The sequence below is a fragment of the Acomys russatus genome, chromosome 20 (genome assembly GCF_903995435.1).
Source record: "Acomys russatus chromosome 20, mAcoRus1.1, whole genome shotgun sequence".
Taxonomy (NCBI): Eukaryota; Metazoa; Chordata; class Mammalia; order Rodentia; family Muridae; genus Acomys; species Acomys russatus.
In genome coordinates, this window is record NC_067156.1 from 13629396 (window position 1) to 13768883 (window position 139488).

The 139488-nt window shown below is 44.6% G+C and overlaps 2 protein-coding genes and 1 non-coding gene across 7 annotated transcripts; 2 read left to right on the forward strand and 1 right to left on the reverse strand.

Moving 5' to 3' along the window:
* The first annotated feature begins 65061 nt into the window (after window positions 1-65061).
* Window positions 65062-71711, forward strand: C20H18orf21 (chromosome 20 C18orf21 homolog). Of its 2 annotated transcripts, XM_051163352.1 has the most exons (5): window positions 65062-65217; window positions 65302-65324; window positions 67424-67623; window positions 70035-70234; window positions 71412-71711. In XM_051163352.1, the coding sequence occupies exons 1-5, from the start codon at window positions 65141-65143 to the stop codon at window positions 71563-71565; spliced, it is 654 nt and encodes a 217-aa protein (XP_051019309.1). In that variant the 5' UTR covers window positions 65062-65140; the 3' UTR covers window positions 71566-71711. The 2 variants fall into 2 exon arrangements, with proteins under 2 accessions (XP_051019309.1, XP_051019310.1); XM_051163353.1 differs by lacking the exon at window positions 70035-70234.
* Window positions 71712-75314: 3603 nt separating this feature from the next.
* Window positions 75315-121526, reverse strand: Rprd1a (regulation of nuclear pre-mRNA domain containing 1A). Of its 4 annotated transcripts, XR_007832480.1 has the most exons (9): window positions 121286-121526; window positions 98099-98228; window positions 96522-96628; window positions 96344-96441; window positions 95528-95654; window positions 95245-95420; window positions 78556-78751; window positions 75964-76032; window positions 75315-75780 (listed from the first exon to the last, which is right to left on the reverse strand). XR_007832480.1 is itself a non-coding variant. In XM_051163692.1 (8 exons), the coding sequence occupies exons 1-7, from the start codon at window positions 121434-121436 to the stop codon at window positions 78602-78604; spliced, it is 939 nt and encodes a 312-aa protein (XP_051019649.1). In that variant the 5' UTR covers window positions 121437-121526; the 3' UTR covers window positions 75880-76032; window positions 78556-78601. The 4 variants fall into 4 exon arrangements, 3 of the variants coding, with proteins under 3 accessions (XP_051019649.1, XP_051019648.1, XP_051019647.1); XM_051163692.1 differs by lacking the exon at window positions 75315-75780 and having other exon boundaries at window positions 75880-76032; XM_051163691.1 differs by lacking the exon at window positions 75315-75780 and having other exon boundaries at window positions 75880-78252.
* Window positions 121527-138509: 16983 nt separating this feature from the next.
* On the forward strand, window positions 138510-138642 carry LOC127204882 (small nucleolar RNA SNORA24). The gene has a single exon (XR_007832567.1). It is a non-coding gene; the product is annotated as a small nucleolar RNA SNORA24 (small nucleolar RNA).
* The last annotated feature ends 846 nt before the right edge of the window (window positions 138643-139488 follow it).

Below are 139488 nucleotides of genomic sequence, written 5' to 3' on the forward strand. Positions count from 1 at the left end.
CTCCTTTCGGACTCAGTCACCTATGACTGTCCTTACGTTCCTGTCTCAGAACAAGAGGAAGGTAGAGAAACAGTCAACTAGTCAACTACTTTAAGACTTTGTGTCTTGCTTTGGGGATAAGGATTCCAGCTCTATGATCTGCTTTAGCAACGTGGATGCTTCCCTCTGAGAGGAATCTGAGGAGTGAGGGACACCAGGTTAGGAGAAGATCGGAGAAAAACGATCTCTGTGGCTGCTTAGGAAGTCATCCAACCTCTACTTCAAAGTGGTCAGCATGCCTTTCGGGCATCGTTCTTTGAGCTCTCAAACTAGCTGGTGAAATAGGTGTTCTCAGTTGGTCCTGGGGCACAGACCAACCTAAAAGAACTGTTCTCTCTGAAGCAAGAAACCATGTCACACACTGTGGGGACACCATTGACATGCCTAGCAGACATGGCTTCCTCATTTGCCTCCATTCTTCCTTCCCCAGGGCCTTTGAAGCTGAGCTCCCAAGCTAGAGAAGAATTGGGAACTCAGTGAACACCCTGGGTGGCATCTGCCTTCATTTCAGCCCTTGAGATGAAGTAGAAGAAATTATTCCAGGAACTTTGGAGAGGCCCAGGTTGGGTGCCATATGTTGCTAGAGAAATTGGGTGGGTTTTTGTTTTGGTTTTGTTTGTTTGTTTGTTTGTTTAGTTGGTTGGTTTTTGGTTTTGGGGTTTTTTTTTTCCTTTTGAGTTCTTAGTCTCATTAATAAAATAATTTGGAAAAGGACCTCGAAAAAAGCTCAAGTACAATACTATTACAGCTGAGGAGAAAAACAATAGGGCAGGTAAGTTGAAAACCTTAGCAGCTGCCAGGAGGAGTGAAAAGGAAGCCGTGTTGTTTAGTGCAGCCACAAAAGAATGTGGAGGGGGAGGGGACATCAGAGAAAGAACGAGACTGTCCAGAGCAACAGAGAAAGCATGTTCAGGTTTTAGGAAAGAAGAAAAAGAAAGCAGTGCTACACAGTGGAAGTTCTATAAGCATATGCACTGAAAGAGGGGATAATTATTCCTCCCATCTGCTCACTGTAGCTTCAAGAGAAGCATCCTTTTTGGTGGGTCATTTATTGAGCAAATGATGGACAGGCACAGCTGGATTAACTCTTAAGGGAGGAGACAATGGTATGTAATGCTCTAATCTTTGGAACAGATGAGAATGTCCTGTTCTATCAAGGGCCAGAGGTAGATTTCATTCTTTTGACCCGGAGGAAGTAGCTTTCCCCCACTGAGCCTCAACAGAGCCCTGTTATCCCCAGTGGCTTCCAAGACTAGGATATCAGAGCTTTACGTTTAGAGTCAGGAGACTTGGTGTCAAATGACTTGATCTAAGGAACATAAATTCTCACTGCTATTTTGGGCCCTGACAAATTTAGGAGTGCTCACAGCTAGGCCGGTTGCACTTTCATTCTTTTTATTACAGTGTGACATAAAGCCAAAGATGCTAAGACTCGGGCATCTGGGGACAGGTCTCATTCTCCTATTCCTTATGACTATCTAGTTGTGATGGTCAAAAGTGGTCACTGGACAAAATCTAGAGTCACTTAGGAGACACATCTCTGCAAATGTCTTCTAAACTGGTTTTCCTGTGGCGGGAAGATCCACCTTAAGTGTTGGGGCATTAGTCCATGTTCTGGGGTCCCAGATTGAGTAAAAAGGAGAAAGTTAGGTAAGGACCAGCATGTATTCATCTTTCTTTTCTTGACTGTGGATACAATGTGATCAGCTGCCTCACACTCCTGCTACCATGATGGATGATACTCTCAAACTGTGAACCAAATAAACCAAAATTAACTTCTCTCTCCTTAGATCATTTTTGTCATGTATTTTCTCATGGCAACAAGAAAAGTAACTAATTCATATAAGATCTATTCTGTGTCTGGCCATTCCTTCCATGGCCACAAACTGGGGTCTTACACCTGACATACATTTAATTGTATTTATTATGTGTATGATATTTTTGCTTGCATGTATGTATGTGCATCATGTAGATGTTTGGGACCTGTGGAGGTAAGAAAAGGACATGAGATCCTCTAGAACTGAAGTTATGGATGGTTGTGAGCCACCATGCATGCTGGGAACTGAACCCAGGTTCTCTGCAAGAGCAACTAATACTCTTAACCACTGAGCCATCTCTCCAGTCATTATTTCTTCTTCTTCTTCTTCTTCTTCTTCTTCTTCTTCTTCTTCTTCTTCTTCTTCTTCTTCTTCCTCTTCTTCTTGTTTGTTTGTTTTGAGACAGGGTTTCTCTGTGTAGCCCTGGCTGTCCTGGACTCTCTTTGTAGACCAGCCTGGCCTCGAACTCACGGTGACCCACCTGCCTCTGCCTCCCGAGTGCTGGGATTAAAGGCGTGTGCCACCACCACCCAGCTCTTCTTCTCCTCCTCCTTCTCCTCCTCCTCCTCTTCTTCCTTCTCCTCTCTCTCCTCCTCCTCCTTCTTCTAATTAATGTTGGATCCAAGAGCCACGCACTAATGAAGACAGAACACCACCAAAATCTAGTAAACCAGAAAGCAACTTTATTTACCATGGGAGAAATGATTTCTAGCAAGCTAGGACTAGAGTCAGACTTGGAAGCTGACTGTAGCCCCAAATGGAGGGGGTAAATTTCTTTTAAAGCAAACAAAACAACAACAACAACACCCAACCCACAACCAGGTATTCAGGGAGGGTTAAGTAAGCATTCAATGATCCTCTGAAGTGACCCTTCAGTCATTCTTTGAAGTGACAGGCCCCTCCCTGAGTAAAGGGGCTGTTCTGGAAAGGGATAGTTTCAATAATGGGATATTTACATAAGCTCAAAGCGAAGCAGCAGGGCTATCTCTATTGCCTGGTGAAGGCCATTTGGTTTTTGCTGCAATTAAGGGGACTCTAAAGACAAGGGTGGCAGGAAGCTAGGGCAAAGGGCATTCAGCAAAATGGGTTACACATCTGAGGATGGGGTCTCTCTGGCATTTCAGACTCCTGGCCAGCTTAGGGAAGGAGACAGTAGTATGTAATGTTATCTTTGGAGCAGATCAGGATGTCAGGTCTCCACTTAGAACAGGGGTTATTCCATTTTGACCAGGAGGCCATGGAAGATCAGTTGCTAGGTTTTCGTTTTAGTGTCACCAGGGAAACAGGAGGCAAAAAGCAAAGTTAACCATGAGGGAGTCAACCTGAGTGGTTTCCAGGGCCTATCTAGTTACCTAACAGAATATGGTTAGGTAAAGGAGTATACTACGCCCATCTTTTCCTAACATTCCCCAAAGAACTCCCTGATGTTGCCTGGTCCTACCAATGGGCAAGGAAAACAGCACACAAAATGCATACCTGACCTTACAGATTCCACAGCCCCCCAGGCCTGGGCCTTAACATAATTTTCATTTAATTCAGGGCAGGGAGGCAGGTTTCCACAAGAGAGGGGCTGGATTTGACCCCAGCCTGCACCCTGGCTCCTGCTTCGCCACCTCAGTCACATCAGGGCCGCCCTCTGGGAATCCCAAGCACTCACAGAGGGAGGAACCTGGGTCACCCATCATCCTCCACAACCTCAACTAGGACCCAGTGCCCTCCAGGCAGCATGTCAGAGGGATCAGTGGTGGATAAGCCAGACCTTGGCAGGTGGCCTTGCTGAGGAACCTGGGAGCTGAGGTATCTGGCTGCCCAGGATGCCTGAGGGGGCGGTTATTGGGGAGGATTGGTTAAAGTTATCTATGTATCCCAGGCCTCCCAAGTGCTGGGTAATAGGTGTGACATTAGGTCTGATCTTTTTTCCCCCTTCTTCTTTTGAGGCAGCCTCTAGAACTTTCTCTCTAGCCTGGTCTGGCCCTGAAGTAGAAGTCCTTCTACCTCAGCTCATGAGTGCTAGGTTTACAAGTATATACCACTGCACTGGGATCATAACTTGATAACTCTTCCTTTAGGGTGGAAGTTCAGTGTTTACTTCATAGAGGAACAGCAAGACAAATTTCCCTCTAGTCTTGACTAGAAATATTTTTCAACAAGAAACTCCAGTGCTGGGGTTTGCCCCAGCTACTTCTCCTCCATTTATATCCTAGAGACCAGGCCTCAGTTAGAGGAGGAAATCTCTTGTCATGAATAGAAGTATTTTTCTTGCAAACATTATGTGTTAAGAAAAGATGAATTCTTCTAGCCGGGCAGGATGGCACATAGCTTTAGTCTCAGCATTCAAGAGGCTGAGGCAAGAGGATACACTTTAAGGTTAGCCTGGGATACATAGCAAGACCATGTCACACACACACACACACACAAATACATAGCGTGCCAAAATTACACATTGGTTTTTGTTTTTGTTTTTGTTTTTTGTTTTTACCATATTGAGAAGTTTAACGAAGAAAGGAGGTGGCCCAGACTCACACACTCGTGGTTCAGAAACTTTAAAGTAAAGAGCTTTTATTCAGTTTTCAGAGTCCAGACCATGACTGGTGTTGTCCATATTCAAAGTGGGTCTTTCCAATTCAGTTAACTCGACTAATGCTTCACAGGCCAAGCTGATGTGGGCAATTCCTCCTTGAGAACTCCCTTCCCAGGAGACTGTAGATTGTCCCTAGTTGATAATTACAACTTGCCATCATAGGCCCCTTATGCTTGACCCTGCTGGCTATAGACAGCCAGAGAGGATAAAGACTTGCCCCAGGCTTATGTGTGGCTACTGTTCCTCTTATTTGCACCTTTAGAGTAGTTTTGGAGACAGCAGTGCTCTAGAATATTCCAGTGACTAAGGCCAGTGTGGGCTGAGGGGTGTGACCAGTGACTTGACAAGGCCCAGAGGGTCTGAGGATCACACACTGCTGAGTGACTGTGGGTGTGACAGGTGTGACAGTGGGTGTGACAGGTGCAGAATGCTAATCTCAGGAGGGTTTTAACAGCCCACAGGGATGAAAGGGGGGGTGCTAGAGTGAGCTGAAGAGCAAGCAAGGCCCCCAGAAAATCAAAGCAGAAATTTAATCTTGGCAGATCTATGCAAAAATCTCAGAGCCAGGAAAAGCATATGATGTGATCTAGGCCAAGCAGCCCCTGTGCAGGCATAGTCACTGGGACCCAAGGCCACTCAGAGCTCCCTGCTCAGCCAACTCAGGTGGAAGTAATGTATCTGAGAGTGCACGCTGTGGAAACCTGCACAAGGTACTTAACCTCTCTCACTCATTTGAATGTGGCAAAAGTCGGTGCACACTCATAGCATCTCACCAAAAGATGCTAGGTGTGCAATACCAGGCTTGGTAGTGGGAAACTCTTCGTGTATATAAACTGCTAGAGTCTAGCTACCCCCCCCCCCGAAGCCTATGTATCCAAGGCTTGGTCTCCAGCCTATAGGATATTGGAGGAAGTGGGGTACTTAGGAGGCAGGGCTTCATGGAAGGTTGCTGGGTGTGTGACCTTAGAGGGCTATTGGGTCCCTAGACCCTTTAGATTCTGTTTACCTGCTGTCATGAAGTCAGTAGCTTTCTTTGCTATGCTACCATGATTTTATGCCTAACTTACCACAGACCCAAAGACAATGAATGGCCCAGACGATCACGGGCTGAAGCATATGAAACCATGGGACAAAATACATTGTTTTTCTTTATATGAATATAGGAATCTTTGTCACAGTGTCAGAAATCTAACACATGAATTTAGTCATAAATCAATAACTATATATAAAAATTATACCTATAAGTATAAATATTAATTATATAAATATAATGATATCGGATGAACCCCAAAAGTCTGGCTCTGAAAAACAATTTACTTGAAAATATTGGTAAAGGCATGGGAATTTAAAAAAGAGAGAGAAAATATATTGGCAGTTTTAGTTTTAAAGGAATGCAAATCCAAGAGAAACCAACATTTGACTAGGCACTCCAGGTCCCACAGAAGAATCTAGAAAAGAAACAGCCTTGGTTTTTCTGGGTTAATCAGATCAGTTTTGGACCATAGTTCTGACTTACAAATCACAATGTCCACCACCACGCTGGCAGCTGGAATGGCAGTCAGTCTGGACGCCTTGTCCTTCGGAAATTTGGGGGCAAAGAGGAGAATTTAGCCATGAGAATAAAGAAATATACTATCTACAGTCTGTCATAAAACTGGGCAGTAGGCGGAAGCTGCTCTGCTGGGGTGGATGCCATACCTCAGTGGAAGGAAGAAATCTGTTGTCATCTCAGGTGATTGTGGTCTAAAATGCTGAGTGCCGTGAGGCAGAGCAAGCCGCTGGGGAGTGACAACAATTTATTTTTCATTAAATGCAACAGCTTCTTCCTTGAATACTTAGAAACTTTTACAGCCAGTTTTATAATCTGTAAATCATACGACTCTACAAAACAAAGCATATTGTCTTCATTTTGTGGATAAGAAAACTAACGCTCAGAGTGATGACTTAGCAGAACCACCACCATGTATCTATTCATGGATGAACCAAGATTTAAAAGTGGCTCTTCCTATAAACTGCACATCCATTTCCTGATGCTGACACCAGCCCACCAGTTCACAGTTGCCTTTGTTTTCATCGTTTCCACCTGATTATTAAGCCTATCGTTAACACATCTTCTTTTGGCTTTATGCACTTCTGGTCAGAGTTGCTTTGGCATTTTTGAAGGAACTCATAGAGCTGCTCGAAGGAAACATGCAAATAAAGAAATAGTCTTGTGAATCTTATTTTAATATACAGAATAATTTTCAAAGGAAAATATTTTAAGCAGAGGACAAAATATGGTTCTTAAGAACTCAAGCTGAGGGCCGACAAGATGGCTCTGCAGATAACAGCACCTGACACCAAGTCTAGTAACTTGAGTTTATCCCAGGACCCACATTGTTGTCTAGTGTCTGACAGGTGGGTGGCCTGGGTTCCACTTCTGGTGGGCTGGTTCAGGTGCTGCTTGCTTCCAGGACAGACCTTGAGGCCAAGGGTCCCAAGGTCCTGATTCTTGCTCAGGGGCAGCTAGAACACTTTAAGGTGAGGCTCGTGGCCTGGGCTCTAAGCCAGGTTCCCTGCCTCTCCCAGGGAGGTAGAAAATCAGTTTTCTAAGGGTGTCACAGTTTAGCTCTTTTTAGAATGAGACTGCAGGTCTCAGAAGGCAATGGAGACTCGGAAGCTCCACAAGCCCATGATGGTACCTAGTGTTGCAGCTCCTTGTTTGAGCTGCTGTGCCAAGCACAGGGGAAGCAGGCAGATGTCCGAAATCCACTGGCAGGCAGGTCCAGTGAGATGCATGCCAGGCAGCACCGAGCTAGTGGCAGTGGTGGAGCAGGCCTCACGGGCTGCAAAGGCAATTTTGCCATCGCTGCCTGACCATGGAGTGTCGAGCGGCAGTCCCTGCCTCCAATAAATGGAGTCTCAGACAATCATGGTGGAGGAATGTCAAACAAGAGTGAGGTCTGACTTTTCATACGCACTCTGGTGCCCCATTTTTGACCACGTCCCCTTGATGGGGAGGCCTGGTGGCACTCAGAGGAAGGATAACAGGTCACTAAGAAGAGACTTGATACCCTATGAGCATATACAGGGGGAGGAGGTCTCCCTCAGTCACAGACATAGGGGAGGGGAGTAGGGGGAAAGCGGGAGGGAGGGAGGAGTGGGAGGATACAAGGGATGGGATAACAATTTAGATGTAATATGAATAAATTAATAAAATATTTAAATAAATAAATAAAATAAATAGAGCCAGCCAACCTTTATCTATACACCTTGGGCAGTGGGGAGGGGTTTTGAGAGTGAATGTGTCTGATTCACTAGGGCTAATGGTGCCAGGATACAGTGGCACAGTGCCTCATTTACAAGCAGTGGTAACACAGGGCCCTATCACAAGAAGGAGAAAACAGTACTTAATTATCCCACGTGAGAGAAGATGACTTCTAGATATGATTAAAAGTCATTTGCTGGAGGCTAGAATCTCCTCACTCACTATAGGGTAGGGTACTTCCAGGAATTCCCTGTGATTTTTGAAGAAGTTCCTTATCAGGAAATGGTCCTCATCTGTAATCTTTCCTGAGGGCTGTGTGACACTCCTTACAAGATCTGGGGTTACCAGGTCAGGTAGAGCGAGAACCCCACTAAGAAGAAGGAGTCTGCCTTCATAGACTGAGAGCAAAAAGCCTCTCTGGAGAAGTCCCACACCACACAGAGAGGGAGAAAAACAACTACCGTAGGTTGTCCTCTGACCTCTATACCCATGTCACAGCACAGGGCATAACCGCTGCCACACACAACAAATAAACGAACAAACAAACAAGAAACTCAAGAGGCCGGGGAAGCGACTCAGCCAGCAAACCGTGCTTGCAAAAGCATGCGTGTTGAGATCCCCGAACCCTTGTTTTGTTGGTTTTTTTTTTTTTCTCTAGACAGGGTTTCTCTGTGTAGCCTTGGCCATGGCCATCCTGGACTCACTTTGTAGACCAGGCTGGCCTCGAACTCACAGTGACCCGCCTGCCTCTGCCTCCCGAGTGCTGGGATTAAAGGCCAACACGCCTGGCTTTTCGAACCCTTGTTTAAAAGCAAAGCACGGACTATGGCATGCGAGTCTAGTGGAGGCAGTATGGGAGATGGAAACAGACTGGTCTCTGGAAGGTCACGGCCCGCTAGACTGGTGTGATGGGCAAAGTTCCAGGCCAGCGAGAGACTCTGTCTCAAATAAAGCAGGGAGTGCGCCTGAGGACTCTCACCATGGTTGTCCTCTGATCTCTACATTGCTTGCTGTGCATATGCTTAAGGCCTTTCCACTAACGCATGTGCACATCCACACACACCTACCTCAACTTAGCACAAAACCATATCGGCACTAGTTCTGTGGGGTGAGGGTGTGTGTCAGGGGTGGAGGTGGGGGTTGGGGGGGAGCACACCACTTCTTCTCCCTTTGTCTCTGCATGGTCACCACTGAGAGCTTGCTGGAACTGCTGACCAGGGAGGCATCCATCCCAGGGCCCATGCCAACATCAAGGTGCCTCTAGGGACTTTGTAGCAAGGTCTTCAGACAGAGGGGCGTTAGCTCTTTGTGATTGCACACTCTACTTCCTTCTCATTTTACACATGAAGAATTTGAGGCCCAGGAGGTAGAACTACTCTCTCTGAGGCCCCGAGGAAGTTCAGTGTGAGACTCCGGGAATAGAGCGATGGCTTCCACTCCACAGCAGTGCCGGCTCTAGTAAACCGCGGCGGTGGTGAACACGTGTGGACATTTTTAACACTCCACAGAGTGACTCACCGTGCCCACGGGATGAAACAATTGCACGGTGAGCATTATCATTCATCTATATTGTCTTTTGAATATATTTTTATGCACTCGATGCTTTCCTGCCATTCTCACTCCCACCCTCAACTACTCCCAGGTCCCCCCCGCATCTTCTTCTTATCTTTAATGTCATTTTTTTTTCCTTTTTTCTGTATAACCTACTGAGGGAAATTAATGCTGCTCATATACACATTGGTGTGAGGACTCCACTGAGCACAGCCAACCTCCCAGGAAATCTAATGAGAACTGACTCTTTCTCCCCTAGTAACTGTCACTCGCCAATGGGTCCTCAGCGAGAGTTGGGGCTCACAACCTGCCCCTCCCCCCCCAATTCCTGCTGGACTGTTGACTGGCTTGTGCAGGCAAGCACAGCTGCCTAAGTTCGTATGAGCATGGTGCTTCTCACCTGCGTTTTCATTTGCTAGTATCTTAATTTTTTTTTCTATCTGCTTTTATGTTTGTTTTAATTTTTTCTTTTGAGATAGGGCTCACCATGTAGCCCTGGCTGGTCTGAAACTTGCTATGTAGACCAGGTTGCCCTCAAACACACAGAATTGTGTGTGCCGCGATGCCTAGCTTTATGCTTATTTTTTAAATATATATAACAACTTGTCTAAGATATAATTTATTTCACATATGGTGGCTGACAGGCTTCAGTAGGGCCCCATGTCCTGAAGATTCCACAATCTTCTAAAACAGCTGATAATCAAGAGTTCAAACACATGCACCTGTGTGGGTGGTCACATCCGGATGATGACAGCCATATTTCATTGTGGTTTTGATTTGTATTTTCAGTCTATTAGGTTTTTAAATTAAAAAGATACTTTTAGGCACATAAATATGTATATAGCTTTCTAGTGGAATCCAACTCATCAATAACAAGATAACACAGCATACTTTTTTGCCTTAAACTCTGTTCTGTCTGATTTTGTATTTTTAGTTTTTTGAATATTTTCCTGGTGTATATTTTCCAAGGTAATTTTGTTGTGCAGAGATTCACACTTAGAGAGCTGATTTATTTATTTATTTCCTATAGCCACTCTTTTTTTCTTTTTCTTTCTTTCTTCCTTTTTTTGTTTTGTTTTATTTTGTTTTTCAAGATGGTGTTTCTCTATGTAGCACTGGCTGTCCTGGATTCACTTCATAGACCAGGCTGGCCTTGAACTCACAGCAATCCACCTGCCTCTGCCTCCCGAGTGCTGGGATTGAAGGCATGTGCCACCATGCCCCGCTCTATAGCCACTCTTAATTAAGGTACAAAATAGATAGTTTATAGTCATTTTTACTACACATGGGTTTTACTTTATCTTCAAATTTACTGGTATTTTTTTCTTTTGTAACTTTTATTTCCTGAGCTTTGTGAGAGTGACTCAATTTTTAGTACTCTCTCTTGTTCTTTTAGAGGTTTTCTTTAAATATCTAAAATATACTATTTATCTATTTTAATATTTTTCATACAAATATGTATTATATGTTGAACATTCCTCCTTGCTTTTTACCCCTCACTCTTTCTGTTGCTCCCTTGTGTAACCCTGGACAAGTTTTCCTGTACTTCATGTCATATATACACATGGTTTCATGTGTCTGTATAAAATCTTGGATCTACAATGAGAGAAAGCATGAAATATGTCATTCTGAGACTGGCTTATTTCACTTAACACAATCACCTCCCAGTTGCATCCATTTTCCCCGACTTCATTCTCCTTTACGGCTGAAAGAATTCTATTGTGTATATACACTACATTTTCCCAGTCTATTCCCCTGTTGACGGATGCCTAGGCCGGCCCCACTGTGGCCACTGTGAACAGTGATGTGAGTATCATTCACAAGAGTCTCCACAGTAGGCTGCTGTGGAGTCTTCCAGATAAATGCCCAGGGGCGGTTCTGCTGGGTCACAACGTGGCAGGCACTTTAGTGTTTTTGAGAAACCTTCATTCTGATTTCCATAGCAACGGCCATGGTCTGAGTAAGATGGACCCTCAGTGTAATCTTGATTTGAATTTCTCTGATAGCTGTTGAGGGTGAACACTTTTTTTTTTTGTACCTCATTGGCCATTGCATTTCATTTCTTTTTGTTGTTATTTTGTTTTTTGGTTTTGAGACAAGGTCTCTCTAAGCGTTCCTGGCCATGCTGGATCTCGCTATGTAGACCAGGCTGGCCTCAGACTCACAGAGATCTGCCTGCCTCAGCATCCCAAGTGCCGGATTAAAGGCGTGCACCACCATGCCCTAGTTGTATTGCATGTCTTGAAAACTGCCTGCTCAGTTCATTAGTGCATTTATTTATTGATTTGATTCTTTGATAGCTTGTTTACTTTTTTGTTTATTTGTTTGTTTGTTTTGTTCTCTGTGTGTTACAGTTTCTAATCCTTTACAAACATATGACCAGCAAAAGTTTTCTCTCCCTGTATGTGTTCGGCTTACTTATTTCATGAGCTCCTCTTTATCAAAAGTTGGCTTCATTTTGTGAGCAATCAGAGTCCTTGCTTATGCCTGCATCTTAGAGTGTTTTTTTTTTTTTTTAATAAGAGTTTTAGTTCTTACATTAAGGGTTTTGAACCACTTAGAGTTTATTTTTATGCAAGGTGAGAAATAAGGGTCTAGTTTATTCTTCTATGTGTGGCTATCCAATTAAAGGCACACATTTAAATACTTATTTCTGTTAATTAGTATCCATTTAGCAAGCTTCTCTTCTGCTTTTATTCACCCCTGCTTCATCTCTCGTCATAATTAACAGGGATTTCAGATCCAATAACAAACTATTAAGAATAACTATAGCAATTTGCAGTTATTTCTGGAGCAACTTGTCCTATCCCATAGCTTGTCTTAAGCAACTTAAACACGAATTCCTCTGATGTTACCAAAGTGTCTAAAGGTCATGTGACACACCATACAGGGAGAAGTAGAAATCGGGGGAGAATGTTAAACAGAAGAACCTGTGGATAAAAATTAAACAAAGACCAGGAAATTAAAAAAAAAAAAAGAAGAAGTACAAATATAACCAATAGAGTAAAAATTCAAGTCTTCCTCAACACAAAAGGAAAAATGTTAAATAAAAAGACAAAGAAAACATACTATTCAGAAAAACTGTAAAATACACCTCAAAAAATACATGGTAATTCTAACAAAATACTACCAAGCTGAAATGAACTACAGTGGTCATATTAAGATGCACAAAGGACTTAATTCAGCAATTAAAAAAATACTTTTTCCATCTGTCTCCCAAGGCAAGACGCAGTTGTGTGCTGTACAAAAGACATACAAGTTGACCTTAAAGGTTTTCAAAGTGAGACTGTGAAGTAAGGAGCATCAAGCAAATAGGGTTGACATTTTGATAGCAAATAGATGTAACACAAGCCAACATTTGCTGACTTGGCAAAGAAGGACTTGCTTAAGTTATAAAAGCACAACTTAAGATGATATAACTGTCCAAGCCCGGTGGGTGGTGCATGCCTTTAGACCAGCACTCAGGAGGCAGAGGCAGGCAGATTTCTGAGTTCGAGGCCAGCCTGGTCTACAAAGTGAGCTCCAAGACAGCCATGGCTACACAGAGAAACCCTGTCTCAAAAAAAGCAAACAAGAAGAAGAAGAGGAGGAGGAAGATGAGAAGGAGGAGGAGGACGATGATGACCAGGACAAGGACAAGAAAAAAGTGCTACAGCTGTCTTGAATATCTGTGCACCACGTAATATAGCCACCACCTTTCTAAGATTAAAAACTGTAAGAGTCACAATGAGAAACAGGTGATGAGAAAAGGTTTAGCCTCAAAAAACAAAACAAATACGGGCATAGGAGAGCCATATTCTCCAATCATCAAACTGAATCTGTCTTGGGGGTTTGAATGTGAAATGAGGTTTTGCTATGTATCCCAAGCCAGCCTGGATGGAACTCAGTTCATAGCTCAGGGCAGCCGGGAGCCCTCCCCTTCCTTCCCAGTGCGGGGGTTGTGGGTACATATCCCACATCCAATCAGCAAGGTAAATCTTATGGAGTGTTGCATTTAACAGTGAAAGAGAGGATGTCTTTGATTCTGATTAGAAAAAAAAAAAAATGTACTGCCTACTAAAGGACAGATGGGCAGCCACAAAAAAAAAAAAAAAAAAAAAAAAAAAAAAGATTAGTAGATCTCAGCAAAGCAGTCTACTCCCTAACACAGGAATGTTATAAGCACTCTCTAGTAATGATGAAATAAACTAGAAATTAACAACAAATTGGGAAAATGTTTATTTTTACTTCACATCAGAAAAAATTAAAATATGTTGTTAAAATACTTTTTTTCATGAGCCAGAGAGATGGCTCAAGTGACTAAGAATGCTTACTGCTCTTCCAGAGGACCTTGGTTCGATTCCCAGTTTCCCATCAGGCAGCTCTACTCCCTTCACACACACGGTGTGCATAAACTCATGCAGGCACAATCACATATGCATAAATGAAGCTAAGTAGATAAATCTTTAAAAGAAAATGCCTCTCAAGACTTTTTAAAAATTAACGATAAGGACACTATATTTCAGAATGTATGGAATATATTTTAAAATGTCATCAGAGAAAGAAAGGAATATAGTTTTATATATCCATACAAAAAAACATTAAAAAAAAATAAATACAAAATTCTGTGTAACACATGTATATGGGCTGGAAAGATGGAGGGCAGCTAAAAGCACCAACTGCGCTTGTAGAGGAACCACAGATTGTTCCCAGCACCCACACGCGGTGGCTCACAACTGTCTGTAACTCCAGTCTTAAGGGTCTGATTCTCTCCTGGCCTCTGTAGATACTACATGTACATAACACGCGCGCACGCGCACACACACACAGGCAAATGTGTTCATATATAATGAATCTTTTTAAAAAACTTCAGAAAATATGTATCAAAAAGTGAAAGCAAAGCAAGAATGAGTACAAAAGTGTAAGTAACAGAGAATACTGACGGGAGAAGACACGAGGCACAGCAATCACTCTGGGGAGACGTCCCTCTGGTTTCGCATGTCCGCTCACCCTCATGCACAAACCTAGGCCGTATTCTATCCACCGTGATGCTCTCTCGGAGGGAGCCACAGCCGGAGCCCTATGAGTGTCTAAGGGCCCCTATCTGGTCTCCCCTCTCCTGTTGTGGCTGGAACCCTTGAGGAGGCGGAGTCCCATTGCCCACCATGACTCTAGCTCAGTCTTGCTCTGGTGTCGCCTTCTGACCTGCTTTGCACAGAGCATTATTAACTCTCTCACTGCCATAGCTAATTATTGCAGACTTAACAATCCTTTCCTGTCCCTTGCCTATCGCACTGAGCCAAACAAGCATCAGAGCTGAGCTCCCTCTGGAGGGTCTGGAGATGCCCACCGCCTTGCATTTTCAGCTTCTAGAGGCTATTCGCTCCATCCTCAAAACTGCGACCAGCAGTCTGAGTCTTCCCACACCCTCCCTCTGGCCTTCTCTTTTGTCTTTGCAATCACTCTTAAGACAACAGATGATTACACTGGACCCACTCAAAAATCCGATCTCCTCTTCCATCTTAAGCTCAGCTCATTAACATCCTAACCCCTCGTTGCTGTTTGATACGACACGTGTATGGGTCCCTGGGGTATGCACACAAACATCTTTAGGGGCCCGTTAATCTGCCTACGCGGAGCTCAGCTGGCGTTTGAGATCCTACTACACACAGAACTATGATAGGCTTTATTGTAAATAAATCAATCATGAATAAAGTTTGAGTGGAGTGTAAAGATCACAGATCTGTGGACAATACATAAACATGAGCCTACCTCTACCTATAAATCCCCCTACTCACTCTCTCTCTCACACACACACACAGACACACAGACACACACACACACACACACACACACACACACACACACACACCAGGATAGGGACCCAGGGAGCAGGTTTTCCAGGGTGTACAGAGAAAGTAAGACCAGCGCCAGGGGCTGGTGAGATAGTTCAGTGGGCAAAGCGTTCACCGCATAAGAACAAGGACTTGACTTTGTCCCTACCACCCCAGGTACAAAGCTGGGACTGGTACTGTGTACTTGTAATCCAAGCTCTAGGGAGGTGGCGATGGCAGGATTCTTGGGGCTCACTGAGCAGACAGCTTAGCACAGTTGAGAGGTCCCAGTGAGAGACTTTGTCCCATTAAAACAAGTTGTATGGCTCCTGAGGAGCAACGCTAAGGTTGACCGGTGGCCTCCGCAGGAACACATACACGGACACACACAAAGACCAGCTTGCAGGAGATAACTTTGCCTGGATTGTGTGAACTAGAACCCAGGGACAAGATACGCACCAAACCAGTAATGATGGTAGAATGGCAGAGCTGAGGACTGAAAAGAATGCAAGAGGCTGGGCGGTGGTGGCACAGGCCTTTAATCCCAGCACTCGGGAGACAGAAGCAGGCGGATCACTGTGAGTTCGAGGCCAGCCTGGTCTACAAAGTGAGTCCAGGATAGCCAAGGCTACACAGAGAAACCCTGTCTCGAGAAAAAAAAAAAAAAAAAAAAACAATGCAAGAAAACCGAGCCTACACGAGCACCACTTACACCCTCCTCATAGCCAATGGGAAGACAGAAACAGGATGAACAAGGGTCTTGTAAGAACTACACTCCACAGCGTGTTTCACCGAAGGCGGGGAATACTCATGGATTACACACATTCACCACAAGCCGAACACAGCAAAAGAGGGGAGAGTCCTTTGGCTGTACAGGTGACAAATGGCTCTCCTGTGTGCCCGCATTGTGACCTCTGCCTTAGTCACCCTGCAGAGAGGACCTATGTGGCTGTAAGCATCATTTGGTGTACCACCAGGAAACCCGTGGCTGCTCCAAAGGGCCAATGAGAGCTTAAAAGAGGGAACTGTTTCCGGACAAGCAGCTAAGGACTGAGGCACCCCTGGGGACTTAGAGCAATCTTGTTACACCATTAAAGCTGAAGGGAGCAAGGGGTAGGCTCTGTTGGCTGAGTGAGGCTGTCTGCTGCCCGCACAGCGGGCCACTGGGCTCATCTGAACTGAAGCCTGAGGCTGGAAGCCTTCAGCTGCCACTGTCCATAGGCGTTAACCTTCGGAGGGGACACAGAAAAGGCCACGAAACGTTGGTTTACAAAGAAATATTCAGCCATCCCCGGCTCATCCCCCCCAGAAATTCTAGAAATAATTAGATTTGGTGAAGCTTTTGTGAGGATGGCAAGCGCACAAACTTCCACGTCCCCAGGTAGCAAAGAAGAGGAGCCCCACGAGAAGAGCTCAGGAAGGAAGAAGTGTCCGTGGGGACAGGCTTGGCTGTGTGGAGGGAGGCCTGTGCTCTGTGCTCGCACAAATCACCAAATCACGGGGCTGAGCGCCAAGCCTCCTGTTAAGAATCTGTGCACTGAGCTGTTTACTCACCTGGAGCGCTCTCCGCAGCCCCACATCTGTTGTTATCTTAGGTGTACTCATGTGGCTCTCACACTACTCCTGGGCCCATTCTCGGTTTATTAATGCACTTTTTTTAAATTGTCACATCTTCCAGGGCAGAGAAAGTCTGATGGAAATGCAGCTTGAAACCGGCAGCAATCAGCAGAGAACCATCAATTAGCAGTCGGCAATAAGCAGCTCAGAGTATTTGAGGCGCTCAAGCCCTCTCCATACCTGAATCATTTTACAGGGCTCACTCTCTACTGTTTGAATAACGTTCGGGGCTCTTGACCAACAGGGTTGTTGTTTTTAGGCTGCCAAAAGCATACTGAGTTTCTTGGGGGTAGCTCTAACACAAATGGTGCCACCTACAAGGCTCTTCGACACCCATCTTTTTTTTTTTTTTTTTAGTATCTCTGCTTCGAACCATTAATTATAATTTATTATAACAATACTTCCCAGGAAGCAAGGTTCTTACTATAATTAACCGTTGGAGTGTAGGATGCAGCAACTGTTTATTTAGCTTTAATCTACTCGTTCAGAATTTCTTAGCACTCAAGATTTAACTCATAATCAGATCTAAACTCCGAATGTTACAGAACCATCATCACCATGGGCTGCATATTTTCCAGCAATTTGCTTTTTTTTTTTTTTTTTTTTTTTTTTGGTGTGACGCCTGCCGTTAATGTAGCTGAGAGGAGAAGATTTTATCCTAACATGTTAACATATTTATGCCTTTTCTGGAAGATTGAGATGCATGGCTCCCGGGCATCCTGCACAGCTTTCAAGTGCTGCGTTGTGAGAATTGGAAATGTATTCCTCTCCTGTCATGCTCCATGAAGCATAGAAAACGAAAGAGGCGCTGTCTCCTGTGCTCTGTCCCACAACGTGTACTGACTCTGTCTCCTTCCTGAAATATTGGGTGATGCCAGGGCTGGGTGGCTTGAGGATAACCTAAAGCGTTTGGCAAAGGGCTTGGCATCAAGCAAGCAATTCCGGCTTTCAGTCTGCGCCAGCCAACAAGGTCGCAGTGGCAGCAGCTACAGCAGATGAGAGAGTGGATATTTGGGCTTCCGCTGAGCTGGGACCCACACTGCCTACAAATGAACAGCAGCCCTTTCGTCTCCACGCAGGTCAGACTTCTAAGACGACTTTCAGTGCTTAATTCAAGAATTCAAGCACAGTCACCAGAACCAAGTGATTTTAAATTACTTGGCTTTCAAGTGGTTGGGTGACAGATACTTCAGTCACGTTCATATCATACTGTTACTGGCTTTCAGGTCCTCTAGCAACCTGGACGGAGACTTCTGTCTTCAGAAGGAAGTGAAGAGTTTTTGTTCCTGGCCTCATGTAGTGTGAATTCATGAGAACGTTGGCCAGGCCTTGGGAATGACCACCAATATTCATGCTTTATATGATACCATGTCACCTGCAGTCATTGACATGTCACTCTGGTAGTTCAGAAAGTTGGCATGTAGGGATTTAGCTTGGTGACACAATATTAAAATGGCATCACACAGATATGTTTGAAGCATTGCTTATTTTATTTTATTTTATTTTTGCAGAATAGAAATACTAATAGTTTAATTGTGCTGGGAAGGCACTCAGTTGGAAAAGTGTTCACATACCATGCACAAAGGCACCAGGCCCAGTCCCCAACACTGCATAAACTGGCTATAGTGGTGCACACCAGGGAGACAGAAGTAGGAGTTTCAAACATTTAAGACCATTCTTGGTGACACAGTGACTTTGAGGCCAGACTGTTATATGAAACCCTGCCCTACCCCACCCTAAAAGAGAGAGAGAGAAGGGGACAGGGAGAAAGAAGTAATTTAATTGTTGTTTGATATGGTTATTTCAGAAGCACTACAAATAAGAAAGGGCAAGGCACAATGAAGGATAAACTCACCAGCCTAGGGTTGTTCAAATCCTGCATGCTCCCCCACTGTCAAGACTGGTCCCAGGGCCCAGCTCTTGGGAGTATCCTGCTTAGAGTGTCTGTATACCTGAGGCCTTGGCATCACATAGTTTATACCAACAATGAAATTTATGGTGAACATTGTCATATGTCAAGATCTTTTTTTTTTTTTTTTTTTTTTACCACTTTTCATCACTTTAACCTCTGGGCTGCTGGGTGTCCCAGTTACTTTTCTATTGCTGTAAAGAGACACCATGAGCAAGGCAACTCATACAAAAGAAAGCATTTCATTGGCGCTTGCTTACTATTTCTGAGAGTTAATCCAGACAGCAATGGTGCTGGAGCAGTAGCTGAGAGCTTTGCATCCTGTTCTGTACACAGCAGGCAGAGAAAGAGAAACTGGGACTGGTGAGGGCTTTTTGTCTAGCACAAGTCTTTCAATGAGGCCACACCGTCTCCAACCAGACCGTAGCTCCTAATCCTTCTCACACAGTTCAACAAACTGGGGCCAAGCTTTCAAAGGTATGTGCCTACAGGGACTGTTCTCATTCAAAGCACTGCTCTGCGGCAAGGAGCGGAGGCCAGTTACACAGGCACCGTGTGCCGTGGGGCCGCCCCTGGAATCCAAAGCTCCAAAGCTTCCTTGCATGGCAGCAGTTTCTTTGTCACATTACATCACGTCTGGGAGAAACTGTGTGAGTCTCCAGGTGGTGGCAGTTAGGAGTCCTTAGTGTTTCCTGTGCCCCCCCCCCCTTGTCCCTTCCCATTACTGATATTAATCTCTAGCATTTGGCTAGAATAGATAAACTGGATCATCTTTTGGAGATCCTATGAGTCTCCCTATAAGTCATCAAAAACAAGGATTATCGTGGGGACAGCCTGTAGCGGAAAGTTTTGGTGTCTTAAAAATAACTCAGTTATGTAAACATGTTTTGGTTTTAATCGCAGATGTGGGATATGGGGCTGATTCAGTTGTCTACAGCAGCAGACTATTTACCTCGTTCGGGCCCCTTGTCAGCTGGAAGGAGCTTAATTCTGAGGGCTCTGGAGAGGGAATAAATTCTGGAGTCAGGAGAGAGGTGGGGCTCCGGGAAAGAAGAAGGATGCTGCTGCTCCTGGTTGCTGTGGATGCAGTTTGATGAGAAGAAGTTGGAGACATCCTGAAACAAAGATTGGACTTGCCCCAGGGAACCCAATGACCCTAACCAGCAGGAGGTAGCTAAGAGACCTATGCCCCTCTCCCCACTAACCTTATTTCTCTCCTACCTAGTGTTGGAATGTCAGAGGGGAGTGGGGTGGGAAAAAAAGAGCTATAACAGTCCAAATAAGATAGAATTTAAAAGTAGCACCTACAACAGCCACTGAAAAAAAAAAAAGAAATAAAAATTATCCATTGTATGTCTCCTAAAGATAAGTTAAACACATGGAGACCATACACTTGAGGATTGTTTGTTTGTGTATGTGTATGTGTTTTTTTTCCTTAAATGGAAAACAGATAATTCTCTGTTTAACAAGCTTTTCTTGGTTAATTCACAATAGATATGTTTCCCTACACCCTTAAATACAGAGATGGTATTTGTATGGCATCTCATTGTATAGAATGCATAGAATTTGATGCACTTTTGTCTAATCAATTATCTACAAATAGACATGTAATGCAGTTATTATATAAACGGTTATAATCTGAGTCAGTGAGTGGACTCAGCAAGTTAAGGCCCTTGCACCCAACCCTGGTGTCTGAGTTTGACCCCTGGGACCCACAAGATGGAAAGAGAAACTTCCTGTAACTTGTCCTCCGATATGACAAGAGGGTCACATCATGTGTGTGCCCCCCACACACAAATTAGTAAATGTAATAAAAAAAATTTAAAGACTGTAACGCGAAGATTTAAGAACTGTGGTAAAATCACTTGAAATGATAATTTAGGTGTGCCACGGCAGGCAATGTTCTTCAGACTCATACCAAGAGGAATTCTAATATTTAAGGTGATTGAAATTGGTCTAGAATGTGAAGAAATCCTCACTTACATTAATGGAAGCCTGCATCCCCACACTATTTCCAGTGTATCAGCATCATAGGCTATTAATTACTGTAAGTCTGAAAATATGCAAGACTTTTCACTGAGATTTATTACAATACATTTATCAAAGGTTTTCATCTGTAGAGGAAAAAAAAAAAACTGGCTCAAAGCCCAAATGGCATAAGATTAAATGTGCCCACTAATAGTAATTAGACATCTCCAGGACAAAAACTACCCAAGCTCAGACGAAGGCTGCAGAGGCCAGAGTCTATATCACATATCATTGGCAATGCCTAACACTGTCAGAAAGAAAAAAAAAAAATCAGAAAATGAAATCTATAATCAAGAGGAAACAGCAAGTTAACAAGACCCATGCATGGCTAGGAGATCAGAATTGCCTGAGAAAAACTTATAAAAATAATTACTATAGATGTTAAATGAAAGATGTGAAATCAGCGAGCAGGTGAAAAATTACAAAACAGGGGGAAAAGCACTCTTTAAAATAATCAGAATTTTATTCCGCTGGGTTAAAAAAAAAAAAAAAAAAAGTGAAATTTGCAGAAAAATAGATGGATTCGGGAAGTATATTAAATGAGGTGACCCAAGGTCAGAAAGACAGGATCTACACATCTCCCTCCTATTTGTTCAAATCCAGGCTGGGCTACATGTTAAGATCATATCTCCAAAGAAATCAAAACAGAAAAAAGAAAGAAAATGGGTCAAAGACATTAATGGATTTTTTTAAAAACCAAGACAGAGAGGCAGGTGGTAGAAAGACTTCAACACTACTGGCCAGGGGAACCTGAAAACTGAGGTCACATTGAAGCAGCGTTATGAGCCTAAAGAGATGAGTCGGTGAACAAGCTGCCCAGACTGTGAGTGAGTCTCACACGCAGACGATGGGATGGATGTGAGGTGCCACCAATCGGAAAACACTGGGTGGTTACAGCACTTACCTGCCACTGGCCCACCACCTGTAATGCTGGGAATCTCTCCCAGAGGAATGAAACCGGTTGTTTCACACCATTTGTGAATGTGAGATTTTTTTTTCATAATTGCCAAAATATAAAAATGTCCAAATAAGCCGGGCATGGTGGCTCATGCCTTTAATCCCAGCACTCGGGAAGCAGAGGCAGGTGGATCGCTGTGAGTTCGAGGCCAGCCTGGTCTACAAAGTGAGTCCAGGACAGCCAAGGATACACAGAGAAACCCTGTGTAAAAAAAAAAAAAAAAAAGTCCAAATACCCTTAACAGGTGTGGTGGTTTGATTACACATGGCCTGCAAAGGTCCTTATGTTTGAATACCTGGTCTCCAGGTGGTGGAACTGTTTGGGAAGAATTAGGGGGCGTGGCCTTCTTGGAGGAGGTGTGTCACTAGGGGTGGGCTTGGAGGTTTCAAAGCCCACAGCATTCTCTCTTCTCTGCCTCCTGCCTCAGATGTAAGTTCTTAGTTTCAGCTTTAGCGCCATGCCTACTTGTCTGCTGCCATGTTCCCTGCCATGATGCTCATGTCACCCTCTGGTACTGTAAACCCCAATAAACTCTTACCCCTATAAGTTTCATGGATCATGGTGTCTTATGCCAGCAATAGAAAAGTAATTAAGGCAATAGGTAAACAGATGAACAAACTGTGATATATTTCTAAAATGGAACACTACTCTGCGGGGGGCGGGGGGTAAGGACAAACTTGATCAGTGACACACACAATTTGATTTTAGGGCATCGTTATAAAGTGAAAAGCCTATCTCAGGAAGTCTACATACTGTAATAGTCAAATTCCACAACATTCTCAAACTGACAGAATTACAGAGATGAGGAACACGTTTATGAGTGCCAGGGGAACAGAGATCAGAAGGACAAGAATAGTTTGATGGTAGCACAATAGTGCCGGGTCATTCTCGCGACATAATGGACAGTTCTCATCTCGACAAGTAACTATATAAACCATACAAGTGCACACTGCATAAATGCACACTAATGCACTTGTCTGCAAATATCTGGGAAAGAAACGGTCTGAAGTATTGCACTAACACATTTCCTGGATCTGTGGTTTTGCTCAGGCAACGTGTTGCCACTTGGTGAGGGATGAACAGTCAGGATTCCCATGTTACTTTCTTCCTGTGAATCTATTTTTAAAAACTTTCTTGGGCTGGAGAGATGGCTCCGGGGTTAAGAGTGCCACCTGCTCTTCTAGAGGTCCTGAGTTCAATTCCCAGAAACCACATGGTGGCTCACAACCATCTATAATGTGATCTGATACCCTCTTCTGCAGATAAAGAACTCATATGCAATAAATAAAATAAATAAATCTTTTAAAAAACTTTCTTAAGTCAAAAGACTTTGAAAGACAAAAGCAACATCGTTTAGAGGGGTTTGTAACATATAGAGAAGGTAAAATACACAACAGAGCAACGCAGAGTGGGAAACAGCATAAAATACTGTTGTGTCTGACTGTGAAGTACAGTAATACCAATTTAAGGTCAATTGTAATGATTAAAGAGTGCATATTGACTCTTTACACAGCAATTAATTCTCACCCTAGGTCAATAAGTGATAGACAGATGAGACAGTTAGATCTCTGTAGGGTGTAGCTAGAAAGCAAACAAGGCATAGAATAGAATACTGCAAAGTCCAAAGTTAATCCATAAAGAAGCTACCTCAGATGGAGCAGACAGAAAGAGCAAAATGGCAGACTGAGCCAGGAGCCACAGTGACTCCAAATGAGCTAAGTACTGCAGTGAAAGATATATATAGTCGTGTGTGTGTGTGTGTGTGTGTGTGTGTGTGTGTGTGTAACTCGAAATGCCTTCCACTTACAGAAGGTACACACTAGATACAAACACAGATGGGCTGAAAGTAAAAAGGTCAAAAGATCCAAACACTAGGGCCAGGCATGGTAGCGCATGCCTTTAATTCCAGCACTTGGGAGGCAGAGGCATGCGGATTGTTGTGAGTTCGAGGCCAGCCTGGTCTACAAAGCAAGTCCAGGACAGCCAAGGCTACACAGAGAAACCCTGTCTTGAAAAACAAAAACAAAAACAAAAGCCAAAAACAAAAACAAACAAAAAAGATCCAAACACTAATCCTAAGAATGTGGTTAGAAACCCAGCTCTGTGGTTAGAAAAATAGGCTTTCAGATTGGAAGTATGGCCAGTAAAGCAGAGAAATGGCAACATGAGGGCTGGAGATGTAACCAAACTGGCAGAGTGCTTGCCTAGTGTCATAGTTAGGGTTTCATTGCTGTGAAGAGACACCACGACCAAGGCAACTCTTCTAAAGGAAACTAGTTATGAGGGCTGCAGAGGCTTAGCCCATTGTCACGGCAGGGAGCATGGCAGCCTGCAGGCAGACAGGGTGCTGGAGGAGCAGAGGGGTCTGCATCTTGATCCGAAGGGCAGCCAGGAGGAAACTGTCTTCTGCACTGGGCAGAGCCTGAGCATGTATCCTGCCTCCAGAGTCCCCCAACAAGGCCACACCTCCTAATAGTGCCACTCCCTATGGGCCAAGCATCCAAACACATGAATCTGTGGGGGCCACACCTATTCACACTGCCAGCTGGCATGCTTGAGGCCCTGGGTCCTCTCTCTAGCATGGCGTAAGCCAGGTACGGTGATATATGCCTGTAATCCCAGCACTTGGGAGACACAATTCAAGAACATCTTAGGCTACACACTGAATTTCGTAACACCCTGGGATACATGGGACCCTGAATCAAAATCATAATAAAATAAAACGATGATGATAGTGGTGGTGGTGGTGGTGAAACAATCACCTTAACAGGACACGGTAACCTTAAAAATATACATGGATCCATCTTCCTTCGTGTGCAGCTCATGAAACTGAGCCAGGTGTATGGTCTTAGCATGCTATGAGTTCCAGGCCAGCTTGGTCTACTTAGTGAGTTCTAGGCCAGCCTGGTCTATATAGTGAGTTCCAGGGCATCCAGAGCTATAGAAAACAAAACAAAATAAAACAAACAACCCCCCCCCCAAAAAAAACAAAAAAAACAAAAAACAAACAAACAATCCATCTGGCACCATAAATAAAGGAATGGCATAGAATATGACGAAGAGGATGGTAAAGATGGCTCAACAGACAAAACAAGCACTTGCCTTGTAGGCCTGATGGGAAAGAACTCCAGAGTTGTCCTCTGAGCGCCATATGTGCATCCGTACCCCCCTACATATACCATACACTGTAATGGTGGCGCACAGCCATGGGTAACTCCCGTTCCAGGGATCGGACACCTTCTTCAGACCTACACAGCCACCAAGCACATCCATGCAGGCAAAACACACACACACACACACACACACACTAAAATAAGTCTAACAACAAAATTTTAATTGAAAGGACAGAAGTGACATCTACGATCCCACTCGGAGATTTTGCCATTCCTCTCTCAGCATCCACTTGCTTTTTAGGACAGTAAGGTTTTGACAGGTCAGGTATTTCCTAGAGTGGGTCTCAGTTTCAGCTCATCTGATGCTTCCTTGTGGTTACATTCAGGTCATTCGACTTTGGCAGGGTCCTCGCAGGAGTGACTGTGAATCAGTGGTTCCAACAGGGATGCGACACAGTCTGTGCCTTATGAATAATGTCCAGCACTGTCCTTTGATGGGGGGCGGGGTCTGCCTGCTTCCTCTATAGCAAGGTCCTCCCTCCCAGTGGTTCTGTGGATGGTGTGAAACCTGCTCCTCAGCTCATTGTTTTTTCCTGGTCAGCGTGGGTTCATGTTCTTAATTCAACATTACTACCAATATGTATTTTGGCATGCTGGGTGTGGGTGGTGGCTCATGCCTTTAATCCTAGCAGTCAGAGATGGTCTCTGAGTTCAAGGCCAGCCTTATCTGATTACTACATACACAGTGAGGCCGTGTACTGCCCTGCTCCCACAAACCCACCCCCTACAAATACACATATGTAGTGTCAAATCGTCTTGAATATGGCCATGGGAGCTTCTTCAGATGGCTTCTATGTCCTTTTGATGAGCCTTTGTCACTGTTTAAGAAGTTATTATTAGTGTGTATAGTGTATGTGTGCAGTGGGGGTTAGGTGAACATGTGGAGGTCCGAGGAAAGCTCTGTGGAGTCCGTTCTCCCCCACCAGGCTTGCAAGGCATCTCACCAGCCCCTTCATCAGGCATCCCTTTCTTTATGATACCCGAGGACCCTGGCTTATTTTGCATGTCTTATCCCAGAAGCAGCCACTTCTTTAAGGAACTTTGGACACTGTTCAGGTCACATAGTTCCTGCAAACAAAGGTCTCGGTATGAGGTGTGCGCTGTCTTACTGGGATATCACAGTCCTGAGGTCTTCTCTGTGGACAAGTTAAGGAATAGTTGTGCAGGCACATGCCCACACCCCCGTGTGTGCATGTATGTGTGCGTGTGTGTGTGTCCATCCATCTACACTGAAACCATAATCTGATAGTGTAGCCTTTGATTCTGCGCTGCCATTTACTCTAGTGTTTGGCCTCTTCCAGTTATGAAACAGTCTCTTTCCATCTGATAAGACTTCACAGGGCGGGAGAGATGGCTCAGCCATTAGTTGCATTTGTTGCACTTTCAGAGGACCTGTGTTCGATTCTCAGCACCCACCTAGTGGTTCACAACCATCCATAACTCCAGCTCAGGAGACCCAGTGCCACCCTCTGAGCTCCATGGACACAAAGCATGCATGTGATATACACTACATATAGGGGGGGGAAAACACTGCATATAAAGCAAATGGATAGGTCTAATAAAAGAAAAAATTTAAAGCCTTCTCTTTTTGGTGCAAACATTGCTTACATTGTCCCTGATATGCTTACTTCTCTGATTACTCCACAGTGTCCCCCAACCCAGTCAAGGTGCATCTTAGAGGATGCCTCACCTGCACAGCGGTTTACACCCAGTGCCTCTTCCTTTCCTTTCTCGGGATTGTCTAACTGCTGTGAGCCATGTTTTTTTCCTGACCGGATGTGAGTTTCTTGCTAGTCTTCACTAAGCAGGCAGGACATTGCTAACACAGTGTCTAGTCTGTGGATCCCATGCAGCATGGCAGCCTGAACCTGACAGTCACTGCTCTGGACTCTCAATCCTATCAAATTCCTGGCTTTCCCATTGGTTTAGACTAAATTATACCCTCTCTTGTTACTCAGTTTCCCTCCAAGGCACTCAAGAGAAGGAAGAAAAAAAAAAAAAATACTGGACTGGCTGTATGACTTGGAAAAAGGAGGCCCTGTAGACAGCACAGTCACAGAGCATCATGGCAGGCAGTCCTAGCTGCTGTGGGGGAGCTGGCTATAAATAAGGACAGTGTCTTGGGATTGGGGGGAGGGCGGGTTGCCGAAAAATGACCCAAGTAGGCCCCAAGGAGGAAGCCACGGGTCACACTTACCCTGTGTCCTAAGGACTACCCCAGCCCCCCTTGCTATCAAACCTGTCCAAAACTTCTAAAACTGCAACACGTGTTACACTATAGTGTCACCAGCAACATTCAAGGCCAAAAATTACAGAGGATTTACCAAAAACATACAAACAAACCAAACTCATCTTGTTTCATGGTTTTGCACTGAGCTGCATTCCTAGCTGTGCTCAGCACATGCCGCTGGCCTCATCTTCCTGCAGGTCCTGTATCCTCCCCACCTACTACCCCCCCCCCCCCCCCGCACCGGTTCCACATGCCTGGCTGAATGGACCAGAGAGCCTCATGTTGGAGACCTCCGGTAAAACCAACTCCCCATCTGTCTTAGCCTTTCCAACATGCCTGCCTCTGTTCCCTATGCCAAATCTCTCAGGGGCCACCAGGCCGGCTCTGCTGCAGACCTGCGTCCCTCCGGCTGCAACACAAGACACGAGGGGTCAGAGCAGCGCCCGGGTCCTGTGTTGTAGCCTGAGGAGCCGCATCGCATCATGTCCTGTGAGCCCAGGCAGCCTGCCCTGCGTGACTCCTCCTCTAGGTGAGCTGCTGGCTTTTGCTTGGGGAGTCCCATCTGCTGTGTACTCAGTGAGGAAGCTGTAAAAAGAACAGAAAGCATTATGTGTAGTGGGTCCTGGGACTGGCACTGTCCTGCCACTCCTACAGGAAAACCCAGTGATCGTGCCTGGTGCAGAACCCTGCATGGGCCACAAGCCTGGTGGTGATGTTGGGCGACAGAGGCTATGCACAAATTTATGGCCACACTCCTCTTCCTCTAAACAATAAATTATGGCTGCTTATAAGCCACTAATTATAGTTTAGTACAATGACACTTCCTGGGAAGCAGCTCTTACTCTAATACCATGATGAGAATTTTATAAATGCCAGGCTGATACAATGAATTGCCTTGGATTATAAATATCTTCACTGGGAGAATGGCAGTAAACACAACATTATTGCTACCCACTTGCACCAGGCCTATGGAGGATTTATTGCTTATTTATGGCTTGTTTTTATTTAAAAAAAAAAAAACTCTTGTATAACATTTTTGTGCAGATTCTTTTTGGTGAGTCATTTCGGTGCTTTCTTATAAAAATCAAATGAAGCCGGTCTAATAACGAGATAGTGTCCTGGTGTCAATGCCCCCTAAGTGGCATGCTGATAATTTTTCTCCAGACTCACTGGCAGGCATACTCTTCACGGAGAAGCCCATGGTCTTCAGGACTGAGGAGTGAAGAGCTGTATTCCCCTCCCTCTCTCCCACCTTTTTTCCCTCCTTCCTCCCTTCCTTCCTTCTTCTCTCCCTCCCCCTCCCTTTCCCTCTGCCTCTCTTTCTCCCTCACCTGTCCCCCTTTCCTCCCCCTCTGCCAGTCTTACTGTGTTTCCTAGCTAGTCTCTAAGGCCCCAGGCTCAAGCCATCAGCCTTTCGGGTTGGGTGGCTGGGACCAAGGTGCGCCCCTGGCTCCAGCCCTCACCTGGCTGGTCTCTGTAGGACAGACGTGTCTGTTGGTTCTAGCAGAAGGTGGTAGGCTTTGGGGACAGATGTGACACTGAGTTTCGGTGCAAAACTTAAGTACCACACGTTTTTCCACCAATGAAAGAAGCCGAGAATCTCAAGACTTGCATAGCTGGAGATGGGATGATGTCACATCACATCCACCTTTGTGGCTGGATTTAAAATTAAACAATTCAGAGAGGAAATAAAATCCCTTCTGTTACCCAAATTACCTAAAGGGTGTTTGAGAGGCTCTTCACGGCTGACATGGCAGCTGTATCTGCTGAACCATCCTCTCCTAGCACTGTCAGACACGCCGAGAGGTGACAGAGGCCTCATAGGAACAGTGTCATCCCTGTTGGCAGCCATTCCCTGTCCCTTCCCGGCCCTCTTCCTCTCTGGCAGAGATGGTGACCACACCTGAGTGATTCTTTTCTTCACTGAAATCTCCTTACCTCCAGAGGGAGGCAGGAGGCTCATAAAACACCCCAAGAAATACCTACAGTTCACAAGCCCCTCCCAGGATTTATAGAAGCAGTAAATAGTTGCTGAAGAGGAGGCTGTTCTGTGGAGCTGCCTATAGGTTGTGCAGGGTGCTCCGGGGATGCAGTTTTGTGAGTCACCACTACTCTGGGAAGGACTTATTTGTGAGGTGCCGTAAACCATCTTTGCTCCTGTAAGTAACCCCAATACACTCACTGGCTCACCACGATAGACTTGGGTAGTTATTTGTCACTAGTACTCCATCTGGGATGGGCAGATGTTTGTTAATCGCCCTAGGAAAAGTCACACAACACTTGGAAGTCAAGATGAACCCCACATCTCCAGGAACCAGGGACAAGTAATCGAAGTGTGGATCAGCGGGAACAGGGCTGTGTGAGCCTCTGCACCTGCCTTGTGTCATGGCTTCCTGGGTGACATGGGCTAGGTCCTCTTCCCAGACTACATTCAAGACTCGAACAGTGGAAGAGCAAGCAGGGGAACACATGGGCAGGGACAGTGACAAGTGGGGCATGTAGCAAGCCAAGGAAAAGAAAAGCCCCCTGTGCCTGCCGGGGACTGCTCACCTCCACCTTTGTCTCCATCTTAGTCACCAATCCCCCTCTCGCCCACACTGAGAGGACTGCCGGGCTCCACATACCAAGGAGAGACAGACTAAAGATAGAGTGAAAATCAGAGGGGAGCCAAGAACAGAACTTGAAGGTCATCACTTCTCCCTTCCAGAGAGGGTGACAAGGAAAGGGAGGGCACCAGGCACAGGGCTGGGAGAGAGGGATGTGGTTATCACAGTGCCCGTGACAAGTGCAGGGTCAGGAGCCTCCTAGGGGTGGTGAGGTCTGGAGTTGGGTAGGGCAGGGCTTGGGGTGACAAAGGAAGTTCTTTACTGAATAGCTGGTGCGGCCTTGTTGGAGTGCAGCCAGATTCCAGGGCTGAAAGAAGAGGCACCAAGGGTCCCAGAAGCTTTTCCAACAAGCAGGGATAGGAGGCTCAAGGCAGACCAAGGCCTGCAGGAGAGGACAGAGCAGAGCTCCTGCCAAGGCCGGGGGATACAGATCCCAGGGTGTCCCCTGTAATGGAAACCGCATAACAACTTGTCCAGGATGTTGGGGGATTTTGAAGCATGCCTGTCTGGCTTGCAGCATGCACAGATGAGGTCAATGCTAACTAAAAGAGTCTCTGGGACAGCCATTGTTTCATCCCTGCCTACCCGGTTCAGGGACATGTCCAAAGCAGACAGTGAGGACAAGGCCATCAGGGACAGAGGACGGAGACGGCAGGATGTGACAGTTCCAATGCCCTGGGAGTTCCAGAGACCTCCCGAGGACCTGCAACGAAACTGAGAAGCTACAGTACTGTTTCCAAGATGGCTGCTCAGGCATGTCAGAAATGGCTCCATCAGGCCATGTTGCCGCCGCATCCAAAACAGACCCTTTGCCTTCCATTGGCAGCAGGTTCTGTTCGAACCCTGTAAGAGCATGGTCTGGTCCATTGTATTTGATTGTTAACTATGTTGCTCCCCAAGGTCTGCTTGCTGTCTTTTACAAGAAAACCCTCATGTACCCTAAGTATTGCTGTGTAACCTTGCCTCCCTGATTGGCTGAATAAAAGGCCTATACCTGGGCAGGGAAGAAGTGAGGGGCAGAGCTAAGGCTTGTGGGCTTTGGGAACAGAAGGATCATGGGAAGGAGACCAGGTAGAGGGGAGGAGGAAGTATGTGGCAGGATGGGCGTGGATGGAAGAAAGCATACCGGATGAGAAATGTGAGCAAGTATTTATGGAGTATGGGTGGGAAGTAGCCTAGATAGAAATGATTAGGGCAATTGACATGGGATGTGAGACTGGGAGAAAAAATGTAGTTTAGGGAGTTAGTATTTGCCCTGACCTGGGTGCAAGAAGGCTTATTGTAAAAATATGTTGGGTGCCTGTGTCTTTTATTGATTATGGTAGCGGGTTAGTGATAACTGCCATAATAATTACAAGTTTTAACAATAAACAGTGTTACCCAATACTTTTACAACAACAGAACTCTATTTCCCTCCATTTATGTTTACACCCTAAACAAGGGGAATCTGAACCTTAGATAATCACCTTTTACCCATTTGCAATTCCCTCCCTCTGGTGCACCATAAGTCTCCACAGTACAGTTATCACAGTAGAGAATAAGTATGCCCTTTGTTTTCAGTGTGTAACAAGTCCCAGACCTTAGCATAACAGACACCATGATGGAAGTACCTTACCATCCAAGCCTCGGAACCCAACACTTAGGCAGCAACACCTGCCAAAAGGAAAACAAAGACCTAATCCATCGAAGTCCATGGTTCTGGGAAAGTCCCTAAAAGTACTACTAACCTTGCTTTTTGGCATCTGTTATTCCGATTACGGCTAACTGGTCTTGCTAACTGAGGTCAGCCAACACAGGATGTGGTTTTTGTATGTACAAGCTCACCCCGAGAAAGGCTTGCGGCTGCACTCAAGTCCTAAATACACAGTATAATCAATGGCCAGCCAATAATTTTGGTTTGGACCCATGTCAGGGTAATCTTCTCTGGTGGACACCTCACAACAGAGAGCAGCCTCAAAGCTGCTTCCAGAGCAGAACTTAAGACCATTTGCTGGGCAGGGAGGGAGCTCTGGGAAGCCAGCCCACTCCTCAGGGAGCCACAGAAAGCGTGCTGCAGTTAGTAAATGTGGACATTAGTAAAAATAGCTACATCCATTTAAAAATAATGCTAATGAAAAACACAACACGCATATTAGAGTCTACCTCGTTCATTAGAGGAGGTACGCTGATGGAGAAAGGACCAGCCTCATGGTCAGACTCAGTCCTGCAAAGCATTACTCTGTCACTTCACTTTTCTAAGCCTTGCTTTCTTCCTCTGCAAAATGGGGTTACAAAAAACACCTGGGAGCTGGGGAGATGGCTCAGTTGGTTAAGTGCTTATCACAAGAATATGAAGACCTAAACTTGATCCCAGAACCCATGCAAGAAAATTGGGCATGGTGAGGTTTGTGCGTCACCACAGAGCTGGGGAGGCAGAGACAAACAGATTGCTGTGGCTTGTTGACAGCCAACTGAGCTGAATCAGTGAGTTCCAGATAAAGTGAGAGAGCCTGTCTCAAAACCAACCAACCAAACAAACAAAAACAATATGGAGGGTGACTGAGGAAGACACCTGGGAGTGAACTCTGGCCTCTAAATGCATGGACACACACGAAAACACACACACACACACAAACACACACACACATGTGCACACACACAAACACACATCACCCACACATGAAAACACATACACAAACACACACCACATATCACACATACACATATGCACACATACACAAACACATATGTACACACACAAACACATATGCACACACAAACAGATGCACACACATAAACATATATACACACACAAACACACACATCACACAAATACACATATGCACATATACACACCATACACACATACACACACCCCACCCACCTCCATACACCCCACAACAGAAATCCTAATCCTGCCTCTGTACACATACAGCTGTATTTACAAACAATATAGGGTGGGTCTTCTCTGTGACCCCAGAAATAAATGCTTAGAGGAATAATTAACAAAATGTTAGCAGAGTAATTATTTAAGGAAATGATTCACTCTGAATTCATTCATCAAATACACATTGAGCCTTTTTTGCATACCAGGTCTACACACATACTGAAAAAGCAGTAAACTCCTCACCTGCTTGGGTTGAGGTCCAATTCTGTTGTCCACAGCCAAATGCAATATGGAGCAGTGCAGAGGTTAAGACCTAACTTTTGGAGTCAGGTTGCTCTGAGTTCAAATCCAGCCATTGAGCTATGTGACTAGAAGACTCTCCTTCTGAAAGCAGGTCTCTATATCTGGAAAATGGGAGGGGGTAACACCGCCACGGGGATAGAGTGACAGCAGGAGAGCTGTGGTGTACCATCTGTCCCAAAGGGCTTGCTTGCACCTAGAAAAGATGGAGACCCCAGATTCGATTTGTTGTTGTTGTTATATGTAGCATTGCAGTGCACTAAATGTGACCAGTTCACCTGTTAAGATCCTAACTGCTATCGTGACTGTATGTGGAAGAGAGAGAGATCACATGGTGGGACAGGGAGGCAGGGAGAAATGGGACAGGCCAGTCATTATATTCATTCAGAACTCCCATCCTGCTACTCCTTAAGTAAGGCACAGCTTGACTCCCTCAGCTCTTCCCTGACTTTCCTTGCTGTGCCTCATACACACAGAATAAATGTAGTGGAAGTTTTAGTGTCTTTAAAAACTCAGTTATGTTGTGTAAACATGTTTCACTTTTAATCCCAGGTGTGGGATATGGGGCTGATTCAGATTGTCCACAGCAGCAGACTATTTGACTCGTGAAGGCTCTGAGAGGGGCTCTTTGCCAGCTGCAGATGGTTGAGTTCTGAGGACTCTGGAGAGGGAATAAATGCCTGAGCCCAGAGAGAGAGAGAGAGAGAGAAGGGGGCAGGGGGGAGAAAGAAAGAGGAAGGATGCTGTTGATGCAGTTTTACAAGAAGAAGTTGGAGATATCCTGAAATGAAGGTGGACTTGTCCCAAGGTACCCACGACCCTAACCAGCAGGAAGTAGCTAAGAGACCTATGCCCCTCTCCCCTCTATCCTTTCTCTCCTAACTGGTGTTGGGTTGGTGGGAGGTATTAGGGTGGATAAAAGGTGGATTAGAGAGAATGCGGCATCAGAAGCCCAATAAAATGGTTTTTAAAACAGTGCCTACATATAAAAATGTCCCTTTTCCAATCAGACTTCCTCCCCAAGTGCCCAAAGCAGCCTTCCTTCTGATGGTCCCTGAACGTCACCTGTTAGTCACTCCATTTTCTAGGGTGTAGTAGTTCAAGTGCCTGCATCTCCCCACAGGCTCTTCCTGTCCAGAGGAGCTGATGTGCTTCCATCTCTCTCCCCTTTACCTTTGCTGCCATCTCCTATAATGTAGGCCTTTCCTGTCATAGTCCCAGGGCCAGCTGGGATGGCAGGGACGCCGTAATGGAGCCTCATGTCTCATCTCCTCATGTGTATAGACTGTGTTGAGCTCCTAAGATTTCTACATATTAGATATCCTTTGAAATAGTATATTCATTTGGAAGCTCTGGGTTGGAAAATCCTGTCTTGTCAGGAATTGAATCCTACATCCCAAGGTTTCTAATAAGGAATATTGAATATTAAAGGTATATAACAAATATTGGTTTGATAAATTAAATTACTTCATAATCCCCCCCTGATTTTATCATTGAAATGGCCTTTTCTTGCAGACATAACACAACTCAGAATCTCAAAAGCTTTAGCTGAGATCATTTTCTCAAGCACAGTTATTAATAATTTGCCTTAAAATGCTCATTTAAGTGCCCAACGCTGAGATAAGAGGTCTGCTTTCCTGTTGATGCTCACACTCAACCATAATTATCTGTCACAAGAGGCGTGAGGAGGTGTGAAGATGAAAGCTCAGTGGGTCCGGTGTGTCACTTCAGAATCCTGAGATGGGGCAATTAGCAGCAGCCTTAAGTGCTGGGGTGGGGAGGGGCACCACTAATCATCTGAGGCCAGTTGTTCTGAATGCCACAGATTTCAGTCTTCCCTCCTACCGCATACACAAACACACACACACACACACACACACACACACACCCTTCTCCCTGTCACGAAGGGATACACACAGATAACTGCACTATGTAAGGCTCCACATGGGACTGTCTTGCTCTCCTGAGCGTGAGATTGTTGGCATCACTCAGCCGCTCTCCTTCATTCAGGGTCATGAGCATTCCTCACGGCACTGTGCCTCTGTGACTTCCTTGGAAGCACTGTGCCTTTTCTCCTTGGCTGCTAAGATATTTACTTTCTGAGTCTGTTTTTCATAACTTTCCAATCTTGCCCTGACTGTCAAATTCTCCATAGTTGAGAGGACAGAGTGCAGAAGCAGTCCGGACGGAGGCCCAATAGATGCAGTTACAAAGGAAGATGAGCAGTCTGGCTGATCATGACCAAGCAAGATGGATGCAGCTCACACAGAGAGCAGCTGCTCTGGTACATTTATTCTGGGAAACCTGGTGTCTCCTGCTGGGGGGTGGGGGGGTCCAGCTCATCTCAAACCCATTTCAATGCCCTTGCCTCAGTCAGTTGAGAGCTGGGATTACAGACAGGTGCCACCACGTCAGGATTGTGGCAAGTCCAAGTGGTAAGTAAAGAGACTGGGTTCAGAATGAAGAGAGCAGGAGAGCTTTGTCCCCTCCATGAGTGGCAAGCTAATTTCAGCCCACCAATGTTCACCAAACTAAATGAATGCCACTAGTTGGAAGCGTATTGGGTTTGTAGCCTTTATGACATTTCACTTAGCAATTTGAGGTCCCTGTATAGCTGTCGATGAGCTTGCACATGCCGAAGTAGCATATAATAACAAAGTCAGCCACAAAAATTTTCGGCCCTACAGAATCTCCACTCCCTGACATTTGGTCCACCCTCATCAGGGACACAGGCCCTCGCTTGCCTCTTGGCTAGCAAATGCCGCTGCTTGGTGCAACTGATGTTCAGCTCACTTTCTCCCTTTTCCTTTTATTGAGTGCAGGACTCATGCAGAGTGGGTCTCCTCTCCTCAGTTAAACCTCTCTATGAATGCCCTCAAAGCACACCCAGATGTGTCTACGAGGTGACTCTAAATACCACCATGAGGACAATAAAGAGTCATATTCCCTCACTTCCACACAGACCCGTGATGTTCTGGCTTCGGGGTCTGTGTCTTATTCAAGTTACTTCTCAAATCTTGAACATGATCACAAGGTGATGTACATTTTTCAGGATTCAGATGTTAGGACCACAACTGGGGTCACTGCATCTTCCCTCCCTGCCAGTGGTCCCGGGTACTTGGAAGAGACCCAAGGGAAATAAGGTTAGGATGACATCTAGTCCAGATTTAATGGTTTTTCAGTCCCTTTGTGCATTTACATTAGTTCAGACGTCCCTGGACATGACTGTCTCCTAAAGAAAGCCACAGGAGTATGCAGCTCGAAGGCAAAACAAGCTCTGATGTGGACATCCTGGCTGTGGGTGAGATCTCCGGTTCCCACACTGGTTGGCATGGGTCTTCTCTCCAACCAGGGGCAGTGTGAGGCCTCAGTGAGGAAGTCTGCTTGTGAGAAATGCTAGGCCGTGAATGCCTCCCTCCACGCGCCCCTGGAGGAGACCATGCTACAGGGTCACACGTCACAAGCTGCTGAGGGGTTTGTATGGCCCCATGCGTTCCCACTTTCCTGAAGCTGCTTGAGCTCCTGGATTTCCAACCTGTTTCTGCTGCCACACCTTCTTTTTGTCACTCTTGCTTCCCTCTCTCAGTGACCCTTGTGACTCCAGGACAAGCTCTGGCTGCAAGATCCCTCCTGTCTCCCTCTAAGGGAAACACAGTCACACAAATCCTGAATATGGATGTGGGCATGGTTTGGGGACGTTGTTTTGTCTACAATAACTCCCACCTGGTGTGGTCCTGATGAAGCCATCTGCCTCTCTGATCCTGCCTCACCTAATACCTAATGAGGAATTAGACCAAATCCTGTCACTTATTTCTAAAATTCTATGATTCTGTAACAAAGCACAATGACACACTGGTGACATGATGACGTGAAGACAAGCTGTGTCGTTACCCTGCTTATGGGTCCCCGAGGAAGCCACACGGCAAGGAGATGGGATGGAGACTCATGGTTTCCTGTGTTAAATTCTGCTTTGAAAACACTTGGAATAACGTAAACGACATTCTCAGGAAGCTGTTCTCCGCTTTTATCTCCGCTTTGAGTACAGCTGTCCGGAAAAGCAAAGGTGTCTGCTGTTCTGTGTGGATTTAGACTTGCAGACTCGCTCCTCCAAACAGTTTATTTCCTGTGGATGCTTTAGTCAGGGGAATGTCTCTTTCCATCCCTCAGGTACTCTGGTAGAGCTCAGACCATCCCCTCAGCTCAGGATCAGTCTACTTCAAACCTTAGCTTCATGCCTGGTCCTTCTAACTCTGGGCAAACTCGCCTAGGGGCCAGGAGGGACCTCTCTCTTCTCCTCTTAGCACAAAGGTGGAAAGGATGGCAGAAGGATGCGCAGGACAGATCTAGAAGTGTGGCTTCATTTTTGTGGTACCCTATGGGCTGCCTGACAGCTATGCTATCCTCTGGAAAGGGGGGCATCCAAATGCTGCAGACCCAGATGGAAGCAGGCTTCCCCGAATGCCTGCAGCCTCCTTACCACACCTTTCCTTCACCAAGGAACCCAGAGCAGCTGCCCCACTATGCCTCCTCCAGCCCTGCCCTGGAACCAGCCTCCAGGAGTTCCTCCACCCCACATCCCAATTCAGCCAACCACCCCAAAGCCACGTGAAGCACAGCCATCTCAACCATAAGGAAGGGCAGGCTGAGGGCTGCCCCACCAGAAGCAGTCCCTCCATTCTCCATGCAGCATCCCTAGGCTCTTGGTGCTCTGCCCAGAGCCAGTGCTGGAGGTGTAAAGACCACACCAGAGAGGGACAGGCCATGGCTCTGCCCTTGGCTCCTCAATGTACTCAGCAACCTCTTGGGAGGAAGCTAGGGACCAGGCACCACCGAAGGCACTGGGCATATAACAAGGAGGTGACCCTCACCTCCCGCAGGCAATTTATTTGCTAGCAGGGAAGAAATGGAGCTGAGCAAAATGGGTAGGGTAAAGAGCACACATGGCGAGGTGGGATTTAAGAGGAAATAGTCACGTAAAGACTGAGGAAGCTATGAACCAAGAGGAGGCCAGGAGTATGACTAGGGCAGGAAGAACAAAGGGGAGTCTCAGGAGATGGGTTTAAAGAGGTATATGGGTAGCACCAACAGCAAAAGACTTCATAGGCTACTATGGTTTTGTTATCATAATGAAACAACCTGAGGCAGGCTACATTATACACACACACACACACACACACACACACACACACACACACACACACACATAAAGGAAGCTTCTGGGCTAATAAACTCAAAACACAAGTTCTAGAGACCTTATCTGATAATGGTCTTGTTGCTGGCAGAACTTCAAGGTGGCCCTGAAGCATCACATGACAAGAGATTGTGTGTGTGTGTGTGTGTGTGTGTGTGTGTGTGTGTGTGTGTTGTTCTTCATATGAAGCCAATAGGAACCAATCATGGAGAATGCATTCTAAGAACCTTATCTAGTGCAATCCCCCCATCTGTAGGTCCACCTATAGACACTACAGTCAAATTAAGTCTCCTTCATCCTCACTTCGTAGTGGGACACTTTGGAGTGCCTCGGGCTGTATCCGTATACAATCTCAGAAATCCCTCCTGAATCCAAGAGGAACTGGGCAGAAGAGGGGCACAGTGCGGCAGGGACCCTCCAGCTGCTCAGTGCCCAACAGGCAACAGTAAGCAAGAGTGGGAGCATCTGGACCAGTCAGGAGGCCTCAGTGATGGCAGCAAGGGGCAAAAGAGGCTGGGACTGGCAGGGTCAACGGTGAGAAACGGCTACGCTACTGGTCTGCTCTAAACAAGAGTCAATGTCTCCTGCCACATTTGTTAAGGACTATGAGGGACAGAGATCACTTGGGCTTGAGCAGCACGAAAGAGTTGTCATTAAGGAAGATGAAGGACGAGAGGAGGCTGGATGAAGGTGATGGAGCTGGGCTAGTTCAGAGGTGTTCAGTCTTTGTCTGCTAGGCATGCAAGAGGAGACACAGAGGGGTATTAATATGTTCCTCTGGACTTTGGGGGAGAAGTCCAGCCTGGATGTATACATTGAGAGCAGCTAAAGGACACTTAAAGGCACGACATGGAAAACTAGGAAACTCAGAGAGAGACCGCAAAGACCTTAGCAGTCAAGCTCTGGGCTATTCTGGTGTAAAGCTGGGCCTAGGCACATCCCGGAAGGAGTCATGGGAGCAACAACTGGGGCAATCCTACCACACAGGCAGTTCTACCACACAACTGTCTTGAAAGAGAGTCAGAGAGAAGAAGCAATATGTGAAGGGAAATTTAATGAGGGAGAGGGATTTCATAAGTGGAAGACACTGCAGCACGCTGTGGGGTTGAGGCTCTACAAGAGAGAGACAACTCAGCCACACAGGAGAGGAGGGAAGGATGCCGGAGCAGAGGGTTGGGAAAGAGGGGGAGAGATGGTCACACTGCAGAAAACACATGGGACTCAAAGCCATTTAGGAAATTCAAATATTGGGCCCACTTCCTCATACTTTGGAAGAGCAGCCCATACTCCGAGGAGTACCCAGTTAAGCCAACAACACCAAACTTGCCAGGAAAACAAAAGGATAAACAAAAATGAAAGTTGGGACCTTCAAGTCAACCAATGGCTGAACAGATCTTCCCTGCAGGAAGATTCCCCAGGAGACAGTGTGAGCAGGGAGTAGCATCTTTTAGCACACTCAAGTTGCCAAACCTTTAATTTTGAGACTAAACATCATCTTATGCAAAGTTAGTTAACTTAGCTATGTTTTGCATCGTGCCAGGTGCAGAGCAGCTGTGCCTGGAAACCATATCCTGTCTCCTGAGAGAAAAAGCATGTCCCCGCTCACCCAGGCCTGAGGTGGCCACAGGATGTGGATGCAAGAAAGCCAAAAGGCTCATGTTGAAGTGATGGACACTTCTGAAATTAGGTCATATATAATATATCTATAATTCTAAGGATACATTTACATGCACCAAGCCCTATGCTTCATGCAGGTAAATACTGTTGTGTGTATATAAATTTTTGTCTCAATAAACTTATCAAAGGACAACGCTAATCATAGAAGATACGTGTCCTCTAGGAACAGGCCTCCACCTCCATCTCCAGAATGTCATGCCCATCACTCAGAAACCACAGCTTGTCTTCCAAGCTGCCTGGTCAGAAAACTCCAGAGCCAACTGCAGAAATCAGAGCTCTACCCTGTGGCAACCAAGTGTTCCTCGAATATAACAAAGGCCAGTCCTGGGTATGTTTGGGTCCACTTAATCTATAATGCCTTGATCGGTAGCTTATAAATACATCTATCAGCGGTGAAGAACTCAGCCTCCAGCACTGCTTCACAGGCAAAGCAGTCCTCAGAGACGGACAGATGGATTTCAGAGGCAGGGACAGTGCTTGCTCATTGCAGTTGTCACCCCCCGCCCACCCGTTGAAACAAAATACCTGAGGCTGGGTAATATAAAAAGAAAAGAGGACTATTTAGTGCAGTTTTAGATATCAAGGGCATATGTCAGCATGTGGTGTTTCTGGTGATGTCCTTGTGGTGGATGGCATCATGGCAGAAGTATGTGGAAGACGGAGAGATCACATGGTGAGACAGAAGCTGGAGAAACGGGATAGGCCAGCCATCACATTCATCCATGACCCCTTAAGAGGCTTAGCCTGGAGCCTAAGCCTACACCTACACCTTGCTAAAGCAGAGGCCCTGGTGATCTACACAACTCCCAGTAAGCCCCACCTCTTACAGGTATCATAGCCCCTTAACATAACCACACCAGGGTCAAGCTTCCAGCATGTGAGCTTCCTACCTTCCCGGAACCATAGAGCTCATCCAGCCAAATTTCCCATGTTCCCTTTTTATGTATCCAAACTCCTAGTTTTCTCTCTTAAGCCTCACTCTGTGTCTGCCTGGCTTTGCTCCTGACTGTGTCAGGGTCTCTGCATCTCTGGTGGACCTGCCTCTTGGACCACAGGGCAATGCAGCTGACACACAGTTGTCTCCTGTGAAAACTGGCATAGGTTCCCTCCGAAAGGCACCGAGCTCTCCCAACTACCCAAAGAGAGAAGCAAGGAAGCAGTAACTGCACATTTCCCCAGCTGCTTCCACCTCTGTGCCCGCAGCACTGTGGCTGTCTCTAACAGCAGCAAGCCTCCTCCATGGCTTAAGTATGTGGACAAGTAGCTGGCAGACTACCCAGGTTTCCAGGTCGGGTTTGCCTCCTTCTCATTCAAGGCTGCCTATCTGCAGCCTTCCACCTCTAGGCCTCCCTTGCGTGCCCCCCACCCACCCACACAGCCACTCTTGCCTCCCCACCCTGCCTGTCTTTTCTTCCTTGACTCTTCCTCCCTCCTCAACACAAATCTTTCTGTGCCGATTTGAGCAGCGAGGGTTAAGAGACTGAAGTCGCTCCTCCTTCTGTCCTCTGGGCACGTTGGGGGACCATGCTGGGTGCCTCTGTACCATCCAGTGTCTTCCTCTGCTGTGAGATTAAATGGCTAATGCAGAGTGAGGTGCTTATTAGCACATTTGTAGTTAGCTCTTCCTGTGGCCAATGAGCCATTGCCATCCGTTGCAATGCCTCTGGGAACCTTCGGGTCCAGGCACTTTCCAGCTGCCTTCAATCTTGTTGCTCATGGCTCAGGGATGCTGTTTTATTGCCAGGAACATCACTTTCTTCTCTTCCATACCATCGCCCAAGTTCAAGATCACAGGACTACTGACTTCTACTTGCTTTCTACTACTTGCTTGAAGCTAGCTCTGGTTTCTCTGGGAGCAGGGTGGCCTGACCTCTGTTGGTATTTCCCTGCTCCCGTTTGTCCCTAGCCCTCCTTGGTTCTCTGACACACACACACACACACACACACACACACACACCCTCCCATGCCAAGAGCAGCAAGTACATCTTCATTTGTCAGCACAGAACCCTTTTCCTCTGCAGGGACTCATTTCTATCTCCAGCCCTAATTCTTTGCCCTTTTAGACCCAGCTATTATTGCTTCTAATTTGCATTGAATGGCCCCTTGGCAACCATCACACACTGCTTTGGATACCAACTCACTTCTAATCCTGCTAGATCCACCGGAATCGCAGCTCTTCCAGAGTACGGTTTAACATGTGATAAACAGAGAAGCGAACAGCTTTCACCGCATCCAGATACACACATACCCTCCACCAAACAACCGCACAGAACCAAGCTGCTCGGAAGGCACATCTGCAGTGGAGCATACTGTTCCTTGGCCATTAGAGGAAGAAAAACAAATCTGAAAAGTTTGCTACCATTGAAACACTGTTGGACCCAAGTCAGAGCTAATCCTGGCAGAATGGACATTCTACCTGGTGGGAGACTTCAGACAAATGAGCAGTGTGTGCATGAAAATGTCCAGTGTGACTGACAAGCAGGAAAATGTAGACCGAAGCCACGGCAAGACCCTTCTTGGAGGCAGGAGGAGCTCTGTGAGTTTGAGGTCACCCTGGTGTATATAGCAAGTTCCAGGCCAGCCAGAAAGTCATAGTGAGACTCTGTCTAAAATCAAAACAAAACAAAACAAAATCAACAAGCAAACAAACAAAAACCAGAGGTGACCAATGATCCCACTGTTGGGTATATTTGACATGTAAATAAAGTTCATATTCTGAGAGACATCCGCACCCTGCTCCTCGCTACACTATTCACCGTATCTAGAAAATGGACACAAATTGTATGGGCTGTGGATGTAGCCCAGTTGGTGGAGTGCTTGCCTGCCTCCTGGCATGCGTAAAGCCCTTGGCTTGACTCCCAACACTGCATAAAGGTAGGGGAGGCGGCACACACCTGTAACCCGGCTCTCATCGAGTAAAGGCTAGAGGATCAGAAGGTCAAGGTTATCCTTGGCTATATAGTTTGAGGCCAACCTGGACTACAGCAGATCCCTTTGAAGTGTGTGGAGGGGCGCACAGAGAAAAAGAAACTCAGAGACAGAGAGATAGGGACACACAGAGAGACAGAGATTGGGGGGGGGGGAGAGAGAGAGATGAGGAAGAGAAAAAAGAAACAAAGAAAAGGAGGGAAACTTAAATGTCCATCAATGGATAAATGGATAATGAAAGGCCATACATACACACCACAGAATACTCTTCAGCCAGGATCCACACAGAATAGGACCCTGACATTTGCGACAACCTTTGATGGAACCAGAGAGCATTTAAGCCAGACACTGAAAGACAAATGCCACATGGTCTCAATCATTTGTACGCTATGAAACCATTGATCTGCGAGGAGTCGTGAGTACTGTGATCGTTACGGGACGCTGGGAGAGCATCAGGGGACAGGTACAGGTTGACGTTGGCCAGTGAGTCCTCTGGGGCAGCTACACAAAAGAGGTTCCAGTGGGCATTGAACAATAGGGTGACTGTAGTTAATAAAACATTGCATATCCCAAAGAGATGTGTTCAAGGAGACAGGTGTGTAGAAGCTGGTTGAAACAGCATGCGTGTGCTGAGGCAACTGTCACAGAGCACTGCTAACCTCGATGTTTCGTTTTAATGCATCAGTTAAAAAGGATTCTCATTTTAAATTTTGAAAGGAATAAAGACAGACTTTAAACAATGTGTAATAGCTAAGGAAGTAAATAGTTTATAATGTTTTTTTTTTTTCATTGCCTGGCAGTGATGGCACACACCTTTAATCTCAGCACTCAGGAGACAGAGGCAGGTGGATCTTTAAGTTTGAGGCCAGCCTTTGTCTACAGAGTGAGTTCAAAGACAGCCAGGGTTATACTGAGAGACCCTGTCTCAAAATAACAATATCCCTTTTTTTTAATTACATTTAGCTAGATTCCATCTTTCCCAGAACAGACATGAACACAGCTGTGTTGGCAGACCAGTTCCCTGGGGGGAGAGGGGAGATCTAATTCATAGTGTTTCTTATATTCATGGTGCAGATGATCCCACCATGATGATTTCGAGCATGTGTGAGAACTCAAAACATCAACAAAGGTTCTGCAGATTGCTGGAAGCCAACCTACAGCAGGTAGGCAAGATAACATATAAAATATGGGAAGAAATGAATGAAGAAAGGGTGGGAGGTTAAAAATGGAGCCAGGAGGCCGGGCGTGGTGGTGCACTCCTTTAATCCCAGCACTCAGGAGGCAGAGGCAATCGAATCCCTGTTCAACGCCAGCCTGGTCTACAGAGTGAGTCCGAGACAGCCAGGGCTCTCATTACACAGAGAAACATGTCTCAAAAAAACTCTCAAACTTGGGGCTCTGAGTTCAATCCCCAGGATCCATGGGGAAAGGCTATATATAACAGTGCACATTTGTAATCCCAGTGGTGGGGGAAGGTAGATCCCTGAGGCTCCTGGCAGGCTGCCTATGCCACTGGGTGAGCTCCAGGCCAGTGAGAAATCTTGTCTCAAAAAAGAAAAAGTGGAGCCGGGCATGGTGACACACGCCTTTAATCCCAGCACTCGGGAGGCAGAGGCAGGCAGATCTCTGTGATTTCGAGGCCAGCCTGGTCTATAAAGTGAGTCCAGGACAGCCAAGGCTACACAGAGGAACCCTGTCTCAAAAAACCAAACCAAACAAACAAACAAATAAATATAAAAAATAAGAAATGGGGCCAGCAAGACGGCTCAGCAGGTAAGAGAGCTTGCTGCACAGGCCTGGTGATCTGAGTCTGTTCCCCAGAACCCACACACAGGTGGAAGAAAAGAACTGATGCCACAATGTTGTCCTTGGACAATCACACATAACTTGATCATAAATATTTCAAGGCCCTATGGATGGGGCTGAGAGTCTAGGGTGAGACTTCATTTTTTTTTTTTAAGGTGTTCTTTGGCCTTTAAACACACACACACACACACACACCAACATACATGTACATGACACGCACATGCACACACAGAGTCAATGGATCCAGGCATTTGTAAATATAAACATGCATTGCCAGGCATGGTGGCACACTCTTGCAGTCCCTGCACTCAGGATGCTGAGGTAGGAGAGGACAGAGTATTAAACCCCATCTTAAAACAACAATATTATAAACACTATGGAGCCCAAGATACATTTGAATAATCCCCCAGTGCTGCAAGGAAACACTTACCTGGTCCACCACATTCTAAAGATAAAGAGTCACATGCTGAGAAGTGTCATTCTCCTCTTCTACAAGTAGGCCACGCTCCTCTGCCTCCCCCGGAGCCCAGGAAGCAGCAACTGTGCCCTTTAGCATTTGCTCTCAGCAGCATCAGCCTGGATCTCTGACCTTGGGACTGAGGTTATGAGAAGGTCGGCCATAGGCCAGGGGTGCAGAAGGAGTGTGGGGTGCCCCGTTCCTGCTTTTCTCTGCTAGGTGGAGCTGGGGTGTGTGCCAGGCCACAGCCGTGGAGGAGTCATCCGTGCCTACATCGAGGACCAGACCTGGAAAGTTTGAAATTGCAGGCAGTCAGCATTACACAGTGCTGTCTCAAACATACATGTATACACACACACACACACACACACACACACACACACACACACACACACACACACACACAGAGCTGAGGTGGGCCCTGTTTTAAGCTACTTCATGTTATATGAAAAGACTGGTTTTTCAGGCCGTTTGTTGCCCTGGGAGAGACTTGATTTGCAAGCAGCTTCTGACTTCCTTTTGAGTCTGGAAGATGACTGTGGTAGTCATGTGACAGCTGGGTAGACACGTGAATGACAATGTCTGTCAGGAACCGTAGACAGACAAATGACTGACCTGGGAACACCCCACACATTTATTGGGATGAATTGAGACTATAGGTCATAGGAATATTAAGATCACATCAGAAAAACTAGGCCTAAGAACCTATCAGAAATGGCGTGACTCCTTCCTTCACCTGGTCCCCTACAGAAGCGGACACCTAGCATTATGATGGTGACTATCCCACTGACCCATCGCCACACAATGTCAAGGACCAAAGGGCAGAGAACTTCCAGCTGTCCCAGGGGCTTCAGCTTAATGCGGTCCCCACTTCTGATGTGGGGACCAACTGACATCCGTCTATCCTCTTGTTCACCCATCTGGCCCATTTGTTGGCCTCAACTCCAAAGTCCTGCACTCTTGCTTCTACGGCTGGGCTCTACTCTGATGCTTTCCTCTCAGACTTGCAGCCCACAGTGGCCCGACTCACAATAGCAGCCTCTCTGGCTGCTTGTGACTTTGTCCCTCACAAAGATGCCATGACCTTTCATCGGTCAGCCTCCCTCCTCTCGGCCTCAGAACCCTCTTGAACTCTTCTGTGGCCTCTCAGCTCTTTACAGCTGTTCTGGACTCTACATGTTTACATATAGGGACATGTCTGCTGTGCAACATGTGGCCTGGGAGATACTATGAGATACCAAGGAAAGTAGGTATCTGGTGGATTGGTACTACTGTGGACACACACACACACACACACACACACACACACACACACACACACGTCCTCATGTGTGTTGCTGATAAGCGCACACACAGCAATAAGGTTTGTGTTGCAGTGTGATTATACACACAGGAAAGTTCAGAAATAATGAAAAAAGAGCCAGGGCATCCACAGCCCCCTCCCTTCACAGAGCATGGCCTGTCCCCAATGGTCCCCTTATACTTCTTCGCAGTCATCTTCACAACCACCGAGACCTTTGACTAACGGGGTCACTGATTAATGAGCACATAGTGAGTGTGGAGGGAACGGGCCATTAATACAAGGCCAGAAAATGGAGCAGGTCCCTGTTATAGAGCTTTTAGAAGCGTGGTCCAGAGCTCTCCAGCTGCTAGCCCAGGACACTGTCACCTGACTCCACAGAGCCTCAGCCCCCCACCCTAAGACCCAATGACTATGGCTGGACTTTGATCAACCGGGACTGCCCTGGTTTACATGGCTCCTGTGTGCATGGCATCGACTGCATACCTGGAAATGCAAGGTGGCTCGCGCTAACTTCCTAGAACTGGAGCCAGTGTGTACTGTCTCCCTTCACATGGCACAGACCGCATGTCAGGAAACTGAACAGAAATGGAGACGCCCTCTCAGCTGTCTCCCTGTAGCCCGTTACCCTAAGCTGCAGGTGAGCTCGCTGCCCAGCCTGCTGTCTTCTTGCAGCTTAGTCAACGAACGGCTCTTGCTCTGTTCTAAAGGGTGATTTCGTTCCTTGCCTACCAACCCTGTCCCCACTGCTGCTAACTCACCGCGCCAAATGGTGTCTCAGTTTTCTTCTACTCATGTTTGTGAGAGTCACCTATACAGCTACACTCAGTACCATCACTGCAGAGTGAGTGGTTTGCTGTTTGATTATAACCCAATGTACCCAAAATTTGCTTTTTCTTCTGCTATGATAAAGCTTTTTATTACCATTCTAGTATGCATATTTTGGGAACATGTACATGTATGCATTTATGTATGCAGGTATGTATACTAGAAAATAGCTATATCACACTGCATTGCTTTATTAGATGTTGCTATAATGTTTACCTAGGGTAACTGTACCAAAACTTAACATTTTATTTATTCCATTTATTTACAGTGAAGTTGTGGCAGATGGGTGCTCTAGTGTACAGCTTGTGACAGCTCTGTGCTATCTAATGTCACAGAGCACTGTGCAATGCAGAGACATGCTAATTCAAAAGGAAGATTTTAGGTTGTTAGACTCAAATGGAGAGGAATAAATATGTATTCATTTACTACGCAAACAAGAATATACCACTCAGGCTGTGTGTGAGCACAACGGGGCTTGCTCCTCCTCCTTACCAGCATTTCTGTTCGATAAGGAGGCGGGGTGGATGCTCTCCTCTGGTGTACTGTCAAATGCTGTGCTGCAGGCTGTAGCCAACACACACACATCAGAGAGAGCACGTAAAGCCTGGCTTTGAGAAGGCAAAAGAGGAAATCAGCTTATGTCTACCTGCAGGTGACATGAGCTCGCACCTGCAGAAACCTGCAGAATCAATGTGACTAACTCCCCCCAAAAAAAGCATCAAATCAAAGGAAGGAAAAGTAAACCTTTGGAAGCGATAGCCATCATAAGACACAGGCAGGAGCGAGTCCCGCCCACGGCCAGTGGTAGGAAAGGAAGGGAAATGTGAAGGACTAGGTGGTTAGAAATGTCTGAACCTAAGTGCGAAACTCATCAAAGCTCTCACTGGCAGGAAAGGTCATTGGGACGAAGGAGGCAGAGCTTCTGATCTTAGGTAGGAAACTCCACATCCAAAGATGTCACTTTTCATCTCACTAATGGACAAGTGTAACGAAAGGCCAACTGTGGTGGCTTGAAGGAAAATGTCCCCATAAGCTCATATGTTTGAATGCTTGTTCCCAGTAGTGGAACTGCTGCAGAAGGATTAGGAGGTGTGGTCTTCTTGGTAGAGGTGTGGCCCTGGGGGTGACTTGGTGACTTCAAAAGCCCACCCAGGCCCAGTGTCTCTTTCTGCCTGCTGCACGAATATCAGGATGTAGCTCTCAGCTACTTCTCCAATGCCATGACTGGCTACCTGTAGCCATGCCCCCCACCATGATGATAATGGACTAACCCTCTGAAACTGTAAGCTAACCGCCAATTAAATATTTTCTTCTGTAAGTTGCTTTGGTCACGGTGTCTCTTCACTACAATAGAACAGTGACTGAGACACCAACCAAACACCAATGAGCATTTTCATCAAGCTACATAAATTGATCAGTCAACAGAAGCCACATAGTATATGAATATATTTATAGAAAAGTCAAAGAAGAAGAAGAAGAAGAAGAAGAAGAAGAAGAAGAAGAAGAAGAAGAAGAAGAAGAAGAAGAAGAAGAAGAAGAAGAAGAAGAAGAAGAAGAAGAAAGTTCATCGTGGTAGAAATGTCAATGACTGCTTAAGCAGGGACAAAGGTAGATGGCAGAATAGTGATTGATGATAATGGGTAGATGGCTTCATTTTGGGGGTACAAATTACTCTAAGATTAGGTAGGGTGGCTTGCGAATATACTAAGAACTATTGATTTGGATATTTTAAGTGGCTGAAGTATACGTAGATATCCCAATAACGGCACTTAAATTTTTATGTAGAAAAATAGTCATCTATAACTTGGAAAGCAATAAAAAGAAAATCAAAGCAGGGCTAACCCTATGCTGTACTAAAACATGCGATAAAATTCTACATTTAAACTAGTAAGGGCCGCAGAGTTAGCTCAGCAGTAAGAGCACTGGCTGTTCTTGCAGAAGAGGACCCAGGTTTAGTCTCCAGCACCCACACGGTGGCTCGCAGCTATCTCTAACTCCAGTCCCAACAGATCCGGTGCTCTTTCTGAACCTCTGAGGGCATCAGGCACACATGGGGTGCACAGACATACATGCAGACAAACACCCACACATATAAAATCATTTTAAAACAGCGGCTCCCCACCCCCATGCCTAGCAGAAGAGAGAGAGGTAGGGGTAAGAAATAAGTGTCTCATCCCCCCTCACTAAGCCTAGGAGAGCTGTGAGCCCAGCACTGGGTTGGGTTCCAGGCATAGGAGAAGAGGAGTACATGCCCTGTAGGAGCTCCTAGGTGACTGTCCTCAGGGCTGCCACTAACCCATAGTGCACATATGCACATATTACAACGAGGACTCTCTCTTGCATAGACCCACACCTGTACTGAGGGATGCAAGTTGGGTGAAAAACATTGCCCGTACATCATTAGCCCCACTTGCCCCCTGCAGGGCCTTTGTGCTAGGCAGGAAGTATACAGCCATGTGTAGCTACCCTCATGGCTTCTGTTCTCCGTTGTCTGGGTTTACAGCCCTGCCCTTTCTTCATTTGCAAGTGAGGCCTAAAACCAGAATAAGGACTCAGAACAGCAGCCTGTGGGCCTAGCGTGTGTCTTTCTGGAACCCCACTTTGCATACTGGTCACAAGTCAGAGCGTCTGCCTCAAGCCCCGAGCAACAGGCTGGACCCAAGAACCGGAACCTCCAGCTAGCCTCTGTGCATCCCAGGCAGATGAATCCAGGGCTTCTTGGCCAAGCAGCGCACATAGAAAGGGAAAGAAGCCCCTCCCTGCAGAGCCTAGCTGGGAGTTAGAAAACTCACCGCAACTGAGAACGCGCTGGCTGAGTCCAGAGCTGTCATCTCCTTTTCCAAGACGATTCTAAGCAAAGATGTTCAAGGCAACAAGTGAACCTGAGGCCAGGATGTGTGTGCCCTTGAGTTTCACCGCCTTAGCACTCTTTTCTCACCTCCAAACCCATGTGATGTGCCTCCAAAGAGTCACTTTACAAAAGGAAATTCTTAAAGAAGTCAGTGTGCTCCCAGCTCATATATATATTTACTTTTTAAACTCTATTTAAAATTTAAGCTTTGTTTAATCTACAGATTACAAATTTTTGAATTACATTCTCTGAGTATCGAGGCCTAGAAATCCACATAATTGTTCCTGCAAAGCCCACAGCCACGCCCTGGAAGAGTATTGTCCTTTCCTTAACTCTTTCTCTCCCTCTCTCCCTATATTTATCTCTCCCCTACTTCCCCTTCCCTCTTTCTTCTCTTCTCTTCTCAATCAGAAATAGATGCTTTTCTCTACCTAATAAACTCACCAACTTCGATCACCCTGGCTCGCCCTGAAATCTTTTCCAGTGTAGTCCTGTATGCAGACTTACCTGACGGACGCCTGTCGGTGCATCCTGTCTCCCTGATGTTGCTGATAATCCTCAGGACCTAGCATCCTTTGAGGGTTGTCCCACTGTCTGAGATGCTTCTCCAACCCCTGCCCTGCCCTTTGTAGCCTTATCCCCTGTTTGTCCTCCGCAGAACACCCCTCCAGTGAGCTCCTCACCTCTCATTCCCCACCCCAATCCTGGACAGATGGTTCACACTCACTGGGACGGATGTGGAGCAGTGTCTCACGGCAGGACACAATCCTGGTGCCCTCATTTGCTTTGTCCTGTCACCAAAAGCACACTGGGTCCAACAAAGGCAGCAGTGGCACCAAGAGGGAGGAGGTGTGCTAATCAGTCAGCAGTAATTTGCAAGAAGGTGCTACACCTCCTGACACTCCCAGCATCCTCCCCAGTATAGAAATAGCCAGGGCTACCTTGGCCTGGTTTTCCTTATTAGGATAGTCACCAAATTCTCACCTCTGGGGTGATGGAGGCACTGTGGCCTCACAGTATTGGGCAGGTCCTTAGGGTGGCCCCTCACTGGCCAGCGCATCCATTCTCCCTTCCTGAATTGTTTTCTTCCTAATGCCAGTACTTGGGCATTGGAGCACACTGCCAAGCCTCGGGTCTGCAACAGGAACTCAGAAAGCATACCTCACAGACTCTCTGCAAGGACAAGGCCCTTCGCCATCAGTCCCCTTTTGTCCAGCAGGGGAAGTGTGGTCGAGGGAAAGGAAACAGTCCTGAGGTATGAAGGGACATGTGTGCTGTGAAAATAAAAGGAAAAGGCAGTGGAGGAGAACAGCTTTTCAAAATGGGATCTAGGGCCTTGGGAAGCAGAACGTGGGCAGGAATCCAATGTAGAGCGCAAACTGCCGGCGCCTCTACCCTTCGGCTGCCACCAGAACCACAGAGTGACTGCAGCGTGCCCAGAGGCTCCGGACCCAGATGAAGACATTTCTGACTCTTACTTTACCTAGATCTCCATCTTATTCCCCCACGTCACTACTGCAAGAGGAGGCCCGGTCCTTCTCAACACCACAGCCCCCTCAGGCCCCACTCTCCTTCCCCACAGCACTCATACACAGCACCACCTGAACCCAGGCCTTCTGCCCACAACTTCAATCCCCGACATCCAAAGTGAGGGCTTGACCTCGACAGTCCCTGAGTGCAGGGGTGAGGCACAGGGGTCCTGAGTGTGGGTGTCAAATGTGCATCTCCAGGGTTCCTCTCCCATGAAGTCTGAAGGTGGCCCCCACCAGCCATTGATGTTAAGCACAGACCATAAAGGGGTATAAGAAAATCCTGGTGGTGATGATGAGGAAGAAAAAGGTTATTTTCTAAAACAAACTGGAATATTCATTGGTTAATCCAGACAAAAACGCTTCTATAGCAGTTCTCTGCAGAACTGTATGAAGGGTGTGTGTGTGTGTGTCTGGGTGGGGGTGGGGGGTGGACATGCCATCTTGCTAGCCTGAGAAAAACGAGCCAAGATCCAACTGTCCCGCTGTTGTTTAGAGACAAGGTCTAGAGCCCAGGTGGGATAGATGAGGGATGACCTTGAACTCCTCCTGATGTTCCTGTTTCCCCCTCCATAGTGACAGAGATTTCAGGTCTCTGTGACACCGACCCGGTTGAGGTCATGTAGGGGATTAAAGGCAGGGCTCATGGAACCAACTCAGCTTGTCCCCAGCTCTGGCTTGTCTTGAGACAGGGTTTTCCATAGTTAAGACGGCCCTGAATTCCTTCCTCCAGCACATTCCAAGTGCCCAGATTCAAGGTGTGTGCCTCCATGCCCAGCTCAGCCCTTATCTCTAAATGCCCTTGAGTGCAGATCTCAAAGGAGGGCGAGTGGTGGATGGGCCCATAGATCTGCAAAGTTCTAGGGGGAGAACATACCACAAGTCTATACAGGAAGCTTTCCACCTGCCCATTCTGGAGAAATCACAAGGCTCACTCTTTCTGGAGGTCTGGCAGGATGAGATGAGAGCTTCCTGAATCCTAGCAGACAGGTACGCACAGCCATAGAGGAGTGCACCTGGGAATAGCCAGCCCCCTTGTCCTCTCTTTGTCAGCCATGTTGGAGGAGGGGGATGACAGAGCTCTGGCCTCCCACCATACTCACCCAACTCACAAAACTGAGGTTTGTATGGGCGACCACTGTGGCCTCTCAGCTTCACGTGGGCCTGACCAGTCTAGACCTGTTGCTGTGGTGTCTGGTTCAGGGATACATTCCTGCGGAGAGAGAATGGCCCACACAGAACACACAGGGCCGTGATCAGAGACAGCTAGGAACCCTTCCCCTTCCAGCCTGGAGGAAAGCTAGCTCAGAATAGAACCAGAGCTGTAGAGAGAGAACACGAGCCCCGAACCTCACCCCAGTCACACCCAGAGCCCAAACAGGTGTGCCACAAAACCTGGGTCTAAAGCTCAAGGTTGCATATTTGAGTGTATTTCTCACAACGGAAACCAGAAACATCCCAACTAAAATGCCACAGATCCCCTGAGCTGTTAAGCAACCATAGAACGGAAACAGGCTGGGGAGATGGCATTCTATAAAGTGCTTCCTAGGCAAGAGTGGGACCCAAGTCTGAATCTCCAGCACACACACATAAACACACGTACACACACATAAACAGATGTATGTACTCAAACATGTCTACACATATGAACATGTGTACAACACATGATCACACACACACTTGGACATGGGTGAATACTTGCCCATACACACATGCACGCGCACACACAAGAGCACACAGACACACACTGGCACACCATCTCTCTGGAAACTCTGGCTTTGAGGGGGGTTATTCTCAAGATTGACCCAAATAGGCTACACAGACCCATTCTATGAAGTGTTGGCTGGCCCTTCATTCAGATTGTTCTCAGCTCACACAGTGCTTGCTCCCCAGAAGGTTTGAGTAAGCTTATAAGGATCTTGTAAGCTTACAAGAACTGGGCTATATTGGGGGGGGGGCAATAAAAATAAGAATTCATTATTGTCATGGGTTGAATATGAACACCCCCTATGGGCTCATGCATTTGAATGCTTGGTCCCCAGTTAGTTGAACTGTTTGAAAAGGATTAGGAGGCGTGGCCTTGTTGAAGGAACCATATGTATCGCTGGGGGAGGGCTTTGAGGTTTCAAAAGCCTCCACTAGATCCAGTCTCCCCTCTCTTCCTCTCCCTCCCATCCCCTGTCTGATTCCTGACATGATGGTCATGGACTAACCCTCTGAAATTGTAAGCAAGACCCAAATTAAATGATGTTTTTTTAAAATAAGAGTTGCCTTGGTCATAGGGTCTCTTCACAGCAATAGAACAGTAACTAAGACATTTATCCAGGAAAAAGGCCAATATATCATGAAACATCAATGGGGTTCAGTTGCTCTACTCAAACAGTTAGCTGGGTACATCCTGCCAGCCAAGGAAAAAATTATGATCTTACTATCTAAAAAAGAAAGGATGCTTTCCCCTGGCAGCCAGTTTGTAAAGTTTAGGCCCCTGGATGCTGACATTAGCAGAACCACACTTCAGCTTATCTGTATTTCAAGCGACACCAAAAATGTCAACATTAATCCAAGTGCTGGCAGTGTTCGAATGCCACTGATCCTGGCAGAGAAACGTTCACATCAGCACTTGCAAGAAAGCGCAGTGGGCAGTAGCTGAGATGTTCAAAGGAAGCACAGCCTGCCAGCCGCAGCAGCAGGGGGCACGCTGAGGTTACAGCCTCTGCAGCCCCTCGGTAGACAGCAGACGGGGCAAAGAGGTGGAGGAGCAGGGGTGTGGGGGGAGGGGATGGTGTGTAGAGGGGGCTCTGCAGGACAGCAAAGCTCCTAGCCCCTGATAATGTGGTGGGAGAAAGTCGGCTTCACGAGCACATGCTGCTAGGGGACCATGGAAGGCCAGATTCATCGTGGCTCCCTTAGGAGAAGTGGGGTAAGCTGTGCACAGCTGCTAACAGGAAGGCTTTGCCTAACCATGGCTAAGCTTACCGTAAGGTAAGTCTGATGCTATTTTTTACCCCTATTACAATGATGAAGAAAGTGCTGATTGGCTGTCTGCCTGAGCTCTCCTAGCTAGGAGATTGGTCCAAAAGCCACCTGCTCAACCCTGTGGCCACATCCATCCCACCTGCCTTTCTGGGGGCCAGTTCCTTGTGAGCTAGGCTAGCTGTGTTTACACTGAGCCTGTTCACATCACCACATGATCCCTCTACCGTGGTCCAGAAGCACAAAACAATGAGCTGCTCCAGGTAGCTACAACCCGTGGACAGCACAAGCTGATGAGACACCTGATGCCTTCAGGCCTTCAACAAAAGGACTTGAGAGCCCTTCACCCTGCAAACCTGGGTCCTGCGCACAGCGTGATCCACACAGAGAACCTCACGCCTTCCCCATATCATTCTTGCTCTCCACGTAAACCACTGGAAGTAGTACCTCGGCTAGAAGCTAGAAACGTAAACTGTGGTGGTTTGCATGGGAATGGTCCCCAGAGGCTTTTACATTTGAATGCTTGGTCATCAGGGAGTGGGGCTGTTTGAAAGGATTACAAGGATTAGGGGGTGTAGCCTAGTTGGAGGAAAAAGATCATGTCCCCGTCCCCGCCCTCTTTGATGTTTCATAAGCACAAGCCAGGCCCAATGGATCTCTCTCTCTGCTGCCTGGATCCAAGTGTGGAGCTCTCAAGCTGTTTCTCTAGCACCATGTCTGGCTGCACACAGCCAAGCTTCCTGCCATGACAATAGTGGGCTAAACCTCTGAAGCTGTAAGGAGGCACCAGTTAAATGCTTCCTATGGTGTCTCTTCACAGCAATAAAACACAGAGGCATAAACTAAGAGAAGACATCCTCAAGCCGGAGCGTGATGGCGCACGCCTTTAATCCCAGCACCCAGGAGGCAGAGGCAGGCAGATCACTGTGAGTTCAAGGCCAGCCTGGTCTACAAAGTGAGTCTAGGACAGCCAAGGCTACACAGAGAAACCCTGCCACAAAAACAAGAACAAAACAAAAAGAGAGAGAAGGCATCCTCAGTAAAGAAAGCACAGAGCAAGCATGTTATCAGAGCCCCAGCAGATTCAGTCCTTCACTGAAGTCACCAACTGCTACCTGCCAAGGAGAGAGACGCCACAGAGGAGCAGGGCATAGAAGGATGAGTCCAGGCTCCACCGAAGGCAAAATATTTCCATGGGATGTGACTGCAAAGCTACACATTTTCCTGAAGGATGAATGAGCATTTCAAAGTGAATCCTGAAAGGAGTCACCGGAACCTGGGGTAGTTGGACAACTTGTGGAGGTCTCAGAAAAAGGTATTTCAAAGCATTCTTTCACTCCTGGGCAGCTGTGGGAGGGCACTGAGACTGGATCTGAGAAGTGGTCCTTCTAGTTTTCCTGTGAGTAGAGCTCAACCCTCTTATTTTAGGCAGAAAAAAAATGAGTCAATTGATTCCATTTTCATATTTTAATGCTATAAACTCTTGTAACTATTAAATAAGCTCTGTGTGTGTGTGTGTGTGTGTGTGTGTGAGAGAGAGAGAGAGAGAGAGAGAGAGAGAGAGAGAGAGAGAGAGATGTCTGAACACCTGAGTTTCACCTTCAGAATCCATAAGGTAGAAAAAGAGCCAACTCCACAGCAAGCTGTTCTTTGAGCTCCACATGTGCGGGGGGGTGGGGGGGGGGTGGGGGATTGGGGGTAGGGAAGGGATGGGGTGGGGAGTTGGGGAGGGAGGGTGGGGATGGAGTGTCCTTGCACCTAGGACTAAGTTCCAGCCAGATCAAATTGGAAATGTGTTGTTCAAAGCTTCCAGTCTCACAGATTTTTCTCTCAGGCTCCCCTGGCCCCAAAGGAGCAGTCTCCATCTGCCAAGAGAGGCATGGAGCAGCCACGTGCCCTGCCAGGCCTCACCAACTTCCAACCCCACCTCAGACGGAGAAAACTATGGACTCAGAGCAAGATGAGACTTGACCAGATAATTTTCTTCTGATTTCATGATTATTTTGTTTGTTTGTTTGTTTGTTTTTGAGACAGGGTTTCTCTGTGTAGCCCTGGGGCTCACTCTGTAGACCACGCTGGCTTTGAATTCAGAGATCTGCCGGCATCTGCCTCTCAACTGCTGAGATTAAAGGCATGTACCACCATGCCCAGATTTTTAAAAAGTAATTAAAAATAATATTTACAGTACTTTAAATTAACTTTTTAAATGCAAAATACCTCAGTAGAAAAGAACTCTCAGTTTTATAATGGACATCTATGGGAAAATGTCTTCTGATTGACAGCTAAAGCATTGACAAATATTTTTAGGGACCAGAGAGATGTCTCAATGGTTAGGAGCATATACTGCTCTTCCATAGGACCTAAATTTGGTTCTCAACACCTTTATTGGCACACAACCACCTATAACTCGTGCTCCAGGGGATCTGATGAGCTCTCTGACCTCTACAAGCATCTGTACTCAAGTGCACATACCCTCCCACAGCTCACTCATGCACATGATCTATCTTTGACAATTTTAATAAAAGTATACATTATATCTTGATCATATTCACCCATTATCCTCCTTTTCCCCGTCATACCTTCTGAATCCCTTATCCTTCACAGAAAGCCCCTGTTTCAGTTTCTTTTCCTGTTGATGTGATAGAACACACTGATGGAAGCAACTTAAGGGAGAAGGGTTCATTCTGGCCCGAAGTTCAAGAGTATGGAGCCAAAGCAGAAAGGAGTTGGTCAAATCACAGCCACAATTAGGAAGCAGAGGATGACAGATGCACACTGCTGCTCAACTTCCTGTCTCTACTTATACCATCCCGGATCCCAGCCAGGGACTGGTCACACACACACACACAGTGAAGATGTGTCTTAGGAAAGTAAGATGGCTCTATCAACAAAGGAACTTGCCACCAAGGCTGACAGCCTAAATCAGATCCCTGAGTCCAGCAGGGTAGAAAGAATTTTCTCCTGAAAACTCGTCTCCCAACTGATCCTAGATTGCCAAGTTGATAATTAGCTCTGAGCATCACATCCCCTTCCCACTGTCATGCATGTCTCTTTTTATTGTTGTTGATGCAGAAGGAAAGTGGAAACCCGTGAGTGTAGTTAGGGTTGCTTGCATGAGCATGGTGGAGTGTTTTTTGCAGGGATATGGGCAATTTAATCCACTGATGAAAAAGTACTCTCCTGCCCCAGCAGCTATTAACTTCCAACAGCTTCTGAGGAAGAGCGAGAGCTAACTGTCCAACAACCACCGATTCCACAACCAAGTCACTCAGCTGCTCTCAGGAGGTGAAACAAAACAGTAAAAGGGCAGCCACCACCACAAAGCAAATACTGCACACCCACTCTGATAATCTTACAATAATCCTCTGAAATGGATACCGGCAGCCTCATTGTGCAAATGTGGAAACTGAGGCAACATTCAGCAAAGCACACTCAAGGTCACATGGCCAAGAAGACGCTTATCCACTTCTTTTAAAGCTCAGGGACAAATCCACTATACCACAGGCACTCTCTCCTCAGGCATGCTCACTCAAAACCTTGGTTTCCCCGTACTCCTAAGGGAGCCTACCTCCGTCCCTCCCACAGCCCCATTATTGGCAAAACCTCACGGAGCTGTGTCTTCTCCTGCCACACTTGGCTGCAGAGGCTGTGCAGATACTGCAGGTGTGGGAGTGAGCAAGGCCAGGATTACATAGAGCTTGTTCTACCTATCAGCTGGGAACAGGAGCAAGGTGGCCAGGCACTGTGGCCCAAGCTGTGAGCATGCCATATGCAGAGGGTTGGCCAGGGCCCATCAGGCACAGAAACCAGAAGTGGAGGAAGAAGAGCTGAGGAAGAACCCTAAGGATGACAGGGCGGAGGTGATGCCAAAGCAGGGTGAGCTGGCTTAAGGTGGGCCTTCCGTTCTATGTGGGAGCAACTGGGCCAGGGGCTGGCTCACCCAGGGAGGTCCACAGCATGACTGATGCCTCAGCAAGGGAAGCTGGAGGGGCCGGAGAAAGTCAGGCCTCTGTTGTCATGGTTGCCCACTACGCAGCAACGAGGACGAAGCTGCTTTACACAGCTCAGGAAGGGGACATAGAAACAGCAAGGCCTTCCTGGGCCTTTCAAAGCATGCTATTGACCAAAGCGGGGCACAGTGGGCTACAGAGTAAGTTCCAGTACAGACAAGGCTATGTAGAGAGACAGTATCTCAAAATACAAAACAAAACAAAAACAAATAGCAAACAACAACAAAAACCTCAAACAAAATAAATAAATAAATAAATAAAGCACATCATAGAATCAGCTCTGACTTAAGGAAATGAAAAGTAGATTCCACTGCTGGATAGGAAAAGTGACATGTGCCTACAGGGGTTATTGGCAGCAATTCTTGCAGACAATCTACTGTTAAAATATATATATATACACACACACACACACACACACACACACACACACACACACACACACACACAGACCAGCTGCACAGACCATTCTGCCTTTATTTCTCCTTATCCCTGCCTGGAATGTGACTGTGGTAACTGGAACTTCAGTGGCCCATCTTGCATCCATGAGACGACCTGGGAGATGTAAGCCCCACAATGAGGGAAGGAGAAAAGGAGAGAGAAAAGGGAGGACTGTTCCCCCAACAGAGGATCTGTCACACCAGGTACGACTGACATGCACAAAGGTTACTCGGCTTCTCCATTATACAAAACACAGTGTACTCAGGTGCAAACGTGGCCAGATAACAGAAGGCCCACACTGCAGCATTTCCTAGTGTGAAAAGTCTGTACCAAGGGCTTGGGGATGTTCAGGTGATGCCGTGCTTACAGAACTTGCACAAAGCCCCAGGTTTGATCCCCAGTGCACTACAGAAACTGGATGTGGTGGTGCACATGTGGTGAGGGTGTATTTCAAGCCCTCAGGAGTGGAGGCAGGAGGATCAGGATCATCACACCATTGTCCTCAGCAACATGCAGATGTTAAGGCCTAGCCTGAGCTACACGAGACCCTGTCTTCAAGGCAAGATGAGCTAGAGAGACAGCTTAGTGTTTGAGAGTGACTGCTGTGCAAACCTGAGGGTCTGAGTTTGGATCCCTAGCACCCACAAAAATCTGGGTGCTGTGGCATGCACCCAAAATGTCGAGTGTGTGGCATGGGGACAAAGACAGGTGGGGCCCAAGACTTACTGGCCAGTTGGTCAAGATGAAATAATGGGGTTGGGGGGGGGTCATGAGCCATGTGGAGGTAGCACACACCTTTAGTCCCAGCACTTAGGAGGCAGAGGCACGTAGGTCTCTGTGAGTTTGAGGTCAGCCTAGTCTGCAGAGTGAGTTACAGGCCAATCAGTGCTACACAGAAAAACCAAAGAAAGTTGTGGGGGAGGGGAGAGGGGAGGAGGAATGAGGGGAAAGGGGGAGGTGGCTTGCGATTAACAGCCCTGGCTGCTCTTCCAGTAGATGTAGGTTTGACCCTCCATCACCACAAAGCAGCACACCATCATCTGTAACTGCAGGTTCAGGAGCTCCAATGCCCTCTTTTGGACTTCTTGGGCACTAGGAATGCATGTGGTGCACAGACAAACATGTAGGCAAAACGCCCCTACACATAAAAAATAAATAAATAAACAAATCTTTAAAATAAACTAAAGTGGAGAAATAATTGAGGAAGTCATTCTGGCAACAGCCTCTGGCCTCCAAATGTGCAGGCAGATATACCTGCACACATGTACACACACAGGCATCGCACACATGTACAAGGCCAACCTCAGCTACATGGCAAGTTCAAGGCCAGCCAGGGCTACATGAGTGTATACATACATACATACATACATACATACATACATACACACACACACACACATGCATGGAACGTGCTTTACTGTGTTTAGCTTGGAATGTGTTTTACTGTAATGAAAGTTCACAATCAGAACCAGAGCATATCCTGACTGTGAACTTTCATTACAGTAAAACACATTCCAAGCTAAAGGTTTGCCTGAAGTTTGGGGAATTCTGGGGTTACAGGAGAAGATGCAAGGCAGCTCCTTTACACTTCCATACTCACAGCGCTTGAGGAGAGACCTCCCTTCCGGCCCTTCGACCACAACAGAGCTTCAGTGAAGGCTCCAGGCATGGCACCATTTAGGAGGAAGCAGCACGGAAGGTTCAAAGCCACATTCCCACCTCCCTCCCCCCCCATCGCCCCCCCCCCCCCCCCCCCCCCCGCTTTCTCACTGTCAACAAGCCCCTCTCATCACTGACCTCTACTGCCACCATCTGAGTAACTTGACTTCTTCCAGATCCGCACAATAGGCAAGCAAACATGTGCAGGTGTGCACAGGGGACCACCACAACTGTCAAGTCAAGCAAGGGAAGCAAGCTGGGTATTGCAGATGAGAGAGAAAGTGTCTGCCATGACAAGCAGCCCCTCCCCTCGAGCGCAGACGCAAAGGGAGGAAGCCTGTTTAGCAGAATAAATTTCTTTTAAAGTAGCTGAACTTGGCGCTGCTATTATTTTACTCATTTTTGTGTGTGTGTCTGTCAAGTTTGGTAAAACTTTCGCATATATTTCGAGTTATTGAAATATTTTATGGCCCCCCCCCCATCTATTTTCAAAGAGCACTTAGCTATCTTAAAACAAATCGGGCCTTTCTGAATATATTTAAATATCATTAGAGAGGTATGGCTGCCGCACACTGCATTACTGAGACTTCGCGTAAACAAATTATTCATTGCGCTGTTTTGGCAAGACCTCTGGGTCCTGAAATCTAATTTTTAACACTAATGATTTCTTTGTTTAATAGAAACTCTTCAGAGCACGGAAAAAACACAGCACCTGGCAGCCAACCTCCAAACCTGGTAGAGCTTCGCATCTTCCCTTTAGGTCCAGCCCCAGCAAACCTGTTGCCTGCGCTCCGGGGCTTCTACTACGCGGGCCGGGAGAGCCAGCTTAAAGCAACAGTGATTAACAGGTGGATTCAGGACCCCGCGCACTCTCGCTCCCCTGGTCCGCACCGGGGAGCTGCTGATCTAGCCCGTTGCTTGCAGACTGTTCCCTGATCTAACCTCCCACCCCGGTGCGTGTTTTCTTTGCTTCCCGTGTGCAGTCTCTCAAGTCAGTTTCTGCTTCCACCCACTGTGTCTGAAAACGTTCCTGGATCAAGTCCGTTTCTCTCTTTCCGTAGCTCACTGACCCAGGTTCTGCCACCGCTCACTACAGCCCAGCCGGTCCTCGACGTAATTCTTCATGCCCATTCTAATAAAATAGCCGTTCTCCAGTCCCTAACCGACCCGTTTACTAGCGTGACTATTTTTACCGTTCATACTGCACCCCCTCGGTAGAAGATCCTTTCCGCAATCTGTGCCCAGGCCCGCAGCCCAGATTCTTCTCCACTCCAATTGCTCAGTTCTCTCCATGCGGCCCTGGCCAAGATTTGGGGCGCATGGACTGGACTGCGAGGATGCACGGTGCAGCTGGCGCGGGCTCGCCAGGATCGCGCTCAAGCCAAGGAGGATTCTCGCTGGGATCGCGCCCGGACCCCAGAGGATGCTTACCTGGTTTGCACTCACACTGGAACTCGGGCCCCCAAGGATTGCACTAGGACCTGGGCTTGCGCCCCCAGGATTGCACTAGGACTGAGGCTTGAGCTCCCTAGATTGCACTTGGAGTCGCCTCCCGGGTCCACCGGATCGAGAGAATGTTTTCCGCGGCGGCAGCAAAGGAGTCCAGGGCTGGGCAGTCAGCAGGGCGTCCCAAACAAATTGTCCCTCGCTATTCGTTCGAAAGGCGCTGCAGAGAGTCTGTGCACGGACCTGTGAAATCCGAGTGACTCCTCCACGCCAGTTTACCCGCCCACAGACCAGGGTCTCTCCAGTGCTCTCCGGTGTTTCTCTTTAGTGAGAGAATTTGCGCCGCTCGGGGATCCACGCTAAACTAAACTAGTTTTCCCTCTTCTGGTGACTGTGGGGAACTGCATGCAGAAAGGTTTGCTTTCCCGCTGGCCGCTCAGCTTGGTGGTCTTCTCTCTCCAAAATAGGTTTTGAACCCGAGCACTGCCTTTAGCAGTTTATTTTCTTGTACTGTGGTTCATTTTATATACCACATTGAGACAAGGAAACTCATTTTAGGCTTTAGAGTCACTTCCTTACCTTATTTTATTTTAAAGATTTATTTATTTATTTATTTTGCAGCAGTGTTTTGTTTGTCTGTGCACTTCATGTATGCCTGGTGCCCAAGGAGTCCATGGAGAATACTGGATCCCCTGGACCCGTGGTTACACATGTTTTTGAACTCTCAGCCTACAATCTGAGTTCCAGGACAGCCAGGGCTACAGAGAAACTCTATTTTGAAAAACAAACAAACAAAACAAAGCAAAGGGGGAGAGAGAGGGGGGACAAAAAAAAACTAGAGCTCCCTTCTGACTTTTTTTTTTTTTTTGGCCAGAGAATCAAGAAAATTTCGGGAGAAGCCATATTTTGATTTTATCTTTTCCTGAACTCACCACTTGTGAGATAACTCTCTGAGGCCTAGTGGTACAGAGCCGTGGTTGGTGGCTCCTGGAGGGAGCTGTTGAGCTGGAGGCAGAGCAGTGGCAAGCGGTGGAAAGAGGAAGCTGGAGTGGGGCTCAGGATTCGAGGGTGGGAGTAGACTGAGCTTCCATGTAGGACTATCGGCATGTGAATACAGGAGGGTGGTGCTCAGAGGACAGACAGAGGCAGACGAACAACTATGTGTTAGAAGGCAGAGGAAGTGTGTTTTCCCTTCTTTTCTGCTTTATGGGTTGGTGAAAAAGGTCAAAGGGTTTGGAAACAGATGTGCTGTGGGGGCTCACACATGTCATCTCAGGACCCAGCAGGCTGTGGCAACAAGGTAAGATCAAGGATAGTGAGTTTAAGGTTATCTTGGATGACATGGTGTGTCTCAACCTCAAACAAACAACAACAGCAAAACCCAAAAAAAACAAAAGCAAAAAAACCCCACACTTATTTCTTTTTTGGTTTTTTCAAGACAGGGTTTCTCTGTGTAGCCTTGGCTGACCTATACTTACTTTGTAGACCAGTCTGGCCTTGAACTCACAGCGATCTGCCTGCCTCTGCCTCCCAAGTGTTGGGATTAAAGATGTGCGCCACCATGCCCGGCTTTCACATTTCTTTAAGATGAAGCAGCACTGCATTTGTGCTCTGGTGTCATAAGGATTAGTGAGCTAGCAATACTTGTTAGTGTGTTAAGAAAAGCACCAGGGCCAGGGTGTGGTTGCCCATGCCTTTAATCCAGGCACTTGGAGGGTAGAAACATGTGGATCCCGGAGTTTGAGGTCAGCCTGGTCTACAGAGTGAGTTCCAGGACAGCCAGGGCAACACAGAAAAACCTGTCACAAAATCTCCTCCTCCACCCCAAAGAAAAGGAAAGCAGTTGGTAGTCATTCCCGTTACAAATTGTTCCCTATTGCATTTCAAATGAGGAAAGACCAGGGGCGACGGGAAAAGGCTCTACATAATTTACTGATCTTGAAAAAAAAAAAAATCAGATGCTCTACTTTACACTTAAGGAAAAAAAAAAAATGCTCACAGCTGGGCAGTGATGGCACATGCCTGTAATCCCAGCACTCCGGCAGCAGAAGCAGGTGGGTCGCTGTGAGTTCGAGGCTAGCCTGGTCTACAAAGCAAGTCCAGGATGGTCAAGGCTACACAGAGAAACTCTGTCTCGAAAAACAAAGAAGGAGGAGGAGGTGGTGAGTGCCGGGTGTGGCAAACACCTTTAATTCCAACATTTGGGTGGCTGACGCAGGTGATCTCTGTGAGTTGGAAGCCAGCCTGGTCTACATAGTGAGTTACAGGACAGCCAGAGCTATGTAGAAGATTAACAACAACAAGAAAGAAAGAAAGAAAGAAAGAAAGAAAGAAAGAAAGAAAGAAAGAAAGAAAGAAAGAAAGATAGATAGATTTAATTAAATAAGTAAGGAGCATTCATTAAAAAAAAAAAGGTGCATGAAATAAATCAAGCTGGAGCTGGAGACAGCTCATTAAGAGCACTTGGTGGATTAGAATTTAAGAACGCTGATTGAGCCTGGCAGCTGTGTGACCTACGCCTTTTGATCCCAGTACTTGGGAGGCAGAGGTGGCCGGATCTCTTAGAGTTCAAGGCCAGCCTGGTCTACAAACACTGTCCTTGCAGAGGATGCAGGTTGATTCCCAGCACCCACATGGCAGCTCACGGCTGTAACTCCAGTTTCAAGATATCGGATACCTTCTCAGTTTCCCCAGGCACTGCAAGCAAGGGAAACACATACATACATGCAAGCAAAGCATTCGTTCATATAATAAATACTTTTTTTTTTAATTAAGCAAACTAGAAAAGCAAAACTACCTGGATGATAGTTAATTGATTAACCTTGTTAAGTTACCGAGAAAATCTTTAATGGTTAGAAGACAGGGAGCACGTCAGTGAGGCTGGTGGAGCCCTGGACTCTGGAGCCTGTAACCATTCTGGGTACAAGAACTTCGATCTGGATACATATAATTTTTCGAGACAGGGTTTCTTTGTGTAGCCTTAGCTCTCCTGGACTGGCTTTGTAGACCAGGCTGGCCTCAAACTCACGGAGATCCGCCTTTCTATGCCTGCCCCAGCGCTGGGATTACAGGTGTGCGTCACTGCGCCAGCTCGATCTGGATTTTGGTACTGGGGGTGGCATGGGGCTGTGGACTGGGCTCCAAGTCTCAAGAGAGATGATTCCAGACGCGACTCGCGTGAGACCGGAACTCCTGAGTCGCGAAGGCGTGTTTCCGGAGGGAGAGTACGGAGGCCTACGATGGTTACACTAAGAAAGCCGACTTCCGGCGTCGCGTTGTTTCGCGTAGTTTCGGCGACTGTAAGCACTAGCAATGCGGCAAAAGTACTACATCGAAGCGGCTGCTCGGGGTCTGGTGGAAAGCTGCCCGGGCCAGGCCCGCTACCTCCTGTAAGAGAGGGGCGGAGGGAGGGCAGGCGGCCAGGGGGAGGGCGGCGACGCTGCCCCGGCCTCACGCCCTGTTCTCTTTTGCAGCTGGGCCTACAGTTCGTCACACGGTAGGAGAACGCCGGCTGCGGTGGCTTCCGCCCTTCTCACCCCAGAGGTCCAAAGGAGAAGGCCGATCGACTTGTCTCATTTTTTAAAAATTGAGTTCCCCATCCAACTACTAACCCAGGCCCGACCCTGCTTAGCTTCCGAGATCAGACGAGATCGGGCCCGGTCAGGGCGGTATGGAAAGTAGGGTGGAGCACGCCTGTAATGCCAGCACTCGGCAGGCAGAGACAGGTAGATTTCTGTGAGTTCGAGGCCAGCCTGGTCTACAATGTGAGTCCAGGACAGCCAAGGCTACACAGAGAAAAGCAAACAAACAACAACAACAAAAGTTTAATGTCTTAACCCTTGGCGTTTGACACACTGATTGTCGTTTTTAATTTTTAAATGTGTTTTGGTGCTTTGCCTGCGTGTATGCCTGGGCACCTCGTGCATGCCTAGTGCCTGGGAAACCGTTAAGAGGGTGTGGGACACCCCCCCCCCCCGAACTGCATTTACAGCCTGTTGTACGCCCACATGTAGGTTCTGGGAATTAAACCAAGTCTTCTGCAAGAGAAGCAAATGCAAACCTTGGACCCATCTCCTGAGCTCCGTGATCCATTTTATTTTTAAATTTTATTATATGTATGTTGCCCAAGTGATCTGCATCACTTGGGAGCCTAGTGACCAAAAGAGATCAAACTTGAGGTACAGGTAAGTGTGAGCTGTGCAAAGTGGGTGCTGGAAACCGAACCTGGGTTTTATGGAGGAGCAGCCAGCCGTCTCAACTGCGGAACCATCTCTCTACCCCACATAAACTTTTTATGTGTTTGTGTGCCCAAGAGAGTTAATGTCTAGAGGTCAGAGAAAACTTTTGGGAATAGATTCTATCCGTCTACTAGATGAGTTTCAGAAGATAGCGCTCCAGTTGGTCAGGGTTTGAAGAGTCGTTTCCACCTGCCCTTCTGTAGCTCAGTGTTCTTTGCTGGCTCTCCTAATGATCCAAGAATGGAATAGTGTGGTGTCCCAGAACTCAGTTTGTGGGTGGGGGCAAGCTACAATATACTAAGACCTTCCTAACTCCAGCCTAGATCTCTTTTCCAGATTCTACACTATCTTCTGGGCTTTTTTTTTTTTTTTTTTTTTTTTTTTTTTTTTTTTAATGACTAGTTCCCATCTCAGTAAACAGTGATGCTGTCCTTACCTTGGAGGCATTCTTGACGCCCTAACAATACCTCTCCTTGTGCCAGCCAATCTCATTGGCTTTAAAATAACCTCCCAGTTGACCCACTCTTACATCCATTACTTGCAACCTGGTCCAGACAATTAGTGCTTCCCTCCTGGATTACTGTTAACTACTGGAGGCATTCAGGCTAGCCTTGAACTCATGGAGATCTGCTTGCCTCTGCCTCCCCAGGTGCTGGGATTACAGGTGTGTGCCACCAGGCCTGGCTTTCTGAAGTCTCTTTCTAAGCCATCATGGCACATAACCGCTCTAACATACTTCCAGCTTGTTCATTCAGCTCCAGCCATACCAGACCTGCTTGCTGTTGTGTTCTAGAGCTTTTGCAGATGCCTTATGGTGCCTGGAACACTATTTGCTGCCTGCTGTCATTTCTCTCTGCAAATGTCATTTGATGAAGCCTTCCCTAGCATACTTCTTTAAATTGCAGTAACCCTACCAGCCTTTGATCCCCTTCCTTAGTCCTGCCCCCTGCACCAGCATCTATGTTGTATGTCATCTGGTTCTCCTTGTTTTTGTACCGAAAAAAAAAAAAAAAAAGTGCTGTTTGTATTAATTGTCAAAGGAAGAAGGGAGGGAAAGAAAAATCCTTGTGCAATTGACTTTGCTGTAAATGTGTTAATATCTAAGCAACAAATCCGCAAAGGAATAAAGGCCAGCAACCTGCCTATATGTTGCTGAAGGAGTGGATGGGGGAGGAGGTATTAGAGAATTCTTTAAAGTACATTATTGCCAGTTTGCTTTTATTATCTGGAGTTTGCTTCAAAAGACTATGCTGGTATCATCAGTATGGTTTTCTTTTTCTCATTTATGATACCAGTTGTTAGGGGTAACAAAATATCCTGACTTGCTAAACTGTGAATTTTATTTATTTAATTATAGAGGAAAACAGCACTTTTCAAGAAACATGTCCATACTGCTTCCAATTGTTGGTTCTGAATAACTCTAGAGTGCGCCTCAAACCCAAAGCCAAATTGACACCTAAGATACAGAAACTTCTTAATCGAGAAGCAGGAAATCATGTACTCAGTTTTAAGGAAGCAAAACTGTTGAGAAAGTACAAGGACTCTGCAAGTGTGCTGGTAAGGCTGCAGTTCTAGTACATAAGAATATGCTATCCTTTTGTCCTCTTCCCCTGGCCTGGCCAGAACAGAGTTGTGGCAGTGCATCTGGACTGTCAGAGCACACGCATGATGTTTGTGACAGTGAGTCACCAAGGCTGTAGTTGATTTTGAGACGGGGCTTCTCTGTGTAGCTCTGGCTGTTCTAGAACTGCTTTGTAGACCAGGCTGGCCTCAAACTGAGGTGAGCCTGTCTCTGCCTCCAAGTACTAGGATCAAAGGCATGCGTTACTACCCTGGCTAGTTCGTTTTTATTTTTGTATTAATTTTTAAAAATATTTATCTTTGGTTTTTCTAGATAGGGTTTCTCTGTGTAGCCTTGGCTGTCCTGGACTCACTTTGTCGACCAGGCTGTCCTCAAACTTAACAGAGATTTGCCTGCCTCTGCCTCCCAAGTGCTGGGATTAAAGGTGTGCGCCACTACCACCCAGCTCGTTTTTACTTTTGATAATTGCCTAAAAACCCAGGATTGCTCTCAAGTCACTGCTGAGCAGTCTTTTCGGTTTGGGGAATCCTTGTGTTTACCAGTGTAATTCACAGATCAGTCACTTCTTCAGTGACTGATAGCGCATGTGTGAGGCCCCAGTGTCAGTGTGTAGTTCTTGTCTTGTCAACCCATCAAAGTACTTAGCATCTGGGTATACAATGGAATAAAACAAAGATTTTCAAGGGATGGAGGCCAATATCAGATATATGTTGTATCTTGCATGCTCTGTGTGAACATTATCAGCTTTCTCAAGTGTATGCAGACACTGAGATAGGGTCTGGCTATGTAGCCTAGGCTAATATCAACTATGAGCCTTCTGCCACAGGAAACATCAGCGCACCGTATTTGGGGCATGTTCCTAGAGGAAGATAAGTGTTGGAATGTTTTACTTTGCAGAAGTTTACGCTCTGTAAAGCAGGTTCAGGGGATGTTTAGCTGATTGATCCCTATTCTAAAAGCTGTAAGGCAGCTGGCCTTTATACAAACTGCTGTAGTTACTTTTCTATTGATGTGATAAACACCATGACCAAGGCATCTTACAAAAGCGTTTAAGCAGGCTTACTGTCCATGACGGCCAGGAGAAGGAACAGGTGAGGACTCACATCTTGATCCACAACCTTGAGGTAGAGAGACACTGGGAGAAGTTACCTTCTTTTGAAAACTCAAAGCCTACCCTTAATGACAAACCTCCTCCAACAAGGCCATAGCCTAATCCTTCCCAGTTATACCAACAGGGAACCAAGTGTTTAAGCATATGAGTCTCTGTGGGCCATTCTCATCCCACCCACCACACAGATCTTCTTTTGCCCTTTTGTCTGTTTGCAGTCTGAGTACTTCAGCTAACTAGTTTACATTCTGCTGGGGTTGAAGTCTGAATGAGCTAGGCAGAAAAGGCCTTTAGCTACTAAGTGGACTTTGTCTTAATAATGCATACTGCTGGGCCTGGGGAGATGACTCAGCAGCTAAAAGCACTTGCTGCTTGTTTGGTTCCTGGCAGCCATTCTCATAACCAACAGTCTGTTCCCTCTTCTGGCCTCTTCAAAGGTACCAGCATGCACATGGTGCACATATATTCCTTCAGGCAGATATCCATACACCTAAAAATAAATATTGACGGGAACTGAAAGGTTTTATTAGTCACACCAGCATTTACAGAGTCACCATAGATTCAAAGGTGCTACTTAAAATGCCAGTGATCTGCCATGTTTTGGTGGGGAAAGAACTAAAGTTCACCAACTAGAAAATAGTTCATCTCTGCTGCTGTACAGAGAACATCCAAATGTTAGTGTATACTCTCCCATCCCCAGTTCCCACACAAACCAGTTTCATACTGAGTAGAGATCATTATCTTTTTAAATATTATTTTTGAGCTCATAATAGGATTACATCATTTCCTCTTCCCTCTCCTCCCTCCAGACCTCCTATTACCGTCATTCCTCTTTCAAATTCGTGGCCTTTTTCTTTGTTTGTTAAATGCATATATTTATTTGCATATATGTGTATATTCCTAAATATAACCTGCTCGGTCTGTATGTGGCTACGTGTATATGTTTTTAGGGCTATCCATTTATCATTGGAGAGCCAATTGGTGTGCTCTTCCCTGAGGAAGACCTATTTCTCGTACTTTCCATTCTTTACTTGCCTATAGTTCTTTGTGTAGGATTAGGGTCTCATGGTCTCCCCACCCCATCGGCTCTTGTTAAAGTATTTAAATATAAATGCTTAGCCAATACTTTTATTGGCAATTTTGTTGTTTTTAAGGTGTCATGTCTGACTCCTCTATGCTAACTGGTCTCTTTCATACTGACATAGGAATTGGGGAAACCTGTGGTTTATTGTGTTACTTTACCAGAGAATTTACGGGACCAACTTCTTTTTGTGGTAGCTGATTACCTGTAGAACATGCAACAGGACAGTGAAACACCATGGTAAGAGTAGAAGCTTTCTGTCAGCAATGAAGAGCAATGCTGCCACTGCTACAAGCAAAGCCAACCCCAAGACACCAAAGAGAAAGGCTCCAGGCTTTACAAACCTCTCTCAAAATATGTCCGGTTCCAAAGGCAAGAGCCCCTCCTCAGTTATCAGGTACTGTACTTTGTCAGCTACTGTCAAGTATGTAGTATCTGTTTAATGTGCACTCGTGAGTGCCCCTGTATTACAGGCTGCAGCACATTTTCTTCCATGCCCTTTGGTTGTCTGGTATTTCTGATCCTCCACTTTATGTCAGTGCATATGGCTCCTATGCAGTCTCTGCAGCACCTGGCATCCATCTATAGACAACTACCAAATCTTCCCTCTTTCCTATTTCTAAACTCTGAACAAAATGCCCTTTATACATTGTTACCTGAAACGGCAAGAGGGATTGGGAGCTTCTGCACTGTAGTCTTTGTGCCAGTTTCTGTTCTTGTTCCTACTGCTGCTATGCTGGGCCAGGTCCTCAGTGACCTTGTCAGGACTAGGGGTAGTGAACTGATAAAGACCTGGCTAAAGTGCAGCTCTGTCAGCTGCCTTTAACCCGGACTCTGTGGCATGGAGTAAATATGTGATGGATTATTCTGTTTAATGGTTAAGATTTTAAACTACGCTTGAAGTTTATGGTACTGGGTTAAATGTCAAGTCCAGTTTTCTGTATACTATTGATTTTGGTCAGTATTTGGTATAAATATTCAGCAGAAATTTTCACCTTTTTGTGTAAATACGGATAAAAGAAAAATTGGTGTATTTAAGACAATTTAGTTGCTTTTAGGGGTACTGGGGAAAAGGTAGTCCATGCTGTGTAAACACAAAGACCTGAGTTCAGAACCCCCAGTACCCACATGAAAGCTCATACCAGATGGTGAATGGCTTATTCTGTGGGTGCATGCACCTGGCACTAGCCAGAAGCACCAGAATATAGACCTAGTAGACTGGTGCCTGTCCTGTGGTACTGCCAGCCTTACCGGGAAGCCATAAAGATCTCACTTAGAATTGCCTTGAATGTTAACATCAGGTGTAAAGTCACCTTGATAACATTTTACCTCTAGGTTTATCTTTCAGGTATCATACACAGGCGCTTCTAGAGCCATCTAACGCACCTAAATGGTGCCAGAATCGGATGTTCCATGAGGTTTTTGTTGTTGTTAATGAGAGTTCTAGGAAGAGGACAGCCAGTGTCCATACAGAGCTGTAATGCAGAGTGGTGGACAAAGTAGGAGATGTTAGGAGCAGATCTCTTAGCAGGAGGGACATGGCAGTGTGACTGACAAGTAGTCTCTCATTTCAGAACACCGGCGTCTGGACAGTCAACACCCATTTGCTCCTCAAGGAACGGGAGCAAAAGAAAGAAACACTTCTCTCAACTAAAAACGCTGCTCAGTCAGAGCGCATCTGAGAAGAGCCCAAAGCTGGACTTCAGGCACTTCTTATCTTCCCTGTGAGAGTGGCTTTTGAAAACAAGAGCTGTCTAGTGTGGTTAACAGCTTCTGTCCTCACTTTGGGGTCTGAGCACATGACAATTAGGTCCAAAAGCAAGCTGTTCTTGGCATCCTTCAGCACTTATGGGAAAGTGTCTCATTAAACAGTGAATATGAACATCAGAAACCAAATGACGACGCCAGAGACATGTACAAGGGTAAAAGTTCTGTTGTTGTCAGGCATGACAACCTATACTCAATCTCCAGAACCCACAAGGCAGAAAGAACCCACTCACATGTTCTCTGACCTCACCAGAGTGCCCCACCCTCCACATAGAGGATGAATAAATGTAATAAAGGATTTTAAAAACTATGGCAGTTTTTATGATAAAGGTACAGGGGATATTGAATGGTAGCATTTACTGCAGTTTGTCATTTCAGAAGGAAACAGAAAGATCTTCACTCATAAAAGTTTCTTCTATGTATCAAAAACTATTCTTAATACAGAAAAAGAAGCGTGTATTTCTTCAGTCATGCATAACATTTTGAAAGCAAAAATAAATACCTGCCTCCTCCATGCCCATGCTGGAGATTAAACACATGCTAGGCAAGCACCGTACAACACTAAGAATTAGGCTAACTAGTCTAAGCACTGCAGCAGGGATGAGCCAGGCCAGGCTTTCCTTTTGTGTCTGCAGAGTCTACTGTGTCACTACTGAGCCTCTCATAACTGTATCATGAATTGCAGAGAATGGAGCATGGATTATAAAGCGTGTTTTAGACATCATACGCCTCCATAGGTCATTAGAGATTGATTGGCACCATCTTGAAATTGAGCAACCCATCATGCCTTTCACCCAACAGATAGTAAAGAAACATTCGTTCTGTTCTAGCTCCACTTAGCTGATGCTACTGCCAGCCATACTGTTTGCTTATGAAAACATGGGAAGGGCAGATGGGACACGTGATCCTTCTACAGGGAACATGGTGGGAGTTGAGACAATAGGAGTAACTGGGGAGTTCAATGCATTGTTTCTAGTCTCAAAAAAAAAACTATGAATGGTAAAATTCTGAGCATTAGTTTTGCTGGTTGTTGGCGATCATAGGATAAAACGTCTTCTCAAGAAGACTTTAAAAAGTCCCAACACTTCTTCAATTACTGAAGAAATGCTTCAATTTATCCTTTTCTAATGAAAGTGTACTTGCCAGAGGGAGTTCTAGAGATTTCATTCAGCAGGATACAAAAAGGGGGGAGGGAGCACATTAAAAAAAAAAAAAAACTTCCAAAGTTTCAAAAGCCAGATTTCCAGCATAATGTGTCACACTATCTGTCCACAGGGTGCACCATCAGAATGAAGGCAGAAAGCAAAGGGGAAAAAAAAAAAAAAAAAATCAAACAATACCCCTAACATAGCAGATGTGCAGCTTGGTCATCAGGAGTAGGGGATGTCTCCAATTCTTCTGCCTGCTTTTGGATCTCTTTACCCTAATGGCTACCATGCCAGGCCTCAGTGGGAGGAGATGCGCTCAGTCCTGCTGTGACTGGAGGTGCTGGAGTGAGTTGGTACCTCTTGGGGGCCTCTCCCTCTTTGAGAAGAAAGGGAAGAATGGGGGTAGAGGGCTTGAGGGTGGGACTGGGAGATGAGGGAGGGGGCTGGGATCAGGCAGTAATTAAAATAAGTGGGGGAAAAGTCAGTATGTTTAACAAGTTCTGGCTGATAATGCCTACAGCTTTATAAACAAAGTTTCTGAAATGACAAAACAAGAATGGGAGTACTCAAGGCCTCATTAAGTGCCAAAAAAGGACCTCATAAATGTTTTATTTCATATATGACTAAGAGTAACTTCTAAAACTAAAATTGCATGCCTGTTGCACTGGTTTATTTGAAAAAGTGATTATCTCACTGACTGTTAAGATGTTATAATTAACTACTCGAGAGGGCTGGATGTCCAGTGAGTGAAAGCACCTCCCAACAGACCTGACACCCTGAGTTTAGTTCTAAGGACCTACGTGGTGGAAGGAGAGGAACAGCCTCTGCGAGCTGTCCTCTGACCTCCATACACGCGCTGTGATAGGTGCATATATCCTCCCACATGATGTCTGCGCACAACCACATGAGGCCTGGAGAGACAGTATAGTGATGAAGCGCACTTGTTGCTCTTGCAGGAGACCAAGGTTTGCCAGCACCTACATGGTGGCTCACAGCCACCTGGAACTTCAGTTGCAGATGAGATTACAAGGAGAAAAAACACTAATATACATAAATGTATTGGAAAAGTTCATAATGAAAATACTTTACCTAAGTTGTGAAGCATTTCTTTCAAGTGTTACTAAGTGGTATGCCTGTTAGTATGCACTATGTGCAAATGGTGTAACTCCAGCACCACACCATACTACTAAAGTGCTGGTTCAGACAACAGTCACTAAGAGTGCATGCTGCTGAGCCAATAAGCTCAGTCACTACAGGTTAGCTTTCATATAGGTTCATAGGAAATGAGATCTATTGGAAAAGACATTGTCTTATACTAGTGATTTAAAATTGTGCTACAACTCTAATTGTTCTGTCCCATTAATGTAAAGAGGCAGGGGCTGACAACTGCAGTATGTCTTCCTAGTCACAGCATTCAGACTAGCAGCTCTAACAGAAATGCTAAGCGTCGGTGACATTTGCTGCTAACTTGAGCATCCACGTCCAACAGATATGAACTGGTCATGAAGCTCATCTGAGGTCCTACGACCCCCAAATTCCAGCTCAAACAAGATGAAGAGCTGCAGCTCAAATCTGAAAACAACCAAAACCCAATCCCCCTATTTAAGACAGTATAGTGAATATAGTGAAACTACACAGCATAAATAGCATTGCGAGTAATCTAATAGTTTGGTCCAGAAAGATTTACTGGGCGTGGCTATATGCCTATCAGATCTAAGCAGGACCTTCTGTTTATTTACAAGCATTCTACCCCAGAACTACATTTCCAGCCGCAACTGAGTATTATCAAACTAACTCTAGCCAATCTGGAGTTTAGCTAGCACTACTCACATCCCTAGCATCACACACAAATAATTCAGGGTGTCACAAGGAAACTTCAGGTACCAAGGGGATCTGTCCACCTAAAAGCAGTTGGCCAGTGCTGGGCATGTAACAAACATCTATTCTCTTCCCCCGAGGAAGGAACCAACTATGTAGTGAACTATAAAGCCTGTACTTCATTATTACCCATAATTACTTAAATAGTAAGTAGCGTGCGTGCGTGTGTGCGTGCGTGTGTGTGTGCGTGTGTGTGTGTGTGTGGTGTATGTGCACAAGCAGAGGCTAGGCGAGGAGGTTGGGTTTCTTCCTCTTCCTCTTGGCCTCACTGTCTTGAGATATGGTCTCCCACTGACCTGAAGCTATTTTGGCTAGCCTGGCTGGCCAGGGTTCCTGCAATCTGGCTGTCTCCACCCCAATACTGGCACGTGTAGCCGTGCCCCACTTTTTATGCAGGTGTTGGGAATCAAACTCAGGCCCTTGTGTTTCTACAGCAAGGGCTCTTAGCCACAAGCTATTTCTCCAGCCCCTGCTTCAATGTTTGAGACAAGAATCAAGTTGGTGCTCAGCCGTCTGCAGCTTAATAAGTGCCCTTGATGATATGATAACCCTACAAGTCTGGACCATTGGCCAAATAAATCCCTTTCTGTAGTTTCTGCTTCAGACTCCTTCCAGGGCTTTGCCAACACCCCCCCCCCCCTTAGTCCCATTCCTTCTTGTCCTTTACCCAATGAATTGGATTCACAAAAATAGCACAAAGACTCTTCAAAAAAGAACATAAAACTTTATTAAGATCTTACACTGTCATCAGATACAGCCAAAGAAAAGGGTTTGTAAAAGACAGGGAGAATCCTCTTCCCATGTGCTGCCACCTCAGACTGTGGCTGGCAACAAATGCTCTATATAAATAAACCCATTAGTTAACCCAATGTTCCCTTTCTGTACAGAGAAGAACTGAATTCACACTGTTAAAAGCTTTTCATAGCAGAACGAGAAGCAAGGCTCATCTTTGGGAGTAACTCCTAACAGCTAGTAAAGCAATATAGGGGCTTCGAGTTACTTCACATCCTGTCGATTTCTGAGTGGGAATTCAGGAAGGCCCTCCTACCTCCCAGGCACTGTCCTTCTCTTCAGACTTCTCAGACCAGTTCCTGAACCACACACCGTGAAGCTGGTCACAACAGTGACAGTGGACAACATTCTTTGAACTCTGAAAATCATAATGGCTGAATCATCCTAGCTCTTGTTGATTCTAAAGGATTTCTTATAGAAAAACCCTGATTCAGAATGCTGTAACGAGTTATCACAACAGCTGCAGGTGAGATGATTTTCCTCAGGGAAAGCTCGCACAGCTCATTTCCAGGCTCCCAGCTCCCCCTGTGGTTTTACTTACTGTAGTGTTGCAGGAGCAGAGGGAGCCCCGGGGAATCTGCTCAAATTGCCACTCCGACAGCTCTCTGCACTGTTTGTGGAGAAAAGAGGAATGGTGTCCATTCACAGCACAGGATCTTGCTACAAATGTGACACGCTTTCCCCTGAGGACCAGGCCAGGCTGCTCTCACACTCATAACTGCCTCAGGCATATGATAGAGAAAATGTGCATGATTTAGAATTTGGTATTTTACACCCTTCACCTAAGCCCATTTTCTCTTTTCTTAAGGCAGGGTCTCACATGTAACTCTAATGGCATCAATCTCACTCTATAGAACAGTCTGGCCTCAAACTCACAGAAATCTTCCTGCCTCTGCCTCCCCAACTTCCACCCACTGAGAAAGCTTAGTCTTCCTTTAGGAAGACACTCTCCTAATGCTAACCAGGTTAACTGCTGTAAGGCTGAGAACTTCTAAGACAAACTGTACAGTTTGTGTTCAGGTAGTGAGCTAACCAACAACTTGAGGTTTGTGGGACTCTGGTTTTGAGAACTAGCATTTATCACAGATCTCATCAAGCTCTTTAAAAAAATAATACATTTTATCATAAATATTTAGATCAGCACTGGCATCAAAAGAGTAAGTCTGTCTTCATGGTGAAAATATTTCAGCAAACTTCTACAAGATTTTGTATCTTTTCAAGAGTATACCATTTATAAATTAGTTTTAAATGGAAAAGTGTCTATTTTAGATGGATTAAATCACCATGTCAGCAAATCATAAATAAGTTCAAGATACTGAAAATGAGCTAATACCCAAAGTTTTGCTTTCAAAAACATCAACAACAACAAAAACTAACTTACTTGGCACACTTTCAGAACAGGCATACTCAGGGTGTGTAATGTGCATGTGTCCACCCTCCTCTGCTGACTCTTTTCTTCCATCCCTACACCTAGGGAAAAGACAGCAGCACTGGCAGACACCCCCACCCCGGTGTGAGGGTCTGGCTGCTGTATACAAACCCCTTACTGTGACAGACAAATGCACCTCAGGATGTGCCATGAGCTATCCACTCCTCAGCCATGTTACAAGTTAAGTGCACCGTGGTCTAGTGGATTTGGCTCCCAGATGAGCTTCAGCGGTATGCACAGAGACTGCAATAGGTTCTGTGAAGAAATGTGTCCTAACTCCCAAAAGTTGTCTAAATCACTGGGAGACAGGACATGCAGGGCATGGGATGATGCTACTCATACAATTCTGTTTTGGAGAGAGGTCAGATTGTTAAAAGCACTATTTCCCAATCTACTGGCTACTAAAGATGAATTACCTGTTGTTACTTCCCAAGTAAATTCACTTCAACTATAACCTCTAATACTGGGAAAGAAACAGTGACGCCATTCAGAAGTGAGTATAATTTGCCTGTGAAATTTAAAAGGTGTTCTATTAACTATTTAGTTGGACTCTGATTACAATGACAAATGCAAAGCAATAAAGGAGGAAAATACATCCACTCCCCGTTGTTATCAAATACAAACCTGCAGGTTCACAATTAACTTAAAGAGAACTGAAGAGCATGCAGCTGCTCTAACACACGGGGTCAAGTAAAGGTAAAGGGACACCTGCTCTGTATTTACATCTGTAAACATACAAATATAAAACTCACCACATCTACCCTGTAGTATAGCATTGCTTAGTTCCCAAATACACAGTCATTCAAACTTTAAGGAAATACAATGTTCCAGGCTACTTAACTGAACATTATGGATACTGAGTTCTTGAGCTCCTCGAGCTAAGCGCTATTGGTTATGTTCCATGGATGAGGTATCAAGCATGTCACTGTCTGATGTTTCCTTTACTCCCCACAGCTGGTGTTCTATTATCGGGATCAATGATGTAAAAAGACTGACCGGACAGAAACAGTCAGCTTTAGAGCTGGAGCTATCCCCTTGGTAGGGCATCAAAACATACAACATTCTTAAAGCATTAAACCACTTCGTTCTAAATAGTTCAATCAAGGGAATCTCCATTTAACAGGCCTTTTATTCTGGACTGGCATTTAGGATGGAATTACTATGTGCCAGGGAAGTGTTCTCTCAGCTTTAGTGTGACCCTCCACGTGGCATCCATGTCTAGTGTTAAAACGCAGACATGAGGACACACAGAGCCAGTATTTGGTGGCAAGGGTAAAGGTGAAGCTGAAACACTTAAAGTCTCTTCTATAATCAAGTCCTAATGACACCACAGTACAGTCTCACACCAGCTCCTTATCAGTTCTTCTCATTAGGAATTAGACAGTGTACAGTGATTAGATACTGGAAAAAAAAATAAAGAAAAATAATTGAAAATACATGAAGAAATAGAAACATGGAATTTCTCACAAGGCCTTGGATTAAAAAAAAACAAACTTACAAAAAGATCTTCTGAAAATAATCATTATCTTTAAGCTCATTAACACACAGAAATCATTGCTTGGTTTTAACTAAGTCATGTTAACTCACTAGTAAAATAGTAACAAACCAACATTTTAAACCATTTTATAATCCTTGTCATGTCTTGTGTTAGTACCATTCTCTCAACAATGTACAAAAATAACTCTACAGGACTAGTCACCTAACCTGTCTCCATGTCTGGCAAAGTCCTGGCCCTGGAGGACACTGGCCATCAATCTTCACTGTAGATGTCTCCAGCAAAGGGCAGGTGCATGTGACTGCCAGTAACATTGGGCAATCGAGATAAATCTGGCAGGCTCTGGATCCGGGCTCTGAGTTCTTTGCGCACCAAGGAAACTCTCGCTAACTTGCGCTTGTACTCCTGTAACAAAAAACCACCCTTGTTAGTTTTCACGTTGAAAAGGCAATCTAGCTTCCTGCTGATTCTCTGAAGGAAATTTATAGTACTCAGCTAATGGCAAATAAATGATTATTCCAGTTTTAGTCAAAAGGGCTACAGAAGTAGTAGAGAGGCTGAATCAAAGTACACAATATCCATGCATAAAAACAGCATGATGAGACCCACTTTGTATGTGTTCTTAAACTTAAGCTGAAGTTTCGGTGTTTTCTGTGATTGCTGGCAATAAATCACTGCATTATCAGCAACCCAGACTTTGTCTCCAATACAAAGCTTCATAATACATTGTATTTTCACTGGTGGTGGCACGTTTGAGATGGTTCCATGGAACTGAGGCTGGCCTTGAATTCTATGTATGTGAGGATGACCTTGCAACTCTGATCCTGTTGCTTCAACCTCCTGAGTACTGGGATGACAGCCACACCTCAGCACACCCAGATGTGGTGTTGGAAATGGAATGTGGGGTTCTGTGTACACTAGGCAAGCAATCTATTAATGGAGCTACAGTCTCAGGCCTAAGAATCTTTTACTATTTCCATTTATTACTGCCTTAAAATTAAGGTCATGACTATATCCTAACTGTTATATACATTTTGAAATTCTGACAGCCCCACTTCAATGCAACTTGCAACATTTGTTATGGTATGCAATTTCTTTTTGTATTAACTTCAAATGGGAAATACAGATCAATACACTAGGCACCAAAAGCACAAAAACAGGTTTTAAAAGGCTGGCAATTGGTAACCCAAGGAATGAAAGACAAAAAGTCAATCAAGATCAGCTTTGGCTTATCAGGAAGAGCCCACTGTCTGTAGTACGTATTTCTCACTCTATAATGAATGCTCAGATGCTCCATTACATCCTCCCCAGGAGAGCATATGAAAGTCTCCCATAACCCTTTAGCCAACTGAGATGAGGCCTGAAGGGGAGCAAAAAGTGGGCACCCAGAACCCTTCTTCAGTGTGCCTCAGTGTTGGCTGCACATCTGTATCCTCTTAGGGATTTCTAAGGAGAATAATCAGGTTTTTTTTTTTTTTTTTTTTTTTTTAGGGGGAGGGAGTGTTATTGTCTGTTTGTTTAAGAGACCTATTAGCCCCACCATTACACATCAGTATCTGAGAATATCTGGAAAAGGGTCCAGACCATGTGAATTTTGTAAGCCTCCCAAATGATGCAGCCACACAACTAGAATTGTGAGCTACTTCCCTACATTTTTAATGCCTAAAATGCTATCAACCAGAAAGAGTCTTCATATTTCTAAGCCTCTTCTTTAAAAGTAGAATTACCCTGGCAGGGCAGAAGGCTTTTTCAGATTAGTATACCTGGAAGCTCTAAGGAAAAGAGAGAACAAAGAGTCTGAAACAAAGAAGTGGGCACATTAGTTGCAAAGCACATGGATGGCCAAAAAATGAGGTAATAAACATCCTTGCCTTTACCAATTCTGATGCCAACAAGGTCCATTGACAGACACTTCAAAGGCTCTACAATCTCAAGGGCCGACTCCCTTCTTACTTTCATACACCTGCCAGGGACACGGTCTTAGAATGCCAAAGGCACATCTCACCACAGTAGCTTGAATGCACAACTTAAAAGCAGGGGAATAGGCTTCTTTGGTTTAACTCTACAGTCTAAACATTAATTTTGTGGAGAGGAAGGGTGTACCTCAGTAATACAGTGTTTGCCTAGAATGTGCAAAGCCCTGGGTTCACTCTTCAGCAACAGGTAAAACAGTGTGTTTGAAGGGAGATATACAATGAACAGAGCATCTTGCTGTTTCTGAGATTATGTTACTCTGTAGCCTAGGCTCAAAGGAGATGGTAGCAGGTAGATGTCTGTGAATTCAAGACCAATCTGGAATATACAATTAGTGTACACAGGTGAGTTCTAGGCCAACCAGAGCTACAAAGATGGATCCTGTCTCAAATAAACAAATTAATTTGAAGTATGACACAACACTACACAACACTATAGACTAGAGTATATGCTTGAAATAGGATCTGTGTGTGAAACCAAATGAAAGAACTGGACAGGAGCAATAATGCTGACATTTTTGTATTTAGAATTCTGGGGATGTACAGCCCTGAGTATTTAAGAATTTTTTCAATCAAAATAGAAAATAATTCTCTACCTATTAGGATAACCAGCTTGTTTCTTTTCCTTGTGCCATTACTCTTTAACCTTAGTCCCACAAACTGTACTGACCTCCACACGTGCAAAATGGCACACAAGTATGTGCATAGAGATTATATTTAGTTTTGAAAGGATACGGGCTTTTCCAGAAGCCGAGGCAACATTTCTCCCTAACTTTAATTTACTATCTGTCAAACTTTGGCTGTGGCATCCTTTGTATCTTTTATCAAAAGCCAAGCATACCACTATTTACTTCATTTATCTACGCTTAGTTAGCATACTCACTTTTAAAAAATCCACTGTAAGAAATAAAACTTAAGCAAAATACGTGTAATTTAGGTTTCAACAAACAGTAAGATGAACAGAACTGACACTTCTCAGACAGCCTGTAGCATGGGAACTCCTTGTAACCTCAGTCTTTCATGTCTCCACCAGTCTGCTCAACAACTCTTAAGCTTACAGGCTTTACGATTCCAGCTTCATACAAAGCTCATTTGCACTGGTTTAACCTGTGCTCCCTCCTCCTTTTTTAAAGACTTATTTATTTACTATGTATAGCGTTCTGCCTACATGTTTGCCTGCATACCAGAAGAGGGCACCGGATCTCATTATAGATGGTTATGAGCCACCATGCAGCTGCTGGGAATTTAACTCTGGAAGCATGGAAGAGCACCCAGTGTTCTTAATCTCTCCAACCCCGATGTCTTCCATCTTTAATTTTTACCCAAAAGCCAGGTGTGGTGGTATACTATGTTTAATCCCAGCATTGAGACAGAAGCAGTTGGCTCTCTCAGATTTTGAGGCCAGCCTGGTCTATGCAGAAAGTTCCAGATTAGGCAAAGCTGCATAGATACCATCTCAAACAAACAAAGGGTTGGGGACTGAAAGATGATTCAGCTACTAAATGCTAGGACCACAGGAAAATAAAAAGGGAAAAAAAAAAAAAAAAAAAAAAAAAAAAAAAAGAAAGAAAAACTTACCCATGTGTTATAGAGCTGTTTCACTGTCTAGAACATTTCTCTGACCATCCTTCCACCCATGCACTAAGATGTCTGTCACCTTTGACAGCAGGACCCTCCTCTTGTGATACTTCATCACTGAGTTAGGTTCAGGGTTAGCTCAGAGGCAGAACCTGCCTGAATGCCTGGGCTCAAGCCTAGCACCAAGGTGTTCGTGGTGGAACTGGTCCCTTAGGTGATGTGATCAGCCTTTTAAGCACTGCCAAATGAGTTGGGACTTCAAACTGAAAGTTTTCCTCTGTGGCCAATGTTTACTGTATACTGACCATTCCACAAGACTTCATGAACACTCTCTTGACCAAATACAGCCACTAATACTGCCTACTCCAGCCTCAGCTGGCCTCTCTGTGCTCGCTTTTCAAAGCTTCAGGTCTATACTAGCGCGGACAGAAGTTCTCCTAAACCAAGCAGAGCACTGAATACTAACATGGAAGTCTGAAGACTTGAGATAAACTGCTGCTTCCTTAATTGTCTACCTGCATGGCCCTGATAAAGGAAAACCTAATTATGTTAGTCTCAGCAGTTTCTTTAGAAGAAAAGGCATCTGTTTTACAGATCCATGATGCTTAAATAACCTTGAACTTTCAAATCGTGAAGTACTGTGATTATCACTCTGTGCTAACACCTGGATTAGCTCAAAACTAGAAACTAGAGCAGTGGTCCTCAACCTCCCTAATGCGCAAGTAATACAGTTCCTCATTGTGTGGTGACCCCAACCACAAAATTATTTCATTGCTACTTCTTAACTGTAATTTGTTACTGTTATGAATTGCAACGTAAATATCTGTGTTTTCCAGTGGTCTTGGCCACCCCTCTGAAAAGATCATTAGATCCCTAGGTTGAGAACCACTGAGCTGAAATAAACTTCCACACTGAGTATGGTCATGCACACTATAATCCTAGCATGTGGAAGACACAGGCAAAGAAGCCTGGTCTGTACAGTGAGTACCAGGCCAGACTGAGCTAGAGTGCTGGAGACCCTGTCTTAAGAGGAAAAAGAGAAAAAATAAAAATCAAGAGTTATTTTAGGCTTTATATCGTGTCCGAAAACTCTCACCATTTAAACATTTTTAAACCTGTGCATTTATTCACATTTTCTTGAAAATGCTCCTACTCCTGCTCTCTTTTCATACACAATTTTGACAAAACAAAACCAAAACAACAAAAACACAAAAGAACTAGGTAGAGCAACATGTGCCTGTGCTTTCAGTACTTAAATGAGACAGGGCTGTAAATTGAGGCCAACCTGAGCTGGTGATATCTGCTCTCAAAGACCTAACTAAATAAGATACATATTTAAACAAAACTACAAAAACAAAAGTACAGAATTTCCACTGCATGCCCCAGATGGCAGGAACGCTCAGCAATGAGAAGGACCAATTGAAGCCGCACCCACTGTTAAGACCCCTCAGCTGTAGCATAAAGAGTACTTTATCTCAGACACCAAGGCTGGTTCTTGTGAGCTGGCTTTGTGACCTGTTGGAAGCAACTTGAGCAGATTTTAGAACACTATGATCACAGGCTTAAACAAGTCACTCCCTCCCCAACATCAACACCTATACTTTTAGAAGTGACATCTCAACAAAATCGTCAGTTTCCTCTCCACAAAAATGTCTTAAAGATAGAGAGAACAGAACACTATTTCCATAGAATTTCAGAACTGTCGCTGCATAAGTATCCAAGCAGTTCATCTCTGTGTATCAGTTACTGGTATCTGTTCACTTAAATTCTGCTATGAACTCAAGGTATTTCATCTAGTACACTCTAACCCAAACCAAAAATGCCAGTCATTATTCCAAACACTCCATTTAATTTCCACGTAGAAACTACATGCTATACATGATGAAATGACAATGCCACAACCATTAAAAACCATCAAAGTCAACAGAAAAATGAAAAATGAAGGCTCAAGTCCTTATGCTTGCTCACTACGGCAACGTGTTTCTTAGATCCCGGAATTAACTGAACAATGGGTATTCTGAACAGTACCTAACTGAAAGCTCCTCAATCACCTGATCACCACTGAAAAGAGATAGAGTCATGACTTCCCAGCTCAAGATCCAAGGAGAAAACTGTGATTAAACACCAGGTGTTTAAAGGCCTGTCATTAAACATTTTCAGCTTTTCAGTAGTACAGTAACTATTTTCTCCTACATAGATGATTTTTTACATTCAGTTAACAGGCAATGAATAGAAAAGGTGATCAGGGTCTAATTAATCCAGAAATGGTGCCTAGCACTCCAGGAAAGCTCAATTCGTTAGAAAGCCTCAGTTTTAACCATAAGGGTAAAGGATCTGAGGTGTTGGCAAGATCGGAGCCAACAGGCAGCATTAAACACTGATTTCTCCATTACCCAGACAACTTCAAAAGCAAGACGATGCATTTAAAGAAATGGCTTACTGCAGACCTGTAATCCCAGCACTCAGGAGGCAGAGGCAGGCGGGTATGAGTTTGAGGCCAGCCTGGTCTACAAAGTGAGTCCAGGACAGCCAAGACTACACAGAGAAACCCTGTCTCGAAAAACCAAAAGAAATGGCCTACCCCTAGACACACTGGTGACTAAATGAGGCTGACATCATTTCTTAACTTCAAGTTCTTTGGGTTTTGTTGTTGGCTTTTTGTTGTTTTGTTTTTGTCTCTTTAGCCTTTACCTTAGTATATTTTCTGGTCACTGTTATATTACAATACCTTAAGATTTTTTTTTTTAAGTTTTATTTATTGCTTATACAATATCCTGCCTGCATGTATGCCAGCAGGCCAGAAGAGAGAGCCAGATCACATTATAGGTTGTGAGCCACCATGTGGTTGCTGGGAATTGAAGTCAGGACCTTTGGAAGAACAACCAGTGCTCTTAACCACTGAACCATATCTCCACCCCTACCTTAGGGTTTTTAAATGTCATCTAATATGACATCTAAATGAATGTCATTCAGCTTCAAACAAGTATGTCGTAAGTCTGGGCTCATGTTTGGAATAAAAATCTTACACAGTAGTCTGTGCTACATCTGTTGTATCCTCAGCAGGTTGATACCATGGGGCAAGTGACAAGGAAGTTTTGCATGAAGCTGCCCTCAGAGTCAGCCACACAGATTTCACTTAGGTCAACCCTGAATCCAACTTTCCCCTCATCCTGGTCACCTATTCCCATCATTCTATAACCTCCTAACAGGTCTCACTACCTTCTTTGCTTTCCAATGTCTTTTGATATAAAGCCCCAGGCTGACTGGTTTTACAACACTTTTTACCATAGCTTTCCTGGAATGTTGGACACCACCACCTTAAGACTCTTCCGCCTTCCAGCCTGCACAACTCTGCGAAGTTCACTGCAATTCTGTTTTCCCCTCTGGCTTCTTTTAAGGTTTTTACCTCTGGTGTTCAATGACATGATCAGGATTTGCCTAGGTTTAAACTGCAATTTTGTTTTCTTAATCTTGCCTGACATTCTAATTTCTTTCCCTAGATCAGGAGTTTGGTTTCTGTCATTCATTCTAGATGAAATCTTTAGCCATTGTGGCCTCTCTCTTCTGGTATTCCAGGCATATTAACAAAACTGTCTCAATTCTTGGATGTAGTATTTGTGGTTTTCATTTTATGTCTTCCTGTTCATTTTCCACTTTGCATCTGTTGAGGAATGTCTCACTTGCTTCTCACAAACTCACCAATTATTTCCATGGCTGTCCTCTACTGAGTTAGGTCCCTGTCAAAAGAACTAGGCAAAATTTTCTCTTATTTGGGGCACTCTCACCTCTCTACTTACATTACCTGTGCAGTTTGGCAAGGTATCTGTTTTACCCACTAGAACCTTTAGCATATCAATCATTTATGTTAAGTTCCTGGGCCAGTCATTAAAAAAACAAAAAAACAAAAAACAAAAAACAGAAGAAAAAAAACCTGTCACAGATTAAGTTTGGTTCTGATTCTTGCTTTGTCTCTTTGGGCTGTCTTCCATTGATCAGTAAGTTTTGTCTTCCTAACTGACATTGAAACAACTTACCAGGCAACAGTAAAGCAAACATGCTAGGGTGTGAAGTTTTATGTTAATCTCATGGAACTTAGACTGTTTAAGGTTGAAGTAGATGTAAGTGTCAGACACTAGCAGTACTACTTCTAGCTACCCTTGGAAGTAATCCAAACTCTTCTGATAGCTCCCAAGACACGGGAAGGAATTCATACACGTGCCTGTTGCTCCCAGCTCTCTCCTAGTGCTCTACTCTAAGCATTCTGTCTGCACGCCCCTGCCTCTGGATGGAAGACAGCCCATTCACTTTCTTAATATGGAAGCCTATGTTTACTAGTTCAGCTCAATGCCTTCCTCTGTACATCACCTGGCTAACAAATAAACTGACCAGTACCTTCCCCTACTTGGTATTTCCTAGTAAATAACAAATCTTAACCATGGGTACAGTTAGCTAATCTTAGGTGAGTCTTCAGAGGAAGCTCTAAGTGGCTTACTTTATGAGCACATATGCATGCATACATGCATTTTTTCAAAGCAGTTGGCAACAAAAAACTATCTTTTTTTTAATACCCAGAAAAACTAAACATAGTTATAGTCTCAACAGTCCATTAACTAAAATATTCTTTGGAATTAAAATAATTAAAACACTGTGGCAGCCAGGCAATGGCCCACACATTTAATCCCAGCACTCAGGGAGGCAGACACAGGTGGATCTCTGTGAGTTCAAGGCCAACCAGCCTGGTCTACAAAAGAAAAGTCTAGGACAGCCAAGGCTACACAGAGAACCCTCTGGGGAGGGGCGATCAAACCAAAACACAAAACCAGAACACTGTGGCACAATAAACTTACTGAATTTTTATCACAGTTAGCTCCTACTTAGTTCTACATTGTGACATGTGAATTATCTCAATTTTCAAGTGTACTAATTGTTCCTATAAACTCCCAGCCAGGCGTAAATTTCCTTGCGTTGGAACAAGACTCAAAGAGGCTTGGAGACTGAAACAGACCTTGTTCCACAGCAGGTAGCTCTACAGAGACTGACTACAGGCCAGTAACCGTGACCAAATTCAATCTATTAGGTTACATACTCTAAACATCACTAGGCTGTCCTTACCTGTCTAATCACTACTAACTGTTTAAAAGGTTCATGTTTTATCTCACTCCCAGCCCTGGGATACCTCCCCATGAGTTATTGGTCAGAAGTCCCTCCAACACAAGCTACTGCTGAAGACACAGCATGCTTTGGTTGCAGGAACTGCACTGTTAAATTGCTGTCATTACTCTGATTTGTTCCCTTGTCTCATCCTATTTCCACTATCAAAAGCTATCTACCTATGGCCAACTTCCACATAAAGTTCACTTTGCTACAGTCTACGTAATGTCCAACAACTTCTTGTTCCTATCCAACTTGGAGTCTATAATCCACACTTGCAGCTCTGTACAGCAGGGTCTTTGTGGAGCGACGGAAATGCTGACACTTGAAAAGACATGCTGACAACACAGTGGCAACTGTTGGTCCATGCTGAGCCTGTGTGTCACACCACAGGAAAATAAAGATATACACCTGAACTGGCTGGGATTCAGTATCAAAAATTCCAGTGACACAAATGAAAGGTTTTGTAGAGTTGAGGGGAAAAATCGAGATGAAGATTTCCACACTTCTTTTGTTCAGCAGCTAAAGCCATGAGATCGACATTAAAATCAGCACACAGGCCAAGTATGGTGGTGAACAGCTATAATCCCAGCACTCGGGAGGCAGAGGCAGGAGGATCGCTTTGAGTTTGAGGCCAGCCTGGTCTACAAAGTGAGTCCAGGACAACCAAGGCTACATAGAGAAACCCTGTCTCAAAAAAAAAAAAAAACAAAAACAAAAAAAAAAACCAAAAAACAAAAAAACAAAAACAAAAAACAAAATCAGCACACAGAAATATTTAAGCCACTAAAAACTATTAACCTTTATTCTTAACTCCTAGGGGAAACATTTAAACTACGTCTCTATACTTTGCTATTTGCTTATTATGAGCATACAATTTTGTAATTAAACCCTCACCCCAAAATGACAAAAAAATCCAATCCTGTATATCATCCACAAATGTTGGTATGTTGTATCATTTAGGAGTCTCATATAGCTCAGGCTGGCCTCTCAACTCATTATGCAGCTAAGCATGACCTGGAACGCCTCATCTTCCTGCCTCCACCGCTCCAGTGCGGGGATTACAGGTATGTACCACTGTGGTGTTGGGAATCAAACTCAAGGAATCATTCATGCTAGGGAAACACTACCAAATGAGCTACATCCCTAGCCTAATATCCATCCATCCGTCTGTCCATCATCCATACAGAAGGGGGCACAAGTATACAGATCATAGGACAATCTTTTGAAGGAGTCAGCTCTTGCCTTCCTCCACATGGGTTCTGGGGATCAAACTCAGGTCAGGCTTGGCAGCAAGTGCCTTTATCTGCTGAACAACCTCATTAGTCTCCCAATACTGTTTCAGACACATTTAAAGCTTTTGTTTGTCTGTTTGTTTTGCTTGCCCGCCCCCCCCCCCCCCCCCGTTCCTGTTTTTCCAGGTATGGTGTCTCTGTGTACCCTTGGCTGTCCTGGACTCCCTTTGTAGACCAGGCTCAAGCTGGCCTTTAACTCACAGAGATCCGCCTGCCTCTGCCTCCCAAGTGCTGGGATTAAAGGTATGGGACACCACGCCCAGCTGCACTTTTTAATGTATTGTGTCCATACACTTGTGAAAATTAGAGGACAGTTTACAGGAATCAGATCTTCCCTTCCACAATGTAGGGCCCAGGATTTGAACTCAGATCATCAGGCTTGGTAGCAAGTGGCTTTACCCACTAAGTCTTCTTGCCAGCTCTTTCTAAACATTTTTACAACTGTATCCTGTTCAGAGATAAGGTTAACACACTGCTTCTACTACAAACCTACCTTGTCTCACTTTGCTACTCCACGCCCTGTTCTTAGGTCACAGCCATTATGTCTCTGTTGCTGTTGCTTATATTGTTTCTTGCCTTACCTAGAATTCCTGGACTCTTTTACACACACACACACACACACACACACACACACACACACACACACACATGAGAGAGAGAGAGAGAACTTTTCTCATACATAGCACCTACAGCACATGTCTCATGATGGACACTAACTAGTTAGGGCATTTCCAACAGTTATTCTACTGTGACCATTTTTTCTCCCTACATAAACCTACTCTACCCACTCTTGCAGTGCTGAGGTAAGAATGGACCATCCTAAAGCCTCATGAATGCTAGGCAAGTACCCTACTACTGAGCTACAAACAACTAAGTGCCCAGATAATTGCTGCCAGGGAAGACATATTCTTCAGTGTAAGAAGGGATAGGAGGCTAATAGGGATGAATGTGATCAAAATAATTGTATACATGAATAAAATTGTCATAATAAAATACTAAGAAAAAATTTTAAGGTCAGTCCCTAGAAGAAAAAAATACATTAAATTATCTGTCATAGGAGGGGTTTATTCATTGGAATTTGTTTGAATGTTCTCTAAAATTTAGGAATGAAAGATTCATTATATATTTTACAAATTTACTTTGTTTAAATTATCTTGGGTTTTTTCCCCCCTCTCAGAGGCCATAACTTGTCTATTAAGCATATACTTTAAAATATTCTTCCCTAATTATTCAATCCATGGATTAGCAAAGTAAAAATGGTGCTTGGGAGACAGAGGCAAATGGATTTCTATGAATTCAAGGCCAATCTGGTCTACATAGTAAGTTCCAGGACAGCCAGGGCTATGTGGAGAGACCTTGTGAAAACGAAATAAAGAAGAAAGCGGAAAAAGGAAAGTGGAGAAAAGGAAAATGCTTTAAGCAAGTGCACTGCTAGCAATCAAGTCTAAGGAATTAACCAACTAAGCAAGAAGCATATATCCACATTTGTAGAAAATGCACAGGAGCCAATTAAACGTATTTTACATTTATGCTGAACAAGTCTGACACTGCTGTGATCTCTGCCAAGTTCTGAAGGCATGAATATTTTAGAATCATTGCAGACATTCATAATCCTTGCTAACTCACTTCAAGTCATTTTTTAAAAGGAAGCTTGTGTTTCCTGTGGCTCCCAAAGCAAGGTAAAATCCTACAACAGCAGGCACACTAGAGAGTAGTCAGCACACCTGGGAAAACCCACTTCCAGTCAAGTCTCAAGCAAGTCCAGAAGTCCAAATATTGACTTCTGATCCCCTCTTAATTCACCCTAAGCAACAGTTAGCAAACTAGTTAAGCACCTGTGACAGTAAATCCCCTTTCTTCAACACAGACCTAAAACAAACTGGCAAAACCAGCTCTACCCAACATTAACCTGGGCATAGTGGGAAATGCCTCTAATTCCAACACTTGGAAGACTGAGGGAGGAATCTCTCTGGTTTCAGGCCAGCCTGTACTACAGAGGGAGATTTTATCTCAATGAACACCCCCCCCCAAAATTGAGGATGACACAACCACAAACATTAGACCAGCAAAGACTGCATTTTAGAAGACAAAAGCCAGCAACAGTGACAGAATATAGAGGAAAAAATCATTTTAGAAGTGGTTAAAATATGAGAAAAGATGAGCAATTTGGAGGAGCAATTCAGAACACTTAATGTATGTAATAATATGTTGAAAAGCTCTACGAAATTCAAAAGCAAAACTAAAATTCAACAGAAGTCTTTCTGAAAAAAGAACATGTCTTCAAAAGCACTAAGAGATAAACATCCTTAAAAAAAAAAAAAAAGGAGGACACGGTCACTCAGCAAAGCTACTGTTGACTGAAGAGAATTTTGACACAGCCAATTAGAATAACTTTTCTTTCTTTCTTGTGTTTTGTTGAGACAGGATCTTACTTTGTAGCTCTGGCAGTCTTCAAACTCACAAAGATCTGCCTGCCTCTGTCTCCCAAATAGTGGGATTAAAGGCGTGCACCAGCTAAGTAAGTGCTCTGTCTCTGCAGGCAGCATACCTGTTCATATGCACATGCTCTCCATCCCTTGAGTTAGGAACATAGGTGAATCCCAGCCTAATGATTCAGATGCACTTGTGTTGGGGGAAGGTCCAACTGTGATTTCAGTGCCTTGAGATCTGATTACAGCCCTGCTATGGGCATTGTTATGAATGTTGAAATTGCTCCTGGAACCATGTGATGATAAGGAATGTTCCCCAATTATCCCTGATTGGCTAAATAAAGATGCTGAAGCCTATGACTGGGTAGTAAAGAGATAGGCGGAGTCTTAGGTTCCCAGGCTTGGGTTTGAGAGGTTAGAGGAGAGAGGGAGGCGCAACAGAAGAGGTAGCAGGAAGAGGAAGCTAGACAAAGGCGTGGCCATAAGCACGTGGCTGTAAGGACAGACTGATGTAACAGAAGGCGCCCTGGGAGTCATCAGATTGGCAAGTGATTGAATTTTATGTGGGTTTTAAAGGTAGTAGGATTAGAAAAGCCCAGAATCTGCCCAGCATAGTGCCTACAGCTTAATAATAAATCATAGTTTGTCTATGTCTATGTCAATCATTAGGGGACTTCTGGTTAAAGAAAACTGCTATTATAATATTTTACTGCATTAATTAACTTGGCACTGTCCCCCTGCACAAATCGTTTGGGTGCTCCTCTTGTTAAAGGGAAAAGACAAAATAGGTACACTTTCAAAAAAGTGGCCATTTTTCCTTTGTTCAAATTACTGAGCCAAACGTCTAGCCACCCTGAGGCCTGAACTGAGGTCTTTCTAGTAAGCAGTCCTCCTCCCAGCTTCTCTCCCCACAAGGTCAGTCATCCTAGGCCACCATGGTCCACAAAATTGACTGCACAAACCTAGAGGGAGAGAAACTACATTTCATATGCATGTTTTAATATATTATTTTAATTATTGTACTGCTATTAATTCCTTATTATATCTACTTGTAAATTAAACTTTATCTTAGGTATAAAAAAACAGGGAAAAAAATGACCCATGACATGATAAAAGGAATGAGCACTCTCAGTTAAAATGCAAAGCATGGAAATAATGAGAAGGAATAAACTTTCATATACAACAACCAAAGAATAGCTGAAATGACAAACATGAATGATATTAGAAAACAAAGTCACAATCTGCACAATTAAGCGTCAGACTTATAGGTCATATGCATATTCAGGATTTAAGCTTGGCAAGAATGGCATTTCAGTAGTAAAAAGAGCCATTATTTTTGGGTTTTAGGAGAGAGGGCTGGGGCAGAATCTCACTATGTAGCAGAGGCCAGCCTGGAACTTCCTACAAAGACCAAGCTGGCCTCAAACTCATGCTTTCCTGCTTTAATCTGCAGCATGATAAGATTAGGAGACACGAACCACTACACTTAGCCATTAATTATTAATCAGTAAAGGAACAATAACTATCACATCTCTGTATCATATGCAAAACAAATCCCAATAAAATTATTGGAAAATAACACAAAAATCAGAGTTTATGGCTTTATATATGTTTTCATACACACAAACACACAGGCAGAGACATGTGAAGACATAAAACCAGGACCTAAGAGTGGTGAAAAGACACATGGAATTGTAGGAAAATTAAACCAAATCCTTCAAACATACAAATCCTAAAAAGATTACCAACATTCAGCATGGGTGAAATTATACATGAAAGCTGTCCTCACACTGCAGGCTTTAAGAGTCTGGCCTGGATGGCCTAGCACAAATGAGACCTACTGAGAACAGATCCTTCAAAGAGACTTATACAACTACACAAACATGTGCATTGTTCTATCCATAGCAAACAAACTACTGTAATGAATGTGAACAGTTTAACAGAAGCAATAAGAGTTTTTGTGTGTGAGCACAAATGCATGTGAAGAACAGAGGCTAGCAGCCGGGTATTTTTCTCCACTGTTCTCCACTTTGATGAAGGGTCTCTCACTGGACCTGAAGTCAGATTCAGCTATCCTGACTGGCTAGCAAGCCCTAGGGGTTCTCTCTCTGCCTACCAGCACTGGGATCACAGGTACACATCACCATATCCACCATTTGCATGGGGGCTGGGATCCTAACACAACTCTTCATGCTTGCCCAGAAAGAACTTTACTCAGTGAGCCACCTTCCCACCCCAGAATGAGCTGTAATAGGCAACATTCACAATTAATATTTCAATACTTCATCAGTTTAACTGAGACTCCTGAGGACGGTGACCTGAAACATCACAGCTGATATAAAACTACGAACGATCCTCAGTTCCTATTACTTCAGGGTGATGATGCCTACTATAACAAAGGATGTCTAAATCTCAAGTCACTGTCGCAGCTTACAACAACAACCAAAAAATGGCTTACTTCAATTTACAATAAGTTCTTGCTATTTTAAACTTCTTAGTTTATGTAAATAATATCTTTAAAATGTGATCATGAGCTGGGCATGGTGGCACACACCTTCAAAGCTGGCACTCAGAAGGCAGAGGTAGGCAGATCCCTGAGTTTGGGGTCAGCCAGCGCTGTCTACAAAGTAAGATGCAGGACAGCCAGAGCTAACCAGAGAAACCCTGTCTTGAAAAAACAAAGATTTAAAAAAACAAGAAACTGATCATAAATGATGTGACTTCTTCAATATAAAATTCAGTCATGCTGAACAAAAAGAAACTCCTTACAAGACTCTGTTTCAAGCCAGTGACTCTATGGCAGGGGAAGGATTAGATAACGCTGGAGAAATAAGACTTCTGCTTTGCCAAAGGGGTATATTTCTTTCTGTAAAAATAGGAAGGCACTATGGCTTTGGAAGTAAATGCGCTGATGCTGGATGATGTGCTGATGTCTGGGCTCTCAACAATCCAATAGTGCTTTGTGAAAACATGGGAGCTAGCTACTTCATCTCCCTGAGCCTTGTTTCCATGACTATCCAGTGTGGATAATAGCATACCCTGCTGCATGGGACTGAAAGGTGATGGTGTGAAGTGCCTAGAACAGTTCCCCTGAGACATATAAGTGTTAGCATTATCTTCATCAGCTCTGTGTATGACTATTAACTAGCAAAAAGGGTGGGAGAGTGGGTGGTGATATATTTTCTATAGATGCATGTAAAATATAAATGCTCTTTTTGAAGCCAATGATAGTCAACATCAAAAGTGAGAAAGCAGGTATTAAGTAGAATAATAAAGCTTTGTTCTTCAATTTTCAAAAACATGAGACGATACAGGCTTTGGAGTTTGATGTTTATTTTTAGCCGGAAGAATATGCTATTGGTGATGGCATCAATAGAAGGTACGCCGTGTCCAATATCTGCAACAGAAGCTCAACAGAAGTTAAAGAAACTGTACCAAAAGGCTGAAGACAAAAACTGTTGACATACTCACCCTTAGTGCTGCGAATATATTTAAGACTGAAGGCCACTAAAACATTAGAAACAGGCAAGTCAACTACCAAATTCATGTTCTAAGAAACTCCACTGCATCTTTTCCATTTCAATTGGGCAACCTCTTCCAGGACAGAGCATAGTGCCAATAATTGAGCAAGTTTATGTGAGCAAAGAGGGAGCCAATTGAAAAAGCACAGTACAAAATTAAGAGTTGAGCACTTGCAGTGAAATAATCAAGCAGCTCTCTCAGACCTGCAACAGCAAGCCACTACAAGCACCTCATGGGGCTTGTTGAGAAACTAATATACCAAAAGCTAAAAAATAAAAAATAGACTTAGGAGGCAGTACCCATGATACACCTACAAATTTAGAATGACTGTCTATACAACTCAAACAGGACATTCTTACATAGGCCTGGAATTAAGAATAGTTCAAATAAGACCTAGCCACTCAAATGGTCTTCTAAATAAGACAAGCCCAGCTCTCCTACACTGACAATGGTTACTCTGATCAAAATAAATACTACTTCTTTATCAGCTCTTGAGCCCCCAGCCTCGTCACCAACTGTTAGCAACCATACCTAATTCATCAATAATCTTCTCCAGAACAGCATGTGTAAGCTCAGAGAGTGTGCATGTTGGGGAATATGGGAAGTGTGAGAATTAGGAAGTGGAGAGAATAATTTGAATACTTAATGATAGACTTAAAAGATGGTACGTGCTAAGAATAGGAATTCAATAAACCGAACAATTTACTGCCACTAACAAAGACTTCATTAGACTTGTTAGTTTCCTATTGTTTTTGTGCTTGAAGGGTTTAAATTTTACTTAATCAGGCTGCTGTGGTTCAAGTGCAGGGAAGAACTCTTGACAGCAAGAAAAAGCTTACCTGGGCCAACGTCTAAACAGTCCATGACACAAGCACGTAAGATGCACAGATAATACTAAGGTATATTAAAATTAAATTAAATATGCACTAAAGAAGGAAAAGGTTACGCACTTCCAATTTATGTTCTTTCTCTGCAAGGGCTTCCTTTTGACAGCGAAGAAAATCCGCTAACATTCGAGTGAGTTGCTTCCTATCATCTATTTCTGCCGCCAGTCTGCCATTATAATCTGCCAGCAGCATACAAGCATCCTCTACCATTTTAGAAAGCCTTTCTCCAGATTCTTTATCTAAGAAAAGCAGAGGGGAACACAATTATCACACGAGGAAATGGTGACATGCAGCCCCCACACCCTGCCTGTCTCCCAGACATCCTGAATCTCCCTTTCTCTCTCACCTGTTATTTTCTCAAGCAGGGATACTTCTTGAACTTCAACAGGCAAAGAAGCGATCCTCTGATGGACTGCTGCGTCACCTGAGGCTGCATTTTCTAAATCTTGTAATGCTCTAACAAGGTCGAGAGTCTAAAAAAATTATACAATTTCAGAACCAAAAGAAATAAAGTTCTAACAAATATAGAGGACTTGATACCTCTTTCATATTCCTCATCCTCATGATGTATTCATTCACTACAATGTAACACTCCCTAAGACAACTTTTTTAAGAATAATAGTTTTAGACTAATTTTTTTCTTGTGTTTTGCCTCTGTGTGTGTCTATCTGTGTAACATGATTATGCCTGGTGTCCTCAGAGGCCAGAAAAGGGTGCCCAATGCCCTGGAACTGGAATCATAGATGTCTGTCTAATGGGTGCTGGGACCAAATCAAAGCTAGTTCTCAGGCTAAGGCTTAACTAAGGTTAAGAGCAGCCGTGCTTTCAGGCCCTGGGAGGCAGAGACAGGTGCCTCTCTGTGAGTTAGAGGCCAGCCTGGTCTATGTAGTGAGTTCTAGGACAACCAGGGCTACACACAAACCCTGTCTCAAAAAAACAAAAATAACAACAAAATCTTTCACGCACTCTTTCCCTCTCCTACACATGCGCGCGCGCACACACACAGACACAGACAGACAGACAGACAGACACACACACATATAGAGCATACTACCTCAAACAAAAGCAATCTGTTAACCAGAAAAGAGATTAACTTAGTTCTTGTACCCAGAACACTGAAATCAAAGCCTGAAAATCAGAGTGAAAATCCCTTGAGTTTTACCTGTGGTGGTTCACTTGGGGACCCTAGAGAGGAGCAATTTTCATTCTCATCCACCTTTATTTGCTCATAGGTCCTCTTCCTTGTCTTCTTATCTCCATCTGATTTTTTAAAAGAATGAAGTTTTAATGAGATGTTTTCCTGAGAGGATCACACAGCGAGATCCAGATCTTACACTTACACAGTGCGTGCTTAAGTTGTTCTAATACATCGTTCTCATAAACAGAGCGTTCTTCCCAAATAGACAGCACTCTTCCAAGGTGCTTCTTACAGCTTTCATCAGTTTCACTACATTTAAAAAGAAAAAAATTAAAACACTAACAGTAGAACTGCACAGTGAGTGCTGGCACAAAGTAACAGTGATTTAAAATAGGACCGAATACTGGCTCCCAGTAAGAGCTAACCAGGCATGCTGAGCACGCTGGGCAGCAGCGCAGGCAAGGTGTGATTGAAACACTGCCCTCACCTCCCTTAAGAACTCAGTAACAAAACTGTAAATCAAAACAGTTTTAAGGCTGGGCGTGGTGGAGCACGCCTTTAATCTCAGCACTTGGGAGGCAGAGGCAAGCAAATCACTGTGAGTTCAAGGCTAGCCTAGTCTAGAAAGTGAGTCCAGGACAGCCAAGACTACACAGAGCAACGTTGTCTCAAAAAAAAAAAAAGGGGGGGGGGTGTTTAATTGTCAAAGCTTTAGGAGCAGACACTAAGGGTTTATAAAGATGATGTTCCCACATGAAAGGAGTTAAAGGACAGTTTCTTGGCACTTTTTACCCTTACTGAACCCATCAATATCTTTGGTGTAGAAATAAAATGGAGCTTTACAGCAGCTCCTGTTCATAAGTGCTATGAATGAGAGCATGGTGCTACAGACAGCACCCTGAGCGATGTAGCTCAGTTAGATCAGGAGGACTGCCTGAGAAGTGAGAGCAAATCTGAAGATAGGCTCTACAGGACAATGAGACATAGGTGACTTTCAATCATTTGTCATTTCCTTCAGCACTACCTCACCTGGGTTTTGCATTTGTCTCACAAACTTAGGGACTTGAATGCAATCCCTGAGACTTACATTATAGAAAGAGAACCAACTCTAATCTTCATCAATGTGCACACACAAAAACAAAATGCAAACATTTCAGAATGCATAAACTAAACGATTCCTACACAAGACATTACCTGAAGAAAATCATTTTGGAAAGTTTATTTTTATTTTAAATATCTTTTATTTCTGGGTTTTTTGTTTTGGGTTTTGTTTGTTTGTTTGTTTGTTTTTTGAGACAGGGTTTCTCTGTGTAGCCTTGACTGTCCTGGACTCACTTTGTAAACCAGGCTGGCCTCAAACTCACAGTGATCCGCCTGCCTCTGCCTCCCTAGTGCTGGGATTAAAGGCGTGTGCCACCACCGCCCGGCATATCTTTTATTTCTAATGCACTTAAAACTGTTAGGAAATATATAAACACACTAGAAAACTGAAGAAACATTGTGGTATTAAGTCCAGAATATCAGACATAAGATGGAGTTCTACAAGCATACATTTTCAGTTGCGTTCCTTCACAGACTTTCAGTGATGTTCATCCCAGCAGGATACAGGAGGACTTCAGGTCTCTTACAGGAAAGCTGTAACCAAGTACTCCAAATTCCCCTTGGCAGCAGCTCAAATCCTCACAGAAAGCAAAACCATCACACACCACAGAAAAGCTTTAAACAAATACATCCTGTTTATCTTACTGATTTTTACCTCATGTACAGAAAGGATCCTACCTTGAAACATGCTTGAATGCCTCCACTATGACCGGTGCAAAATCTTTTGTGAACTCTGGTCCCTTCCTTTTGCTGTTCTGAATGACGTCATTGGCCAGGTAGAGAAAGGTAAGCTTCCTGTTGGGTTTGGCTAAAAAGTTAGCAGGGGAAAAAAAAAATTAAGACACTAAAAAATCCTCATGTGAGTTGAGCAAACTTTCTTAGCACATGAACAGCTCCAGCTTCTCCTAAAACCCTCATCAATTCCCAGCTGCTAACATCACGGGGACAGCTACTCTGTGGATTTTCAAAGTTGGTCATGGGGTGGGGTGGAGAAGAGAGTTGGTCTAAAAGGTAAACAGGGCTCAGTAGTGGATGTCACAGTCCCCTTGCAGGTTTACCATGGCCCCAGAGCCACATGGATCCTTTATTCCGGGTCTCACCATCATTCTGAAGCTCAATATATTTTATATACCGAAATCCTCATACAAGCACAAAACTACATCTCTGTGAGTCTATTGTGTATTAAGCTTTACAGAAAACTGAATATAGCTATTTAATAAGGTGGGGATGAGTCACATTACTAAGACAGCATTCTAAATATTGAATAGAATGTTTTGTTTTGTTTGTTTGTTTTGAGACAGGGTCTCTCTGGGTAGCCTTGGTTGTCCTAGACTCTCTTTGTAGACCACGCTGGCCTTGAACTCACAGCAATCCGCCTGCCTCTGCCTCCTGAGTGCTGGGATTAAAGGCATGCGCCACCACACCCGGCTCTGAATAGAATGTTTTAATGGACTCAAAACCACTAACTATTGTCAAACAGCTACATACAAAATACAGAACAGATTGCAAGACATATCACTGAACTACATACATTTGCCTTATGCAATAAATATTTGCCATTTAAACATCAGGGAGACAAAATGATCAAAGGTTAGATTTTCCCTCTTTAGATTACATGACCTTAAATCATTGAGTCCATTTTGACAAAACACCCCCCTACTTGCTATATTCTGTTGCATGCTCATCCTAGGGAAGCTACAAGATTTCAGTAACTGTGGTCACAACATCTTTTTAACCAATTACTCTACCACAGCACAATGGTATTAAACGTGACTCAGAATTCCTACAGAGTAGCTAGGGCTGTGGTTTAGAGACCATATCTGGCATGCGATTCAACCCTTGGCAATGAAAAGAATTTACAAGGAAAGTTTAATGTTCAAATGTGGTTACTCTAAAATTTAACGTGAAGCACCTAATGTTGCACAATTAATACTCAGAAGCGGCACACCTAGGACAGCGGTCGGGAAATGTGGGCTCACTAATCTTATTTCAGGCAGTGTCTTCATCAAGCCGTATTGACTAGTTTTGTGAGTTTAAGCACTCAATATATTCAAGTGCCACTTTTCAGTTCACACCTTGAAGAGCAAGCTGGAAACCAGCCTTCTCATATTGCACAACACAACAGAGAGGAGGATCAGCCTGAAGGCTGAGCCAGGCCACTCTTCAGCCATGGCCCGGCTCTAGTTGCTGCCCACTGCTTTTCCTGCTTTTAAAAGTTGCTGGAGTAGGACAATGGAAAAAAACTAAGAATCCCCATTATCTAGTTCACTGAGGTTTTTATCTGATCACATGACAACAGCAAGACCCCTCCAGGAAGAGGATTCTAAGGGCAGTGTTCCTAGTATTCTGCCTTCTCTTTTACTCGAGCACCCTTTTAATCCCACCCACGAAAAAAAAAAGTGATAGCTATCAAGTTTTCACTTTCTCTACCATCAAATGATTTTTAAAAGCTCTTATTTTATTAATATGTATATACGTATGTTATGTGTGTGAGTGTACGTGATATTGTGTACATACCTGTGGAGGTCAGATCCCCGAGAGCTGGAGTGGTTGTGAGCTGCCCCAATGTGGGAGCTGAGAAATGAATGCAGGTCCTCTGGGAGAGCAGTCAGTGTTCTTTACCACCGAGCTACTTCTCCAGTCCAATTTCAGCGTCTCTCTATGTAGTTTTGGCTGTCCTGAATTTTGCTATGTAGACCAGACTGACCTCAAACTCAGTGATCCTAACTATTAAAAACATGCACCACCGTGTCCAGCCTCCATCAAAATGATTTTTAAAAGTGTTTTTTTCTTATCTAAATGAGAGTCTGCCTGTGGTACTTTTGAATGGAGCTTGAGCCAATGAACAGGTTCCTTTCTTAGCTATGACAATATTTTTTGAACTTGTATTATGTGCCACACACTACACTAAGCAATGTTTTTATATATATACATATATATATATGTAATTTAATCCAAATATTATAAAGAATTATTATAGCTATTTTGTAATCAAGCAAAGAAATATCAAAAGGCAATTTACCCATAGGGAAAGAGGTAGGCATGAAATCAGCCAAGATCTAATATACATGTTCACCATGTTCACCAATGGATAAAATGTGCTGTTCAGCCCCCCTTCTGAATCTTATTCAGCTTGACAAAGGAAAAAAATTCTGACAGTCTACAACATAGATGCTAAATAGAAGAATCCAGCCACAAAAAGATAATCAAATCACTATGTAGAGAGGCTATCTTGTGTACTGTATGAATGTATTGCCTATCAATTAAAAAAAAAAAACCTATGGCCTATAGGAAAGAGTAGAATAGAAGATAGGACATCCGGCAGGCAGAAAGGATTCCGGGATAGAGCCAAGGCGGAGATTCAGCACAAGAAAATGTGAGGGCAACAGACACCTGGTACCTGAGCAGACATAACCAGCCATGTGTCAAAATGTAGATTAATATAAGTGGGCTATTTTAAATTATGAGTTAATCAGAAGTGAGCCTAGCTATATGGCCTAGCTATTTGCAAATATACCTAGTCTCATGAGTCATTATTCCAGGAGCTTGGGGCTAGGAGGAAAAACATAACATCATACTACAGATGGACTCTGCTCTTTTTTTTTTTTTTTTTTAAAGAGGACCCCTGCTTATAGAAAAACTGCTGCTAGGGAGAATGGAGGCCTGTGAACAGCAGGTAGCAGACCATCCTGCTGTGGGCCCAGCTGCCCTATGAGCTAAGCTGAACGCGCCCCCCAGGAGGCACTGACCCTCAGGGTTCAGGTTCCTCTCCCATCCCTTCAATCTCTCTTGGGGGTGGCTGTGGGGTGGAGAAAGCAGGAGCTTGAGCAGGGCTAATGACAGCACCAGATGTGAACTGAGAAGCCCCAAGAGTCTGAACTAGCAAGGTACTGAGTTTGGAAAACAATAAAAGAGAAGAGAAAATGGGTATATATTAAAAAAAAAATTATAGAAAAAATTTTGGTTTGAAAATAGAAAAGTAAAGTTCTTAGGGAAGGAGATGGAAAAATATTTCCTATGTTAAAAAAAATGGAGGAAGATACAATGTGTCTGGATTCTGTATAACTTTGTTTTGCTTATAAGCATAAAAATGATCATTACATTGTATATTCTCTTTAGGAGAGATCAGAGTAAGACAGACTTGGAGAAAGAAGAGACTAAAAATTAGATTGGAGACCATAGAACAGAGGGTAGAGGATTATTTGATGTGTACACTGAGCATTCCATAATATGTAATTGCAAAACTGTGTATTACTTGTCAAGGTTCATATGTTTACAAAACAAAAGGGCCAAACACCAATAGAATGGAGACAGTCTTGGCAAGACTCATCCTCCAGGATGCTGAGACCCATTTATTCTAGCATCCTGCTTGATCCAGCGTTTGTTGCTGTTTGAAAGCTTGCTTTCAGGACAGCTTCAAAGAAAGCTGCTGATCCCAATTGGTCCAGGCTTTCAGACTGTTCCAAACAGGACATCATGTAAGCCTGCATTTTCACAGCATTTAGGTACTATACAACAAATGTTACAGCTAGCTTTCTTAACCATTTTCCCAATATTCTTGGTCCACCAAAAAGAAATACTATTCCCCAAATCAGCAGAAAGCAATTTTAAGAGAATGAAGTCCCATTTTCTTAAGGCAAGGTGAGGAGCTTTCCCTCATACTATTGGGAGATGAATGCATATCATTAAAAAGGGGTTGGCTACAAGTTATTAATTGGTCTTGATCAGGAAGAGAAGTATATATAGGAGTTTGGACTCAGGGATTTCTTTTTCCTTTTCTTTTCTCTACCCCTCTTTCTTCCTTAGGTGAGAGGGAAGGGGTTGAGAAGAAGGGGGTAAATATAGGAGTATCATATAAAAATAATATAGAAATGAGAAAAGGATAGATTATTGAATAACCAAAGAATATTTTAAAAAGACAATAATCTAACATTGGTGTTGATTTTGTATACTGATACAAAAATATCTTTGCTTGCATTAGTATAGTTTTTTTATATTGATACACATTTAAAGTTTACATTGTTTTATTGTATACTGATGCAAATTTAAAGTTATTTTGACATATATAATGTATATATGTTTCAACTACTATATAAGATATTGGACTTTTCAACTCATATATACAAGGTTTAGTTCTAGCCCTTTTAATAGCTCCTATTACAAACTGCTTAGAATATTTAAGTAACGCAAGTTAATAGTTAAGTCAATCAAGCTCATGGTCATGCCAGATACTAGTTTAGTTTATTGCAGAAATATACATCCTAGGCTGAACAGATAGTAAATAGCTGGAAACAAGTCATGTTTGCCTATTCAGATATGCTCAGATTAGGAAGAAAATGATTATACATTATGTAAATCTGTACAGATAGATAGGTAGTCTTCAGAAACCTACAAAAAAATGGCACTTAAAGATGCTTTATTAGGTGCTCGGATGTGTTGGCACATGCCTGTAATCCCAGCACTTGGGAGGCAGAGGCAGACAGATCTCTGTGAGTTCTAGGCCAACCTGGTCTACAAATCTAGTTTAGGAGAACCCCTATCCCAAGAAAGGAAGAAAGGAAGGAAGGAAGGGAGGGAGGGTGGGTGGGTGGGTGGGAGAAGTTTTATTATTTTAAGGCTTTTCTAACAATAAGAGATGTCAGCTCCTGGCAGCACCCCATTCATCTTGGAAGATGATGAGCATTGAAGAATCTCCTTATGGAGTTTGCTTCAATTGTGGAAAGCTGGCCACTGGGTAAAAGCTGCCCTTACTCCCTTTGCAGACAGAGTGCTGTCTGAAATGGGCAAAACTTGGATGCAGGCAAGTCATTTGCCAAGTTCTACCAAGACAAGGTAAGCAGCCCTTCATAATTCCTGCTTCACAAATATGTATCAGATATACTGGCCCAGAAGGGTGAAAACGATGCCCCAACAGTTGCTGAATAATTTGGGTGACTATCCAAGTAGCCAACTGCCTCTGTCAATTCTATAATGTTGGAAGTGCTTGCCTGCACTTTTTGCATACTCAGGCAACATTTATTCCTTCTCAAGTCTCTGACGGGGTTGAAGACTGGTTGTAGTCTAACAATTAGCTTAAGTTGCTTAGAATTTAAGAAGATTGTTTTAGATCTAGATGTTTTTAGGGTGGTAATGCAAGTTATGAGAGAAGATGATTTAGGAAGCCTGGCATGGTGACACATGACTTTATTCCCAGGACTCGTGGAGGCAGAGGCGGACTGATCACTGTGAGTTCAAGGCCAACCTGGTCTACAAAGCAAGTCCAGGACAGGCAAAACTACACAAAGACACATTGTCTCAAAAAACAAAAATCAAAACAAACAAAAGATTTAAGTACAGAACTCTGAACTCATCAAGACAAAGGATAGAATACCTTCTCCAAAGTAGCTAGATGCAAAAGGACTAGACACTGTGAATGTAAACCTTACCTTATAGTTTTCATAATTGCTCTTATTGTATATAGTTTATTATGGAAGAAAAGGAGCCTTTTATTGGACTAAAAGGGGGAATTGTAGAGAGAATATCTTATGTATTGTATAGATGCCTTGCCTGTGAATTAAAAAAAAAAAAAACCTAGGACCTATAGGAAAGAGTAGAATAGAAGGTAGGACATCCAGTAAACAGAAAGGATTCTGGGATAGAGCCAGGTGCAGTAGATTTGGCACCAAAAGATGTGAGAAGGACAGATGCATGGTACCTGAGCAGAGGTAACCAGCCACATGGCAGAATGTAGATTAAAATAAATGGGCTATTTTAAATAATGAGCTAGTTAGAGAAGAGCCTAGCAATATGGCCTAGGTATCTGTAAACATATTTTGAGTGCCATGAGTCATTATTCTGAGAGCTTGGGACCAGGAGGAAAAATGATACCATATTACAGCACTATTCTCCTCCTCCTTGTGTGCAGTGCCCAACGTGAAACCACAGGCCCAGAGTACAGGAGGGTGCTGACATGAAGGTTCAGAAACAGAGGATGTTTTTTAACTTACGTTGAGACATTCCAGGTTTGTAAGATGAAGAGTTCTAAGAACTGGGAAGACAGCTTCATGGAAGAACACTTACTTGGTATGCATGAGGCCTTGGAGGGAGACAGGTAGAGAAAGAAAAGTAAGGGAGGAAAAGAGAGGCAAGGGAAAGAGACAGACAGAATATGAATTGGCTAGATAACCTTAAACAAGAATTTCCAGAAACAAACTGTGCCTGCAAAGGAGTACTATAGAGAGGTTAGAATGTTGCAGGCCCAGAGCCTCATAATAAGTTATCTTTTGTTTGTTGGTTTGTTTGTTGGTTTGTTTGTTTCAAGACAGAGTTTCTCTGTGTAGCCTTGGCTGTCCTAGACTCCTTTTGTAGACCAGGCTGGCCTCAAACTCACAGTGATCTGCCTGCCTCTGCCTCCCCAAGTGTTGGGATGATAAGTTATCTTTAACTCCCTAAATAGCTATCTGAGCCAGACCTAATATCCTGTGACTAAAAATTTAATTTAAAATTTAAAAAGCTAGGAAAGATGTAAGGCACAGTGGAACATGCCTTTAGTTTTAGCACTCAGGAGGCAGAGGCAGGAGGATTAAAGTGAGTTCAAGGCCAGCCTGGTCTACAAAAACCCAGTTCCAGGACAGCCAGGGCTACACAGAGAAACTGTGTCTCTAAAAACAAACAAAACAAAACAAAAAAGTTAATAAAGAATGCTATTGAGGCCTGTAGCAGAATTCTTCTCATTTTGCTATAATCAGTTTACCTGATGTATTCACCAAGGTATTTGGAAAGTATCTTGATTTTATAGCTTTCCTTGTTCTGGAAAGCTGCCTTGGACTAAGCATGGTGGCACATGCCTTTACACTCCACACTCGGGAGGCAGAAGCAAGCAGATCTCTGTGCGTTACAGGTCATCCTTATGTAAATAGTGAGATCCAATCTCAACAGACAGACTGAAGGCAAACACAAGTAGATCCCTGGAGCTTGCTAGCCAGCTTGGACTGGTTGGATCCTAACACCAAGGTACAATTTTCAATTTTTCCTCTTGTGGAACCAAGATTCAAATAGAAGAAATTCTGAATATTCCCTATAATGCCAGATGTGATGGTGGACACATTTAATCCCAGCACTCGGGAGGCCACGGCAGATGGCCATGGACTGAACCACAAGTAAAAGATAAAGCACTCCTCTATTTTTGGTTTGGTTTATGGGTGTTATGAGACAAGGTCTTGCTATGGAGTTTTTGTTTGTTTGTTTGGTTGGGTTTTTTTTGCCTCCAGTTGATCAACTCAGGTGCCATGTCAGCGTGGTTGCAGATTACAGCTGAACACTGAGAATACTACAAAAGGCCAGACGAGCTGGAGCTGGGATTTCTGTCTTTTGTTCTCCTTGTTCTTCTATGTAACCAGCACCCTTCTAGAAAGCTGGATCAATTCCTTTGCCCTGCCTAAGGCCTATACTTTCCTTTAAAGCAAGGTCTCACTATGTAGCCCTGCCTACTTTCCTTAGATAGAACCCTACTTAGACCAGGTAGGCCTTGAACTTATGCTCATTCTATTGCCTGTCTCCAGAGTGCTAAAATCACAAGTATACACCAACATGCCTAGCTCAAGACAAACACGAGAGAAATTCTATGGTCCACAGGATACAATCTCTTCAGCAAATAAATTACATGGAATAAAAAACAAGAAACAAGAAACAGAGAAAGGATGCCAGGCATGGTGTCTGCATACCTTTAAACCCAGCACGGAAGAGGCAAGGCAGGCAGATCTCTGTGAGATTTAAGTCGGTATGATCCACATAGCACGTTCTAGGTCAGCCAGGGCTACACAGTGAAATTCTGTCTCAAAATTAAAGAAGGAGGATAAAGTGAAAAAAAGATCTGTCAACCAAAATCTATGTGTGAATTCTCCTTTATAGTATTATTATTCAAGACATTTCTAAGGGAACCTGGGATACTAAACATAGACTACGTCGAAAATAATCAGTTACGGGGCTCATAATGATAGCTCGCTCAGTGGGGCACAAATGAGCGCGCACACACACATGAATTTAAAAAGAATTATGGTTAATTTTATTAGGTATGACTGCCCCCTGATGGTTGTATTAAAAATTTAATATAAATCTTAACCTATGGTAAATACATTCCTGATGTGTTATGATAAAATGTCTCTCTATATCTGACACTTGCTCTAACCAGGGGGAAGAATCAAGTAGCAAAATGGAGAAGCCACAGGCTTGAAACAGAGAAGACACAGTGTCACTAATGCTGAAATCAGGGCTGGTGCTACAGTTAAAGCTACTGAAGCTCAACTAGAAGGTACTTGTCTACCATGTGTAAAGAAACTTTGGGTTCAATCCCAGAATTGCATAAGCAGGAAGTAGTGGTGCACACTAGTAATCCCAGCACTTGAGAAATGGAAAAAAAAAAATCATTATGCTCAAGGTCATGCTTGACTGTACAGTAAATTAGAGGTCAGGCTTCAGACATGAAAGCCTATCTCAAAGAAATGATGCTGAAACTGGATGGTGGTTCACAAAGTATCTGGCCATTCCTAACTTTTGTATATGGCTATTTTGGTTTTGTTTGTTTGTTTGTTTTGAGACGGAGGTTCTCGGTGTGTAGCTTTGGCTGTCCTGGAACTCACTCTGTAGCCCAGGTTGGCCTTGAACACAGAGATCCACCTGTCTCTGCATCCCAAGTGCTGGGACAAAGGCATGCACCACCACTGCCTAGCCATTATAAGCAATGAGCTAGTGAGATAGCCTCATCTCTATGCCCCATTACAGATAAACATAGGTGAGTTACTTAGTGTATGCATCTTTCAACCATTCTATATACCTGAAGTCAATACACACTTTTTCAACAATGAAATGCTTTTAAAAGAGCCAACGCACTTCATCTAGACACACCTTTTGTACTGATAAACAGACATTACCAAACACTTTTGAATAAGCTCATTTCTTCGTGGCTAGTAGGTCACATGATGCAAAAGTTTCAAATCATTGGCACTTTTTATCCCATAAGTCTGAGCAAATATTAATACAGGATGGATCCCAAGAGCAGAGATAATATATTAAAAAGTACACAGTAAATTTCAACAGATGTTCTCATGTCCACCAAAAGCACATGTGCATTCCTGGTGCCAACAACACACTGTACAACCAAGAAGTATTTAAAAATTTTGCCAATATTGTGCAACAAATAGTACTTTTATCTCACCTCCAAACTAGTGTGCCTGAGGGGGTTGGTTGTTTGTTCGTGTGTTTGTGGAAGACAGGGTTTCTCTGTGTAGCTCTAGCTGTCCAGGTGTCCTGGAATTGGCTTTGTAGACCAGGCTGGCCCTGTGCCTGCACTGGGACTAACGGTGTGTGTCACCACCAGTGAGGCTGAGTTTCTAAGACGTTTATTACTTCCTCCTTTCTGTTCACATCACGTTACCTGGTTTCAGCTGAGAAAATTGCTTTTTCTTATTAATTTATACGTGTGAATAAATTAGCCCTTTTCATGCTTTAGATATCTTATCTGGAACTGTTGTTTCACATTGAAATTTGTTATTTTCTATATTCACAAACTTCAGGAGATTTGTGTAGCTATAAATCTATTCCTACATGAATCTTGGCTAATAGCCTATTAAGAAAACCATTTGACACTACAAAAAGTAATGGTAAATTGCATTCTTTCATGTTTGCATAATTGCATTTTAATTCATTCACCTGGAATTTGCTTTCTCTCTATTGTACTGCGCAGGATAAAGAGTACCTGTTGTTGATACTCCATTGGTTCTCAAGGAGCTGAGTGTCTAAAATGGCCACAGGTCTCCAGGCTACAAGCATCTTCCTCATCTACTGTTCCAGTCTGTAGACTTCTAACTCCTGCCCAACATCCCTGTTTTGAGTAAAGCAAGTTTACAATCTGCCTAGAAATTTACAACAGGTACTACTTCCACTACTGGCTTCCCTTCAAAATGGCTTACATTCTTTTTTCCAATAATCATCAGAATTATTTCTAAATTTCTTATTTAAAAAAAAAAAAAAATCCTGAGGTCAGCAAGATGACTTAATATGTAAGAGTGCTGGCCACTGAATGTAAGAGTGCTGGCCACTGAATTTGACAACCAGAATTCAATTACAGACAATAGATTACATCATGTTGTCCTCTAGCCTACACACACACACACACACACACACACACACACACACACACACACACTTCTAGTGCATCTCATAATCTCTATGCCAGGAGACAGAGGCAGCAAATATTAAGATTTAAGGCCAATTTGGGCAATTAAAAACACCCTTTCTTTAAAAAAAGAAAAATCATTAAAATTTTCTCAGCATTTACAAATTAATCTGGAAATCACTATACTGCCCTCTTTACAGTGGATTTTTATTAAGCAATTTTACATATGTCTTTGTTATTCTAAATTCCAATGCAAGAATTTTAGAGCAATAAAAGGTGACAATTAAGACAGACACAGTGGCACACACCTGTAATCCCAGCACTCCAGGAGGTGCTTGCTGCTAACTTGATGACCTGAGTTCCATCCCTAATACCCATATAAAGGTGAGAGGACAGAACCAACTCCACAGAGTTGTCCTCTGACCTCTGACTGGTGCTCCATGGCATGCCCTCCCTGCCATCAAGTACACATATACACAATAAAAAATTTAAATGTTTCAATTTCAGAAAGAGCTAACAAAGCATAACAACCAGAAAGTATCTTCTACTGACAGAGACAGGAAAACACTAGTCTGGCTGAACATGACAGCTCACTTGTCATACCAGCACTCAGGAAACTAAGGCCAGTCTGTGCTACAAAATGATACACTGAGTTTGTTGTTTAAAAAGGAAGGAAGGAGGGAAGGAAGGAAGGAAGGAAGGAAGGACAGCCTACCAGCACTTGGTAGGCTGAGGCAAGTAGGCCAGACTAAGTAAGTGAGACTGCCTAATAAAAAAAGTTTAAGGTGTAAACAGCTCAATGGCAAAGCACTTGCCTAGCATGTGGTAAAGCAACTGAGCTTGATCCCTAGCACACCTCCAAAAATAATAATTAAGAAAGAGTGGTATTCTAAGAGTTCCAAGCATTAGATCCAATCTCAGTCACTTTTGATTCTAGGAGAAAACACAGGTATCTCTTCTACTCCTGATGCTGGCTGGTACAGCCATGACTGAAACCAACAGGAGAAACGAAGGACTCTCTTGGCACTTGGGAACCCAAACAGCACCATGATACTGTCCTCATTTTCTTTGTAGCTCCAGGACTGAGAAACTGTAACAAATGCTGACATAAAAACTCCTAAAAGGCCCAAGGCAGTGAGTGGTGGTGCACACTTTAATCCCAGCGCTTGGGAGGCCGAGGCAGGCAGATCTCTCTGTGAGTTTGAGGCTGCCTGGTCTATAAGAATCTAGGATTGCCAAGGCTACATAGAAAACCCCTTTCTCTAAAAACAATACAAAACAAAAAGGTTTGTCTGGTTTACTAGCCAAAGCACCGTGGGAAAGAGCACCTAGCAAACCTGAATTGTGTGTGTGTGTGTGTGTGTGTGTTTGATGTTGCAAGTAGGTGTGTACATATATGCCCACCTGGCACATACAATGGCCTAAAGAGGGCTCTGGATCCCCAGGAACTGGAGTTATCAGCTGCCAGGCAGATGCTGGGAATGGCCTAAGACCTTGAAGAACAAACATTGCTCTGAACTACTGAACCAGCTCTCCAGGCCCACAACAAAACTTTTAAGCAATAGCTGCTACACTCCTGCCATATACTACAAAACAAACCTGTAGCCACATTCCAACAGCCAAGGGCAAATGGGAAACCTAGAACTCTGCCTTCACGGGACCCTACCTCTGTCCACAGCCCCATCACAGAGGCATTGGGGAAGGCCAAGTGGGAACGAAGATGGACAGTCCCTATTCCCTCCATACAAAGAGGCAGCACTTCCCCAGAGTATGTCACAGGAGACCTGCTCTCATAAAAGCCCACAATTAACAGGCAACACACCCATTCCTTTGTCCTTGTGATGTCAGAGAAGACTTAGCGAATCCCCACTAGCACCCAACAGTTGCCATATCTCCCTCCTGTGTTTGAGAGCCAATGAAATCAGGGCTGAGCAAGAGTACTGTAACATGATGAGGTGAATCTATGAACAAAAGTCAGAGGTAGTGGAGGCTACCTTCGAGCCCAGTGGGGGGCCTGAGGCCGTGCAGAGGCAGGCAAGCTCTCTGTGAGTTCAGGCAGGGCCAGCCTGGTCTACACAGTGAGTTCTAGGAGAGCCAGAGCTACACAGTAAAACTAGGTCTCAAAAATAAAACAAAATATGAATCAGCTTTTGGGGGGATTATTTCTTATGTTGTTTTCTGTTTCCTAAGTGCTGGTTACACTTGGCAGTGAATCAGTTTTTACTCACCACAACAGGAGACAAGATACTCTCAAACAAAATGGAAAACACAATCATCAATAGATGCCAACACCAGGAAGAGGTGAGAATTATTTGACAGAAGGCCTTCAAACAACCACCAAAGCCGGGAGTGGTGGTGCATGCCTTCAATCTCAGCAGTCGGGAGGCAGAGGCAGGAGGATCGCTGTGAGTTTGAGGCCAGCCTGGTCTACATAAACGAGTCCACGACAGCCAGGACTGTTACACAGAGAAACCCTGTTTCAAAAAACCTTAAAAAAACAAAAACAAAAAACCAACCATCATAAAAGTGCTAATCAGCATGAAAACGTTTAAAATACATTTCAAATCCATGGGACACAGGTGGTGTGCCAAGAAACTGCAGAAAAGATGTTTCAAATCATTAATGCAGGCTCAGAGCTCAAAAACCTTGGAAAGCATGGGGACCCCACAAATAAACCCAAGCAAGCAGAAAGAGGAAATAGGAAAGAGAGAAATTAAATTGAAAAGAAGGAAGGGATTGATGAAAACAAAGCCTGATCTTGGAAAGGACCAATGCAACTAAAAACTCCTGGCTCTGGCTGACCCAGAACTGGTCATAACGTAAGCCAAGTTGGCCTTGAACAGATCCACCTGAGATTAAAGGCATACAGGAAGCCTATGTGCTGGGACAACAGACAAGAACAGCTGTGCTCAATCAAAATTGTTAGTTAGTAGAGTCACCACCCTACCCCAGGTCAGGACTTTCTGTTGTCTCTGTCTTCTCATGTCTGTTGTTGCTGCTGAGAATTTAAATTGGCTTTTAGTTCGCTTGTGTGGAGGTCAGTCATTTCTTAGCTTTTTGGACCTCACTGTTGTCATTTCATAGTTTGAGTGTAGCTGTCTGTGTAAGTTCTTGTGAGCGTATCCTATTTGTGTTCACTAAGATTGGGATGGTAGATTCCCATTTTGGCTCAACTTTCAAAGTTTTCAACCATTACAATAAGTAGTTCCACTTACCCGCAGGGCATACATTCCAACTACCCACCCCCATGGCTCCGCAAAAACCACAGGTAGCACTGAATCCTGTGCTCAGTTTCCCCCTTAAACATATACACAGAGATTTGATAGTTTATCCATCTTAGCAAAGTGCACGTCAAGCAGTGTGGTCATAACATGCACTTTAAAGTGTTGCAGCAAAACTTGCACAAGTCTCCCTATGCCTTAGAGCCCCAGTAGTAGAAGATCTGTTCTTACCATAAACTACAGAATTTGAGCGTATGATTGTTTCTTATTGAGTGGAGGGTATCACTTTCCTAGTTCTTTCTTACATTGTTATTACAGCATTTATTACATTTGTTTTAACAAGTCTGTGTTGAATTTATTAGAAGACCGAGCCTTTTGCCCTGTTTTTTGTTGTCGTTGTTGTTGTTTTAAATATAACAGCTCAGTAGACATTTTATAGGTATGTATTAAATGAACTATGGACTGGATCTCAGAAAATAAAATCTGAGAGTTGCACAACATTTTTATTTTTAAAACAAAGGTCCCAGGCTGGGCATGGTGGCGCATGTCTTTAATCCCAGCACTTGGGAGGCAGAGGCAAGCGGATCTCTGAGTTCAAGGCCAGCCTGGTCTACAGATCGAGTTCCAGGATGTCCAGGATGAAACAGAAAAAGTCTGTCTAGAAAAAACAAACAAAACCCCCAAACAACAAAAAGTAAAGGTCCCACATGACCTCTTCAGAAAATGACATCTTGCATAGTTCCTGATTACTAGTGCCGACCCTCCTTTTGTTCCTGGCCAGCGAGGAAGGGAGGGGAATGAACAAGTTTAAGACCTACTAATAATAACCACACATGGAAAATATGATCCGGTTGCCAGACTTTTAAAAAACTACATCACAAAGATATGAACTGGCCAAGCGTGGTAGCGCACACCTTTAACCCCAGCACTCTGGAGGCAGAGCCAGGCGGATCTCTGTGAGTTCGGGCTAGCGTGGTCTACAAAGTGAGTACAGGACAGCAAGGGCTACACAAAGAAACCCTGTCTCGAAAAACTAACCAACCAACAAAACAAACAAAAAACAAAAACAAAGATTTGAACTGTCTTTAAGATGGGAATAGATTGAAATGATGCCCTCCCAAATACCAAAATAAGCTTTTTTCTTGCAACCTATAAGATGATTCAAAGTAAATACAGAAAAACAAGAATATACAAGAAAATTCTGATAAAAAAGAGTAAGAAAAAAAAGAACAGTTGTGGGGTTGGAGGAGTGGGTGATGTCCTACAGACCATGTAAATCAGAATGGCAGCAGTGCCTAAGAACACTGACCAGCAAAGCAGACAGTAGAGATGTCCCTGAAAGGTTTATCTAAAATGCATGTTTTTTCTCTTCCTTCCTCCAAAACTGAAATTATGAAATGGAAATGTCCCATGAAGTGGCAACAGCAAGTGCCCACACTCTGATCATCAGGGTGCCTGAGGACAGTATAGTGTCAAAGCACTTGCCTACTATGTGCAAGGCCCTGGGTTTGACTCCTGGCAACCTAAGAAAACAAATGTTTAAAGTGACAGTAAAAAAATCTGTATTCTTACAACTGTCCCTAAAAATTCTACTCACACTAATAAACTTTAAAAGTCCCAGGTTTCCCTAAACTAAGCTAGGTCTCAGTAGCAAACTCCACTTCTCTGGCTGCCATGTAAGCTCCATGAAGACAACTGTGGCATTTTATCTGCTAAATCATCTCAGTCCAGTATGAGGAGTGCAACAACTGTTTCCTGAATAAAGCAACAAGTTTCCTTTCACGTTTCAAGTGAAACTTTCCCTTTATTTTAAACAAAAAATTTTGGGCTGGAAAAATGGCTTATGCTTGGTATGTGAACTGAATTCAATCCCCAAAATCCATGGAAGTCAGACAGTGCCTCCCAGCAACCAGGAGGCAGAGACAGGAGACCCCTGGAGCACACTGGCTAGCCAGCTTAGCCTCATCAGTGAGCCCTGGGTGAGACCCTCTCTCAAAAACCTAGGTGGGTGGTTCCTGAGGAAAGATGTGCTCAGCCTCTGGCATTGGCATGCGCACGCACACAGGCTGTACGCACCCATGCACACAAACACACATAACAAGTCTCTTTCGTATTTGACACATATTGTGTGTGTGTGTACATGGGCATGTGTGTTCTTTGGAATGCATGGAGAAGTTGGAGGACATATAGACAGCAGGAATAAAAATCATCAGTCTTGCCGGGCATGGTGGCGCACACCTTTAATCCCAGCACTTGGGAGGCAGAGGCAGGTGGATCACTGTGAGTTCGAGGCCAGCCTTGTCTACAAAGGGAGTCCAGGACAACCAAGGCAACACAGAGACCCTGTCTCAAAAACCAAGGGAAAAAAAATCTTCAATCTTGGCAGCTTTTACCCACTGAGCCATGTTTGTTTGTTTGTTTGTTTGTTTTTGAGACAGGGTTTTCCTGTATAGCCTTGGCTGTCCTTTGTAGACCACACTAGCCTGGAACTCACAGAGCTATGCCTGCCTCTGCCTCCCAGAGTGCTGGGATTACAGGCCTGCACCACTGCACCTGGCTGCAGAGGAAATTTTCAATTCAGAGGAGTTAGTGTTTTCGAAGGGGCATGTCTGCTTAAGGCACAACAATGCACCTTCTGCTCTTATCTAACTACCAGTTTACAGGAAATAAAAATATTCCTTAGTCAGTGTGTCTTCTGGGATCTTCAAAACCATCTCCTTGGGGTCAATGTAGTCAGAACTACCTTGACAACAATGCTAAATACCCTGTATCTTTCCCTCTTTCTCTCCCACACATTTAGTGGTGCTTTGCAGCAGTCATGAGATGTGTGATGGAACAGACCGAATTCAGAAACAAACATGAGAATTCATTTTCCCAGTAAGGAGCATAAAAGATCTGCAGGCACTGAGGTACTTCAGTGGTAGACAGCTCACTTAGCATCAGGACACCGGGAACTGTACCACCAACAATGCAGGAAGCAGCCACTCTTCTTCCTAATATTCTTTTAGAAATACACTTTTCATCAAAAATATTTTGTGTTGCATTTTAAATACTTAACAAATGTAGTAAATGCAAATATATACCCTACTTCAGAAAAGAAAGAAAGAAAAGCTAAGCAAGTACATGTCTATAAGCCCATGCCTTGAGTGGTAGAAGCACGAGAAAAAGGAGTTTAAGGCCAGCCAGAGCTACATGAGACTGTGCCTAAATAAATAAATAAATAAATAAATAAATAAGTTGAAAGCCATGGAGATATTTATGGAGTATAACAATACCTTGCAACTAACTTCTCGATACTGAGTCAAAGAAAAATAGGAGGCAATGAGAAGAAGATAATCAGGAAAGAAATTCTGGCTACATATTTGATTTTTTTTTTCCTCACATTTTTGTGGCTGGTGAAATAGCAGAGCAGGCAAAGGTGTTTGCCGCCAAATTTGATGGCAATAGAAAGCTGGCTTCCAGAGATTGTCCTCTGACCTTCACAGGGGCACCACAGCAAGCCAAACAAAGATGAAGAAAAAAAGAAAAAGGCCAGCATGCTTTAAGTGTCGGTAAAGACTCTCTGTGGAAGCCGGGTGATGACTACATGGCATTTATATTTAGGTAGCGTGTTTCATGATTTGTTTTTCTTGATTAGCCTACAGGTTGATAATTTAAATTTTCCATCCAAAAAAGTTACAAAATGTCTTTGTATTACAGGTCTTATTCCTGGAAAGGGAGGTGAAAAATCTATAAAAATGAGGGAAAAGATATGTAGCTACAATTGAACAGTTTCTTCAAAGATACAGTTTGTGTTAGTTTGAGAACATCAATTATTTTAACTACAGAAACTTCAGTGCAAACTTGTTCAGTAACACAACACAGAAAAGTGTCAATTTATAACGGAATCTCTTAAAACACACACACACACACACACACACACACACACACACACACACACACGTTTTAAAGCAAATACTGTCTCTAAAACCAACAAATTAGAGCAGGTAATATACAATACTTATTTTATTAATGTCATCTCCTGCTTTCTAAAGCATTATCAGTGAATACAAATTCAACAAATACTTTAGAAATTTCATCAAAAGGCAATCAGTTGGGCCAGGCGTGGTGGTCCACACCTTTAAACCCAGCACTTGGGAGGCAGAGGCAGGCAGTTCGATGGGAGTTGGAGGCCAACCTGGTCTACAAAGTGAGTCTAGGACTACACAGAGAAACCCTGTCTTGAAAACCAAAAAGTTAAAACAGCTAAAAATTGAAATAGAATAACCCAAAGGAACCCACTATCTACCTCATACACAGCACACCAGCACTCCCCACCTACACCACCACCAGTACTATGTTCACTGGTATTCAAAATGTCTATTTACATGTGCCTTTTTTCTAAGTACAAAGCATTTCATCATGTAATGACATCGCTGAGCCATGCCCATCACACATCTAATATTTGCCCACACACTGGCACCACTACCTTTGTAACATTTGCAACATTACCCAGCACAATCTCATCCCTTCCTTTCCTGCCTATGGTAATCATCACCTTGGTAAACAGTACACAATCACTGCTTTTCACATAGTTTTTCTTTTGTTAAGGTTACTGTTTGTATTGAGACAAGGTCTATCTATCTATGTAGCCCAGACTGGACTTGAACTTTTTATTTGCCTGCCTCAGCCTCCCAGGTTGGAATTACAAGTAAGCATCACCAGGACCAGAGTTACATGTCTTCATTGTAAATAAAGTATATGTGAACACTAGATTTTGCTCATTTTCTAACTTTCCTAAATGGCAAATTGGTCTGTACTTTGACTATTTAACTCAGAATTTTGGTGTTTCTTAATTCAGTTATGCTGTTTCAAAATATCTGGTGAATATCTTTGAAGATATTGTTAAATTGTAGCTCTATCAAGAGTGCCCAAGCTTTTGACACTGTAACACATTATCATCTGCAAAACTCACACTCAAAACCCATGCAATTGGGCTGCAAAGATGGTTGGGTGGTCAAGAGCAATTGTTCTTGCAGAAGACTTGAGTTCAATTCCTAGCACCCACAAGGTGGTTCACAGCTGTCTGTGACTTCAAGGGAGAGGGCCTCCTTGGGCACTGCGTGCACAAGGTGCATGGATAAAAATGCAAGTGAAACATTCATACACATAAAATTAGTAATTAAAAAAACTATACAATAGGAGATGGGAGATGGCTCAGTGGTCAAGAGCACTTCCTGTGGACCCAGATTTAATTCCCAGCACTCACATGATAGCTCACAACCATCTATAACTCCAGTTTCAGGTTTCAACACCCTCTTCTGGCCTCCTTGGGCACACAAATGGTACACAAACAATCATGTGCACCCATATACATAAACATTTTTTTTTTTAACTTTAACAGGGGGCTGGAAAGACAGCTCAGTGGTTAAGAGCACTGTCTGATCTTCTAAAGGTTCTGAGTTCAACTCTCAGCAACCACATGGTGGCTCACAACCACCTACAATGAGATCTGGTGCCCTCTTCTGGTATGCAGGCACACATGTGGGCAGAATACTGCATAAATAATAAGTAAGTAAATCTTGAAAAAAAAATAGTACAACAGAATGGCCAAAGAGTAACAAAATCACACATTAGAAAAGAAAAAATCACATACTGTGTTGGAGGGAATTTATTCCTAGCCTTGGCTACAGGGAGCCCTCCCATTGCAGAATGCCCACATCTGCCTCAGTTCACTGATTAAAAACAAAACAAACAGCTGGGCAGTGGTGGTGCACGCCTTGCCTTTGAACAGTCTAATCTCAGCATTCTGGAGGCAGAAGCAGGCAGATCTCTGTGAATTCGAGGCCAGCCTGGTCTATGGAGTGAGTTCCAGGATAGCCAAGGTTACACAGAGAAACCCTGTCTCCTAAAAACAAACAAACAAACAAACAAAAATTCTGCTGGCCATTACTTATTTGCTTGAATATCACAATTTAAAGCTCATTTTCTAACTACCAGAATGTGTGTGTTCACTTTTTAAACTATCTCAGTGGTCTTCTTTCCTTACCATACAGGACCTAGGCCAGGCGCCCCTGTAGTTTTGTTTATCAACTTCAGCATGCTCATCTCGTGTAGCACATTGCTAAAGGCAGTCATTTAACTACTGTGAACTAGAAGATCTCCACTGTAGATGGTACGGCAAGGCTAGGGCATATGTTGATTATATAGAAAGCAATATGGCATGCAAGGCCTTGGGTTCAATCTCCAGCACTACTCACGTCCCAAAGTAAATGTTATTTCCATTTTTGTGATAAGGTTGCTGTTGGAAGGACCCTGCTGTTTGAGGTTGCAGTCTTCCCAGTCCAGATAGTCACTCTGAGCTCCCTCTCCCCAGGAGGGTCTCCTACCCTCTGCCTGATTCCATCTGGAGAGTGTCTTTAGACATAGATGCCCCTAACCACATTTGATACGTGGCCTCTGACACAGCTCCCTGCTAGCTCTCCCCTCCCTGCTCCTATAGGATAATTACTGTGTTCCCGCTTATTTCATAGGAGCCAAATGCAAACCAAGCATCCTTAAAGTGCCTAATTTCAACCAATTATGTACACCTATCCTGGGCCCTCCCCCACCACCACTCCCCAAGGACTATATAGCCTTTGTTCTCCCCGAGTAAAGTTGAACTAGCTCCCTGAAGTGGTTCCCAGAGTGATCAGACTCCATTGTGAGTCCCAGCTCTGCTCCTCCCCTTCTGCTCCCCCTGCCTTTGTGGGCTGGTGGCCAACAGCCCCCACCCCCACCCCCAGGGAAGAGGACAACCACAGGTTGCAATACATAATTCTGTGCCCACATGCTCTGTCTCAGGATACATTCTAACAAGAGAATGTTAAAGTCAACAATCATATATATATGGCGGTCAAGTTCATCTCTAAAGCAGGTATACCTCTTTAACTCCTCTATCGAGCATGCAGTGTTGTTAATGTTTCTGCTTATCCTGAATGATTCTTATATTATGCCTGTTACTTATTTATTTTTATTTACAGAGGCAGGGTCTCTTTATGTAGCCCTAGCTGTCCTAGAACACTCTATACCCACTTACTTCTGCCTCCCAAGTGCTCAAACTAAAGATATGTGTCACCAAGCCTGGTTTATCACATGTTTTTTGAGATATGGTTTCTCTGTGTAATAGTCCTGACTGTCCTGGACTCCATTTGTAGACCAGGCTGAACTCACAGAGATCCACCTGCCTTTGTCTCCCACTACGCCCAGGGCCCAGCCCTATTATACTTTTTAATTGCCAATCTAATCAACCATTGATATCATTGGTCTGTTTTTTTCCCTAATTACTGTCACTTTCTGATCTTTTCGGTTTCCTCATGCAAAAAGTATATATGCAATACTGTCATTTTTCTATTGATTCCCTACTGTCTCAGCCCTGTTGCTGGTTGCGTGTGTTTGTAAATGCTTCCTCCACCCCATAAACCCATTGTTGACTTTGAAATTTCTGACTTCTTAAAATTCACAACTACTGGGGCTGGAGAGATGGCTCAGTGGTTAAGAGCACTGACTACTCTTCCAGAGGTCCTGAGTTCAATTCCCAACAACCACATGGTGGCTCACAACCATCTATAAGTGATACAACGCCCTCTTCTGGCCTACAGGAGTACATGCATGCAGAGCACTGTATACGTAATAATAAATAAATAAATCTTTTTTAAAAAACCAAACAAACATTCACAACTACTTTCCAAGCCCTATTAGTGTTTCTCAAAGCTTTTGATCCCCTGAGCGGGAAGCCACCCCATATAATCAGACTGAAAATCTTAACAGTAGGTTTTTTCTTAACCAAAGCAAACACAGGACAATTTGACCTCCACGGGTACCCATGTCCAAGTAAGTACACACATACAAAAAGTATAAGAGGAAAGGGTCTGGAGAGATGCCTCAGATGAACACCGCTGTTCGTGCAGAGGACCTGAGTGCCTGCAACTGTGAACACACAGTTCCCAAAACTTGAATCAATAGGCCCATAACGACTTGTAACTCCAGTTCTAGGGAACTTTAGATGACATACATACATTACAATCATACAGATAAAAGTAAGTTAAAGTCCAGACACTTTATATGAAATCCATGCAGATGTCTGAAACAATAAAGAACAGTGGTACTATTCAATGATTTAAGAATTAAGATTAAGCGGATGAAAGAAGACTGGATCTCACTATGTACTATGTAGCCCTGGCTGACCTGGAACTGGATTTGCTGAACAGAATGACCTCAAACTCAGAGACCCTGTGTGCTAAGATTAAAGGTGAGTGCCACCACATCGGGCCACCAATACCTTTTTCCCCCCTGTGGGTCTAACACAAACTAGCTCTTTACAAGTAAGGTTACTCAGCAGGAACAAACTGAGTATTTTGTGTGTCAGTGAAAGAGACATCTGTTCAAAACAGTTCACTTCGCTTTGGGGATCACTATTAAATATTTGTAGAAGGCCTCGCCTGGTGGCCCACACCTTTAAGTCTCAGCACTCAGGAGGCAGAGACAGGCGGATCTCTGGAGGTTTGAGGCCAGCCTGTTCAGGACAGTCCTCACTAAAAAACAAAACTGTAACTACTAACTCCATCATTTTCAGGTAAGGCATCTACAATCCAAAGGCTAAAAGAAATTCGCCAGCTGGGGAGATCCTTTTCCTACCAAGAAAGCACTCTTTACTCAGGTGTCTTAATAGCCTCGTGGTTCAAAAACTAACATACCTGTATTGCTAACACATGAGCAAGTTGATTACCATAGAAAGGGCACAATTCCCAACCCCACATCCCCACCCCGCTCCCCCCTTCTCTGTTGTTCAGTGAAAAACTACACGATGAGGAAAACGCAGACTGAGTGAGTGAGTTTCGGGCTCTAGCCCGGTGCTGGGCCTAAACCTCTCGATACTGATCCAGTGTTAGACTGTAGGACTTTTTTGATTATTTTTTCTTTTACTCTGTCACTGCGGACCAAGCACCAGTTCTAGAAGAGGCGTGGTAAAAGAAGAGTGGGAAACACCGCTGACCTCGCGACAGCACTCGCGAGCCGCGGCAGGGACGCAGGAGAGCGCGGGTGGGATGCGCAGACCCAGGGTAAAAAGCCGAGCACCAGGAGGAGCTTGACGCCTGCCTGACAGTTGTACCAGAGAGTCGGGTGGCTCACGGAGTGCCAAGGACAAGATGCCGAGAGCCCAGGAAAGGACGCGGGATCCAGGAAGCCCAGGTGCGGGCGCGAGATGCCAGGAGTTCGGGGTGAAAAGTGGGGAGCCTGGGGCAAGGGTGTCGGGATCAGGGGAGTCCGGACCAGATCGCTAGGAACCTGGGGTGGGCGACGGCGCGGGAAGCCAGGGAGTCCGTACCGAACCACCAGGAACCGGGGGGAAAACTGGGGAGCCCGGGCGGAACTCAGGAAGTCGGCGCCTCAGGAGTTCGAGGTGGGAAGCTAGGAACCTGGGGTACGAGTGGGTGGCCTGGAGCCCGGGGCAGGACGCACGCGGCCGCTCACCTTTGCGCAGCTCCCGCTCCCACACCGTGACGATGGGCCGCGAGTGTTTGCGATGGTGGATGAGCCACAGGGACAGGGTCTGCACGCTCTGCTGCGAGTTGCTCAACTCGGACAGCTTCTTCTCCAGCGCCGCCTCGGAGAAGGCGGACATCCCTCCGAAACCACGTTCCCGCCGTCCCACGCCGTGGAGCCGAGGGGAGGAGAGTGTCGCCGCCCTCGTCGCCGCCTCGCCCCCACACCCCACCCTTCCCCACGCCCTCACCACCGCCACCCACAAGTCCGAGGCCGGTCGCAACCTAGCAAGATGGCGCCCGGCCGGCAGTGACGTCACGCACCGGGCCCTTTCCCTCGCGCTGCTCTCCCTGGGAAAAGGAGACGCCGCCTGTAGGCGGGAGTGGGAAGAGGGAACCGAGCGGAAGAGGCGGGAACAAGGCCAATGTGGAGAAAGGGGGCGGGGCGGGGCGGGGCGGGGCGGGGCCGGCATCCAGGGGCGTGACCAGGCCTCGGGACTGGGCTTTCTGAGCCCGCCTTGTTTCTAGGGAAAACTGCTCTGCTGATTTAACGTGAACACAGAGCTCTGAGTAGGTTTATACATTGGTATAAATTGATGCAGCCACTTTGGAGGACAGTTTACATGATCTATTACGTTACCGCACAATACTGCTAATGGCAACCGCTGAGTATGGGGGCCCAGCTGAGGAGATATATTATGGCCCTGTTCAAAAACAAACAGGGCTGGGGGTTGTAGCTCGGTGGTACACACTTGCCTACCATACACGAGGCACTGGGTTCAATCCTCAGTACAGTAATTTAAACGTACAAACATACAAATGTGGGGCTCCACCTCGGTAGAGTTCTTGATGTTCCTGCCCGAGCACAGCATTAAGAAAAAACAAAACAAAACAAAAACCTGGCCTTCTGCAATCCCAGCCCTTCGGAGGTGGGGGAAGAAGAATCAGTTATTCAAGATCAATCTAGCTTCGGCTACATAGCAAGTTTGAGGCCAGTTTAGGATGATGGGACCCTGTCTAAAAAGGGGTTAGGAGCCTAGTCTGCAAAGCCAGTCCAGGACATCCAAGGCTACACAGACAAACTTTGTCTTTAAAAAAAAAAAGGGGGGGGGGGCTGGGCATGGTGGCGCACGCCTTCAATCCCAGGATTTAGGAGGCAGAGGCAGGCGGATCGCTGTCATCTCGAGGTCTACAAAGCGAGTCTAGGACAGCCAAGGCTACACAGAGAAACCCTGTCTCAAACCAAAACAAACAAGCAAACAAAAAACAAAAAGGATAGAAAGAGAGGAGGAAGGCTCTATTTAGAGTGTTTATTGCCAGGCCAGCATGGTGGCGTGCTACCACATGCCTGTAATCCCAGCACTAAGGGAGGCAGAGGCAGAGGCAGGGGGATCTCTCTGAGTTCTACACCAGCCTGGTCTACCAAGTGAGTCCAGGACAGCCAAGACTACACAGAGAAACCCTGTCTCAGGAAAGGGAAAAAAAAAAAGTGTTTGTTGCTTTTGCAGAGAACCTGATTTCAGTTCCCAGTGGCTACACAGAGTGGCTCATGACCTCTTGTAACCCCAGCTCCAGCGAATCTAATGCCCTCTTCTGGCATTAGATTGTATGCAGGCATACAGGCACAACGCATAAAAATAAAATAAGGAAGCCTTAAACCCCAGCCCTTGGGAGGCAGAGGCAGGCGGATCTCTGAGTTCGAGGCCAGCCGGGTCTACAAAGCGAGTCTAGGATAGCCAAGGCTACACAGAGAAGCCCTGTCTTGAAAAACCAAAAGTAAATAAATAAATAAGATGCTATGAAGAAGGAATGGGTGCTGGCTGTCTCCAGGCATTTTCTTACCCTCAGGAAGCTGCCTGTTTCTGTGCAACATCTTCACTCAACAGCAAAGTTGACTGCCAGCTGTTTTGTAACAGATTCAAGACAGAGAATTACATAAAAAAAAAAAAAAAGAAAGAAAGAAAGAAAGAAAGAAAGAAAGAAAAATACAATTCACTGAAGACTGGAGGAACATAGAAAAAAATAAAATAAATCCTGTGTTTTTGTGACTGATGACAACATCAGAGCAGCCAGAGTGACAGTCATCCTCACCAGGAGCTGTGCTCCAGGTGTTCTGGTCTGTGTAGCCGTGGGACTTTGGCACAGCAGGTAAACAGCTGTACTGGGCAGCATACACATCACAATGTGCACATAGAAATGTGAAAGATGGAGATAGTGCGTCTGTTTAAGTTGTAAAAACAAAATTACAATTTAACACCTTTTAAAAAGATGTTTTGGTCTTTGTTTTTTTGTTTTGTTTTGTTTTGTTTTTTCAAGACAAAGTTTCTCTGTGTAACAAGCTCTGGCTGTCCCAGAATCTCTTTGTAGACTAGACGAGGCTGGCCTCAAACTCACAGAGATCCGCCAGCCTCTGCCTCCTGAATGCTGGGATTACAGTGCACCATTGTGCCCTGCAATGTTTTGTTTTTGGAGATAGGATCTCATTACATATCCCGGGCTGTCCTGAAACATGCTACCTAGCCCAGACCAACTTTGAACTCATAGAGAGCCATCTGCCTCTGCTTAGTGTTAGACTGAAGGTGTGCCTCACCACACCCAGGGTTTTTTAAAATATGTATTTTATATGAAATGATATGTACTTAAGTGTGACAGATGGTCTGAAAGAAAACACTACATATTCAAAAGTTGAATTTGGAAAGGACTCTGACTCAAAGAGATCCACCTGTCTCTGCCTCCCGAGTGCTGGGATTAAAGGCATATGCCACTATGCCTGGCTTTTAAAAAATAAAAAAATAGGGCCTGGAGAGATGACTCAGTAGTTAAGAGCACTGACTGCTCATTTAAAGGTCTTGAGTTCAATTCCCATCAACCATGTGGTGGCTCACAACCAGCTATAATGGAATCTGATGCCCTCTTTTATCTGCTGTTCTCTTCTGTCATGCAGGCATACGTGTAATAGAATACTTATATACATAAATAAATAAATCTTCAAAAAAAAAAAAACTTTTAAAAAGTTGGGTTTTTCCCTCTGGACAAGTTCTGTGTATAGATGCCTGTCTGTCCTGTCACTATCATGATGTAGACCAGACTGGCCCTGAGCTCACAGTGATCCACCTTGCCCCTGCCTTCTGAGTGCTAAGATTAAAGCAATGCACTATGTTTTCATATCTTAACCACAAATTAAAAAGGAAGAGGTAAAATGACTTGTACTCATAGAAATCTTGCTGAGTGTGGTGGGATGTCCACCAGAAAAGACTAATCAGGCCCGGGCTTAAGCCAATTGGAAGTCTTTAGTAGCTGGTAAGCTACTACACTGGGTGTTCAGGACCCCAGTGTAACCCGGACCTTTCTCAGGGTGAGGTTTTAAACACAAAAATCATGTCCTGGGTTGGCATACTTCAGTTAACAGGAGCAGTTAACTAGAAGCCAAAAAGCAGGGTTAGTACATTGAGAGACTTTCCCAGAACCATGGATTTTGATGGATTCGGCCTAGGTTTTCATTTTGGCTGATGGTAATGTCTACATGCTGAGTTGTACGGCCTGAATGGCACGTCCATCACGAAGTCAGTTGTGCTAAGGCCTGGGGCCTGTTACAGTGGGACAGGCCTATATTCCAAATGTTTGGGCTGCTGGGGCAAGAGGATCATGAATTTAAGTCTGGCCTATGTAATAAATTACTGGCCAAACTAGACTACAAAGTAAGACTCCATCAAAAAACAAAACAAGCCAGGCATGGTGGTGCACACCTGTAATCCCAGCACTCGGGAGGCAGAGGCAGGCATATCTCTGTGAGCTCCAAGCAACAGGGATACACAGTGAGATCCTGTTTTAAAAACAAAACAAAACCTATAATTCTAACAAAAAGAAGACAGATACAAAAGACTGTATTTTTAAATTTCATTTATATGAAATATCCAGAATATATTAGCCGAGAAATAGAAAATGGTTGCCATAGGGATTGGGGGCAGGAGTGGTTGGTGGGGGTGAGGGTGGGGGCGGGAGTGTGTGTGACTATTCAATGGAAGTTTCTTTTTGGAGTGATGAAAATATCCTGGAACTAGATAGAATCAATGACTACATTGGAGTCTTGATGTACTAAACACCACTGGTTTGTATGCTCAAAGAAGTCTAATTCAAAAATTAAAAATTAAAGTAAATGGTAATTCCCCATTGTGTGAATTTTGCCTCAGTACAAGAAGGAAGAAGGAAATAGTTTTGTTTTGTTTGCTTGGGTTTTTGTTTTGTTTTGTTATTTTCAAGACAGGATTTCTCTGCGTAGCCTTGGCTGTCCTGGACTCACTTTGTAGACTAGGCTGGCCTTGAACTCACAGCGACCCACCTGCCTCTACCTAGAAATAGTGGTTTGTTTGGTTTTTATAAGTAAATTTGTGATAGGTTAAAATGAGAGTGATGATGGTGGGATATCTTTGGTGGGGCCATGCCAAGGTGTGCCCCTGAAAAATTAATCCATGTAATAGATCTAGCATAAGAGGTTCCCTGGGGGAAGGGAGAGTGAAAGGCCCTCTTGGAATGGGGACGTGAGGAAGAGAGAGAGACAGGCGGAAAGCGAAACAAGGAGACAGAGGAGGAACAAGAGAGATGAAGAGAAACTGAGAGAAAATGAGAGAGATAGGCAGAGAGGTAGAGAGAGAGATCTGGGGTGGCTCCTGGTCCTTTTATGTGCAGCACCTTAACACACTTCCGGTTTTCTTCTTCTTCTTCTTCTTCTTCTTCTTCTTCTTCTTCTTCTTCTTCTTCTTCATTTTGGGTTTTTTGAGACAGATTTCTCTCTGTAGCCTTGGCTGTCCTGGAACTCACTTTGTAGACCAGGGTAGCCTCAAATTCTGAGATCTACCTGCCTCTGCCTCGTGAGTGCTAGAATTAAAGGCCTATGCCACCACCACCTGGCTACGTTCCTCAATTTTTAATCAACCCAAAACTACTGTGAGGAATCTTTTGTTTAACAAATTTAGATAAAAGGAGAAGCAGTTGTGTCCTAGAGTTTTTTATTGCTGTGAAGAGACACGTGACCGCGACAACTCTTGGAGCTGCCTTACAGTACAAGGTTCAGTCCCTTATCGTCATGGCCAGCAGCCTGGCAGAACTCAGGGAGACACGGTGTTAGAGAGGGAGAGGAAAGTTAGGCAGGCAGCAGGAAGAAAGGGAGCCCACTGGGCCTGGTTTGGGCTTCTGAAACCCCCAAGTTCACTCCCAGTGATATACTTCAACAAGGCCACATCTATTCCAATCTAGAAGCCTATGGGGGCCATTTTCACTCAAATCACGAGAAGTCTGCCTAGCATGCCGGAAGCCCTGAGTTCAATCCCCAGCACCATATACACTGAGCATTGTATATGTGTTTGTAATCCCAGCACCAAAGAGATGGAGGCAGGAGGCTCTTTCATTGTCACATTTGGCTGCATAGAGAGTTGGAGTCCAACCCAGGACATAGGAGAAGTTATCCACATAAATAACAAAAATTAGAAAGAAAAGAAAAGAAAAAAGAAATTGACAAGCTAAAGTAAGTCCAGTCTTTTCAAATTAGTGAATGTGTAAGTGTATAAATCAGGGCCTCTGAGGGAAATGAGGCAGCTCAGGTAGGAAAGATATTTGTCACAGAGTGAAAATGCAACTTCTGTAACTGGTGAAATGGCTCAGCAGGTAAAAGTGATTGCTAAGGCACAATTCAAGCCGGAAGACCAGAGTGTTCAACCTCTGAAACCCATGGAAAGGAGGAAGTTGAGAAGTAACTTTATAGTTATCTTCTGACCTTTGTTTGAATGTGGCCCCATCTCCCCACCCCATCCCATTTCTCTCTCTCTCTCTCTCTCTCTCTCTCTCTCTCTCTCTCTCTCTCTCTCTCTCTCACACACACACACACACACACACACACACACACACACACACTACAGTGGTTAAGAGCACCAGCTGCTCTTCCAGAGGTTCTGAGGTCAATTCTCAGCAACCACATGGTGACTCACAACCATCTATAACGGCATCTGATGCCCTTTTCTGGCGTGCAGGCAAATAGAACTCTCATGTAAACAGACAAATAAATAAATAAATCTAAAAAACAAAAAACAAAACAAGCTGGGCACGGTGTTGCATGCACATAATCCCAGCACTCGGGAGGCAGAGGCAGGCGGATCTCTGTGAGTTCGAGGTCAGCCTGCTCTACAGACTGAGTCCAGGACAGCCAAGGGTACTCAGAGAAACCCTGTCTCAGAGTGGAGAGGTGGGGGAAGTAAGAAAAAAAGAAAGGAAAAGAAATTACTCTGTACTTTCTTAGTAAAAAATCATACAAATGTTCATCTATAAACACTACAAGCAAAAACCCACAGATCTTAGTTACAGGGTTCCAGGTATAAATATCCTTGTCAACTGATATCACATGTTGTATATTTTATGGACTAAGTTAAAAGACTTATAATTTTAAGAGATAATTGTACTACCTACACTATAACAGTATTCTTAGAATTAAATTGATCTTTACATCTTTGGCTCTCCCGTTTTGACAATGCACTGAAACAAACTGGAGAAAGCAATTTAGCCTGAGTGTCAGCAGATATGAACTGCTACAGTTCTCACCAGTCACCCCTTGAATAGGGGTTGCTAGTTCTAGAGGGAATCAGAGAAGAGCCTTCATGGGAAGGTCTTTTAACACGTGTTGTTATAAGCCTAAGCGGCAGAAGATTCCAGAAGGGTTGATAAAATATCGGTGCCTAAAGATGGAGCCTGTGTGTGAGGTGGGAGAAATGACTGATCAGTTAAGGGTGTTTACTGCTCTTGCAGAAGTCTGGGGTTTAATTCCCAACACCCACAGCTGCAAACTCACAACCAACTTCTTTCTAGCTCCAGGGCATCTGGTGCCCTCTTCAGGCCTTCTCAAGAACCTGTATGCACATGCACATACTTACAACATACTTAAAACTAGTAAAAACAAAGCTCCTTTAACAAAAAGGATGGGACACAAGGCATCCTAAAAAAGGAAGTCTGTTGTACTTCCATCTCCACAGTGTCTCCGGAATGTTCATTATTACTAAATAAGTTCCAGAAAACAAAGCAAATGGAGACGAGGTGGTTTGGTTGACTCTCCTGTTTACATAAATACTGTCACACAGCCAAGGTGGCACTGGGTGTTTGACAGTTCATCTCCCAACACAAGGACCACGGCACACTGATGTTAACTGAGTAGCACAGGTTTTCTACACAACCTTCTGATAGCTGGAACCTTGACAATGAACCAGGGAAATAGAAAGATAGCAAGAGCTGGCGCACCCGGGCTGGAATGCCCCTAACATAAAGGACATAATAATAGGCAACTTCATTCTGCAACTGACAGGAACTCAACTTTCAAACCAGAGGCTGGTGACGTCATGCTAAAACGAGTGGAAATAGCTCCAACTTTTTTTTTTTTAACCTACGCATCCTTAGCCTAACTTTTTACCTTCTAGTTTTGTACATAGAAGTGATCAAACTCTCTCTCCCCAGCCCCCCCTGCCCCTGCTCCTGACAGAACTGACATTGTTGTCCTTAAAATAACACACTGGAGCAGGTCTCGCAGCCCTGCCTGCAGCCCACAGCTCCCCAAACCGTTCCTGGGCCTCCAGCAGTGACAAATGTCTCTGCTTGCCACAACCATGGCTTCTATCCATAACACACCCAGACTGCAGGCGTTAAGAACCTTCTGCTCTAATCTCTAGACCTTAAATTTCCTAGTCTGAGATCCAGGTGAACCTGACGAGGTGACTGAACAGGACAGTGGTGGTTCATATCGACTTTGTGCACACTGAACTTGTTTCCTTTTTTTTTTTTTTTTTTTTTTTTGGTTTTTCGAGACAGGGTTTCTCTGTGTAGCCTTGGCCATCCTGGACTCACTTTGTAGACCAGGCTGGCCTCGAACTCACAGCGATCCGCCTGCCTCTGCCTCCCGAGTGCTGGGATTAAAGGCGTGCACCACCACGCCCGGCTTGAACTTGTTTCCTTGGTTTAGCATATTAACAGCATTATCAAAATGAAGAATTTGTCAAGACTATTGATTGTACTATACATGAATATACTGCAAATAGTGACGTTCGGAAAGTCAGCATTTCCTTTTTAGAATCTTTCTCTCTGTGAGGATGTGTGTAAGAGAGTGTGAGTGTGTGACTGCGTTGTGTATGTGAGTATGTGTGAGTGAGTGTATATGTGTGAGTGTGTGTGTGTGTGTGTGTACACAGGCAATGAGGCATACACGTTGAGGTTAGGGGACAGTGTCTCTGGTTTACTGCTGGACACTCCAGTCTAACTTGCCCTCTGGCTTCCAGGGACTGTCTTGTCTCCCCCTCCCATGCCCCGGTAGGAGTGTTGTGATTACAGATGCTCTCCACTGTGTTTTGCTTTACATGGGTTCTGGAAGACTGAACTCAGATCCTTACACTTGTGCAATGGACACCTACCCACTGAGCCACCTCCTTCATCCCAAGAGAATTTCTTTTTAAATATTTATTTGGGCTTGTTGAGATGGCTCAGTGGGTAAAAGCTCTTGATGCCAAGGCTGAGGTCCTGAGTTCAATCCCCCAGACTACGCATGTTGGAGGAAGAGAACTGATAGCCCAAGTTGTCCTCTGACCTCCAAAGGAGTGCTGTACCAGGCACGCACACCGACACCTACACTCGCACTAAATAAATAAATAATAAATAAATGTAATAACTGGTTATTGAGGTTAATTTAGAAGTATGGCCTAATAAGTGTTTGTTATTAGGCTAATTGATAGCAATCAATGAAAACACAGACACCTGGTGTATTTTATAATAACCCTTGACCTGGGGCAAGGCAGATACTACCTCCTAAGCTATCCTCTAATAGCTCCCAGCCTCCATCCCATTCCGTCAACTTCTAGTAATTGCTATCTGGGCTACCTCCCATCCATAATCCCAAAACACTTGCGAATGTTCTCCATCTCTTTCCCTAAGGAACTTCAGAGTTCCTCCCCTGGGCCCACGCGGCTCTATTAATATCCCGAGGCGATTGTGATCCTGCTTTTTCCTCTGTCCAGTCTCCCATTTTCCCCCAGGATTCTCTCTGCCTTCACTCCGCCCCTTCCTCTGCCTTGCCCAGATATTCAGCCAATCAGGGGCCTTGTCCGCATATATTTATTCATCCAATCAGGGAGGCAAGGTTCAGGGCAGCAATCAGCATCAGAAGACATCAGACCAATCTCCAACAATTGGTACTATTGGTTTCTATTGCTTGGAACCAGCACACGAGAGGACAAAGCAAATGAAGAATATACACGCAAAAGTAAAATGTTTGATGTTACAACATGGCGAACCTTGGAAACATTGCACTAAGTGAAGTAAGACAGATATTATGTAATACAGACAGACAGACAAACAGAACAAACAAAGGACTAACTGGCAATTTTTAAGTTAGCTGTGATTTACTACAATACAAAAGAAAAAAAATCTAGATTGAAGTTTTATTATTAAAAATTCCAAGAATATACAAAGTTAAACATCCAATGAACCTGCTGAATGTAGCACACACACTCTCGTTCTCAGTAAGCCAAAGACTGAGACAGGAGGATCATAAGTTTGGGGATAGCCTGCAGTAAGACATTTTCTAAAAATAAAAACAAAATAAAATATAGAACAATAGAAATACAGCAAACTTCCAGCCAGGTGCAATGGCGTATGACTGTAAGCCCAGCACTCCGGAGGCAGAGGTAGGCATATCTCTGTGAGTTCAAGGCCAGTCAGGTCTACAAAGGGAGTCCAGGACAGCTAGGGCTCTGTGTAACAGAGAAAACCTGTCTCGAAAAACAAAACAAATTAAAACAAAACAACAACAACAACAAAAGAATGTGTAGGCAGAGGCAGGTAGATCTCTGAGTTGGAGGCCAGCTTGGTCTACAAAGCAAATCCAGGACAGCCAGGGCTGTTACACAGAGAAACTCTGTCTCAAAAAACAAACCAACAACAACAAAGAGTACGCAGATGAGGCCTGGGACTGTAGCTCAGTCAGTTGAGTACCTGTCTGCAATGGACAAAGCCCTCGGGTCCATTCCCTAGCAGCACATGAGCCAGGAGCTGTGGTGACGCACACCTGTCATCCCATTACGCAGGAAGTAGAAGCAATAGTGCCAGAAGTTCAAAGTCATCCTTGACTAGGAGTGAGCCTGAGGGTAGGTAGCTGCAAGTAGCAGTTAAACAGCAACAACAAAACCCCCGAACACCTCAGAGCAGATATCACCTCCTCTGTCAGACCTTCTCACATTATCCCAGAGTGAGCATGACATATCTCTTCCTGTGAGTGGCTATGACTGCCTGTCTCTGCTATGCTGTTTCTCAAACACTGGCAGGGTTAATATTTTGAGATAAGTAATTCTTCGGGGCCTGCAACAGGTCAAATATGTCCTTCCAAAGTTCACTGACACAAAGTTTATTGTAGTTGTTGTTTGAGACGTGGTCTCATGCCGCCCAGGCTGGGCTTGAACTCACTATGTAGCTGAGACTGGCTTTGAACACCTGGTCCCTCTGCCTGGTGTACCACGTACACCTAGTTTATGTGGTGAAAATGTCATACCCAAATGTCAATGGTGCTTAGAAGTGTGGCCTTTGGAAATAGTGACTACTAGATGAATTCCAGAGGGTGTGTTCCCCTATGACACTGCTGGCGACTTTCTGAGACCACTTCCTTATTTGGTTTGGTTTGCCATTTGAAGCTCAATGTTCCCCCCTCCCCCCACCCCCGCCCCCGCCCCACCCGCCCCGTGTTGTCATGCCACCATAAGGCTCTTGTCATGTGCACCAGGGACATCAGCACCATGCTCTTCAACTCTCTTTTCTCTGAATCTGGAGTGAATAAACTTCTGTTTTCTATAAATTATCCAATCTCAGGTGTTTTGTAACCGCGACAGAAGCAAACAGCATCGGAGGTGGTAATGTGGATTGGCAGCATCTTGGCTTCTAAGGGACGTAAGTGGCAAAGTGCTGCCCTTGTCTTCCTGATATTGCCAAGTGGCCACTGCAGACTGAGGTGCTCTGGCTGGTGTGGCATGGGGGTACCACTTCTGGTAAGGACTCCTTCAAAGCTGCCCAGATGAATTGCTACTGTAATCCTCTTTGTTTCATGGGTGGCTACTTCTTCCTTTTTTTTTTTTTTGGTTTTTTTTTTTTTTTTTGGTTTTTTTTTTTTTTTTTAAGACAGGGTTTCTCTGTGTAGCCTTGGCTGCCCTAGGCTCGCTTTGTAGTCCAGGCTGGCCTCGAACTCACAGCGATCTGCCTGCCTCTGCCTCCCAAGTGCTGGGATTAAAGGTGCGCGTCACCATTGCCCGGCTGGGTGGCTAATTCTTAAGGGCTGGGGGGCTGCTTCGTTCTAGTATAGCTGGTGGTTAGTTCTTACTGGGAACTTCACAGGAAGCTTCTGGAAGGCCAAATAAGTTTAGGTAGACCTTTACAGAACTCTTCAGAAAGCTGAGGCGCTGTGGTCCAGCCTTCCATGTGATCGATGTCTTAGTCCTTTTTACAAGAGCCTAAGCTCTCTCTCACCTCCATCCAGCAGGTCACTAAGCCGCATCTGCTCGCCCAGGGGATGGTGTGGTGGTGGAAGGGGCCCATCTTGTTACAGTCCTGACGCAGTTGAGAAGCTTGCTTATTCACTCACTGCTCCAACATGTACAAAAGGAGCTAAGTTCACTCCTATGTGACACCTCAGTGGGTATTTGAAAGCCACATTACAACCATCCATTCACTCATTTACCCACGCTATATGTGAAAAAGAAGAAGCCCTCCTATGGTATGGCATCTATCACCTCACCTTCTGTCATCAGCTTGAATGACTTTGTATTCATCCAAGAGACACCCCTCTGGGTGTCCCTGAAAGGTTTAACTGAAGTGGGAAGACTCACCTTGAATACGCACAGCACTGTTTCATGGACTAGGATCCTAAACTGAACCAAAGGAGGAGAGGAAAAAAGAAAACACACATATACACATGTAGTGAATATAAACATGTTTTTGTTTTGATCCCAAGTGTGGCATGTGAAACAGACTTGTGTGAGGGTGTGGGGTGTTTTTACACTTGAAACAGACTTGTGAGAGAACAGGTGATGTTTGTCCACTAGAAGAGGAACCGCCCCTTGTGTGGTCATGGTCTTTGTCAACTGATAAACACTGAGTACAGACTCTGGGAGGATATACATATGTATGTATGTATGTATGTATGTATGTATGTATGTATGTATGTATAAAAAGGTTTGGCTTTTTGGTTTTGGCATTGCTTCTTATTGTTTGGCTATTCATTGCTCTCCTTCGAGATGCTTCTAGAGAGAACCTCTCTAGGGAATGCTTTGGGGGTCTGGCTGCTGCTGCAGGTTCCAGCTGCTGCTTTGGTTCCTACTGCTGCGCTTACAGTCACCTTTGCTGAATTGTTGGCTTACTGTTTAACGGGTATGCTGAAATCCTGACTACGAAGAGTGGAGTCGCTCCAAGGAACTGAGCCTAAGAAGGTCTACTTCTGTCTCCATTAATCTCTTTTCTCTTCTATAAGGTAGGTGGATTAAAAGGGAGGTATAAGCATTAGTAAGTGGGTTTGAAAAAGTTCAAATCACACACACACACACACCCTGTGGTGGGATATTACTGTACTTCAGTACTTGGGAGGTGGAAGCAAAAGTTTAGGGGTCCAAGGCCATCCTTGGCTACCTAGTGAGTTTAATGGCAGCCTGGGTTACAGGATACTCTGTCTCAAAGAGTCTATGCCTTGTCACTACAAAGAAAAGCAAAGAATAAAAAAAAGAAAAGAAAAAAAGAAAGCCAATAGAACTCTAGTCTTACCTCTGCTTAGCCACACAAAGACTGGTTTTCTGACAGGCATGCCTCCTCCCACCATGATGGACAGTAATCCTCCTCCTACCATGATGGACAGTGATCCTCCATCCATCATGATGGACAGTGATCCTCCATCCACCATGATGGACAGCAATCCTCCATCCACCATGATGGACAGTGATCCTCCATCCACCATGATGGACAGTGATCCTCCATCCACCGTGATGGACAGCGATCCTCCTCCTACCATGGTGGACAGTAATCCTCCATCCACCATGATGGACAGTGATCCTCCATCCACCATGATGGACAGTGATCCTCCATCCACCATGATGGACAGCGATCCTCCTCCTACCATGATGGACAGTAATCCTCCATCCACCATGATGGACAGCGATCCTCCATCCACCATGATGGACAGCGATCCTCCTCCTACCATGATGGACAGTAATCCTCCATCCACCATGATGGACAGCGATCCTCCATCCACCATGGTGGACAGCAATCCTCCATCCACCATGATGGACAGTGATCCTCCATCCACCGTGATGGACAGCGATCCTCCTCCTACCATGGTGGACAGTAATCCTCTATCCACCATGATAGACAGTGATCCTCCATCCACCATGATGGACAACAATCCTCCTTCTACAATGATGGACAGCGATCCTCCATCCACCATGATGGACAGTGATCTCCCATCCACCATGATGGACAGCGATCCTCCATCCACCGTGATGGACAGCGATCCTCCTCCTACCATGATGGACAGTGATCCTCCATCCACCATGATGGACAGTGATCCTCCATCCACCATGATGGACAGTGATCCTCCATCCACCGTGATGGACAGTGATCCTCCTCCTACCATGATATGGATAGTAATCCTCCTCGTACCATTGATGGACAGAGATCCTCCTCCTCCTACCATGATGGACAACAATCCTCCTTCTACAATGATGGACAGTGATCCTCCTCCTACCATGATGGACAGCGATCCTCTTCCTACCATGATGGACAGTAATCCTCCTTCCAGCATGATGGACTGCGTCCCTCCTCCCACCATGATGGACAGCGATCCTCCTCCCACCATGATGGACAGCGATCCTCCTCCTACCATGATATGGATAGTAATCCTCCTCCCACCATGATGGACAGCACCCAGCCGTGAGTCAGAATGAAATCCTTCCTCTCTTGAGTTGTTTTCAAGTATTCAGTCACAGTGTTGGAAAAGTAGGATCCCGTGTCCACTGTAGGAGAAGCTGGCTTTGTATTTAGATAGACCATGGTACTTTCCTGATGAAAACATTTTCACAAAACATCTACACCAGACAAGGCTGTACTGTGATCTTTGAAAAGTGGTACAGAAAAAAAAAAAAAAAAAAAGGTCTTGAGAGATGCTTGGCTGTAAGAGCATATGTTCTTGTAGAGGACCCAGGTTCAAATCACAGCATCACATATTTACTTTCTATTTATATGGGTGTTCTACCTGAATATATGTGCCTTACATTGAGGACAGTGCCCCTGGAGGCCAGATGAAGGCATCAGACCCCCTGGAACTGGAGTTCCTGACTGCTGTGAGCCACCATGTGAGTGCTGGGAACTGAACAGGGCCCTTTGCAAGAACAACACATGCTCTTATTTTCTGAGTTATGTCTCCAGCCCATATATATATGTATTTATGTATATATACACATATATGTATGTATGTGTGTGTGTGTGTGTGTGTGTGTGTGTGTGTATATATATATATATATATATATATATATATATATATATATATATATATATATATATATATATTTTGTTTGTGTTGTTTTGTTTTGTTTTGAAGACAGTTTCTCTGTATAGCCTTGACTCTTCTGTAGACCAGTCAGGCCTTGAACTCACAGCAATCAGCCTGTCTTCGCGGCCTCCCAAGTGCTGGGATTAAAGGTGTGCACCACCACAGTTTGGCTAAGTAAATATTTTTAAGATGGCAATTTTACTAAGTCTTACCTAAGTAAAAACACAGAGAAGCAAGGTCAGTATGTAAATAACAAAATCCACCTCGTAGAATGCCTCCACAGGAATCCCCCACCTATTCAGACTGCTCAGAGCACCGTGAATGCCCTTCAGATTCGCTTCTCTGTGGCGCCCTCTGCTGGACATGCTTCCCCATTGCAGAAAGCAAAGCAAAACAAAACACTCAACTGCAGGTTTATGTGTTCCTGGCAGTCCTTATCTGAAAGCATGGACCTGCTCAACAGTTTATATGGTCCAGGAACTGGAAATACAGCAGTAGCTAAAGCAGACAATTTATAAGAAAATGTTTCTTCCTTGGATATGAAGAATGAGCTGTGTAGTATCAAGTGTAATATGTAACATCAGTTTATGCCTACAGGTTTGAGGCATAGCGAGTCAGGAAAGGGAGGTTTGGGGGTCTCCAGTTTTCCAACTGGTTTGCCAGGAAAAGCCTTCCTGAGACGACATTCCAAGGTCTGAAAGAGGGAAGCATGGACCACATGCTTATTTCAGGATGTGCAAGCACAGGGAAGGCTTGGGGCCGAGAATGGTGATGGGGGAGGAAAATAACAGGAGTCCATTAGAAAGATGAAGCCCACACAGGGATGAGGACAGTTCCTATGGGACCTGCGAGGGCTTTGGGTTTTACTCTGAGAGTGGCAGCAAGTTGTTGGAAAGCATTTGAACAGGAGGAGAACAGAATGGCCTGGCATTTTAATTAAAAACAAAAGCACTCTATCTGTACCGACAAAAGGAACCCTGAGGAGGTGGGACTGCACAGATCTACAGAGACCAATTACTGCTGGCATAAGAAGAGGGAAGCAGGCAGGCGCTGGGTGAGTCTGAAAGGTAGAGCAGACCAGTATGACGGGATGGGGATGGAGATGAGAGGCAGAGACTCAAAGATGTGAAAGGTTTTCACCTGAGTCAAAACTGGAAGGCTGAAGTTATCATTAGCTGAGACAGAGAAGACAGTGGGAGGGCAGAGATTTGGGGTGAGAAACAGCAGGAATTCATATTAAATTTGCAACAATGAGTGGCAATGTGTGGGTAGGTGAATGCAGAGCAGTCTGGGCTATAATTTAGGGATCCTCGGGGTGAGACAGTTGCAAACCGGTGGAGGTCAAAGGCTGACTTCAGGGCACCCCAAATGCCCAGAGATTGAGGAACTGAGAAGAGATGAACTACAAATATCCAAAGTTATCACCACCAGCACAGGGGAACCAATGCTATGCAATCTTGGCACCTGGAAGGATGCTTCTGACGGCAAGAGTAGTCAGCTGTTGAATTCTGTTGGCACGTAAGTAAGATATGAGACCTGAAATGCCACTGTCAGAATCACAATCAAATACCTTGTTTGGGCCTTTTCAGGAGAATTACCTGGTTTCTTAACATTATTTTTTTCTTTGCATTGTATAGATATTTTCATATTATATAATATAAATTGGCTATATCCCACCCTATAATTGTTTTTTTTTAATTTAACTTCCTATTGATTTCCTGTGAATGTCACATCATGCACCCCAGTTCTACTCATCTTCCTGTCCCTTTGCACCTGTCTTCTGCCCCTGCAACTTACCCCACAGAAGAAAAAGGGGGGAAAAATCTCATTGTGGATGCTGTAGTATGTCACACTCTGTTCTTTATTTACAAATGTTCAATTCAATGAGTCATTGGTCTGGCTCAAAACCTCTAGCTTTTCCTACGTTATCAATTCTGGGTTCTCATCAGGACTCCTCTCGGAGACCATGTTGTTGCCCTGTGTCACAGAGATCCTGGAGATTTGGATCTGTAGGACCAGCCCCTTCGCTTGCTCTAGGAGTTTATAAATGGGGTAGATGTTGGAGTAGGCCAACTCCAAGCCATGTAACTGAGCCTGGGTGGTAGCTGAGCTGGTCAGCCTGCCAGCTCTCCCATACCCACACCACTAGGGCAAGCTTTCTGGCACTGCCCTGCTCACCCAGCAGCTGGCAAGGGCCAGAGCCAGCTCTCCCTCTCTCATGACCTCTGGACAGGCTCTGTTGTGCTGCCTAGTTGAGGTGCTGGGCCTATTGGATGGATTGGTGCTGCCAGTGAGGGGGCAGGGCCATCTCTCTTGCTTTTGTGACCTGGGGGGGTGGGCAGCTCTCCCACAGGCTGTAGGTGATGAGAGGTGAGGGAGAGGGGAGGGCATCTCTTCCTCATTCATGCCACCTAGGCAGAAAATCGGCAGGGCCAGCTTACCCATGCTTACGGTCTCAGGGCTGTTCAGCATGGTCAGCTCTACAGTGCTTTCTGGGAGAGGTGCAGGGCTAATTAGCAAAACTGTGTGTTTTCTTGTAATGGCTCAAGCTTAATGTCCTGGCACTTGGAACACCGAAGCAGGAAAGTTGTTGCAAGTCTGAGACTAGCTTGGCCTCCATCATTGAAAGCTAGCCTGGGCAACACACTGGAACAACTTCCCAGCCATGGAAGAGGATGCTCTTGTTTATCGGCGACACTGTCACCCTTTAACTGTTATCAGATTCTGACTTGGCACAGACAACATTCTTCATGGGTAAAAACCCGTGGGATGCCAAGCTATTTGGCATGCTTTTCTGAACTGTTATTAAAATGTTTCTAGAAAACAAAACAGAACACCGCCAACGTAGAAGGTCTCTGGTCACAGTAGGAACTTAGTAAGGAATCTTGGTTTTTGTTTTGTTTTGTTTTGTTTTTTGCAAATCTATCTCAGACAGTGCAAATCTATCTTTGAGAGTCTTCCTAAACAATCTCAGATGGTCAGGCCCTGCTTTTAGCTGAGTCCTGAAATACTAGGCTGGCTACTATCTATGCAAAGCCTGGGGTTTTATGGTGCAGCCCAGCAAGTCTAGCCTGTTTGACAGGCTGCACCTCATAATCACATCACACCTCACTACTCAGAACCATATACTTTCCCGGGAACAGGAGGAAAAACAAAAGCCATGGTCAATGGAGCCCTCACAGCTCAGGATATGCGCACTCATCTCCGATGGAGGCATCCCAGGCCTCAAAAGAAATAAAAGAGAAGAAACTCAGGCTTTAGAGCAGGAAGCCTAAACTCCCAAAGTTTTCAGCTTGCGGAGCGTGGGGTGGGGTGGTGGTGGTGGTAATAAGTAGGCAGGAATTTGAGCCCTGACTGTGGCATTGATACATCCTGGGAATTCATGAAAGCAATTAAACTCCTAGAAATTCATGTGCAATACAGAACAAATAAGGTCAATATTGTCCAGCTGTTTGGAGAGCTAGGAGGTAATGATTTAGAGGATTGTAGTAGACTTCAATAAGTTATATGTACATGTGTATAACATATATGTGTGCAATATATTCTTTTTTATTTCAAGATTCTAGCCAATATTCAATTTGCCTCTTTTGTTT

Bases quoted from the DNA above. Each gene is read 5' to 3' on its own strand.
- C20H18orf21 (XM_051163352.1), top strand. From the start codon at position 65,141: ATGCGGCAAAAGTACTACATCGAAGCGGCTGCTCGGGGTCTGGTGGAA. The intron at 65,218-65,301 runs GTAAGAGAGGGG...TCTCTTTTGCAG, and splicing joins GGCCAGGCCCGCTACCTCCT to CTGGGCCTACAGTTCGTCAC. The intron at 67,624-70,034 runs GTAAGGCTGCAG...TTTTTGTGGTAG, and splicing joins AGGACTCTGCAAGTGTGCTG to CTGATTACCTGTAGAACATG.
- Rprd1a (XM_051163692.1), bottom strand. From the start codon at position 121,436: ATGTCCGCCTTCTCCGAGGCGGCGCTGGAGAAGAAGCTGTCCGAGTTG. The intron at 96,442-96,521 runs GTAAGTGTAAGA...TTAAAAAATCAG, and splicing joins ACAACTTAAGCACGCACTGT to ATGGAGATAAGAAGACAAGG. The intron at 78,752-95,244 runs GTGCGTAACCTT...TTTTTGTTACAG, and splicing joins AGAAAGAACATAAATTGGAA to GAGTACAAGCGCAAGTTAGC.